This window comes from Hyla sarda, unplaced genomic scaffold (genome assembly GCF_029499605.1).
Source record: "Hyla sarda isolate aHylSar1 unplaced genomic scaffold, aHylSar1.hap1 scaffold_544, whole genome shotgun sequence".
In the NCBI taxonomy this organism is placed as follows: Eukaryota; Metazoa; Chordata; class Amphibia; order Anura; family Hylidae; genus Hyla; species Hyla sarda.
The window spans coordinates 1-138,400 of NW_026610555.1; the positions used below are offsets into that span (position 1 = coordinate 1).

General features: G+C 45.9%; 54 non-coding genes and 6 pseudogenes across 54 annotated transcripts; all 60 read left to right on the top strand.

Moving 5' to 3' along the window:
- The first annotated feature begins 650 nt into the window (after positions 1-650).
- LOC130339515 (U2 spliceosomal RNA) lies at positions 651-841 on the top strand. The gene has a single exon (XR_008879870.1). It is a non-coding gene; the product is annotated as a U2 spliceosomal RNA (small nuclear RNA).
- A 2,085-nt stretch (positions 842-2,926) lies between these two features.
- LOC130339527 (U2 spliceosomal RNA) lies at positions 2,927-3,117 on the top strand. The gene has a single exon (XR_008879881.1). It is a non-coding gene; the product is annotated as a U2 spliceosomal RNA (small nuclear RNA).
- A 2,094-nt stretch (positions 3,118-5,211) lies between these two features.
- Positions 5,212-5,402, top strand: LOC130339539 (U2 spliceosomal RNA). The gene has a single exon (XR_008879892.1). It is a non-coding gene; the product is annotated as a U2 spliceosomal RNA (small nuclear RNA).
- A 2,085-nt stretch (positions 5,403-7,487) lies between these two features.
- On the top strand, positions 7,488-7,678 carry LOC130339552 (U2 spliceosomal RNA). The gene has a single exon (XR_008879903.1). It is a non-coding gene; the product is annotated as a U2 spliceosomal RNA (small nuclear RNA).
- Positions 7,679-9,767: 2,089 nt separating this feature from the next.
- On the top strand, positions 9,768-9,958 carry LOC130339459 (U2 spliceosomal RNA). The gene has a single exon (XR_008879830.1). It is a non-coding gene; the product is annotated as a U2 spliceosomal RNA (small nuclear RNA).
- A 2,090-nt stretch (positions 9,959-12,048) lies between these two features.
- On the top strand, positions 12,049-12,239 carry LOC130339471 (U2 spliceosomal RNA). The gene has a single exon (XR_008879841.1). It is a non-coding gene; the product is annotated as a U2 spliceosomal RNA (small nuclear RNA).
- Positions 12,240-14,327: 2,088 nt separating this feature from the next.
- Positions 14,328-14,518, top strand: LOC130339483 (U2 spliceosomal RNA). Its single transcript, XR_008879852.1, has one exon. It is a non-coding gene; the product is annotated as a U2 spliceosomal RNA (small nuclear RNA).
- Positions 14,519-16,611: 2,093 nt separating this feature from the next.
- LOC130339495 (U2 spliceosomal RNA) lies at positions 16,612-16,802 on the top strand. The gene has a single exon (XR_008879860.1). It is a non-coding gene; the product is annotated as a U2 spliceosomal RNA (small nuclear RNA).
- Positions 16,803-18,895: 2,093 nt separating this feature from the next.
- Positions 18,896-19,086, top strand: LOC130339508 (U2 spliceosomal RNA). The gene has a single exon (XR_008879864.1). It is a non-coding gene; the product is annotated as a U2 spliceosomal RNA (small nuclear RNA).
- Positions 19,087-21,184: 2,098 nt separating this feature from the next.
- Positions 21,185-21,375, top strand: LOC130339510 (U2 spliceosomal RNA). Its single transcript, XR_008879865.1, has one exon. It is a non-coding gene; the product is annotated as a U2 spliceosomal RNA (small nuclear RNA).
- A 2,087-nt stretch (positions 21,376-23,462) lies between these two features.
- On the top strand, positions 23,463-23,653 carry LOC130339511 (U2 spliceosomal RNA). The gene has a single exon (XR_008879866.1). It is a non-coding gene; the product is annotated as a U2 spliceosomal RNA (small nuclear RNA).
- Positions 23,654-25,737: 2,084 nt separating this feature from the next.
- Positions 25,738-25,928, top strand: LOC130339512 (U2 spliceosomal RNA). Its single transcript, XR_008879867.1, has one exon. It is a non-coding gene; the product is annotated as a U2 spliceosomal RNA (small nuclear RNA).
- Positions 25,929-28,021: 2,093 nt separating this feature from the next.
- Positions 28,022-28,212, top strand: LOC130339513 (U2 spliceosomal RNA). Its single transcript, XR_008879868.1, has one exon. It is a non-coding gene; the product is annotated as a U2 spliceosomal RNA (small nuclear RNA).
- A 2,089-nt stretch (positions 28,213-30,301) lies between these two features.
- On the top strand, positions 30,302-30,492 carry LOC130339514 (U2 spliceosomal RNA). Its single transcript, XR_008879869.1, has one exon. It is a non-coding gene; the product is annotated as a U2 spliceosomal RNA (small nuclear RNA).
- A 2,080-nt stretch (positions 30,493-32,572) lies between these two features.
- On the top strand, positions 32,573-32,763 carry LOC130339516 (U2 spliceosomal RNA). The gene has a single exon (XR_008879871.1). It is a non-coding gene; the product is annotated as a U2 spliceosomal RNA (small nuclear RNA).
- Positions 32,764-34,845: 2,082 nt separating this feature from the next.
- LOC130339517 (U2 spliceosomal RNA) lies at positions 34,846-35,036 on the top strand. The gene has a single exon (XR_008879872.1). It is a non-coding gene; the product is annotated as a U2 spliceosomal RNA (small nuclear RNA).
- A 2,084-nt stretch (positions 35,037-37,120) lies between these two features.
- LOC130339519 (U2 spliceosomal RNA) lies at positions 37,121-37,311 on the top strand. Its single transcript, XR_008879873.1, has one exon. It is a non-coding gene; the product is annotated as a U2 spliceosomal RNA (small nuclear RNA).
- Positions 37,312-39,398: 2,087 nt separating this feature from the next.
- Positions 39,399-39,589, top strand: LOC130339520 (U2 spliceosomal RNA). Its single transcript, XR_008879874.1, has one exon. It is a non-coding gene; the product is annotated as a U2 spliceosomal RNA (small nuclear RNA).
- Positions 39,590-41,680: 2,091 nt separating this feature from the next.
- LOC130339521 (U2 spliceosomal RNA) lies at positions 41,681-41,871 on the top strand. The gene has a single exon (XR_008879875.1). It is a non-coding gene; the product is annotated as a U2 spliceosomal RNA (small nuclear RNA).
- A 2,094-nt stretch (positions 41,872-43,965) lies between these two features.
- Positions 43,966-44,156, top strand: LOC130339522 (U2 spliceosomal RNA). Its single transcript, XR_008879876.1, has one exon. It is a non-coding gene; the product is annotated as a U2 spliceosomal RNA (small nuclear RNA).
- A 2,100-nt stretch (positions 44,157-46,256) lies between these two features.
- LOC130339523 (U2 spliceosomal RNA) lies at positions 46,257-46,447 on the top strand. The gene has a single exon (XR_008879877.1). It is a non-coding gene; the product is annotated as a U2 spliceosomal RNA (small nuclear RNA).
- Positions 46,448-48,537: 2,090 nt separating this feature from the next.
- LOC130339524 (U2 spliceosomal RNA) lies at positions 48,538-48,728 on the top strand. Its single transcript, XR_008879878.1, has one exon. It is a non-coding gene; the product is annotated as a U2 spliceosomal RNA (small nuclear RNA).
- Positions 48,729-50,807: 2,079 nt separating this feature from the next.
- Positions 50,808-50,998, top strand: LOC130339525 (U2 spliceosomal RNA). The gene has a single exon (XR_008879879.1). It is a non-coding gene; the product is annotated as a U2 spliceosomal RNA (small nuclear RNA).
- Positions 50,999-53,085: 2,087 nt separating this feature from the next.
- On the top strand, positions 53,086-53,276 carry LOC130339526 (U2 spliceosomal RNA). Its single transcript, XR_008879880.1, has one exon. It is a non-coding gene; the product is annotated as a U2 spliceosomal RNA (small nuclear RNA).
- A 2,090-nt stretch (positions 53,277-55,366) lies between these two features.
- LOC130339528 (U2 spliceosomal RNA) lies at positions 55,367-55,557 on the top strand. Its single transcript, XR_008879882.1, has one exon. It is a non-coding gene; the product is annotated as a U2 spliceosomal RNA (small nuclear RNA).
- Positions 55,558-57,646: 2,089 nt separating this feature from the next.
- LOC130339530 (U2 spliceosomal RNA) lies at positions 57,647-57,837 on the top strand. Its single transcript, XR_008879883.1, has one exon. It is a non-coding gene; the product is annotated as a U2 spliceosomal RNA (small nuclear RNA).
- A 2,090-nt stretch (positions 57,838-59,927) lies between these two features.
- Positions 59,928-60,118, top strand: LOC130339484 (U2 spliceosomal RNA). Its single transcript, XR_008879853.1, has one exon. It is a non-coding gene; the product is annotated as a U2 spliceosomal RNA (small nuclear RNA).
- A 2,093-nt stretch (positions 60,119-62,211) lies between these two features.
- LOC130339500 (U2 spliceosomal RNA) lies at positions 62,212-62,364 on the top strand (annotated as a pseudogene).
- Positions 62,365-63,058: 694 nt separating this feature from the next.
- LOC130339498 (U2 spliceosomal RNA) lies at positions 63,059-63,250 on the top strand. Its single transcript, XR_008879862.1, has one exon. It is a non-coding gene; the product is annotated as a U2 spliceosomal RNA (small nuclear RNA).
- A 2,100-nt stretch (positions 63,251-65,350) lies between these two features.
- Positions 65,351-65,460, top strand: LOC130339501 (U2 spliceosomal RNA; annotated as a pseudogene).
- A 740-nt stretch (positions 65,461-66,200) lies between these two features.
- LOC130339499 (U2 spliceosomal RNA) lies at positions 66,201-66,396 on the top strand. Its single transcript, XR_008879863.1, has one exon. It is a non-coding gene; the product is annotated as a U2 spliceosomal RNA (small nuclear RNA).
- Positions 66,397-68,479: 2,083 nt separating this feature from the next.
- On the top strand, positions 68,480-68,670 carry LOC130339531 (U2 spliceosomal RNA). The gene has a single exon (XR_008879884.1). It is a non-coding gene; the product is annotated as a U2 spliceosomal RNA (small nuclear RNA).
- A 2,095-nt stretch (positions 68,671-70,765) lies between these two features.
- Positions 70,766-70,956, top strand: LOC130339532 (U2 spliceosomal RNA). Its single transcript, XR_008879885.1, has one exon. It is a non-coding gene; the product is annotated as a U2 spliceosomal RNA (small nuclear RNA).
- A 2,088-nt stretch (positions 70,957-73,044) lies between these two features.
- LOC130339533 (U2 spliceosomal RNA) lies at positions 73,045-73,235 on the top strand. The gene has a single exon (XR_008879886.1). It is a non-coding gene; the product is annotated as a U2 spliceosomal RNA (small nuclear RNA).
- Positions 73,236-75,325: 2,090 nt separating this feature from the next.
- LOC130339506 (U2 spliceosomal RNA) lies at positions 75,326-75,458 on the top strand (annotated as a pseudogene).
- A 5,026-nt stretch (positions 75,459-80,484) lies between these two features.
- On the top strand, positions 80,485-80,691 carry LOC130339493 (U2 spliceosomal RNA; annotated as a pseudogene).
- Positions 80,692-82,779: 2,088 nt separating this feature from the next.
- LOC130339534 (U2 spliceosomal RNA) lies at positions 82,780-82,970 on the top strand. The gene has a single exon (XR_008879887.1). It is a non-coding gene; the product is annotated as a U2 spliceosomal RNA (small nuclear RNA).
- Positions 82,971-85,061: 2,091 nt separating this feature from the next.
- On the top strand, positions 85,062-85,252 carry LOC130339535 (U2 spliceosomal RNA). The gene has a single exon (XR_008879888.1). It is a non-coding gene; the product is annotated as a U2 spliceosomal RNA (small nuclear RNA).
- Positions 85,253-87,343: 2,091 nt separating this feature from the next.
- Positions 87,344-87,534, top strand: LOC130339536 (U2 spliceosomal RNA). Its single transcript, XR_008879889.1, has one exon. It is a non-coding gene; the product is annotated as a U2 spliceosomal RNA (small nuclear RNA).
- Positions 87,535-89,625: 2,091 nt separating this feature from the next.
- Positions 89,626-89,816, top strand: LOC130339537 (U2 spliceosomal RNA). Its single transcript, XR_008879890.1, has one exon. It is a non-coding gene; the product is annotated as a U2 spliceosomal RNA (small nuclear RNA).
- Positions 89,817-91,908: 2,092 nt separating this feature from the next.
- LOC130339538 (U2 spliceosomal RNA) lies at positions 91,909-92,099 on the top strand. Its single transcript, XR_008879891.1, has one exon. It is a non-coding gene; the product is annotated as a U2 spliceosomal RNA (small nuclear RNA).
- A 2,090-nt stretch (positions 92,100-94,189) lies between these two features.
- LOC130339541 (U2 spliceosomal RNA) lies at positions 94,190-94,380 on the top strand. Its single transcript, XR_008879893.1, has one exon. It is a non-coding gene; the product is annotated as a U2 spliceosomal RNA (small nuclear RNA).
- A 2,097-nt stretch (positions 94,381-96,477) lies between these two features.
- LOC130339509 (U2 spliceosomal RNA) lies at positions 96,478-96,610 on the top strand (annotated as a pseudogene).
- A 5,026-nt stretch (positions 96,611-101,636) lies between these two features.
- Positions 101,637-101,840, top strand: LOC130339492 (U2 spliceosomal RNA; annotated as a pseudogene).
- Positions 101,841-103,920: 2,080 nt separating this feature from the next.
- LOC130339542 (U2 spliceosomal RNA) lies at positions 103,921-104,111 on the top strand. The gene has a single exon (XR_008879894.1). It is a non-coding gene; the product is annotated as a U2 spliceosomal RNA (small nuclear RNA).
- Positions 104,112-106,197: 2,086 nt separating this feature from the next.
- On the top strand, positions 106,198-106,388 carry LOC130339543 (U2 spliceosomal RNA). The gene has a single exon (XR_008879895.1). It is a non-coding gene; the product is annotated as a U2 spliceosomal RNA (small nuclear RNA).
- A 2,099-nt stretch (positions 106,389-108,487) lies between these two features.
- Positions 108,488-108,678, top strand: LOC130339544 (U2 spliceosomal RNA). The gene has a single exon (XR_008879896.1). It is a non-coding gene; the product is annotated as a U2 spliceosomal RNA (small nuclear RNA).
- Positions 108,679-110,768: 2,090 nt separating this feature from the next.
- LOC130339545 (U2 spliceosomal RNA) lies at positions 110,769-110,959 on the top strand. Its single transcript, XR_008879897.1, has one exon. It is a non-coding gene; the product is annotated as a U2 spliceosomal RNA (small nuclear RNA).
- Positions 110,960-113,052: 2,093 nt separating this feature from the next.
- On the top strand, positions 113,053-113,243 carry LOC130339546 (U2 spliceosomal RNA). The gene has a single exon (XR_008879898.1). It is a non-coding gene; the product is annotated as a U2 spliceosomal RNA (small nuclear RNA).
- A 2,088-nt stretch (positions 113,244-115,331) lies between these two features.
- Positions 115,332-115,522, top strand: LOC130339547 (U2 spliceosomal RNA). The gene has a single exon (XR_008879899.1). It is a non-coding gene; the product is annotated as a U2 spliceosomal RNA (small nuclear RNA).
- Positions 115,523-117,611: 2,089 nt separating this feature from the next.
- LOC130339548 (U2 spliceosomal RNA) lies at positions 117,612-117,802 on the top strand. Its single transcript, XR_008879900.1, has one exon. It is a non-coding gene; the product is annotated as a U2 spliceosomal RNA (small nuclear RNA).
- Positions 117,803-119,892: 2,090 nt separating this feature from the next.
- LOC130339549 (U2 spliceosomal RNA) lies at positions 119,893-120,083 on the top strand. Its single transcript, XR_008879901.1, has one exon. It is a non-coding gene; the product is annotated as a U2 spliceosomal RNA (small nuclear RNA).
- A 2,091-nt stretch (positions 120,084-122,174) lies between these two features.
- Positions 122,175-122,365, top strand: LOC130339550 (U2 spliceosomal RNA). The gene has a single exon (XR_008879902.1). It is a non-coding gene; the product is annotated as a U2 spliceosomal RNA (small nuclear RNA).
- A 2,091-nt stretch (positions 122,366-124,456) lies between these two features.
- Positions 124,457-124,647, top strand: LOC130339488 (U2 spliceosomal RNA). The gene has a single exon (XR_008879856.1). It is a non-coding gene; the product is annotated as a U2 spliceosomal RNA (small nuclear RNA).
- Positions 124,648-126,726: 2,079 nt separating this feature from the next.
- On the top strand, positions 126,727-126,918 carry LOC130339489 (U2 spliceosomal RNA). Its single transcript, XR_008879857.1, has one exon. It is a non-coding gene; the product is annotated as a U2 spliceosomal RNA (small nuclear RNA).
- Positions 126,919-129,008: 2,090 nt separating this feature from the next.
- LOC130339453 (U2 spliceosomal RNA) lies at positions 129,009-129,199 on the top strand. Its single transcript, XR_008879824.1, has one exon. It is a non-coding gene; the product is annotated as a U2 spliceosomal RNA (small nuclear RNA).
- A 2,091-nt stretch (positions 129,200-131,290) lies between these two features.
- On the top strand, positions 131,291-131,481 carry LOC130339553 (U2 spliceosomal RNA). Its single transcript, XR_008879904.1, has one exon. It is a non-coding gene; the product is annotated as a U2 spliceosomal RNA (small nuclear RNA).
- A 2,092-nt stretch (positions 131,482-133,573) lies between these two features.
- Positions 133,574-133,764, top strand: LOC130339554 (U2 spliceosomal RNA). The gene has a single exon (XR_008879905.1). It is a non-coding gene; the product is annotated as a U2 spliceosomal RNA (small nuclear RNA).
- Positions 133,765-135,857: 2,093 nt separating this feature from the next.
- Positions 135,858-136,048, top strand: LOC130339555 (U2 spliceosomal RNA). Its single transcript, XR_008879906.1, has one exon. It is a non-coding gene; the product is annotated as a U2 spliceosomal RNA (small nuclear RNA).
- Positions 136,049-138,137: 2,089 nt separating this feature from the next.
- Positions 138,138-138,328, top strand: LOC130339556 (U2 spliceosomal RNA). The gene has a single exon (XR_008879907.1). It is a non-coding gene; the product is annotated as a U2 spliceosomal RNA (small nuclear RNA).
- The last annotated feature ends 72 nt before the right edge of the window (positions 138,329-138,400 follow it).

Genomic DNA, 138,400 nt, shown 5'->3' on the forward strand with positions numbered 1-138,400 from the left:
CCATCTTGAACCCTCAGAACTACAGTGCTATGATGTCACTCACTTCCACAGGCCTTGCAGAGTGTAAACAACAACAACCCAGCTTTGTTGTGTATGTAACCAAAGGGATTTGTGATGTCACCTAGAACCTTCACAGCAGCGACAGCTTTATGAGGAGCATCAGCACTGCTCTGCCTGAGCAGAACCATCACCGCCATAGGTTGTCAAATAACCCGGATTTAACCCACACAGGTAAGTCCAATGGGGTGCAGGCATGTCCTCTATGCTTACAGCTTCCCGTGGGTGTTGGTTTGATACCGTTTGGGGACAGCCAAGGAGGCATCTGCAGGCAACAAAGGTAGGTGTGTGCTTGTGTGTGTGTTTCCTATGCAGATCCTAAGCCCAGTGTCACATGCAAGTAGGAGGAGTAAGAAGGGTTCCTGGCAAATCCGGGTTATGGATTGCATTTAAAAAGGCCCCGTGGGAGTGCAATGGGCCCCTGTCTTGCTGCTTAGCAATAATGGTATGGGTTTAGGTTCTGCTGTGTGTACTGGTGGTTGACTGCCCCCCAGCCCAGAGTGTGCATGGAAAATTGTCTGGCAGCCTCCCTGACAGCAAGCAGTGATAGTGCCCATGAAGGGGACCTTGTTGGGCCCGCCCCTTTCACGGTTATCGCTTCTCGGCCTTTTGGCTAAGATCAAGTGTAGTATCTGTTCTTATCAGTTTAATATCTGATACGTCCCCTATCTGGGGACCATATATTAAATGGATTTTTGAGAACGGGGGCCGATTTCGAAGCTTGCTTCCGTCGCCCTATGCATTGACCCGATATGGCAGTATCTTCGGGTACAGTGCACCACCCCCTTACAGGGTTAAAAAGAAAGATTCCTACTTTCATTGCTACCTGCTTGCTGGCTAGCCAGCTAGCCAGCCCTGTGGGCCTTGCTGCTGCTGCAGCCAATAAACAAAAGGTGGTGCTGCTGCTGCTTCTGCTTCTGCTTGTGTCTGGCCCCTGTTGGAGCGTCCAGGCACAGGACTTCTGCTGCTGCTGACTAAATGGCCTCCTTAATTGGATCATTTGAGTAGCCAGCACACCTGTGCAGGTAGGGCATGACATGATAGGCAGCTGCCTTGATAGCGGGTGGGTGCTGAATGTTCCTAATTGACAAAATAAGATTAATGCTTATGAAGAAATATAAAATCTCATCCCTTCCCCAATATCGCGCCACACCCCTACCCCTTAATTCCCTGGTTGAACGTGATGGACATATGTCTTTTTTCGACCGTACTAACTATGTAACTATGTAACATAACATGGGGGGGGGGGGGGTCTCCTGGCTGTTCACACAGGTGTGTCATTGCTGTACATTGACCATGCATTGCTTCTGTGGTATTGCAAAGGCAAAGACAAATGCTTCCAGCCATCCATTGCACTAATGGATTGGTCATCAGCTGGCTGTCTATGTCCCGCATCAATATAGACCAAAGTACAGAGGGTTAGGCTATGCTATTGTGCACCTACCTGATGCATCAGAAGGTGCGAGGCCCTTGCTAAATTCTGTGCACAGACTTTGAGATCTATGCTTTAGACTGTATCTAAACCTGCTCCAACATGGACTGACATTCTGGCCTACTTTCAGCCGATGCGACTTGTCTGTCGCTGAACAGTCGCTTTTTATGTATTCAGCACCTATGTATAATGTTGTAAAAATGCTCTAGAAGCTAAAGTCGCAGAAATGTCACACATATTTGGCCTGCAACTTTCTGTGCGACAAATTCAGACAGGAAAAATCAGTATAAATCCTTAGAAAATTATCCCCCAGTGTCTCCATCTGCTGGCGGTATTGAATAAGCATTGCTGCACTGATGGGGTATGCATTAGACGAAAAAAAAGAAGAAAAAGAAGAATAATACGCCCAGAAAAGAGGCGAAAAGGAGAAAAACGTAAAAAAACGTGAAAAAAAAGTAAGAGGAAGAGAAGGGAAAAAAAGGTGGAAATGGGTTTAAAAGTGATTTCGGCGGAGAATATATATATATATATATATATATATATATATATATATATATATATATATGCGCACACACACACATAGATATAAACGTATTCTCCGTTGAGATATTGCAGCCGCTGCTGTGTCCAGGCCCAGGAGCCTTAGCACTGTGCTGTGATGTCACTCAATACCACTGACATCACTAGGTGTAAACAACATCTCTCCTTTGCTGTGTATGTGACTATGGAGCTGTTTGGTGATGTCGTCTATTACGGCCTTCATAGAAGCAACAGGAGATTGTTGCATCCATCTTGAACCCTCAGAACTACAGTGCTATGATGTCACTCACTTCCACAGGCCTTGCAGAGTGTAAACAACAACAACCCAGCTTTGTTGTGTATGTAACCAAAGGGATTTGTGATGTCACCTAGAACCTTCACAGCAGCGACAGCTTTATGAGGAGCATCAGCACTGCTCTGCCTGAGCAGAACCATCACCGCCATAGGTTGTCAAATAACCCGGATTTAACCCACACAGGTAAGTCCAATGGGGTGCAGGCATGTCCTCTATGCTTACAGCTTCCCGTGGGTGTTGGTTTGATACCGTTTGGGGACAGCCAAGGAGGCATCTGCAGGCAACAAAGGTAGGTGTGTGCTTGTGTGTGTGTTTCCTATGCAGAGCCTAAGCCCAGTGTCACATGCAAGTAGGAGGAGTAAGAAGGGTTCCTGGCAAATCCGGGTTATGGATTGCATTTAAAAAGGCCCCGTGGGAGTGCAATGGGCCCCTGTCTTGCTGCTTAGCAATAATGGTATGGGTTTAGGTTCTGCTGTGTGTACTGGTGGTTGACTGCCCCCCAGCCCAGAGTGTGCATGGAAAATTGTCTGGCAGCCTCCCTGACAGCAAGCAGTGATAGTGCCCATGAAGGGGACCTTGTTGGGCCCGCCCCTTTCACGGTTATCGCTTCTCGGCCTTTTGGCTAAGATCAAGTGTAGTATCTGTTCTTATCAGTTTAATATCTGATACGTCCCCTATCTGGGGACCATATATTAAATGGATTTTTGAGAACGGGGGCCGATTTCGAAGCTTGCTTCCGTCGCCCTATGCATTGACCCGATATGGCAGTATCTTCGGGTACAGTGCACCACCCCCTTACAGGGTTAAAAAGAAAGATTCCTACTTTCATTGCTACCTGCTTGCTGGCTAGCCAGCTAGCCAGCCCTGTGGGCCTTGCTGCTGCTGCAGCCAATAAACAAAAGGTGGTGCTGCTGCTGCTTCTGCTGCTTCTGCTTCTGCTTGTGTCTGGCCCCTGTTGGAGCGTCCAGGCACAGGACTTCTGCTGCTGCTGACTAAATGGCCTCCTTAATTGGATCATTTGAGTAGCCAGCACACCTGTGCAGGTAGGGCATGACATGATAGGCAGCTGCCTTGATAGCGGGTGGGTGCTGAATGTTCCTAATTGACAAAATAAGATTAATGCTTATGAAGAAATATAAAATCTCATCCCTTCCCCAATATCGCGCCACACCCCTACCCCTTAATTCCCTGGTTGAACGTGATGGACATATGTCTTTTTTCGACCGTACTAACTATGTAACTATGTAACATAACATGGGGGGGGGGGGGGGTCTCCTGGCTGTTCACACAGGTGTGTCATTGCTGTACATTGACCATGCATTGCTTCTGTGGTATTGCAAAGGCAAAGACAAATGCTTCCAGCCATCCATTGCACTAATGGATTGGTCATCAGCTGGCTGTCTATGTCCCGCATCAATATAGACCAAAGTACAGAGGGTTAGGCTATGCTATTGTGCACCTACCTGATGCATCAGAAGGTGCGAGGCCCTTGCTAAATTCTGTGCACAGACTTTGAGATCTATGCTTTAGACTGTATCTAAACCTGCTCCAACATGGACTGACATTCTGGCCTACTTTCAGCCGATGCGACTTGTCTGTCGCTGAACAGTCGCTTTTTATGTATTCAGCACCTATGTATAATGTTGTAAAAATGCTCTAGAAGCTAAAGTCGCAGAAATGTCACACATATTTGGCCTGCAACTTTCTGTGCGACAAATTCAGACAGGAAAAATCAGTATAAATCCTTAGAAAATTATCCCCCAGTGTCTCCATCTGCTGGCGGTATTGAATAAGCATTGCTGCACTGATGGGGTATGCATTAGACGAAAAAAAAGAAGAAAAAGAAGAATAATACGCCCAGAAAAGAGGCGAAAAGGAGAAAAACGTAAAAAAACTTGAAAAAAAAGTAAGAGGAAGAGAAGGGAAAAAAAGGTGGAAATGGGTTTAAAAGTGATTTCGGCGGAGAAATATATATATATATATATATATATATATATATATATATATATATATATGCGCACACACACACATAGATATAAACGTATTCTCCGTTGAGATATTGCAGCCGCTGCTGTGTCCAGGCCCAGGAGCCTTAGCACTGTGCTGTGATGTCACTCAATACCACTGACATCACTAGGTGTAAACAACATCTCTCCTTTGCTGTGTATGTGACTATGGAGCTGTTTGGTGATGTCGTCTATTACGGCCTTCATAGAAGCAACAGGAGATTGTTGCATCCATCTTGAACCCTCAGAACTACAGTGCTATGATGTCACTCACTTCCACAGGCCTTGCAGAGTGTAAACAACAACAACCCAGCTTTGTTGTGTATGTAACCAAAGGGATTTGTGATGTCACCTAGAACCTTCACAGCAGCGACAGCTTTATGAGGAGCATCAGCACTGCTCTGCCTGAGCAGAACCATCACCGCCATAGGTTGTCAAATAACCCGGATTTAACCCACACAGGTAAGTCCAATGGGGTGCAGGCATGTCCTCTATGCTTACAGCTTCCCGTGGGTGTTGGTTTGATACCGTTTGGGGACAGCCAAGGAGGCATCTGCAGGCAACAAAGGTAGGTGTGTGCTTGTGTGTGTGTTTCCTATGCAGATCCTAAGCCCAGTGTCACATGCAAGTAGGAGGAGTAAGAAGGGTTCCTGGCAAATCCGGGTTATGGATTGCATTTAAAAAGGCCCCGTGGGAGTGCAATGGGCCCCTGTCTTGCTGCTTAGCAATAATGGTATGGGTTTAGGTTCTGCTGTGTGTACTGGTGGTTGACTGCCCCCCAGCCCAGAGTGTGCATGGAAAATTGTCTGGCAGCCTCCCTGACAGCAAGCAGTGATAGTGCCCATGAAGGGGACCTTGTTGGGCCCGCCCCTTTCACGGTTATCGCTTCTCGGCCTTTTGGCTAAGATCAAGTGTAGTATCTGTTCTTATCAGTTTAATATCTGATACGTCCCCTATCTGGGGACCATATATTAAATGGATTTTTGAGAACGGGGGCCGATTTCGAAGCTTGCTTCCGTCGCCCTATGCATTGACCCGATATGGCAGTATCTTCGGGTACAGTGCACCACCCCCTTACAGGGTTAAAAAGAAAGATTCCTACTTTCATTGCTACCTGCTTGCTGGCTAGCCAGCTAGCCAGCCCTGTGGGCCTTGCTGCTGCTGCAGCCAATAAACAAAAGGTGGTGCTGCTTCTGCTGCTTCTGCTTCTGCTTGTGTCTGGCCCCTGTTGGAGCGTCCAGGCACAGGACTTCTGCTGCTGCTGACTAAATGGCCTCCTTAATTGGATCATTTGAGTAGCCAGCACACCTGTGCAGGTAGGGCATGACATGATAGGCAGCTGCCTTGATAGCGGGTGGGTGCTGAATGTTCCTAATTGACAAAATAAGATTAATGCTTATGAAGAAATATAAAATCTCATCCCTTCCCCAATATCGCGCCACACCCCTACCCCTTAATTCCCTGGTTGAACGTGATGGACATATGTCTTTTTTCGACCGTACTAACTATGTAACTATGTAACATAACATGGGGGGGGGGGGGGTCTCCTGGCTGTTCACACAGGTGTGTCATTGCTGTACATTGACCATGCATTGCTTCTGTGGTATTGCAAAGGCAAAGACAAATGCTTCCAGCCATCCATTGCACTAATGGATTGGTCATCAGCTGGCTGTCTATGTCCCGCATCAATATAGACCAAAGTACAGAGGGTTAGGCTATGCTATTGTGCACCTACCTGATGCATCAGAAGGTGCGAGGCCCTTGCTAAATTCTGTGCACAGACTTTGAGATCTATGCTTTAGACTGTATCTAAACCTGCTCCAACATGGACTGACATTCTGGCCTACTTTCAGCCGATGCGACTTGTCTGTCGCTGAACAGTCGCTTTTTATGTATTCAGCACCTATGTATAATGTTGTAAAAATGCTCTAGAAGCTAAAGTCGCAGAAATGTCACACATATTTGGCCTGCAACTTTCTGTGCGACAAATTCAGACAGGAAAAATCAGTATAAATCCTTAGAAAATTATCCCCCAGTGTCTCCATCTGCTGGCGGTATTGAATAAGCATTGCTGCACTGATGGGGTATGCATTAGACGAAAAAAAAGAAGAAAAAGAAGAATAATACGCCCAGAAAAGAGGCGAAAAGGAGAAAAACGTAAAAAAACGTGAAAAAAAAGTAAGAGGAAGAGAAGGGAAAAAAAGGTGGAAATGGGTTTAAAAGTGATTTCGGCGGAGAAATATATATATATATATATATATATATATATATATATATATATATATGCGCACACACACACATAGATATAAACGTATTCTCCGTTGAGATATTGCAGCCGCTGCTGTGTCCAGGCCCAGGAGCCTTAGCACTGTGCTGTGATGTCACTCAATACCACTGACATCACTAGGTGTAAACAACATCTCTCCTTTGCTGTGTATGTGACTATGGAGCTGTTTGGTGATGTCGTCTATTACGGCCTTCATAGAAGCAACAGGAGATTGTTGCATCCATCTTGAACCCTCAGAACTACAGTGCTATGATGTCACTCACTTCCACAGGCCTTGCAGAGTGTAAACAACAACAACCCAGCTTTGTTGTGTATGTAACCAAAGGGATTTGTGATGTCACCTAGAACCTTCACAGCAGCGACAGCTTTATGAGGAGCATCAGCACTGCTCTGCCTGAGCAGAACCATCACCGCCATAGGTTGTCAAATAACCCGGATTTAACCCACACAGGTAAGTCCAATGGGGTGCAGGCATGTCCTCTATGCTTACAGCTTCCCGTGGGTGTTGGTTTGATACCGTTTGGGGACAGCCAAGGAGGCATCTGCAGGCAACAAAGGTAGGTGTGTGCTTGTGTGTGTGTTTCCTATGCAGATCCTAAGCCCAGTGTCACATGCAAGTAGGAGGAGTAAGAAGGGTTCCTGGCAAATCCGGGTTATGGATTGCATTTAAAAAGGCCCCGTGGGAGTGCAATGGGCCCCTGTCTTGCTGCTTAGCAATAATGGTATGGGTTTAGGTTCTGCTGTGTGTACTGGTGGTTGACTGCCCCCCAGCCCAGAGTGTGCATGGAAAATTGTCTGGCAGCCTCCCTGACAGCAAGCAGTGATAGTGCCCATGAAGGGGACCTTGTTGGGCCCGCCCCTTTCACGGTTATCGCTTCTCGGCCTTTTGGCTAAGATCAAGTGTAGTATCTGTTCTTATCAGTTTAATATCTGATACGTCCCCTATCTGGGGACCATATATTAAATGGATTTTTGAGAACGGGGGCCGATTTCGAAGCTTGCTTCCGTCGCCCTATGCATTGACCCGATATGGCAGTATCTTCGGGTACAGTGCACCACCCCCTTACAGGGTTAAAAAGAAAGATTCCTACTTTCATTGCTACCTGCTTGCTGGCTAGCCAGCTAGCCAGCCCTGTGGGCCTTGCTGCTGCTGCAGCCAATAAACAAAAGGTGGTGCTGCTGCTGCTTCTGCTGCTTCTGCTTCTGCTTGTGTCTGGCCCCTGTTGGAGCGTCCAGGCACAGGACTTCTGCTGCTGCTGACTAAATGGCCTCCTTAATTGGATCATTTGAGTAGCCAGCACACCTGTGCAGGTAGGGCATGACATGATAGGCAGCTGCCTTGATAGCGGGTGGGTGCTGAATGTTCCTAATTGACAAAATAAGATTAATGCTTATGAAGAAATATAAAATCTCATCCCTTCCCCAATATCGCGCCACACCCCTACCCCTTAATTCCCTGGTTGAACGTGATGGACATATGTCTTTTTTCGACCGTACTAACTATGTAACTATGTAACATAACATGGGGGGGGGGGGGTCTCCTGGCTGTTCACACAGGTGTGTCATTGCTGTACATTGACCATGCATTGCTTCTGTGGTATTGCAAAGGCAAAGACAAATGCTTCCAGCCATCCATTGCACTAATGGATTGGTCATCAGCTGGCTGTCTATGTCCCGCATCAATATAGACCAAAGTACAGAGGGTTAGGCTATGCTATTGTGCACCTACCTGATGCATCAGAAGGTGCGAGGCCCTTGCTAAATTCTGTGCACAGACTTTGAGATCTATGCTTTAGACTGTATCTAAACCTGCTCCAACATGGACTGACATTCTGGCCTACTTTCAGCCGATGCGACTTGTCTGTCGCTGAACAGTCGCTTTTTATGTATTCAGCACCTATGTATAATGTTGTAAAAATGCTCTAGAAGCTAAAGTCGCAGAAATGTCACACATATTTGGCCTGCAACTTTCTGTGCGACAAATTCAGACAGGAAAAATCAGTATAAATCCTTAGAAAATTATCCCCCAGTGTCTCCATCTGCTGGCGGTATTGAATAAGCATTGCTGCACTGATGGGGTATGCATTAGACGAAAAAAAAGAAGAAAAAGAAGAATAATACGCCCAGAAAAGAGGCGAAAAGGAGAAAAACGTAAAAAAACGTGAAAAAAAAGTAAGAGGAAGAGAAGGGAAAAAAAGGTGGAAATGGGTTTAAAAGTGATTTCGGCGGAGAAATATATATATATATATATATATATATATATATATAGTATATATATGCGCACACACACACATAGATATAAACGTATTCTCCGTTGAGATATTGCAGCCGCTGCTGTGTCCAGGCCCAGGAGCCTTAGCACTGTGCTGTGATGTCACTCAATACCACTGACATCACTAGGTGTAAACAACATCTCTCCTTTGCTGTGTATGTGACTATGGAGCTGTTTGGTGATGTCGTCTATTACGGCCTTCATAGAAGCAACAGGAGATTGTTGCATCCATCTTGAACCCTCAGAACTACAGTGCTATGATGTCACTCACTTCCACAGGCCTTGCAGAGTGTAAACAACAACAACCCAGCTTTGTTGTGTATGTAACCAAAGGGATTTGTGATGTCACCTAGAACCTTCACAGCAGCGACAGCTTTATGAGGAGCATCAGCACTGCTCTGCCTGAGCAGAACCATCACCGCCATAGGTTGTCAAATAACCCGGATTTAACCCACACAGGTAAGTCCAATGGGGTGCAGGCATGTCCTCTATGCTTACAGCTTCCCGTGGGTGTTGGTTTGATACCGTTTGGGGACAGCCAAGGAGGCATCTGCAGGCAACAAAGGTAGGTGTGTGCTTGTGTGTGTGTTTCCTATGCAGATCCTAAGCCCAGTGTCACATGCAAGTAGGAGGAGTAAGAAGGGTTCCTGGCAAATCCGGGTTATGGATTGCATTTAAAAAGGCCCCGTGGGAGTGCAATGGGCCCCTGTCTTGCTGCTTAGCAATAATGGTATGGGTTTAGGTTCTGCTGTGTGTACTGGTGGTTGACTGCCCCCCAGCCCAGAGTGTGCATGGAAAATTGTCTGGCAGCCTCCCTGACAGCAAGCAGTGATAGTGCCCATGAAGGGGACCTTGTTGGGCCCGCCCCTTTCACGGTTATCGCTTCTCGGCCTTTTGGCTAAGATCAAGTGTAGTATCTGTTCTTATCAGTTTAATATCTGATACGTCCCCTATCTGGGGACCATATATTAAATGGATTTTTGAGAACGGGGGCCGATTTCGAAGCTTGCTTCCGTCGCCCTATGCATTGACCCGATATGGCAGTATCTTCGGGTACAGTGCACCACCCCCTTACAGGGTTAAAAAGAAAGATTCCTACTTTCATTGCTACCTGCTTGCTGGCTAGCCAGCTAGCCAGCCCTGTGGGCCTTGCTGCTGCTGCAGCCAATAAACAAAAGGTGGTGCTGCTGCTGCTTCTGCTGCTTCTGCTTCTGCTTGTGTCTGGCCCCTGTTGGAGCGTCCAGGCACAGGACTTCTGCTGCTGCTGACTAAATGGCCTCCTTAATTGGATCATTTGAGTAGCCAGCACACCTGTGCAGGTAGGGCATGACATGATAGGCAGCTGCCTTGATAGCGGGTGGGTGCTGAATGTTCCTAATTGACAAAATAAGATTAATGCTTATGAAGAAATATAAAATCTCATCCCTTCCCCAATATCGCGCCACACCCCTACCCCTTAATTCCCTGGTTGAACGTGATGGACATATGTCTTTTTTCGACCGTACTAACTATGTAACTATGTAACATAACATGGGGGGGGGGGGGTCTCCTGGCTGTTCACACAGGTGTGTCATTGCTGTACATTGACCATGCATTGCTTCTGTGGTATTGCAAAGGCAAAGACAAATGCTTCCAGCCATCCATTGCACTAATGGATTGGTCATCAGCTGGCTGTCTATGTCCCGCATCAATATAGACCAAAGTACAGAGGGTTAGGCTATGCTATTGTGCACCTACCTGATGCATCAGAAGGTGCGAGGCCCTTGCTAAATTCTGTGCACAGACTTTGAGATCTATGCTTTAGACTGTATCTAAACCTGCTCCAACATGGACTGACATTCTGGCCTACTTTCAGCCGATGCGACTTGTCTGTCGCTGAACAGTCGCTTTTTATGTATTCAGCACCTATGTATAATGTTGTAAAAATGCTCTAGAAGCTAAAGTCGCAGAAATGTCACACATATTTGGCCTGCAACTTTCTGTGCGACAAATTCAGACAGGAAAAATCAGTATAAATCCTTAGAAAATTATCCCCCAGTGTCTCCATCTGCTGGCGGTATTGAATAAGCAATGCTGCACTGATGGGGTATGCATTAGACGAAAAAAAAGAAGAAAAAGAAGAATAATACGCCCAGAAAAGAGGCGAAAAGGAGAAAAACGTGAAAAAAAAGTAAGAGGAAGAGAAGGGAAAAAAAGGTGGAAATGGGTTTAAAAGTGATTTCGGCGGAGAAATATATATATATATATATATATATATATATATATATATATATATATATATATATATGCGCACACACACACATAGATATAAACGTATTCTCCGTTGAGATATTGCAGCCGCTGCTGTGTCCAGGCCCAGGAGCCTTAGCACTGTGCTGTGATGTCACTCAATACCACTGACATCACTAGGTGTAAACAACATCTCTCCTTTGCTGTGTATGTGACTATGGAGCTGTTTGGTGATGTCGTCTATTACGGCCTTCATAGAAGCAACAGGAGATTGTTGCATCCATCTTGAACCCTCAGAACTACAGTGCTATGATGTCACTCACTTCCACAGGCCTTGCAGAGTGTAAACAACAACAACCCAGCTTTGTTGTGTATGTAACCAAAGGGATTTGTGATGTCACCTAGAACCTTCACAGCAGCGACAGCTTTATGAGGAGCATCAGCACTGCTCTGCCTGAGCAGAACCATCACCGCCATAGGTTGTCAAATAACCCGGATTTAACCCACACAGGTAAGTCCAATGGGGTGCAGGCATGTCCTCTATGCTTACAGCTTCCCGTGGGTGTTGGTTTGATACCGTTTGGGGACAGCCAAGGAGGCATCTGCAGGCAACAAAGGTAGGTGTGTGCTTGTGTGTGTGTTTCCTATGCAGATCCTAAGCCCAGTGTCACATGCAAGTAGGAGGAGTAAGAAGGGTTCCTGGCAAATCCGGGTTATGGATTGCATTTAAAAAGGCCCCGTGGGAGTGCAATGGGCCCCTGTCTTGCTGCTTAGCAATAATGGTATGGGTTTAGGTTCTGCTGTGTGTACTGGTGGTTGACTGCCCCCCAGCCCAGAGTGTGCATGGAAAATTGTCTGGCAGCCTCCCTGACAGCAAGCAGTGATAGTGCCCATGAAGGGGACCTTGTTGGGCCCGCCCCTTTCACGGTTATCGCTTCTCGGCCTTTTGGCTAAGATCAAGTGTAGTATCTGTTCTTATCAGTTTAATATCTGATACGTCCCCTATCTGGGGACCATATATTAAATGGATTTTTGAGAACGGGGGCCGATTTCGAAGCTTGCTTCCGTCGCCCTATGCATTGACCCGATATGGCAGTATCTTCGGGTACAGTGCACCACCCCCTTACAGGGTTAAAAAGAAAGATTCCTACTTTCATTGCTACCTGCTTGCTGGCTAGCCAGCTAGCCAGCCCTGTGGGCCTTGCTGCTGCTGCAGCCAATAAACAAAAGGTGGTGCTGCTGCTGCTTCTGCTGCTTCTGCTTCTGCTGTGTCTGGCCCCTGTTGGAGCGTCCAGGCACAGGACTTCTGCTGCTGCTGACTAAATGGCCTCCTTAATTGGATCATTTGAGTAGCCAGCACACCTGTGCAGGTAGGGCATGACATGATAGGCAGCTGCCTTGATAGCGGGTGGGTGCTGAATGTTCCTAATTGACAAAATAAGATTAATGCTTATGAAGAAATATAAAATCTCATCCCTTCCCCAATATCGCGCCACACCCCTACCCCTTAATTCCCTGGTTGAACGTGATGGACATATGTCTTTTTTCGACCGTACTAACTATGTAACTATGTAACATAACATGGGGGGGGGGGGGGTCTCCTGGCTGTTCACACAGGTGTGTCATTGCTGTACATTGACCATGCATTGCTTCTGTGGTATTGCAAAGGCAAAGACAAATGCTTCCAGCCATCCATTGCACTAATGGATTGGTCATCAGCTGGCTGTCTATGTCCCGCATCAATATAGACCAAAGTACAGAGGGTTAGGCTATGCTATTGTGCACCTACCTGATGCATCAGAAGGTGCGAGGCCCTTGCTAAATTCTGTGCACAGACTTTGAGATCTATGCTTTAGACTGTATCTAAACCTGCTCCAACATGGACTGACATTCTGGCCTACTTTCAGCCGATGCGACTTGTCTGTCGCTGAACAGTCGCTTTTTATGTATTCAGCACCTATGTATAATGTTGTAAAAATGCTCTAGAAGCTAAAGTCGCAGAAATGTCACACATATTTGGCCTGCAACTTTCTGTGCGACAAATTCAGACAGGAAAAATCAGTATAAATCCTTAGAAAATTATCCCCCAGTGTCTCCATCTGCTGGCGGTATTGAATAAGCATTGCTGCACTGATGGGGTATGCATTAGACGAAAAAAAAGAAGAAAAAGAAGAATAATACGCCCAGAAAAGAGGCGAAAAGGAGAAAAACGTAAAAAAACGTGAAAAAAAAGTAAGAGGAAGAGAAGGGAAAAAAAGGTGGAAATGGGTTTAAAAGTGATTTCGGCGGAGAAATATATATATATATATATATATATATATATATATATATATATATGCGCACACACACACATAGATATAAACGTATTCTCCGTTGAGATATTGCAGCCGCTGCTGTGTCCAGGCCCAGGAGCCTTAGCACTGTGCTGTGATGTCACTCAATACCACTGACATCACTAGGTGTAAACAACATCTCTCCTTTGCTGTGTATGTGACTATGGAGCTGTTTGGTGATGTCGTCTATTACGGCCTTCATAGAAGCAACAGGAGATTGTTGCATCCATCTTGAACCCTCAGAACTACAGTGCTATGATGTCACTCACTTCCACAGGCCTTGCAGAGTGTAAACAACAACAACCCAGCTTTGTTGTGTATGTAACCAAAGGGATTTGTGATGTCACCTAGAACCTTCACAGCAGCGACAGCTTTATGAGGAGCATCAGCACTGCTCTGCCTGAGCAGAACCATCACCGCCATAGGTTGTCAAATAACCCGGATTTAACCCACACAGGTAAGTCCAATGGGGTGCAGGCATGTCCTCTATGCTTACAGCTTCCCGTGGGTGTTGGTTTGATACCGTTTGGGGACAGCCAAGGAGGCATCTGCAGGCAACAAAGGTAGGTGTGTGCTTGTGTGTGTGTTTCCTATGCAGATCCTAAGCCCAGTGTCACATGCAAGTAGGAGGAGTAAGAAGGGTTCCTGGCAAATCCGGGTTATGGATTGCATTTAAAAAGGCCCCGTGGGAGTGCAATGGGCCCCTGTCTTGCTGCTTAGCAATAATGGTATGGGTTTAGGTTCTGCTGTGTGTACTGGTGGTTGACTGCCCCCCAGCCCAGAGTGTGCATGGAAAATTGTCTGGCAGCCTCCCTGACAGCAAGCAGTGATAGTGCCCATGAAGGGGACCTTGTTGGGCCCGCCCCTTTCACGGTTATCGCTTCTCGGCCTTTTGGCTAAGATCAAGTGTAGTATCTGTTCTTATCAGTTTAATATCTGATACGTCCCCTATCTGGGGACCATATATTAAATGGATTTTTGAGAACGGGGGCCGATTTCGAAGCTTGCTTCCGTCGCCCTATGCATTGACCCGATATGGCAGTATCTTCGGGTACAGTGCACCACCCCCTTACAGGGTTAAAAAGAAAGATTCCTACTTTCATTGCTACCTGCTTGCTGGCTAGCCAGCTAGCCAGCCCTGTGGGCCTTGCTGCTGCTGCAGCCAATAAACAAAAGGTGGTGCTGCTGCTGCTTCTGCTGCTTCTGCTTCTGCTTGTGTCTGGCCCCTGTTGGAGCGTCCAGGCACAGGACTTCTGCTGCTGCTGACTAAATGGCCTCCTTAATTGGATCATTTGAGTAGCCAGCACACCTGTGCAGGTAGGGCATGACATGATAGGCAGCTGCCTTGATAGCGGGTGGGTGCTGAATGTTCCTAATTGACAAAATAAGATTAATGCTTATGAAGAAATATAAAATCTCATCCCTTCCCCAATATCGCGCCACACCCCTACCCCTTAATTCCCTGGTTGAACGTGATGGACATATGTCTTTTTTCGACCGTACTAACTATGTAACTATGTAACATAACATGGGGGGGGGGGGGGTCTCCTGGCTGTTCACACAGGTGTGTCATTGCTGTACATTGACCATGCATTGCTTCTGTGGTATTGCAAAGGCAAAGACAAATGCTTCCAGCCATCCATTGCACTAATGGATTGGTCATCAGCTGGCTGTCTATGTCCCGCATCAATATAGACCAAAGTACAGAGGGTTAGGCTATGCTATTGTGCACCTACCTGATGCATCAGAAGGTGCGAGGCCCTTGCTAAATTCTGTGCACAGACTTTGAGATCTATGCTTTAGACTGTATCTAAACCTGCTCCAACATGGACTGACATTCTGGCCTACTTTCAGCCGATGCGACTTGTCTGTCGCTGAACAGTCGCTTTTTATGTATTCAGCACCTATGTATAATGTTGTAAAAATGCTCTAGAAGCTAAAGTCGCAGAAATGTCACACATATTTGGCCTGCAACTTTCTGTGCGACAAATTCAGACAGGAAAAATCAGTATAAATCCTTAGAAAATTATCCCCCAGTGTCTCCATCTGCTGGCGGTATTGAATAAGCATTGCTGCACTGATGGGGTATGCATTAGACGAAAAAAAAGAAGAAAAAGAAGAATAATACGCCCAGAAAAGAGGCGAAAAGGAGAAAAACGTAAAAAAACGTGAAAAAAAAGTAAGAGGAAGAGAAGGGAAAAAAAGGTGGAAATGGGTTTAAAAGTGATTTCGGCGGAGAAATATATATATATATATATATATATATATATATATATATATATATATATGCGCACACACACACATAGATATAAACGTATTCTCCGTTGAGATATTGCAGCCGCTGCTGTGTCCAGGCCCAGGAGCCTTAGCACTGTGCTGTGATGTCACTCAATACCACTGACATCACTAGGTGTAAACAACATCTCTCCTTTGCTGTGTATGTGACTATGGAGCTGTTTGGTGATGTCGTCTATTACGGCCTTCATAGAAGCAACAGGAGATTGTTGCATCCATCTTGAACCCTCAGAACTACAGTGCTATGATGTCACTCACTTCCACAGGCCTTGCAGAGTGTAAACAACAACAACCCAGCTTTGTTGTGTATGTAACCAAAGGGATTTGTGATGTCACCTAGAACCTTCACAGCAGCGACAGCTTTATGAGGAGCATCAGCACTGCTCTGCCTGAGCAGAACCATCACCGCCATAGGTTGTCAAATAACCCGGATTTAACCCACACAGGTAAGTCCAATGGGGTGCAGGCATGTCCTCTATGCTTACAGCTTCCCGTGGGTGTTGGTTTGATACCGTTTGGGGACAGCCAAGGAGGCATCTGCAGGCAACAAAGGTAGGTGTGTGCTTGTGTGTGTGTTTCCTATGCAGATCCTAAGCCCAGTGTCACATGCAAGTAGGAGGAGTAAGAAGGGTTCCTGGCAAATCCGGGTTATGGATTGCATTTAAAAAGGCCCCGTGGGAGTGCAATGGGCCCCTGTCTTGCTGCTTAGCAATAATGGTATGGGTTTAGGTTCTGCTGTGTGTACTGGTGGTTGACTGCCCCCCAGCCCAGAGTGTGCATGGAAAATTGTCTGGCAGCCTCCCTGACAGCAAGCAGTGATAGTGCCCATGAAGGGGACCTTGTTGGGCCCGCCCCTTTCACGGTTATCGCTTCTCGGCCTTTTGGCTAAGATCAAGTGTAGTATCTGTTCTTATCAGTTTAATATCTGATACGTCCCCTATCTGGGGACCATATATTAAATGGATTTTTGAGAACGGGGGCCGATTTCGAAGCTTGCTTCCGTCGCCCTATGCATTGACCCGATATGGCAGTATCTTCGGGTACAGTGCACCACCCCCTTACAGGGTTAAAAAGAAAGATTCCTACTTTCATTGCTACCTGCTTGCTGGCTAGCCAGCTAGCCAGCCCTGTGGGCCTTGCTGCTGCTGCAGCCAATAAACAAAAGGTGGTGCTGCTGCTGCTTCTGCTGCTTCTGCTTCTGCTTGTGTCTGGCCCCTGTTGGAGCGTCCAGGCACAGGACTTCTGCTGCTGCTGACTAAATGGCCTCCTTAATTGGATCATTTGAGTAGCCAGCACACCTGTGCAGGTAGGGCATGACATGATAGGCAGCTGCCTTGATAGCGGGTGGGTGCTGAATGTTCCTAATTGACAAAATAAGATTAATGCTTATGAAGAAATATAAAATCTCATCCCTTCCCCAATATCGCGCCACACCCCTACCCCTTAATTCCCTGGTTGAACGTGATGGACATATGTCTTTTTTCGACCGTACTAACTATGTAACTATGTAACATAACATGGGGGGGGGGGGGGTCTCCTGGCTGTTCACACAGGTGTGTCATTGCTGTACATTGACCATGCATTGCTTCTGTGGTATTGCAAAGGCAAAGACAAATGCTTCCAGCCATCCATTGCACTAATGGATTGGTCATCAGCTGGCTGTCTATGTCCCGCATCAATATAGACCAAAGTACAGAGGGTTAGGCTATGCTATTGTGCACCTACCTGATGCATCAGAAGGTGCGAGGCCCTTGCTAAATTCTGTGCACAGACTTTGAGATCTATGCTTTAGACTGTATCTAAACCTGCTCCAACATGGACTGACATTCTGGCCTACTTTCAGCCGATGCGACTTGTCTGTCGCTGAACAGTCGCTTTTTATGTATTCAGCACCTATGTATAATGTTGTAAAAATGCTCTAGAAGCTAAAGTCGCAGAAATGTCACACATATTTGGCCTGCAACTTTCTGTGCGACAAATTCAGACAGGAAAAATCTGTATAAATCCTTAGAAAATTATCCCCCAGTGTCTCCATCTGCTGGCGGTATTGAATAAGCATTGCTGCACTGATGGGGTATGCATTAGACGAAAAAAAAGAAGAAAAAGAAGAATAATACGCCCAGAAAAGAGGCGAAAAGGAGAAAAACGTAAAAAAACGTGAAAAAAAAGTAAGAGGAAGAGAAGGGAAAAAAAGGTGGAAATGGGTTTAAAAGTGATTTCGGCGGAGAAATATATATATATATATATATATATATATATATATATATATATATATATGCGCACACACACACATAGATATAAACATATTCTCCGTTGAGATATTGCAGCCGCTGCTGTGTCCAGGCCCAGGAGCCTTAGCACTGTGCTGTGATGTCACTCAATACCACTGACATCACTAGGTGTAAACAACATCTCTCCTTTGCTGTGTATGTGACTATGGAGCTGTTTGGTGATGTCGTCTATTACGGCCTTCATAGAAGCAACAGGAGATTGTTGCATCCATCTTGAACCCTCAGAACTACAGTGCTATGATGTCACTCACTTCCACAGGCCTTGCAGAGTGTAAACAACAACAACCCAGCTTTGTTGTGTATGTAACCAAAGGGATTTGTGATGTCACCTAGAACCTTCACAGCAGCGACAGCTTTATGAGGAGCATCAGCACTGCTCTGCCTGAGCAGAACCATCACCGCCATAGGTTGTCAAATAACCCGGATTTAACCCACACAGGTAAGTCCAATGGGGTGCAGGCATGTCCTCTATGCTTACAGCTTCCCGTGGGTGTTGGTTTGATACCGTTTGGGGACAGCCAAGGAGGCATCTGCAGGCAACAAAGGTAGGTGTGTGCTTGTGTGTGTGTTTCCTATGCAGATCCTAAGCCCAGTGTCACATGCAAGTAGGAGGAGTAAGAAGGGTTCCTGGCAAATCCGGGTTATGGATTGCATTTAAAAAGGCCCCGTGGGAGTGCAATGGGCCCCTGTCTTGCTGCTTAGCAATAATGGTATGGGTTTAGGTTCTGCTGTGTGTACTGGTGGTTGACTGCCCCCCAGCCCAGAGTGTGCATGGAAAATTGTCTGGCAGCCTCCCTGACAGCAAGCAGTGATAGTGCCCATGAAGGGGACCTTGTTGGGCCCGCCCCTTTCACGGTTATCGCTTCTCGGCCTTTTGGCTAAGATCAAGTGTAGTATCTGTTCTTATCAGTTTAATATCTGATACGTCCCCTATCTGGGGACCATATATTAAATGGATTTTTGAGAACGGGGGCCGATTTCGAAGCTTGCTTCCGTCGCCCTATGCATTGACCCGATATGGCAGTATCTTCGGGTACAGTGCACCACCCCCTTACAGGGTTAAAAAGAAAGATTCCTACTTTCATTGCTACCTGCTTGCTGGCTAGCCAGCTAGCCAGCCCTGTGGGCCTTGCTGCTGCTGCAGCCAATAAACAAAAGGTGGTGCTGCTGCTGCTTCTGCTGCTTCTGCTTCTGCTTGTGTCTGGCCCCTGTTGGAGCGTCCAGGCACAGGACTTCTGCTGCTGCTGACTAAATGGCCTCCTTAATTGGATCATTTGAGTAGCCAGCACACCTGTGCAGGTAGGGCATGACATGATAGGCAGCTGCCTTGATAGCGGGTGGGTGCTGAATGTTCCTAATTGACAAAATAAGATTAATGCTTATGAAGAAATATAAAATCTCATCCCTTCCCCAATATCGCGCCACACCCCTACCCCTTAATTCCCTGGTTGAACGTGATGGACATATGTCTTTTTTCGACCGTACTAACTATGTAACTATGTAACATAACATGGGGGGGGGGGGGGGTCTCCTGGCTGTTCACACAGGTGTGTCATTGCTGTACATTGACCATGCATTGCTTCTGTGGTATTGCAAAGGCAAAGACAAATGCTTCCAGCCATCCATTGCACTAATGGATTGGTCATCAGCTGGCTGTCTATGTCCCGCATCAATATAGACCAAAGTACAGAGGGTTAGGCTATGCTATTGTGCACCTACCTGATGCATCAGAAGGTGCGAGGCCCTTGCTAAATTCTGTGCACAGACTTTGAGATCTATGCTTTAGACTGTATCTAAACCTGCTCCAACATGGACTGACATTCTGGCCTACTTTCAGCCGATGCGACTTGTCTGTCGCTGAACAGTCGCTTTTTATGTATTCAGCACCTATGTATAATGTTGTAAAAATGCTCTAGAAGCTAAAGTCGCAGAAATGTCACACATATTTGGCCTGCAACTTTCTGTGCGACAAATTCAGACAGGAAAAATCAGTATAAATCCTTAGAAAATTATCCCCCAGTGTCTCCATCTGCTGGCGGTATTGAATAAGCATTGCTGCACTGATGGGGTATGCATTAGACGAAAAAAAAGAAGAAAAAGAAGAATAATACGCCCAGAAAAGAGGCGAAAAGGAGAAAAACGTAAAAAAACGTGAAAAAAAAGTAAGAGGAAGAGAAGGGAAAAAAAGGTGGAAATGGGTTTAAAAGTGATTTCGGCGGAGATATATATATATATATATATATATATATATATATATATATATATATATATATATGCGCACACACACACATAGATATAAACGTATTCTCCGTTGAGATATTGCAGCCGCTGCTGTGTCCAGGCCCAGGAGCCTTAGCACTGTGCTGTGATGTCACTCAATACCACTGACATCACTAGGTGTAAACAACATCTCTCCTTTGCTGTGTATGTGACTATGGAGCTGTTTGGTGATGTCGTCTATTACGGCCTTCATAGAAGCAACAGGAGATTGTTGCATCCATCTTGAACCCTCAGAACTACAGTGCTATGATGTCACTCACTTCCACAGGCCTTGCAGAGTGTAAACAACAACAACCCAGCTTTGTTGTGTATGTAACCAAAGGGATTTGTGATGTCACCTAGAACCTTCACAGCAGCGACAGCTTTATGAGGAGCATCAGCACTGCTCTGCCTGAGCAGAACCATCACCGCCATAGGTTGTCAAATAACCCGGATTTAACCCACACAGGTAAGTCCAATGGGGTGCAGGCATGTCCTCTATGCTTACAGCTTCCCGTGGGTGTTGGTTTGATACCGTTTGGGGACAGCCAAGGAGGCATCTGCAGGCAACAAAGGTAGGTGTGTGCTTGTGTGTGTGTTTCCTATGCAGATCCTAAGCCCAGTGTCACATGCAAGTAGGAGGAGTAAGAAGGGTTCCTGGCAAATCCGGGTTATGGATTGCATTTAAAAAGGCCCCGTGGGAGTGCAATGGGCCCCTGTCTTGCTGCTTAGCAATAATGGTATGGGTTTAGGTTCTGCTGTGTGTACTGGTGGTTGACTGCCCCCCAGCCCAGAGTGTGCATGGAAAATTGTCTGGCAGCCTCCCTGACAGCAAGCAGTGATAGTGCCCATGAAGGGGACCTTGTTGGGCCCGCCCCTTTCACGGTTATCGCTTCTCGGCCTTTTGGCTAAGATCAAGTGTAGTATCTGTTCTTATCAGTTTAATATCTGATACGTCCCCTATCTGGGGACCATATATTAAATGGATTTTTGAGAACGGGGGCCGATTTCGAAGCTTGCTTCCGTCGCCCTATGCATTGACCCGATATGGCAGTATCTTCGGGTACAGTGCACCACCCCCTTACAGGGTTAAAAAGAAAGATTCCTACTTTCATTGCTACCTGCTTGCTGGCTAGCCAGCTAGCCAGCCCTGTGGGCCTTGCTGCTGCTGCAGCCAATAAACAAAAGGTGGTGCTGCTGCTGCTTCTGCTGCTTCTGCTTCTGCTTGTGTCTGGCCCCTGTTGGAGCGTCCAGGCACAGGACTTCTGCTGCTGCTGACTAAATGGCCTCCTTAATTGGATCATTTGAGTAGCCAGCACACCTGTGCAGGTAGGGCATGACATGATAGGCAGCTGCCTTGATAGCGGGTGGGTGCTGAATGTTCCTAATTGACAAAATAAGATTAATGCTTATGAAGAAATATAAAATCTCATCCCTTCCCCAATATCGCGCCACACCCCTACCCCTTAATTCCCTGGTTGAACGTGATGGACATATGTCTTTTTTCGACCGTACTAACTATGTAACTATGTAACATAACATGGGGGGGGGGGGGGTCTCCTGGCTGTTCACACAGGTGTGTCATTGCTGTACATTGACCATGCATTGCTTCTGTGGTATTGCAAAGGCAAAGACAAATGCTTCCAGCCATCCATTGCACTAATGGATTGGTCATCAGCTGGCTGTCTATGTCCCGCATCAATATAGACCAAAGTACAGAGGGTTAGGCTATGCTATTGTGCACCTACCTGATGCATCAGAAGGTGCGAGGCCCTTGCTAAATTCTGTGCACAGACTTTGAGATCTATGCTTTAGACTGTATCTAAACCTGCTCCAACATGGACTGACATTCTGGCCTTCAGCCGATGCGACTTGTCTGTCGCTGAACAGTCGCTTTTTATGTATTCAGCACCTATGTATAATGTTGTAAAAATGCTCTAGAAGCTAAAGTCGCAGAAATGTCACACATATTTGGCCTGCAACTTTCTGTGCGACAAATTCAGACAGGAAAAATCAGTATAAATCCTTAGAAAATTATCCCCCAGTGTCTCCATCTGCTGGCGGTATTGAATAAGCATTGCTGCACTGATGGGGTATGCATTAGACGAAAAAAAAGAAGAAAAAGAAGAATAATACGCCCAGAAAAGAGGCGAAAAGGAGAAAAACGTAAAAAAACGTGAAAAAAAAGTAAGAGGAAGAGAAGGGAAAAAAAGGTGGAAATGGGTTTAAAAGTGATTTCGGCGGAGAAATATATATATATATATATATATATATATATATATATATATATATATGCGCACACACACACATAGATATAAACGTATTCTCCGTTGAGATATTGCAGCCGCTGCTGTGTCCAGGCCCAGGAGCCTTAGCACTGTGCTGTGATGTCACTCAATACCACTGACATCACTAGGTGTAAACAACATCTCTCCTTTGCTGTGTATGTGACTATGGAGCTGTTTGGTGATGTCGTCTATTACGGCCTTCATAGAAGCAACAGGAGATTGTTGCATCCATCTTGAACCCTCAGAACTACAGTGCTATGATGTCACTCACTTCCACAGGCCTTGCAGAGTGTAAACAACAACAACCCAGCTTTGTTGTGTATGTAACCAAAGGGATTTGTGATGTCACCTAGAACCTTCACAGCAGCGACAGCTTTATGAGGAGCATCAGCACTGCTCTGCCTGAGCAGAACCATCACCGCCATAGGTTGTCAAATAACCCGGATTTAACCCACACAGGTAAGTCCAATGGGGTGCAGGCATGTCCTCTATGCTTACAGCTTCCCGTGGGTGTTGGTTTGATACCGTTTGGGGACAGCCAAGGAGGCATCTGCAGGCAACAAAGGTAGGTGTGTGCTTGTGTGTGTGTTTCCTATGCAGATCCTAAGCCCAGTGTCACATGCAAGTAGGAGGAGTAAGAAGGGTTCCTGGCAAATCCGGGTTATGGATTGCATTTAAAAAGGCCCCGTGGGAGTGCAATGGGCCCCTGTCTTGCTGCTTAGCAATAATGGTATGGGTTTAGGTTCTGCTGTGTGTACTGGTGGTTGACTGCCCCCCAGCCCAGAGTGTGCATGGAAAATTGTCTGGCAGCCTCCCTGACAGCAAGCAGTGATAGTGCCCATGAAGGGGACCTTGTTGGGCCCGCCCCTTTCACGGTTATCGCTTCTCGGCCTTTTGGCTAAGATCAAGTGTAGTATCTGTTCTTATCAGTTTAATATCTGATACGTCCCCTATCTGGGGACCATATATTAAATGGATTTTTGAGAACGGGGGCCGATTTCGAAGCTTGCTTCCGTCGCCCTATGCATTGACCCGATATGGCAGTATCTTCGGGTACAGTGCACCACCCCCTTACAGGGTTAAAAAGAAAGATTCCTACTTTCATTGCTACCTGCTTGCTGGCTAGCCAGCTAGCCAGCCCTGTGGGCCTTGCTGCTGCTGCAGCCAATAAACAAAAGGTGGTGCTGCTGCTGCTTCTGCTTCTGCTTGTGTCTGGCCCCTGTTGGAGCGTCCAGGCACAGGACTTCTGCTGCTGCTGACTAAATGGCCTCCTTAATTGGATCATTTGAGTAGCCAGCACACCTGTGCAGGTAGGGCATGACATGATAGGCAGCTGCCTTGATAGCGGGTGGGTGCTGAATGTTCCTAATTGACAAAATAAGATTAATGCTTATGAAGAAATATAAAATCTCATCCCTTCCCCAATATCGCGCCACACCCCTACCCCTTAATTCCCTGGTTGAACGTGATGGACATATGTCTTTTTTCGACCGTACTAACTATGTAACTATGTAACATAACATGGGGGGGGGGGGGGTCTCCTGGCTGTTCACACAGGTGTGTCATTGCTGTACATTGACCATGCATTGCTTCTGTGGTATTGCAAAGGCAAAGACAAATGCTTCCAGCCATCCATTGCACTAATGGATTGGTCATCAGCTGGCTGTCTATGTCCCGCATCAATATAGACCAAAGTACAGAGGGTTAGGCTATGCTATTGTGCACCTACCTGATGCATCAGAAGGTGCGAGGCCCTTGCTAAATTCTGTGCACAGACTTTGAGATCTATGCTTTAGACTGTATCTAAACCTGCTCCAACATGGACTGACATTCTGGCCTACTTTCAGCCGATGCGACTTGTCTGTCGCTGAACAGTCGCTTTTTATGTATTCAGCACCTATGTATAATGTTGTAAAAATGCTCTAGAAGCTAAAGTCGCAGAAATGTCACACATATTTGGCCTGCAACTTTCTGTGCGACAAATTCAGACAGGAAAAATCAGTATAAATCCTTAGAAAATTATCCCCCAGTGTCTCCATCTGCTGGCGGTATTGAATAAGCATTGCTGCACTGATGGGGTATGCATTAGACGAAAAAAAAGAAGAAAAAGAAGAATAATACGCCCAGAAAAGAGGCGAAAAGGAGAAAAACGTAAAAAAACGTGAAAAAAAAGTAAGAGGAAGAGAAGGGAAAAAAAGGTGGAAATGGGTTTAAAAGTGATTTCGGCGGAGATATATATATATATATATATATATATATATATATATATATATATATATATGCGCACACACACACATAGATATAAACGTATTCTCCGTTGAGATATTGCAGCCGCTGCTGTGTCCAGGCCCAGGAGCCTTAGCACTGTGCTGTGATGTCACTCAATACCACTGACATCACTAGGTGTAAACAACATCTCTCCTTTGCTGTGTATGTGACTATGGAGCTGTTTGGTGATGTCGTCTATTACGGCCTTCATAGAAGCAACAGGAGATTGTTGCATCCATCTTGAACCCTCAGAACTACAGTGCTATGATGTCACTCACTTCCACAGGCCTTGCAGAGTGTAAACAACAACAACCCAGCTTTGTTGTGTATGTAACCAAAGGGATTTGTGATGTCACCTAGAACCTTCACAGCAGCGACAGCTTTATGAGGAGCATCAGCACTGCTCTGCCTGAGCAGAACCATCACCGCCATAGGTTGTCAAATAACCCGGATTTAACCCACACAGGTAAGTCCAATGGGGTGCAGGCATGTCCTCTATGCTTACAGCTTCCCGTGGGTGTTGGTTTGATACCGTTTGGGGACAGCCAAGGAGGCATCTGCAGGCAACAAAGGTAGGTGTGTGCTTGTGTGTGTGTTTCCTATGCAGATCCTAAGCCCAGTGTCACATGCAAGTAGGAGGAGTAAGAAGGGTTCCTGGCAAATCCGGGTTATGGATTGCATTTAAAAAGGCCCCGTGGGAGTGCAATGGGCCCCTGTCTTGCTGCTTAGCAATAATGGTATGGGTTTAGGTTCTGCTGTGTGTACTGGTGGTTGACTGCCCCCCAGCCCAGAGTGTGCATGGAAAATTGTCTGGCAGCCTCCCTGACAGCAAGCAGTGATAGTGCCCATGAAGGGGACCTTGTTGGGCCCGCCCCTTTCACGGTTATCGCTTCTCGGCCTTTTGGCTAAGATCAAGTGTAGTATCTGTTCTTATCAGTTTAATATCTGATACGTCCCCTATCTGGGGACCATATATTAAATGGATTTTTGAGAACGGGGGCCGATTTCGAAGCTTGCTTCCGTCGCCCTATGCATTGACCCGATATGGCAGTATCTTCGGGTACAGTGCACCACCCCCTTACAGGGTTAAAAAGAAAGATTCCTACTTTCATTGCTACCTGCTTGCTGGCTAGCCAGCTAGCCAGCCCTGTGGGCCTTGCTGCTGCTGCAGCCAATAAACAAAAGGTGGTGCTGCTGCTGCTTCTGCTGCTTCTGCTTCTGCTTGTGTCTGGCCCCTGTTGGAGCGTCCAGGCACAGGACTTCTGCTGCTGCTGACTAAATGGCCTCCTTAATTGGATCATTTGAGTAGCCAGCACACCTGTGCAGGTAGGGCATGACATGATAGGCAGCTGCCTTGATAGCGGGTGGGTGCTGAATGTTCCTAATTGACAAAATAAGATTAATGCTTATGAAGAAATATAAAATCTCATCCCTTCCCCAATATCGCGCCACACCCCTACCCCTTAATTCCCTGGTTGAACGTGATGGACATATGTCTTTTTTCGACCGTACTAACTATGTAACTATGTAACATAACATGGGGGGGGGGGGGGTCTCCTGGCTGTTCACACAGGTGTGTCATTGCTGTACATTGACCATGCATTGCTTCTGTGGTATTGCAAAGGCAAAGACAAATGCTTCCAGCCATCCATTGCACTAATGGATTGGTCATCAGCTGGCTGTCTATGTCCCGCATCAATATAGACCAAAGTACAGAGGGTTAGGCTATGCTATTGTGCACCTACCTGATGCATCAGAAGGTGCGAGGCCCTTGCTAAATTCTGTGCACAGACTTTGAGATCTATGCTTTAGACTGTATCTAAACCTGCTCCAACATGGACTGACATTCTGGCCTACTTTCAGCCGATGCGACTTGTCTGTCGCTGAACAGTCGCTTTTTATGTATTCAGCACCTATGTATAATGTTGTAAAAATGCTCTAGAAGCTAAAGTCGCAGAAATGTCACACATATTTGGCCTGCAACTTTCTGTGCGACAAATTCAGACAGGAAAAATCAGTATAAATCCTTAGAAAATTATCCCCCAGTGTCTCCATCTGCTGGCGGTATTGAATAAGCATTGCTGCACTGATGGGGTATGCATTAGACGAAAAAAAAGAAGAAAAAGAAGAATAATACGCCCAGAAAAGAGGCGAAAAGGAGAAAAACGTAAAAAAACGTGAAAAAAAAGTAAGAGGAAGAGAAGGGAAAAAAAGGTGGAAATGGGTTTAAAAGTGATTTCGGCGGAGAAATATATATATATATATATATATATATATATATATATATATATATATATGCGCACACACACACATAGATATAAACGTATTCTCCGTTGAGATATTGCAGCCGCTGCTGTGTCCAGGCCCAGGAGCCTTAGCACTGTGCTGTGATGTCACTCAATACCACTGACATCACTAGGTGTAAACAACATCTCTCCTTTGCTGTGTATGTGACTATGGAGCTGTTTGGTGATGTCGTCTATTACGGCCTTCATAGAAGCAACAGGAGATTGTTGCATCCATCTTGAACCCTCAGAACTACAGTGCTATGATGTCACTCACTTCCACAGGCCTTGCAGAGTGTAAACAACAACAACCCAGCTTTGTTGTGTATGTAACCAAAGGGATTTGTGATGTCACCTAGAACCTTCACAGCAGCGACAGCTTTATGAGGAGCATCAGCACTGCTCTGCCTGAGCAGAACCATCACCGCCATAGGTTGTCAAATAACCCGGATTTAACCCACACAGGTAAGTCCAATGGGGTGCAGGCATGTCCTCTATGCTTACAGCTTCCCGTGGGTGTTGGTTTGATACCGTTTGGGGACAGCCAAGGAGGCATCTGCAGGCAACAAAGGTAGGTGTGTGCTTGTGTGTGTGTTTCCTATGCAGATCCTAAGCCCAGTGTCACATGCAAGTAGGAGGAGTAAGAAGGGTTCCTGGCAAATCCGGGTTATGGATTGCATTTAAAAAGGCCCCGTGGGAGTGCAATGGGCCCCTGTCTTGCTGCTTAGCAATAATGGTATGGGTTTAGGTTCTGCTGTGTGTACTGGTGGTTGACTGCCCCCCAGCCCAGAGTGTGCATGGAAAATTGTCTGGCAGCCTCCCTGACAGCAAGCAGTGATAGTGCCCATGAAGGGGACCTTGTTGGGCCCGCCCCTTTCACGGTTATCGCTTCTCGGCCTTTTGGCTAAGATCAAGTGTAGTATCTGTTCTTATCAGTTTAATATCTGATACGTCCCCTATCTGGGGACCATATATTAAATGGATTTTTGAGAACGGGGGCCGATTTCGAAGCTTGCTTCCGTCGCCCTATGCATTGACCCGATATGGCAGTATCTTCGGGTACAGTGCACCACCCCCTTACAGGGTTAAAAAGAAAGATTCCTACTTTCATTGCTACCTGCTTGCTGGCTAGCCAGCTAGCCAGCCCTGTGGGCCTTGCTGCTGCTGCAGCCAATAAACAAAAGGTGGTGCTGCTGCTGCTTCTGCTGCTTCTGCTTCTGCTTGTGTCTGGCCCCTGTTGGAGCGTCCAGGCACAGGACTTCTGCTGCTGCTGACTAAATGGCCTCCTTAATTGGATCATTTGAGTAGCCAGCACACCTGTGCAGGTAGGGCATGACATGATAGGCAGCTGCCTTGATAGCGGGTGGGTGCTGAATGTTCCTAATTGACAAAATAAGATTAATGCTTATGAAGAAATATAAAATCTCATCCCTTCCCCAATATCGCGCCACACCCCTACCCCTTAATTCCCTGGTTGAACGTGATGGACATATGTCTTTTTTCGACCGTACTAACTATGTAACTATGTAACATAACATGGGGGGGGGGGGGGTCTCCTGGCTGTTCACACAGGTGTGTCATTGCTGTACATTGACCATGCATTGCTTCTGTGGTATTGCAAAGGCAAAGACAAATGCTTCCAGCCATCCATTGCACTAATGGATTGGTCATCAGCTGGCTGTCTATGTCCCGCATCAATATAGACCAAAGTACAGAGGGTTAGGCTATGCTATTGTGCACCTACCTGATGCATCAGAAGGTGCGAGGCCCTTGCTAAATTCTGTGCACAGACTTTGAGATCTATGCTTTAGACTGTATCTAAACCTGCTCCAACATGGACTGACATTCTGGCCTACTTTCAGCCGATGCGACTTGTCTGTCGCTGAACAGTCGCTTTTTATGTATTCAGCACCTATGTATAATGTTGTAAAAATGCTCTAGAAGCTAAAGTCGCAGAAATGTCACACATATTTGGCCTGCAACTTTCTGTGCGACAAATTCAGACAGGAAAAATCAGTATAAATCCTTAGAAAATTATCCCCCAGTGTCTCCATCTGCTGGCGGTATTGAATAAGCATTGCTGCACTGATGGGGTATGCATTAGACGAAAAAAAAGAAGAAAAAGAAGAATAATACGCCCAGAAAAGAGGCGAAAAGGAGAAAAACGTAAAAAAACGTGAAAAAAAAGTAAGAGGAAGAGAAGGGAAAAAAAGGTGGAAATGGGTTTAAAAGTGATTTCGGCGGAGAATATATATATATATATATATATATATATATATATATATATATATATATGCGCACACACACACATAGATATAAACGTATTCTCCGTTGAGATATTGCAGCCGCTGCTGTGTCCAGGCCCAGGAGCCTTAGCACTGTGCTGTGATGTCACTCAATACCACTGACATCACTAGGTGTAAACAACATCTCTCCTTTGCTGTGTATGTGACTATGGAGCTGTTTGGTGATGTCGTCTATTACGGCCTTCATAGAAGCAACAGGAGATTGTTGCATCCATCTTGAACCCTCAGAACTACAGTGCTATGATGTCACTCACTTCCACAGGCCTTGCAGAGTGTAAACAACAACAAAGCTTTGTTGTGTATGTAACCAAAGGGATTTGTGATGTCACCTAGAACCTTCACAGCAGCGACAGCTTTATGAGGAGCATCAGCACTGCTCTGCCTGAGCAGAACCATCACCGCCATAGGTTGTCAAATAACCCGGATTTAACCCACACAGGTAAGTCCAATGGGGTGCAGGCATGTCCTCTATGCTTACAGCTTCCCGTGGGTGTTGGTTTGATACCGTTTGGGGACAGCCAAGGAGGCATCTGCAGGCAACAAAGGTAGGTGTGTGCTTGTGTGTGTGTTTCCTATGCAGATCCTAAGCCCAGTGTCACATGCAAGTAGGAGGAGTAAGAAGGGTTCCTGGCAAATCCGGGTTATGGATTGCATTTAAAAAGGCCCCGTGGGAGTGCAATGGGCCCCTGTCTTGCTGCTTAGCAATAATGGTATGGGTTTAGGTTCTGCTGTGTGTACTGGTGGTTGACTGCCCCCCAGCCCAGAGTGTGCATGGAAAATTGTCTGGCAGCCTCCCTGACAGCAAGCAGTGATAGTGCCCATGAAGGGGACCTTGTTGGGCCCGCCCCTTTCACGGTTATCGCTTCTCGGCCTTTTGGCTAAGATCAAGTGTAGTATCTGTTCTTATCAGTTTAATATCTGATACGTCCCCTATCTGGGGACCATATATTAAATGGATTTTTGAGAACGGGGGCCGATTTCGAAGCTTGCTTCCGTCGCCCTATGCATTGACCCGATATGGCAGTATCTTCGGGTACAGTGCACCACCCCCTTACAGGGTTAAAAAGAAAGATTCCTACTTTCATTGCTACCTGCTTGCTGGCTAGCCAGCTAGCCAGCCCTGTGGGCCTTGCTGCTGCTGCAGCCAATAAACAAAAGGTGGTGCTGCTGCTGCTTCTGCTGCTTCTGCTTCTGCTTGTGTCTGGCCCCTGTTGGAGCGTCCAGGCACAGGACTTCTGCTGCTGCTGACTAAATGGCCTCCTTAATTGGATCATTTGAGTAGCCAGCACACCTGTGCAGGTAGGGCATGACATGATAGGCAGCTGCCTTGATAGCGGGTGGGTGCTGAATGTTCCTAATTGACAAAATAAGATTAATGCTTATGAAGAAATATAAAATCTCATCCCTTCCCCAATATCGCGCCACACCCCTACCCCTTAATTCCCTGGTTGAACGTGATGGACATATGTCTTTTTTCGACCGTACTAACTATGTAACTATGTAACATAACATGGGGGGGGGGGGGTCTCCTGGCTGTTCACACAGGTGTGTCATTGCTGTACATTGACCATGCATTGCTTCTGTGGTATTGCAAAGGCAAAGACAAATGCTTCCAGCCATCCATTGCACTAATGGATTGGTCATCAGCTGGCTGTCTATGTCCCGCATCAATATAGACCAAAGTACAGAGGGTTAGGCTATGCTATTGTGCACCTACCTGATGCATCAGAAGGTGCGAGGCCCTTGCTAAATTCTGTGCACAGACTTTGAGATCTATGCTTTAGACTGTATCTAAACCTGCTCCAACATGGACTGACATTCTGGCCTACTTTCTGCCGATGCGACTTGTCTGTCGCTGAACAGTCGCTTTTTATGTATTCAGCACCTATGTATAATGTTGTAAAAATGCTCTAGAAGCTAAAGTCGCAGAAATGTCACACATATTTGGCCTGCAACTTTCTGTGCGACAAATTCAGACAGGAAAAATCAGTATAAATCCTTAGAAAATTATCCCCCAGTGTCTCCATCTGCTGGCGGTATTGAATAAGCATTGCTGCACTGATGGGGTATGCATTAGACGAAAAAAAAGAAGAAAAAGAAGAATAATACGCCCAGAAAAGAGGCGAAAAGGAGAAAAACGTAAAAAAACGTGAAAAAAAAGTAAGAGGAAGAGAAGGGAAAAAAAGGTGGAAATGGGTTTAAAAGTGATTTCGGCGGAGAAATATATATATATATATATATATATATATATATATATGCGCACACACACACATAGATATAAACGTATTCTCCGTTGAGATATTGCAGCCGCTGCTGTGTCCAGGCCCAGGAGCCTTAGCACTGTGCTGTGATGTCACTCAATACCACTGACATCACTAGGTGTAAACAACATCTCTCCTTTGCTGTGTATGTGACTATGGAGCTGTTTGGTGATGTCGTCTATTACGGCCTTCATAGAAGCAACAGGAGATTGTTGCATCCATCTTGAACCCTCAGAACTACAGTGCTATGATGTCACTCACTTCCACAGGCCTTGCAGAGTGTAAACAACAACAACCCAGCTTTGTTGTGTATGTAACCAAAGGGATTTGTGATGTCACCTAGAACCTTCACAGCAGCGACAGCTTTATGAGGAGCATCAGCACTGCTCTGCCTGAGCAGAACCATCACCGCCATAGGTTGTCAAATAACCCGGATTTAACCCACACAGGTAAGTCCAATGGGGTGCAGGCATGTCCTCTATGCTTACAGCTTCCCGTGGGTGTTGGTTTGATACCGTTTGGGGACAGCCAAGGAGGCATCTGCAGGCAACAAAGGTAGGTGTGTGCTTGTGTGTGTGTTTCCTATGCAGATCCTAAGCCCAGTGTCACATGCAAGTAGGAGGAGTAAGAAGGGTTCCTGGCAAATCCGGGTTATGGATTGCATTTAAAAAGGCCCCGTGGGAGTGCAATGGGCCCCTGTCTTGCTGCTTAGCAATAATGGTATGGGTTTAGGTTCTGCTGTGTGTACTGGTGGTTGACTGCCCCCCAGCCCAGAGTGTGCATGGAAAATTGTCTGGCAGCCTCCCTGACAGCAAGCAGTGATAGTGCCCATGAAGGGGACCTTGTTGGGCCCGCCCCTTTCACGGTTATCGCTTCTCGGCCTTTTGGCTAAGATCAAGTGTAGTATCTGTTCTTATCAGTTTAATATCTGATACGTCCCCTATCTGGGGACCATATATTAAATGGATTTTTGAGAACGGGGGCCGATTTCGAAGCTTGCTTCCGTCGCCCTATGCATTGACCCGATATGGCAGTATCTTCGGGTACAGTGCACCACCCCCTTACAGGGTTAAAAAGAAAGATTCCTACTTTCATTGCTACCTGCTTGCTGGCTAGCCAGCTAGCCAGCCCTGTGGGCCTTGCTGCTGCTGCAGCCAATAAACAAAAGGTGGTGCTGCTGCTGCTTCTGCTTCTGCTTGTGTCTGGCCCCTGTTGGAGCGTCCAGGCACAGGACTTCTGCTGCTGCTGACTAAATGGCCTCCTTAATTGGATCATTTGAGTAGCCAGCACACCTGTGCAGGTAGGGCATGACATGATAGGCAGCTGCCTTGATAGCGGGTGGGTGCTGAATGTTCCTAATTGACAAAATAAGATTAATGCTTATGAAGAAATATAAAATCTCATCCCTTCCCCAATATCGCGCCACACCCCTACCCCTTAATTCCCTGGTTGAACGTGATGGACATATGTCTTTTTTCGACCGTACTAACTATGTAACTATGTAACATAACATGGGGGGGGGGGGGTCTCCTGGCTGTTCACACAGGTGTGTCATTGCTGTACATTGACCATGCATTGCTTCTGTGGTATTGCAAAGGCAAAGACAAATGCTTCCAGCCATCCATTGCACTAATGGATTGGTCATCAGCTGGCTGTCTATGTCCCGCATCAATATAGACCAAAGTACAGAGGGTTAGGCTATGCTATTGTGCACCTACCTGATGCATCAGAAGGTGCGAGGCCCTTGCTAAATTCTGTGCACAGACTTTGAGATCTATGCTTTAGACTGTATCTAAACCTGCTCCAACATGGACTGACATTCTGGCCTACTTTCAGCCGATGCGACTTGTCTGTCGCTGAACAGTCGCTTTTTATGTATTCAGCACCTATGTATAATGTTGTAAAAATGCTCTAGAAGCTAAAGTCGCAGAAATGTCACACATATTTGGCCTGCAACTTTCTGTGCGACAAATTCAGACAGGAAAAATCAGTATAAATCCTTAGAAAATTATCCCCCAGTGTCTCCATCTGCTGGCGGTATTGAATAAGCATTGCTGCACTGATGGGGTATGCATTAGACGAAAAAAAAGAAGAAAAAGAAGAATAATACGCCCAGAAAAGAGGCGAAAAGGAGAAAAACGTAAAAAAACTTGAAAAAAAAGTAAGAGGAAGAGAAGGGAAAAAAAGGTGGAAATGGGTTTAAAAGTGATTTCGGCGGAGAATATATATATATATATATATATATATATATATATATATATATATATATGCGCACACACACACATAGATATAAACGTATTCTCCGTTGAGATATTGCAGCCGCTGCTGTGTCCAGGCCCAGGAGCCTTAGCACTGTGCTGTGATGTCACTCAATACCACTGACATCACTAGGTGTAAACAACATCTCTCCTTTGCTGTGTATGTGACTATGGAGCTGTTTGGTGATGTCGTCTATTACGGCCTTCATAGAAGCAACAGGAGATTGTTGCATCCATCTTGAACCCTCAGAACTACAGTGCTATGATGTCACTCACTTCCACAGGCCTTGCAGAGTGTAAACAACAACAACCCAGCTTTGTTGTGTATGTAACCAAAGGGATTTGTGATGTCACCTAGAACCTTCACAGCAGCGACAGCTTTATGAGGAGCATCAGCACTGCTCTGCCTGAGCAGAACCATCACCGCCATAGGTTGTCAAATAACCCGGATTTAACCCACACAGGTAAGTCCAATGGGGTGCAGGCATGTCCTCTATGCTTACAGCTTCCCGTGGGTGTTGGTTTGATACCGTTTGGGGACAGCCAAGGAGGCATCTGCAGGCAACAAAGGTAGGTGTGTGCTTGTGTGTGTGTTTCCTATGCAGATCCTAAGCCCAGTGTCACATGCAAGTAGGAGGAGTAAGAAGGGTTCCTGGCAAATCCGGGTTATGGATTGCATTTAAAAAGGCCCCGTGGGAGTGCAATGGGCCCCTGTCTTGCTGCTTAGCAATAATGGTATGGGTTTAGGTTCTGCTGTGTGTACTGGTGGTTGACTGCCCCCCAGCCCAGAGTGTGCATGGAAAATTGTCTGGCAGCCTCCCTGACAGCAAGCAGTGATAGTGCCCATGAAGGGGACCTTGTTGGGCCCGCCCCTTTCACGGTTATCGCTTCTCGGCCTTTTGGCTAAGATCAAGTGTAGTATCTGTTCTTATCAGTTTAATATCTGATACGTCCCCTATCTGGGGACCATATATTAAATGGATTTTTGAGAACGGGGGCCGATTTCGAAGCTTGCTTCCGTCGCCCTATGCATTGACCCGATATGGCAGTATCTTCGGGTACAGTGCACCACCCCCTTACAGGGTTAAAAAGAAAGATTCCTACTTTCATTGCTACCTGCTTGCTGGCTAGCCAGCTAGCCAGCCCTGTGGGCCTTGCTGCTGCTGCAGCCAATAAACAAAAGGTGGTGCTGCTGCTGCTTCTGCTTCTGCTTGTGTCTGGCCCCTGTTGGAGCGTTCCAGGCACAGGACTTCTGCTGCTGCTGACTAAATGGCCTCCTTAATTGGATCATTTGAGTAGCCAGCACACCTGTGCAGGTAGGGCATGACATGATAGGCAGCTGCCTTGATAGCGGGTGGGTGCTGAATGTTCCTAATTGACAAAATAAGATTAATGCTTATGAAGAAATATAAAATCTCATCCCTTCCCCAATATCGCGCCACACCCCTACCCCTTAATTCCCTGGTTGAACGTGATGGACATATGTCTTTTTTCGACCGTACTAACTATGTAACTATGTAACATAACATGGGGGGGGGGGTCTCCTGGCTGTTCACACAGGTGTGTCATTGCTGTACATTGACCATGCATTGCTTCTGTGGTATTGCAAAGGCAAAGACAAATGCTTCCAGCCATCCATTGCACTAATGGATTGGTCATCAGCTGGCTGTCTATGTCCCGCATCAATATAGACCAAAGTACAGAGGGTTAGGCTATGCTATTGTGCACCTACCTGATGCATCAGAAGGTGCGAGGCCCTTGCTAAATTCTGTGCACAGACTTTGAGATCTATGCTTTAGACTGTATCTAAACCTGCTCCAACATGGACTGACATTCTGGCCTACTTTCAGCCGATGCGACTTGTCTGTCGCTGAACAGTCGCTTTTTATGTATTCAGCACCTATGTATAATGTTGTAAAAATGCTCTAGAAGCTAAAGTCGCAGAAATGTCACACATATTTGGCCTGCAACTTTCTGTGCGACAAATTCAGACAGGAAAAATCAGTATAAATCCTTAGAAAATTATCCCCCAGTGTCTCCATCTGCTGGCGGTATTGAATAAGCATTGCTGCACTGATGGGGTATGCATTAGACGAAAAAAAAGAAGAAAAAGAAGAATAATACGCCCAGAAAAGAGGCGAAAAGGAGAAAAACGTAAAAAAACGTGAAAAAAAAGTAAGAGGAAGAGAAGGGAAAAAAAGGTGGAAATGGGTTTAAAAGTGATTTCGGCGGAGAAATATATATATATATATATATATATATATATATATATATATATATATATATGCGCACACACACACATAGATATAAACGTATTCTCCGTTGAGATATTGCAGCCGCTGCTGTGTCCAGGCCCAGGAGCCTTAGCACTGTGCTGTGATGTCACTCAATACCACTGACATCACTAGGTGTAAACAACATCTCTCCTTTGCTGTGTATGTGACTATGGAGCTGTTTGGTGATGTCGTCTATTACGGCCTTCATAGAAGCAACAGGAGATTGTTGCATCCATCTTGAACCCTCAGAACTACAGTGCTATGATGTCACTCACTTCCACAGGCCTTGCAGAGTGTAAACAACAACAACCCAGCTTTGTTGTGTATGTAACCAAAGGGATTTGTGATGTCACCTAGAACCTTCACAGCAGCGACAGCTTTATGAGGAGCATCAGCACTGCTCTGCCTGAGCAGAACCATCACCGCCATAGGTTGTCAAATAACCCGGATTTAACCCACACAGGTAAGTCCAATGGGGTGCAGGCATGTCCTCTATGCTTACAGCTTCCCGTGGGTGTTGGTTTGATACCGTTTGGGGACAGCCAAGGAGGCATCTGCAGGCAACAAAGGTAGGTGTGTGCTTGTGTGTGTGTTTCCTATGCAGATCCTAAGCCCAGTGTCACATGCAAGTAGGAGGAGTAAGAAGGGTTCCTGGCAAATCCGGGTTATGGATTGCATTTAAAAAGGCCCCGTGGGAGTGCAATGGGCCCCTGTCTTGCTGCTTAGCAATAATGGTATGGGTTTAGGTTCTGCTGTGTGTACTGGTGGTTGACTGCCCCCCAGCCCAGAGTGTGCATGGAAAATTGTCTGGCAGCCTCCCTGACAGCAAGCAGTGATAGTGCCCATGAAGGGGACCTTGTTGGGCCCGCCCCTTTCACGGTTATCGCTTCTCGGCCTTTTGGCTAAGATCAAGTGTAGTATCTGTTCTTATCAGTTTAATATCTGATACGTCCCCTATCTGGGGACCATATATTAAATGGATTTTTGAGAACGGGGGCCGATTTCGAAGCTTGCTTCCGTCGCCCTATGCATTGACCCGATATGGCAGTATCTTCGGGTACAGTGCACCACCCCCTTACAGGGTTAAAAAGAAAGATTCCTACTTTCATTGCTACCTGCTTGCTGGCTAGCCAGCTAGCCAGCCCTGTGGGCCTTGCTGCTGCTGCAGCCAATAAACAAAAGGTGGTGCTGCTGCTGCTTCTGCTGCTTCTGCTTCTGCTTGTGTCTGGCCCCTGTTGGAGCGTCCAGGCACAGGACTTCTGCTGCTGCTGACTAAATGGCCTCCTTAATTGGATCATTTGAGTAGCCAGCACACCTGTGCAGGTAGGGCATGACATGATAGGCAGCTGCCTTGATAGCGGGTGGGTGCTGAATGTTCCTAATTGACAAAATAAGATTAATGCTTATGAAGAAATATAAAATCTCATCCCTTCCCCAATATCGCGCCACACCCCTACCCCTTAATTCCCTGGTTGAACGTGATGGACATATGTCTTTTTTCGACCGTACTAACTATGTAACTATGTAACATAACATGGGGGGGGGGGGGGTCTCCTGGCTGTTCACACAGGTGTGTCATTGCTGTACATTGACCATGCATTGCTTCTGTGGTATTGCAAAGGCAAAGACAAATGCTTCCAGCCATCCATTGCACTAATGGATTGGTCATCAGCTGGCTGTCTATGTCCCGCATCAATATAGACCAAAGTACAGAGGGTTAGGCTATGCTATTGTGCACCTACCTGATGCATCAGAAGGTGCGAGGCCCTTGCTAAATTCTGTGCACAGACTTTGAGATCTATGCTTTAGACTGTATCTAAACCTGCTCCAACATGGACTGACATTCTGGCCTACTTTCAGCCGATGCGACTTGTCTGTCGCTGAACAGTCGCTTTTTATGTATTCAGCACCTATGTATAATGTTGTAAAAATGCTCTAGAAGCTAAAGTCGCAGAAATGTCACACATATTTGGCCTGCAACTTTCTGTGCGACAAATTCAGACAGGAAAAATCAGTATAAATCCTTAGAAAATTATCCCCCAGTGTCTCCATCTGCTGGCGGTATTGAATAAGCATTGCTGCACTGATGGGGTATGCATTAGACGAAAAAAAAGAAGAAAAAGAAGAATAATACGCCCAGAAAAGAGGCGAAAAGGAGAAAAACGTAAAAAAACGTGAAAAAAAAGTAAGAGGAAGAGAAGGGAAAAAAAGGTGGAAATGGGTTTAAAAGTGATTTCGGCGGAGAAATATATATATATATATATATATATATATATATATATATATATGCGCACACACACACATAGATATAAACGTATTCTCCGTTGAGATATTGCAGCCGCTGCTGTGTCCAGGCCCAGGAGCCTTAGCACTGTGCTGTGATGTCACTCAATACCACTGACATCACTAGGTGTAAACAACATCTCTCCTTTGCTGTGTATGTGACTATGGAGCTGTTTGGTGATGTCGTCTATTACGGCCTTCATAGAAGCAACAGGAGATTGTTGCATCCATCTTGAACCCTCAGAACTACAGTGCTATGATGTCACTCACTTCCACAGGCCTTGCAGAGTGTAAACAACAACAACCCAGCTTTGTTGTGTATGTAACCAAAGGGATTTGTGATGTCACCTAGAACCTTCACAGCAGCGACAGCTTTATGAGGAGCATCAGCACTGCTCTGCCTGAGCAGAACCATCACCGCCATAGGTTGTCAAATAACCCGGATTTAACCCACACAGGTAAGTCCAATGGGGTGCAGGCATGTCCTCTATGCTTACAGCTTCCCGTGGGTGTTGGTTTGATACCGTTTGGGGACAGCCAAGGAGGCATCTGCAGGCAACAAAGGTAGGTGTGTGCTTGTGTGTGTGTTTCCTATGCAGATCCTAAGCCCAGTGTCACATGCAAGTAGGAGGAGTAAGAAGGGTTCCTGGCAAATCCGGGTTATGGATTGCATTTAAAAAGGCCCCGTGGGAGTGCAATGGGCCCCTGTCTTGCTGCTTAGCAATAATGGTATGGGTTTAGGTTCTGCTGTGTGTACTGGTGGTTGACTGCCCCCCAGCCCAGAGTGTGCATGGAAAATTGTCTGGCAGCCTCCCTGACAGCAAGCAGTGATAGTGCCCATGAAGGGGACCTTGTTGGGCCCGCCCCTTTCACGGTTATCGCTTCTCGGCCTTTTGGCTAAGATCAAGTGTAGTATCTGTTCTTATCAGTTTAATATCTGATACGTCCCCTATCTGGGGACCATATATTAAATGGATTTTTGAGAACGGGGGCCGATTTCGAAGCTTGCTTCCGTCGCCCTATGCATTGACCCGATATGGCAGTATCTTCGGGTACAGTGCACCACCCCCTTACAGGGTTAAAAAGAAAGATTCCTACTTTCATTGCTACCTGCTTGCTGGCTAGCCAGCTAGCCAGCCCTGTGGGCCTTGCTGCTGCTGCAGCCAATAAACAAAAGGTGGTGCTGCTGCTGCTTCTGCTGCTTCTGCTTCTGCTTGTGTCTGGCCCCTGTTGGAGCGTCCAGGCACAGGACTTCTGCTGCTGCTGACTAAATGGCCTCCTTAATTGGATCATTTGAGTAGCCAGCACACCTGTGCAGGTAGGGCATGACATGATAGGCAGCTGCCTTGATAGCGGGTGGGTGCTGAATGTTCCTAATTGACAAAATAAGATTAATGCTTATGAAGAAATATAAAATCTCATCCCTTCCCCAATATCGCGCCACACCCCTACCCCTTAATTCCCTGGTTGAACGTGATGGACATATGTCTTTTTTCGACCGTACTAACTATGTAACTATGTAACATAACATGGGGGGGGGGGGGGTCTCCTGGCTGTTCACACAGGTGTGTCATTGCTGTACATTGACCATGCATTGCTTCTGTGGTATTGCAAAGGCAAAGACAAATGCTTCCAGCCATCCATTGCACTAATGGATTGGTCATCAGCTGGCTGTCTATGTCCCGCATCAATATAGACCAAAGTACAGAGGGTTAGGCTATGCTATTGTGCACCTACCTGATGCATCAGAAGGTGCGAGGCCCTTGCTAAATTCTGTGCACAGACTTTGAGATCTATGCTTTAGACTGTATCTAAACCTGCTCCAACATGGACTGACATTCTGGCCTACTTTCTGCCGATGCGACTTGTCTGTCGCTGAACAGTCGCTTTTTATGTATTCAGCACCTATGTATAATGTTGTAAAAATGCTCTAGAAGCTAAAGTCGCAGAAATGTCACACATATTTGGCCTGCAACTTTCTGTGCGACAAATTCAGACAGGAAAAATCAGTATAAATCCTTAGAAAATTATCCCCCAGTGTCTCCATCTGCTGGCGGTATTGAATAAGCATTGCTGCACTGATGGGGTATGCATTAGACGAAAAAAAAGAAGAAAAAGAAGAATAATACGCCCAGAAAAGAGGCGAAAAGGAGAAAAACGTAAAAAAACGTGAAAAAAAAGTAAGAGGAAGAGAAGGGAAAAAAAGGTGGAAATGGGTTTAAAAGTGATTTCGGCGGAGAAATATATATATATATATATATATATATATATATATATATATATATATGCGCACACACACACATAGATATAAACGTATTCTCCGTTGAGATATTGCAGCCGCTGCTGTGTCCAGGCCCAGGAGCCTTAGCACTGTGCTGTGATGTCACTCAATACCACTGACATCACTAGGTGTAAACAACATCTCTCCTTTGCTGTGTATGTGACTATGGAGCTGTTTGGTGATGTCGTCTATTACGGCCTTCATAGAAGCAACAGGAGATTGTTGCATCCATCTTGAACCCTCAGAACTACAGTGCTATGATGTCACTCACTTCCACAGGCCTTGCAGAGTGTAAACAACAACAACCCAGCTTTGTTGTGTATGTAACCAAAGGGATTTGTGATGTCACCTAGAACCTTCACAGCAGCGACAGCTTTATGAGGAGCATCAGCACTGCTCTGCCTGAGCAGAACCATCACCGCCATAGGTTGTCAAATAACCCGGATTTAACCCACACAGGTAAGTCCAATGGGGTGCAGGCATGTCCTCTATGCTTACAGCTTCCCGTGGGTGTTGGTTTGATACCGTTTGGGGACAGCCAAGGAGGCATCTGCAGGCAACAAAGGTAGGTGTGTGCTTGTGTGTGTGTTTCCTATGCAGATCCTAAGCCCAGTGTCACATGCAAGTAGGAGGAGTAAGAAGGGTTCCTGGCAAATCCGGGTTATGGATTGCATTTAAAAAGGCCCCGTGGGAGTGCAATGGGCCCCTGTCTTGCTGCTTAGCAATAATGGTATGGGTTTAGGTTCTGCTGTGTGTACTGGTGGTTGACTGCCCCCCAGCCCAGAGTGTGCATGGAAAATTGTCTGGCAGCCTCCCTGACAGCAAGCAGTGATAGTGCCCATGAAGGGGACCTTGTTGGGCCCGCCCCTTTCACGGTTATCGCTTCTCGGCCTTTTGGCTAAGATCAAGTGTAGTATCTGTTCTTATCAGTTTAATATCTGATACGTCCCCTATCTGGGGACCATATATTAAATGGATTTTTGAGAACGGGGGCCGATTTCGAAGCTTGCTTCCGTCGCCCTATGCATTGACCCGATATGGCAGTATCTTCGGGTACAGTGCACCACCCCCTTACAGGGTTAAAAAGAAAGATTCCTACTTTCATTGCTACCTGCTTGCTGGCTAGCCAGCTAGCCAGCCCTGTGGGCCTTGCTGCTGCTGCAGCCAATAAACAAAAGGTGGTGCTGCTGCTGCTTCTGCTGCTTCTGCTTCTGCTTGTGTCTGGCCCCTGTTGGAGCGTCCAGGCACAGGACTTCTGCTGCTGCTGACTAAATGGCCTCCTTAATTGGATCATTTGAGTAGCCAGCACACCTGTGCAGGTAGGGCATGACATGATAGGCAGCTGCCTTGATAGCGGGTGGGTGCTGAATGTTCCTAATTGACAAAATAAGATTAATGCTTATGAAGAAATATAAAATCTCATCCCTTCCCCAATATCGCGCCACACCCCTACCCCTTAATTCCCTGGTTGAACGTGATGGACATATGTCTTTTTTCGACCGTACTAACTATGTAACTATGTAACATAACATGGGGGGGGGGGGGTCTCCTGGCTGTTCACACAGGTGTGTCATTGCTGTACATTGACCATGCATTGCTTCTGTGGTATTGCAAAGGCAAAGACAAATGCTTCCAGCCATCCATTGCACTAATGGATTGGTCATCAGCTGGCTGTCTATGTCCCGCATCAATATAGACCAAAGTACAGAGGGTTAGGCTATGCTATTGTGCACCTACCTGATGCATCAGAAGGTGCGAGGCCCTTGCTAAATTCTGTGCACAGACTTTGAGATCTATGCTTTAGACTGTATCTAAACCTGCTCCAACATGGACTGACATTCTGGCCTACTTTCAGCCGATGCGACTTGTCTGTCGCTGAACAGTCGCTTTTTATGTATTCAGCACCTATGTATAATGTTGTAAAAATGCTCTAGAAGCTAAAGTCGCAGAAATGTCACACATATTTGGCCTGCAACTTTCTGTGCGACAAATTCAGACAGGAAAAATCAGTATAAATCCTTAGAAAATTATCCCCCAGTGTCTCCATCTGCTGGCGGTATTGAATAAGCATTGCTGCACTGATGGGGTATGCATTAGACGAAAAAAAAGAAGAAGAAGAAGAATAATACGCCCAGAAAAGAGGCGAAAAGGAGAAAAACGTAAAAAAACGTGAAAAAAAAGTAAGAGGAAGAGAAGGGAAAAAAAGGTGGAAATGGGTTTAAAAGTGATTTTGGCGGAGAAATATATATATATATATATATATATATATATATATATATATATATATATATGCGCACACACACACATAGATATAAACGTATTCTCCGTTGAGATATTGCAGCCGCTGCTGTGTCCAGGCCCAGGAGCCTTAGCACTGTGCTGTGATGTCACTCAATACCACTGACATCACTAGGTGTAAACAACATCTCTCCTTTGCTGTGTATGTGACTATGGAGCTGTTTGGTGATGTCGTCTATTACGGCCTTCATAGAAGCAACAGGAGATTGTTGCATCCATCTTGAACCCTCAGAACTACAGTGCTATGATGTCACTCACTTCCACAGGCCTTGCAGAGTGTAAACAACAACAACCCAGCTTTGTTGTGTATGTAACCAAAGGGATTTGTGATGTCACCTAGAACCTTCACAGCAGCGACAGCTTTATGAGGAGCATCAGCACTGCTCTGCCTGAGCAGAACCATCACCGCCATAGGTTGTCAAATAACCCGGATTTAACCCACACAGGTAAGTCCAATGGGGTGCAGGCATGTCCTCTATGCTTACAGCTTCCCGTGGGTGTTGGTTTGATACCGTTTGGGGACAGCCAAGGAGGCATCTGCAGGCAACAAAGGTAGGTGTGTGCTTGTGTGTGTGTTTCCTATGCAGATCCTAAGCCCAGTGTCACATGCAAGTAGGAGGAGTAAGAAGGGTTCCTGGCAAATCCGGGTTATGGATTGCATTTAAAAAGGCCCCGTGGGAGTGCAATGGGCCCCTGTCTTGCTGCTTAGCAATAATGGTATGGGTTTAGGTTCTGCTGTGTGTACTGGTGGTTGACTGCCCCCCAGCCCAGAGTGTGCATGGAAAATTGTCTGGCAGCCTCCCTGACAGCAAGCAGTGATAGTGCCCATGAAGGGGACCTTGTTGGGCCCGCCCCTTTCACGGTTATCGCTTCTCGGCCTTTTGGCTAAGATCAAGTGTAGTATCTGTTCTTATCAGTTTAATATCTGATACGTCCCCTATCTGGGGACCATATATTAAATGGATTTTTGAGAACGGGGGCCGATTTCGAAGCTTGCTTCCGTCGCCCTATGCATTGACCCGATATGGCAGTATCTTCGGGTACAGTGCACCACCCCCTTACAGGGTTAAAAAGAAAGATTCCTACTTTCATTGCTACCTGCTTGCTGGCTAGCCAGCTAGCCAGCCCTGTGGGCCTTGCTGCTGCTGCAGCCAATAAACAAAAGGTGGTGCTTCTGCTGCTTCTGCTGCTTCTGCTTCTGCTTGTGTCTGGCCCCTGTTGGAGCGTCCAGGCACAGGACTTCTGCTGCTGCTGACTAAATGGCCTCCTTAATTGGATCATTTGAGTAGCCAGCACACCTGTGCAGGTAGGGCATGACATGATAGGCAGCTGCCTTGATAGCGGGTGGGTGCTGAATGTTCCTAATTGACAAAATAAGATTAATGCTTATGAAGAAATATAAAATCTCATCCCTTCCCCAATATCGCGCCACACCCCTACCCCTTAATTCCCTGGTTGAACGTGATGGACATATGTCTTTTTTCGACCGTACTAACTATGTAACTATGTAACATAACATGGGGGGGGGGGGGTCTCCTGGCTGTTCACACAGGTGTGTCATTGCTGTACATTGACCATGCATTGCTTCTGTGGTATTGCAAAGGCAAAGACAAATGCTTCCAGCCATCCATTGCACTAATGGATTGGTCATCAGCTGGCTGTCTATGTCCCGCATCAATATAGACCAAAGTACAGAGGGTTAGGCTATGCTATTGTGCACCTACCTGATGCATCAGAAGGTGCGAGGCCCTTGCTAAATTCTGTGCACAGACTTTGAGATCTATGCTTTAGACTGTATCTAAACCTGCTCCAACATGGACTGACATTCTGGCCTACTTTCAGCCGATGCGACTTGTCTGTCGCTGAACAGTCGCTTTTTATGTATTCAGCACCTATGTATAATGTTGTAAAAATGCTCTAGAAGCTAAAGTCGCAGAAATGTCACACATATTTGGCCTGCAACTTTCTGTGCGACAAATTCAGACAGGAAAAATCAGTATAAATCCTTAGAAAATTATCCCCCAGTGTCTCCATCTGCTGGCGGTATTGAATAAGCATTGCTGCACTGATGGGGTATGCATTAGACGAAAAAAAAGAAGAAAAAGAAGAATAATACGCCCAGAAAAGAGGCGAAAAGGAGAAAAACGTAAAAAAACGTGAAAAAAAAGTAAGAGGAAGAGAAGGGAAAAAAAGGTGGAAATGGGTTTAAAAGTGATTTCGGCGGAGAAATATATCTATATATATATATATATATATATATATATATATATATATATATATATATGCGCACACACACACATAGATATAAACGTATTCTCCGTTGAGATATTGCAGCCGCTGCTGTGTCCAGGCCCAGGAGCCTTAGCACTGTGCTGTGATGTCACTCAATACCACTGACATCACTAGGTGTAAACAACATCTCTCCTTTGCTGTGTATGTGACTATGGAGCTGTTTGGTGATGTCGTCTATTACGGCCTTCATAGAAGCAACAGGAGATTGTTGCATCCATCTTGAACCCTCAGAACTACAGTGCTATGATGTCACTCACTTCCACAGGCCTTGCAGAGTGTAAACAACAACAACCCAGCTTTGTTGTGTATGTAACCAAAGGGATTTGTGATGTCACCTAGAACCTTCACAGCAGCGACAGCTTTATGAGGAGCATCAGCACTGCTCTGCCTGAGCAGAACCATCACCGCCATAGGTTGTCAAATAACCCGGATTTAACCCACACAGGTAAGTCCAATGGGGTGCAGGCATGTCCTCTATGCTTACAGCTTCCCGTGGGTGTTGGTTTGATACCGTTTGGGGACAGCCAAGGAGGCATCTGCAGGCAACAAAGGTAGGTGTGTGCTTGTGTGTGTGTTTCCTATGCAGATCCTAAGCCCAGTGTCACATGCAAGTAGGAGGAGTAAGAAGGGTTCCTGGCAAATCCGGGTTATGGATTGCATTTAAAAAGGCCCCGTGGGAGTGCAATGGGCCCCTGTCTTGCTGCTTAGCAATAATGGTATGGGTTTAGGTTCTGCTGTGTGTACTGGTGGTTGACTGCCCCCCAGCCCAGAGTGTGCATGGAAAATTGTCTGGCAGCCTCCCTGACAGCAAGCAGTGATAGTGCCCATGAAGGGGACCTTGTTGGGCCCGCCCCTTTCACGGTTATCGCTTCTCGGCCTTTTGGCTAAGATCAAGTGTAGTATCTGTTCTTATCAGTTTAATATCTGATACGTCCCCTATCTGGGGACCATATATTAAATGGATTTTTGAGAACGGGGGCCGATTTCGAAGCTTGCTTCCGTCGCCCTATGCATTGACCCGATATGGCAGTATCTTCGGGTACAGTGCACCACCCCCTTACAGGGTTAAAAAGAAAGATTCCTACTTTCATTGCTACCTGCTTGCTGGCTAGCCAGCTAGCCAGCCCTGTGGGCCTTGCTGCTGCTGCAGCCAATAAACAAAAGGTGGTGCTGCTGCTGCTTCTGCTGCTTCTGCTTCTGCTTGTGTCTGGCCCCTGTTGGAGCGTCCAGGCACAGGACTTCTGCTGCTGCTGACTAAATGGCCTCCTTAATTGGATCATTTGAGTAGCCAGCACACCTGTGCAGGTAGGGCATGACATGATAGGCAGCTGCCTTGATAGCGGGTGGGTGCTGAATGTTCCTAATTGACAAAATAAGATTAATGCTTATGAAGAAATATAAAATCTCATCCCTTCCCCAATATCGCGCCACACCCCTACCCCTTAATTCCCTGGTTGAACGTGATGGACATATGTCTTTTTTCGACCGTACTAACTATGTAACTATGTAACATAACATGGGGGGGGGGGGGTCTCCTGGCTGTTCACACAGGTGTGTCATTGCTGTACATTGACCATGCATTGCTTCTGTGGTATTGCAAAGGCAAAGACAAATGCTTCCAGCCATCCATTGCACTAATGGATTGGTCATCAGCTGGCTGTCTATGTCCCGCATCAATATAGACCAAAGTACAGAGGGTTAGGCTATGCTATTGTGCACCTACCTGATGCATCAGAAGGTGCGAGGCCCTTGCTAAATTCTGTGCACAGACTTTGAGATCTATGCTTTAGACTGTATCTAAACCTGCTCCAACATGGACTGACATTCTGGCCTACTTTCAGCCGATGCGACTTGTCTGTCGCTGAACAGTCGCTTTTTATGTATTCAGCACCTATGTATAATGTTGTAAAAATGCTCTAGAAGCTAAAGTCGCAGAAATGTCACACATATTTGGCCTGCAACTTTCTGTGCGACAAATTCAGACAGGAAAAATCAGTATAAATCCTTAGAAAATTATCCCCCAGTGTCTCCATCTGCTGGCGGTATTGAATAAGCATTGCTGCACTGATGGGGTATGCATTAGACGAAAAAAAAGAAGAAAAAGAAGAATAATACGCCCAGAAAAGAGGCGAAAAGGAGAAAAACGTAAAAAAACGTGAAAAAAAAGTAAGAGGAAGAGAAGGGAAAAAAAGGTGGAAATGGGTTTAAAAGTGATTTCGGCGGAGAAATATATATATATATATATATATATATATATATATATATATATATATGCGCACACACACACATAGATATAAACGTATTCTCCGTTGAGATATTGCAGCCGCTGCTGTGTCCAGGCCCAGGAGCCTTAGCACTGTGCTGTGATGTCACTCAATACCACTGACATCACTAGGTGTAAACAACATCTCTCCTTTGCTGTGTATGTGACTATGGAGCTGTTTGGTGATGTCGTCTATTACGGCCTTCATAGAAGCAACAGGAGATTGTTGCATCCATCTTGAACCCTCAGAACTACAGTGCTATGATGTCACTCACTTCCACAGGCCTTGCAGAGTGTAAACAACAACAACCCAGCTTTGTTGTGTATGTAACCAAAGGGATTTGTGATGTCACCTAGAACCTTCACAGCAGCGACAGCTTTATGAGGAGCATCAGCACTGCTCTGCCTGAGCAGAACCATCACCGCCATAGGTTGTCAAATAACCCGGATTTAACCAACACAGGTAAGTCCAATGGGGTGCAGGCATGTCCTCTATGCTTACAGCTTCCCGTGGGTGTTGGTTTGATACCGTTTGGGGACAGCCAAGGAGGCATCTGCAGGCAACAAAGGTAGGTGTGTGCTTGTGTGTGTGTTTCCTATGCAGATCCTAAGCCCAGTGTCACATGCAAGTAGGAGGAGTAAGAAGGGTTCCTGGCAAATCCGGGTTATGGATTGCATTTAAAAAGGCCCCGTGGGAGTGCAATGGGCCCCTGTCTTGCTGCTTAGCAATAATGGTATGGGTTTAGGTTCTGCTGTGTGTACTGGTGGTTGACTGCCCCCCAGCCCAGAGTGTGCATGGAAAATTGTCTGGCAGCCTCCCTGACAGCAAGCAGTGATAGTGCCCATGAAGGGGACCTTGTTGGGCCCGCCCCTTTCACGGTTATCGCTTCTCGGCCTTTTGGCTAAGATCAAGTGTAGTATCTGTTCTTATCAGTTTAATATCTGATACGTCCCCTATCTGGGGACCATATATTAAATGGATTTTTGAGAACGGGGGCCGATTTCGAAGCTTGCTTCCGTCGCCCTATGCATTGACCCGATATGGCAGTATCTTCGGGTACAGTGCACCACCCCCTTACAGGGTTAAAAAGAAAGATTCCTACTTTCATTGCTACCTGCTTGCTGGCTAGCCAGCTAGCCAGCCCTGTGGGCCTTGCTGCTGCTGCAGCCAATAAACAAAAGGTGGTGCTGCTGCTGCTTCTGCTTCTGCTTGTGTCTGGCCCCTGTTGGAGCGTCCAGGCACAGGACTTCTGCTGCTGCTGACTAAATGGCCTCCTTAATTGGATCATTTGAGTAGCCAGCACACCTGTGCAGGTAGGGCATGACATGATAGGCAGCTGCCTTGATAGCGGGTGGGTGCTGAATGTTCCTAATTGACAAAATAAGATTAATGCTTATGAAGAAATATAAAATCTCATCCCTTCCCCAATATCGCGCCACACCCCTACCCCTTAATTCCCTGGTTGAACGTGATGGACATATGTCTTTTTTCGACCGTACTAACTATGTAACTATGTAACATAACATGGGGGGGGGGGGGTCTCCTGGCTGTTCACACAGGTGTGTCATTGCTGTACATTGACCATGCATTGCTTCTGTGGTATTGCAAAGGCAAAGACAAATGCTTCCAGCCATCCATTGCACTAATGGATTGGTCATCAGCTGGCTGTCTATGTCCCGCATCAATATAGACCAAAGTACAGAGGGTTAGGCTATGCTATTGTGCACCTACCTGATGCATCAGAAGGTGCGAGGCCCTTGCTAAATTCTGTGCACAGACTTTGAGATCTATGCTTTAGACTGTATCTAAACCTGCTCCAACATGGACTGACATTCTGGCCTACTTTCAGCCGATGCGACTTGTCTGTCGCTGAACAGTCGCTTTTTATGTATTCAGCACCTATGTATAATGTTGTAAAAATGCTCTAGAAGCTAAAGTCGCAGAAATGTCACACATATTTGGCCTGCAACTTTCTGTGCGACAAATTCAGACAGGAAAAATCAGTATAAATCCTTAGAAAATTATCCCCCAGTGTCTCCATCTGCTGGCGGTATTGAATAAGCATTGCTGCACTGATGGGGTATGCATTAGACGAAAAAAAAGAAGAAAAAGAAGAATAATACGCCCAGAAAAGAGGCGAAAAGGAGAAAAACGTAAAAAAACGTGAAAAAAAAGTAAGAGGAAGAGAAGGGAAAAAAAGGTGGAAATGGGTTTAAAAGTGATTTCGGCGGAGAAATATATATATATATATATATATATATATATATATATATATATATGCGCACACACACACATAGATATAAACGTATTCTCCGTTGAGATATTGCAGCCGCTGCTGTGTCCAGGCCCAGGAGCCTTAGCACTGTGCTGTGATGTCACTCAATACCACTGACATCACTAGGTGTAAACAACATCTCTCCTTTGCTGTGTATGTGACTATGGAGCTGTTTGGTGATGTCGTCTATTACGGCCTTCATAGAAGCAACAGGAGATTGTTGCATCCATCTTGAACCCTCAGAACTACAGTGCTATGATGTCACTCACTTCCACAGGCCTTGCAGAGTGTAAACAACAACAACCCAGCTTTGTTGTGTATGTAACCAAAGGGATTTGTGATGTCACCTAGAACCTTCACAGCAGCGACAGCTTTATGAGGAGCATCAGCACTGCTCTGCCTGAGCAGAACCATCACCGCCATAGGTTGTCAAATAACCCGGATTTAACCCACACAGGTAAGTCCAATGGGGTGCAGGCATGTCCTCTATGCTTACAGCTTCCCGTGGGTGTTGGTTTGATACCGTTTGGGGACAGCCAAGGAGGCATCTGCAGGCAACAAAGGTAGGTGTGTGCTTGTGTGTGTGTTTCCTATGCAGATCCTAAGCCCAGTGTCACATGCAAGTAGGAGGAGTAAGAAGGGTTCCTGGCAAATCCGGGTTATGGATTGCATTTAAAAAGGCCCCGTGGGAGTGCAATGGGCCCCTGTCTTGCTGCTTAGCAATAATGGTATGGGTTTAGGTTCTGCTGTGTGTACTGGTGGTTGACTGCCCCCCAGCCCAGAGTGTGCATGGAAAATTGTCTGGCAGCCTCCCTGACAGCAAGCAGTGATAGTGCCCATGAAGGGGACCTTGTTGGGCCCGCCCCTTTCACGGTTATCGCTTCTCGGCCTTTTGGCTAAGATCAAGTGTAGTATCTGTTCTTATCAGTTTAATATCTGATACGTCCCCTATCTGGGGACCATATATTAAATGGATTTTTGAGAACGGGGGCCGATTTCGAAGCTTGCTTCCGTCGCCCTATGCATTGACCCGATATGGCAGTATCTTCGGGTACAGTGCACCACCCCCTTACAGGGTTAAAAAGAAAGATTCCTACTTTCATTGCTACCTGCTTGCTGGCTAGCCAGCTAGCCAGCCCTGTGGGCCTTGCTGCTGCTGCAGCCAATAAACAAAAGGTGGTGCTGCTGCTGCTTCTTCTGCTTCTGCTTGTGTCTGGCCCCTGTTGGAGCGTCCAGGCACAGGACTTCTGCTGCTGCTGACTAAATGGCCTCCTTAATTGGATCATTTGAGTAGCCAGCACACCTGTGCAGGTAGGGCATGACATGATAGGCAGCTGCCTTGATAGCGGGTGGGTGCTGAATGTTCCTAATTGACAAAATAAGATTAATGCTTATGAAGAAATATAAAATCTCATCCCTTCCCCAATATCGCGCCACACCCCTACCCCTTAATTCCCTGGTTGAACGTGATGGACATATGTCTTTTTTCGACCGTACTAACTATGTAACTATGTAACATAACATGGGGGGGGGGGGGTCTCCTGGCTGTTCACACAGGTGTGTCATTGCTGTACATTGACCATGCATTGCTTCTGTGGTATTGCAAAGGCAAAGACAAATGCTTCCAGCCATCCATTGCACTAATGGATTGGTCATCAGCTGGCTGTCTATGTCCCGCATCAATATAGACCAAAGTACAGAGGGTTAGGCTATGCTATTGTGCACCTACCTGATGCATCAGAAGGTGCGAGGCCCTTGCTAAATTCTGTGCACAGACTTTGAGATCTATGCTTTAGACTGTATCTAAACCTGCTCCAACATGGACTGACATTCTGGCCTACTTTCAGCCGATGCGACTTGTCTGTCGCTGAACAGTCGCTTTTTATGTATTCAGCACCTATGTATAATGTTGTAAAAATGCTCTAGAAGCTAAAGTCGCAGAAATGTCACACATATTTGGCCTGCAACTTTCTGTGCGACAAATTCAGACAGGAAAAATCAGTATAAATCCTTAGAAAATTATCCCCCAGTGTCTCCATCTGCTGGCGGTATTGAATAAGCATTGCTGCACTGATGGGGTATGCATTAGACGAAAAAAAAGAAGAAAAAGAAGAATAATACGCCCAGAAAAGAGGCGAAAAGGAGAAAAACGTAAAAAAACGTGAAAAAAAAGTAAGAGGAAGAGAAGGGAAAAAAAGGTGGAAATGGGTTTAAAAGTGATTTCGGCGGAGAATATATATATATATATATATATATATATATATATATATATATATATATATGCGCACACACACACATAGATATAAACGTATTCTCCGTTGAGATATTGCAGCCGCTGCTGTGTCCAGGCCCAGGAGCCTTAGCACTGTGCTGTGATGTCACTCAATACCACTGACATCACTAGGTGTAAACAACATCTCTCCTTTGCTGTGTATGTGACTATGGAGCTGTTTGGTGATGTCGTCTATTACGGCCTTCATAGAAGCAACAGGAGATTGTTGCATCCATCTTGAACCCTCAGAACTACAGTGCTATGATGTCACTCACTTCCACAGGCCTTGCAGAGTGTAAACAACAACAACCCAGCTTTGTTGTGTATGTAACCAAAGGGATTTGTGATGTCACCTAGAACCTTCACAGCAGCGACAGCTTTATGAGGAGCATCAGCACTGCTCTGCCTGAGCAGAACCATCACCGCCATAGGTTGTCAAATAACCCGGATTTAACCCACACAGGTAAGTCCAATGGGGTGCAGGCATGTCCTCTATGCTTACAGCTTCCCGTGGGTGTTGGTTTGATACCGTTTGGGGACAGCCAAGGAGGCATCTGCAGGCAACAAAGGTAGGTGTGTGCTTGTGTGTGTGTTTCCTATGCAGATCCTAAGCCCAGTGTCACATGCAAGTAGGAGGAGTAAGAAGGGTTCCTGGCAAATCCGGGTTATGGATTGCATTTAAAAAGGCCCCGTGGGAGTGCAATGGGCCCCTGTCTTGCTGCTTAGCAATAATGGTATGGGTTTAGGTTCTGCTGTGTGTACTGGTGGTTGACTGCCCCCCAGCCCAGAGTGTGCATGGAAAATTGTCTGGCAGCCTCCCTGACAGCAAGCAGTGATAGTGCCCATGAAGGGGACCTTGTTGGGCCCGCCCCTTTCACGGTTATCGCTTCTCGGCCTTTTGGCTAAGATCAAGTGTAGTATCTGTTCTTATCAGTTTAATATCTGATACGTCCCCTATCTGGGGACCATATATTAAATGGATTTTTGAGAACGGGGGCCGATTTCGAAGCTTGCTTCCGTCGCCCTATGCATTGACCCGATATGGCAGTATCTTCGGGTACAGTGCACCACCCCCTTACAGGGTTAAAAAGAAAGATTCCTACTTTCATTGCTACCTGCTTGCTGGCTAGCCAGCTAGCCAGCCCTGTGGGCCTTGCTGCTGCTGCAGCCAATAAACAAAAGGTGGTGCTGCTGCTGCTTCTGCTGCTTCTGCTTCTGCTTGTGTCTGGCCCCTGTTGGAGCGTCCAGGCACAGGACTTCTGCTGCTGCTGACTAAATGGCCTCCTTAATTGGATCATTTGAGTAGCCAGCACACCTGTGCAGGTAGGGCATGACATGATAGGCAGCTGCCTTGATAGCGGGTGGGTGCTGAATGTTCCTAATTGACAAAATAAGATTAATGCTTATGAAGAAATATAAAATCTCATCCCTTCCCCAATATCGCGCCACACCCCTACCCCTTAATTCCCTGGTTGAACGTGATGGACATATGTCTTTTTTCGACCGTACTAACTATGTAACTATGTAACATAACATGGGGGGGGGGGGGTCTCCTGGCTGTTCACACAGGTGTGTCATTGCTGTACATTGACCATGCATTGCTTCTGTGGTATTGCAAAGGCAAAGACAAATGCTTCCAGCCATCCATTGCACTAATGGATTGGTCATCAGCTGGCTGTCTATGTCCCGCATCAATATAGACCAAAGTACAGAGGGTTAGGCTATGCTATTGTGCACCTACCTGATGCATCAGAAGGTGCGAGGCCCTTGCTAAATTCTGTGCACAGACTTTGAGATCTATGCTTTAGACTGTATCTAAACCTGCTCCAACATGGACTGACATTCTGGCCTACTTTCAGCCGATGCGACTTGTCTGTCGCTGAACAGTCGCTTTTTATGTATTCAGCACCTATGTATAATGTTGTAAAAATGCTCTAGAAGCTAAAGTCGCAGAAATGTCACACATATTTGGCCTGCAACTTTCTGTGCGACAAATTCAGACAGGAAAAATCAGTATAAATCCTTAGAAAATTATCCCCCAGTGTCTCCATCTGCTGGCGGTATTGAATAAGCATTGCTGCACTGATGGGGTATGCATTAGACGAAAAAAAAGAAGAAAAAGAAGAATAATACGCCCAGAAAAGAGGCGAAAAGGAGAAAAACGTAAAAAAACGTGAAAAAAAAGTAAGAGGAAGAGAAGGGAAAAAAAGGTGGAAATGGGTTTAAAAGTGATTTCGGCGGAGAAATATATATATATATATATATATATATATATATATATATATATATATGCGCACACACACACATAGATATAAACGTATTCTCCGTTGAGATATTGCAGCCGCTGCTGTGTCCAGGCCCAGGAGCCTTAGCACTGTGCTGTGATGTCACTCAATACCACTGACATCACTAGGTGTAAACAACATCTCTCCTTTGCTGTGTATGTGACTATGGAGCTGTTTGGTGATGTCGTCTATTACGGCCTTCATAGAAGCAACAGGAGATTGTTGCATCCATCTTGAACCCTCAGAACTACAGTGCTATGATGTCACTCACTTCCACAGGCCTTGCAGAGTGTAAACAACAACAACCCAGCTTTGTTGTGTATGTAACCAAAGGGATTTGTGATGTCACCTAGAACCTTCACAGCAGCGACAGCTTTATGAGGAGCATCAGCACTGCTCTGCCTGAGCAGAACCATCACCGCCATAGGTTGTCAAATAACCCGGATTTAACCCACACAGGTAAGTCCAATGGGGTGCAGGCATGTCCTCTATGCTTACAGCTTCCCGTGGGTGTTGGTTTGATACCGTTTGGGGACAGCCAAGGAGGCATCTGCAGGCAACAAAGGTAGGTGTGTGCTTGTGTGTGTGTTTCCTATGCAGATCCTAAGCCCAGTGTCACATGCAAGTAGGAGGAGTAAGAAGGGTTCCTGGGAAATCCGGGTTATGGATTGCATTTAAAAAGGCCCCGTGGGAGTGCAATGGGCCCCTGTCTTGCTGCTTAGCAATAATGGTATGGGTTTAGGTTCTGCTGTGTGTACTGGTGGTTGACTGCCCCCCAGCCCAGAGTGTGCATGGAAAATTGTCTGGCAGCCTCCCTGACAGCAAGCAGTGATAGTGCCCATGAAGGGGACCTTGTTGGGCCCGCCCCTTTCACGGTTATCGCTTCTCGGCCTTTTGGCTAAGATCAAGTGTAGTATCTGTTCTTATCAGTTTAATATCTGATACGTCCCCTATCTGGGGACCATATATTAAATGGATTTTTGAGAACGGGGGCCGATTTCGAAGCTTGCTTCCGTCGCCCTATGCATTGACCCGATATGGCAGTATCTTCGGGTACAGTGCACCACCCCCTTACAGGGTTAAAAAGAAAGATTCCTACTTTCATTGCTACCTGCTTGCTGGCTAGCCAGCTAGCCAGCCCTGTGGGCCTTGCTGCTGCTGCAGCCAATAAACAAAAGGTGGTGCTGCTGCTGCTGCTTCTGCTTCTGCTTGTGTCTGGCCCCTGTTGGAGCGTCCAGGCACAGGACTTCTGCTGCTGCTGACTAAATGGCCTCCTTAATTGGATCATTTGAGTAGCCAGCACACCTGTGCAGGTAGGGCATGACATGATAGGCAGCTGCCTTGATAGCGGGTGGGTGCTGAATGTTCCTAATTGACAAAATAAGATTAATGCTTATGAAGAAATATAAAATCTCATCCCTTCCCCAATATCGCGCCACACCCCTACCCCTTAATTCCCTGGTTGAACGTGATGGACATATGTCTTTTTTCGACCGTACTAACTATGTAACTATGTAACATAACATGGGGGGGGGGGGGGTCTCCTGGCTGTTCACACAGGTGTGTCATTGCTGTACATTGACCATGCATTGCTTCTGTGGTATTGCAAAGGCAAAGACAAATGCTTCCAGCCATCCATTGCACTAATGGATTGGTCATCAGCTGGCTGTCTATGTCCCGCATCAATATAGACCAAAGTACAGAGGGTTAGGCTATGCTATTGTGCACCTACCTGATGCATCAGAAGGTGCGAGGCCCTTGCTAAATTCTGTGCACAGACTTTGAGATCTATGCTTTAGACTGTATCTAAACCTGCTCCAACATGGACTGACATTCTGGCCTACTTTCAGCCGATGCGACTTGTCTGTCGCTGAACAGTCGCTTTTTATGTATTCAGCACCTATGTATAATGTTGTAAAAATGCTCTAGAAGCTAAAGTCGCAGAAATGTCACACATATTTGGCCTGCAACTTTCTGTGCGACAAATTCAGACAGGAAAAATCAGTATAAATCCTTAGAAAATTATCCCCCAGTGTCTCCATCTGCTGGCGGTATTGAATAAGCATTGCTGCACTGATGGGGTATGCATTAGACGAAAAAAAAGAAGAAAAAGAAGAATAATACGCCCAGAAAAGAGGCGAAAAGGAGAAAAACGTAAAAAAACGTGAAAAAAAAGTAAGAGGAAGAGAAGGGAAAAAAAAGGTGGAAATGGGTTTAAAAGTGATTTCGGCGGAGAATATATATATATATATATATATATATATATATATATATATATATATATATGCGCACACACACACATAGATATAAACGTATTCTCCGTTGAGATATTGCAGCCGCTGCTGTGTCCAGGCCCAGGAGCCTTAGCACTGTGCTGTGATGTCACTCAATACCACTGACATCACTAGGTGTAAACAACATCTCTCCTTTGCTGTGTATGTGACTATGGAGCTGTTTGGTGATGTCGTCTATTACGGCCTTCATAGAAGCAACAGGAGATTGTTGCATCCATCTTGAACCCTCAGAACTACAGTGCTATGATGTCACTCACTTCCACAGGCCTTGCAGAGTGTAAACAACAACAACCCAGCTTTGTTGTGTATGTAACCAAAGGGATTTGTGATGTCACCTAGAACCTTCACAGCAGCGACAGCTTTATGAGGAGCATCAGCACTGCTCTGCCTGAGCAGAACCATCACCGCCATAGGTTGTCAAATAACCCGGATTTAACCCACACAGGTAAGTCCAATGGGGTGCAGGCATGTCCTCTATGCTTACAGCTTCCCGTGGGTGTTGGTTTGATACCGTTTGGGGACAGCCAAGGAGGCATCTGCAGGCAACAAAGGTAGGTGTGTGCTTGTGTGTGTGTTTCCTATGCAGATCCTAAGCCCAGTGTCACATGCAAGTAGGAGGAGTAAGAAGGGTTCCTGGCAAATCCGGGTTATGGATTGCATTTAAAAAGGCCCCGTGGGAGTGCAATGGGCCCCTGTCTTGCTGCTTAGCAATAATGGTATGGGTTTAGGTTCTGCTGTGTGTACTGGTGGTTGACTGCCCCCCAGCCCAGAGTGTGCATGGAAAATTGTCTGGCAGCCTCCCTGACAGCAAGCAGTGATAGTGCCCATGAAGGGGACCTTGTTGGGCCCGCCCCTTTCACGGTTATCGCTTCTCGGCCTTTTGGCTAAGATCAAGTGTAGTATCTGTTCTTATCAGTTTAATATCTGATACGTCCCCTATCTGGGGACCATATATTAAATGGATTTTTGAGAACGGGGGCCGATTTCGAAGCTTGCTTCCGTCGCCCTATGCATTGACCCGATATGGCAGTATCTTCGGGTACAGTGCACCACCCCCTTACAGGGTTAAAAAGAAAGATTCCTACTTTCATTGCTACCTGCTTGCTGGCTAGCCAGCTAGCCAGCCCTGTGGGCCTTGCTGCTGCTGCAGCCAATAAACAAAAGGTGGTGCTGCTGCTGCTTCTGCTGCTTCTGCTTCTGCTTGTGTCTGGCCCCTGTTGGAGCGTCCAGGCACAGGACTTCTGCTGCTGCTGACTAAATGGCCTCCTTAATTGGATCATTTGAGTAGCCAGCACACCTGTGCAGGTAGGGCATGACATGATAGGCAGCTGCCTTGATAGCGGGTGGGTGCTGAATGTTCCTAATTGACAAAATAAGATTAATGCTTATGAAGAAATATAAAATCTCATCCCTTCCCCAATATCGCGCCACACCCCTACCCCTTAATTCCCTGGTTGAACGTGATGGACATATGTCTTTTTTCGACCGTACTAACTATGTAACTATGTAACATAACATGGGGGGGGGGGGGTCTCCTGGCTGTTCACACAGGTGTGTCATTGCTGTACATTGACCATGCATTGCTTCTGTGGTATTGCAAAGGCAAAGACAAATGCTTCCAGCCATCCATTGCACTAATGGATTGGTCATCAGCTGGCTGTCTATGTCCCGCATCAATATAGACCAAAGTACAGAGGGTTAGGCTATGCTATTGTGCACCTACCTGATGCATCAGAAGGTGCGAGGCCCTTGCTAAATTCTGTGCACAGACTTTGAGATCTATGCTTTAGACTGTATCTAAACCTGCTCCAACATGGACTGACATTCTGGCCTACTTTCAGCCGATGCGACTTGTCTGTCGCTGAACAGTCGCTTTTTATGTATTCAGCACCTATGTATAATGTTGTAAAAATGCTCTAGAAGCTAAAGTCGCAGAAATGTCACACATATTTGGCCTGCAACTTTCTGTGCGACAAATTCAGACAGGAAAAATCAGTATAAATCCTTAGAAAATTATCCCCCAGTGTCTCCATCTGCTGGCGGTATTGAATAAGCATTGCTGCACTGATGGGGTATGCATTAGACGAAAAAAAAGAAGAAAAAGAAGAATAATACGCCCAGAAAAGAGGCGAAAAGGAGAAAAACGTAAAAAAACGTGAAAAAAAAGTAAGAGGAAGAGAAGGGAAAAAAAGGTGGAAATGGGTTTAAAAGTGATTTCGGCGGAGAAATATATATATATATATATATATATATATATATATATATATATATATGCGCACACACACACATAGATATAAACGTATTCTCCGTTGAGATATTGCAGCCGCTGCTGTGTCCAGGCCCAGGAGCCTTAGCACTGTGCTGTGATGTCACTCAATACCACTGACATCACTAGGTGTAAACAACATCTCTCCTTTGCTGTGTATGTGACTATGGAGCTGTTTGGTGATGTCGTCTATTACGGCCTTCATAGAAGCAACAGGAGATTGTTGCATCCATCTTGAACCCTCAGAACTACAGTGCTATGATGTCACTCACTTCCACAGGCCTTGCAGAGTGTAAACAACAACAACCCAGCTTTGTTGTGTATGTAACCAAAGGGATTTGTGATGTCACCTAGAACCTTCACAGCAGCGACAGCTTTATGAGGAGCATCAGCACTGCTCTGCCTGAGCAGAACCATCACCGCCATAGGTTGTCAAATAACCCGGATTTAACCCACACAGGTAAGTCCAATGGGGTGCAGGCATGTCCTCTATGCTTACAGCTTCCCGTGGGTGTTGGTTTGATACCGTTTGGGGACAGCCAAGGAGGCATCTGCAGGCAACAAAGGTAGGTGTGTGCTTGTGTGTGTGTTTCCTATGCAGATCCTAAGCCCAGTGTCACATGCAAGTAGGAGGAGTAAGAAGGGTTCCTGGCAAATCCGGGTTATGGATTGCATTTAAAAAGGCCCCGTGGGAGTGCAATGGGCCCCTGTCTTGCTGCTTAGCAATAATGGTATGGGTTTAGGTTCTGCTGTGTGTACTGGTGGTTGACTGCCCCCCAGCCCAGAGTGTGCATGGAAAATTGTCTGGCAGCCTCCCTGACAGCAAGCAGTGATAGTGCCCATGAAGGGGACCTTGTTGGGCCCGCCCCTTTCACGGTTATCGCTTCTCAGCCTTTTGGCTAAGATCAAGTGTAGTATCTGTTCTTATCAGTTTAATATCTGATACGTCCCCTATCTGGGGACCATATATTAAATGGATTTTTGAGAACGGGGGCCGATTTCGAAGCTTGCTTCCGTCGCCCTATGCATTGACCCGATATGGCAGTATCTTCGGGTACAGTGCACCACCCCCTTACAGGGTTAAAAAGAAAGATTCCTACTTTCATTGCTACCTGCTTGCTGGCTAGCCAGCTAGCCAGCCCTGTGGGCCTTGCTGCTGCTGCAGCCAATAAACAAAAGGTGGTGCTGCTGCTGCTTCTGCTGCTTCTGCTTCTGCTTGTGTCTGGCCCCTGTTGGAGCGTCCAGGCACAGGACTTCTGCTGCTGCTGACTAAATGGCCTCCTTAATTGGATCATTTGAGTAGCCAGCACACCTGTGCAGGTAGGGCATGACATGATAGGCAGCTGCCTTGATAGCGGGTGGGTGCTGAATGTTCCTAATTGACAAAATAAGATTAATGCTTATGAAGAAATATAAAATCTCATCCCTTCCCCAATATCGCGCCACACCCCTACCCCTTAATTCCCTGGTTGAACGTGATGGACATATGTCTTTTTTCGACCGTACTAACTATGTAACTATGTAACATAACATGGGGGGGGGGGGGGTTTCCTGGCTGTTCACACAGGTGTGTCATTGCTGTACATTGACCATGCATTGCTTCTGTGGTATTGCAAAGGCAAAGACAAATGCTTCCAGCCATCCATTGCACTAATGGATTGGTCATCAGCTGGCTGTCTATGTCCCGCATCAATATAGACCAAAGTACAGAGGGTTAGGCTATGCTATTGTGCACCTACCTGATGCATCAGAAGGTGCGAGGCCCTTGCTAAATTCTGTGCACAGACTTTGAGATCTATGCTTTAGACTGTATCTAAACCTGCTCCAACATGGACTGACATTCTGGCCTACTTTCAGCCGATGCGACTTGTCTGTCGCTGAACAGTCGCTTTTTATGTATTCAGCACCTATGTATAATGTTGTAAAAATGCTCTAGAAGCTAAAGTCGCAGAAATGTCACACATATTTGGCCTGCAACTTTCTGTGCGACAAATTCAGACAGGAAAAATCAGTATAAATCCTTAGAAAATTATCCCCCAGTGTCTCCATCTGCTGGCGGTATTGAATAAGCATTGCTGCACTGATGGGGTATGCATTAGACGAAAAAAAAGAAGAAAAAGAAGAATAATACGCCCAGAAAAGAGGCGAAAAGGAGAAAAACGTAAAAAAACGTGAAAAAAAAGTAAGAGGAAGAGAAGGGAAAAAAAGGTGGAAATGGGTTTAAAAGTGATTTTGGCGGAGAAATATATATATATATATATATATATATATATATATATATATATATATATGCGCACACACACACATAGATATAAACGTATTCTCCGTTGAGATATTGCAGCCGCTGCTGTGTCCAGGCCCAGGAGCCTTAGCACTGTGCTGTGATGTCACTCAATACCACTGACATCACTAGGTGTAAACAACATCTCTCCTTTGCTGTGTATGTGACTATGGAGCTGTTTGGTGATGTCGTCTATTACGGCCTTCATAGAAGCAACAGGAGATTGTTGCATCCATCTTGAACCCTCAGAACTACAGTGCTATGATGTCACTCACTTCCACAGGCCTTGCAGAGTGTAAACAACAACAACCCAGCTTTGTTGTGTATGTAACCAAAGGGATTTGTGATGTCACCTAGAACCTTCACAGCAGCGACAGCTTTATGAGGAGCATCAGCACTGCTCTGCCTGAGCAGAACCATCACCGCCATAGGTTGTCAAATAACCCGGATTTAACCCACACAGGTAAGTCCAATGGGGTGCAGGCATGTCCTCTATGCTTACAGCTTCCCGTGGGTGTTGGTTTGATACCGTTTGGGGACAGCCAAGGAGGCATCTGCAGGCAACAAAGGTAGGTGTGTGCTTGTGTGTGTGTTTCCTATGCAGATCCTAAGCCCAGTGTCACATGCAAGTAGGAGGAGTAAGAAGGGTTCCTGGCAAATCCGGGTTATGGATTGCATTTAAAAAGGCCCCGTGGGAGTGCAATGGGCCCCTGTCTTGCTGCTTAGCAATAATGGTATGGGTTTAGGTTCTGCTGTGTGTACTGGTGGTTGACTGCCCCCCAGCCCAGAGTGTGCATGGAAAATTGTCTGGCAGCCTCCCTGACAGCAAGCAGTGATAGTGCCCATGAAGGGGACCTTGTTGGGCCCGCCCCTTTCACGGTTATCGCTTCTCGGCCTTTTGGCTAAGATCAAGTGTAGTATCTGTTCTTATCAGTTTTCATGCTGGTGGGGATGGGTGCTGGATGCAGGTGTACCAGGGCTTTCCGGGGCTGGTTCTGAGGAATCAGCTCGACGGCTGCCCCGATGTGACCTGTTCCCTTCGGGTCTCGCCATGAGGCTGAGAGGGTCTAGAGCCGAGGTACTTTTGTGCCTCGGGGAGTGGTGACCCCGAGGTGCCGAAACTCACTGGGAGAATAGACTCACTGAGTTGAAGCACGGGCACCATAATCTCTTCACCTTGTGGCACTCACCTCTTGATTCCCGGCCTTCTGGCTAGGATCAGAGAAATTTTTATAGATCCGGCCGGATGTCCGGGCAGTATATCTGCACACATTCACTTATTTATTTATTTTTTGTCTCACTGTGTCACTTTTTGCGTGTTGTGTGTTCACAGGATTTGTCAGGATGCGGTAGCCCTTCTGGGTGTCCCTCCTGGCGGTCTAGGGGAGGTGTGTGTGGCCATTAGGTTCCGCACCTCCCTGCAAACACCCCGGGTACTCCTGCTTTGGCAGGGTACCTACCGTAATCGGCTCTGCGGGCAGATACCTTGGCTAACGCCAAGGGGGATGCCGGGAGCATTTGTGGTCCCCTAGTAGCTTCGGCGAAAAGGGACATCGAACCTGGAACCTCGCAGGTACCTTTTGGTCCGGAGGCGAAGGGTAAGGTTTGTTGGGGGGCCTCTCTCCTATCGGAGAAGGGCTTGCGATAGACCGCATCCTTTGTGCACGTTTTTTTTAGTGTAACACGTTTGCACTTTTTCTTGCACTTTGGGTGAATCGAAAGCACGTTCCTCGGCTTTAAAAAAAAAAAAAAAAAAAAAAAAAAAAAATCTGTTCTTATCAGTTTAATATCTGATACGTCCCCTATCTGGGGACCATATATTAAATGGATTTTTGAGAACGGGGGCCGATTTCGAAGCTTGCTTCCGTCGCCCTATGCATTGACCCGATATGGCAGTATCTTCGGGTACAGTGCACCACCCCCTTACAGGGTTAAAAAGAAAGATTCCTACTTTCATTGCTACCTGCTTGCTGGCTAGCCAGCTAGCCAGCCCTGTGGGCCTTGCTGCTGCTGCAGCCAATAAACAAAAGGTGGTGCTGCTGCTGCTTCTGCTGCTTCTGCTTCTGCTTGTGTCTGGCCCCTGTTGGAGCGTCCAGGCACAGGACTTCTGCTGCTGCTGACTAAATGGCCTCCTTAATTGGATCATTTGAGTAGCCAGCACACCTGTGCAGGTAGGGCATGACATGATAGGCAGCTGCCTTGATAGCGGGTGGGTGCTGAATGTTCCTAATTGACAAAATAAGATTAATGCTTATGAAGAAATATAAAATCTCATCCCTTCCCCAATATCGCGCCACACCCCTACCCCTTAATTCCCTGGTTGAACGTGATGGACATATGTCTTTTTTCGACCGTACTAACTATGTAACTATGTAACATAACATGGGGGGGGGGGGGTCTCCTGGCTGTTCACACAGGTGTGTCATTGCTGTACATTGACCATGCATTGCTTCTGTGGTATTGCAAAGGCAAAGACAAATGCTTCCAGCCATCCATTGCACTAATGGATTGGTCATCAGCTGGCTGTCTATGTCCCGCATCAATATAGACCAAAGTACAGAGGGTTAGGCTATGCTATTGTGCACCTACCTGATGCATCAGAAGGTGCGAGGCCCTTGCTAAATTCTGTGCACAGACTTTGAGATCTATGCTTTAGACTGTATCTAAACCTGCTCCAACATGGACTGACATTCTGGCCTACTTTCAGCCGATGCGACTTGTCTGTCGCTGAACAGTCGCTTTTTATGTATTCAGCACCTATGTATAATGTTGTAAAAATGCTCTAGAAGCTAAAGTCGCAGAAATGTCACACATATTTGGCCTGCAACTTTCTGTGCGACAAATTCAGACAGGAAAAATCAGTATAAATCCTTAGAAAATTATCCCCCAGTGTCTCCATCTGCTGGCGGTATTGAATAAGCATTGCTGCACTGATGGGGTATGCATTAGACGAAAAAAAAGAAGAAAAAGAAGAATAATACGCCCAGAAAAGAGGCGAAAAGGAGAAAAACGTAAAAAAACGTGAAAAAAAAGTAAGAGGAAGAGAAGGGAAAAAAAGGTGGAAATGGGTTTAAAAGTGATTTCGGCGGAGAAATATATATATATATATATATATATATATATATATATATATATATATATATATATATGCGCACACACACACATAGATATAAACGTATTCTCCGTTGAGATATTGCAGCCGCTGCTGTGTCCAGGCCCAGGAGCCTTAGCACTGTGCTGTGATGTCACTCAATACCACTGACATCACTAGGTGTAAACAACATCTCTCCTTTGCTGTGTATGTGACTATGGAGCTGTTTGGTGATGTCGTCTATTACGGCCTTCATAGAAGCAACAGGAGATTGTTGCATCCATCTTGAACCCTCAGAACTACAGTGCTATGATGTCACTCACTTCCACAGGCCTTGCAGAGTGTAAACAACAACAACCCAGCTTTGTTGTGTATGTAACCAAAGGGATTTGTGATGTCACCTAGAACCTTCACAGCAGCGACAGCTTTATGAGGAGCATCAGCACTGCTCTGCCTGAGCAGAACCATCACCGCCATAGGTTGTCAAATAACCCGGATTTAACCCACACAGGTAAGTCCAATGGGGTGCAGGCATGTCCTCTATGCTTACAGCTTCCCGTGGGTGTTGGTTTGATACCGTTTGGGGACAGCCAAGGAGGCATCTGCAGGCAACAAAGGTAGGTGTGTGCTTGTGTGTGTGTTTCCTATGCAGATCCTAAGCCCAGTGTCACATGCAAGTAGGAGGAGTAAGAAGGGTTCCTGGCAAATCCGGGTTATGGATTGCATTTAAAAAGGCCCCGTGGGAGTGCAATGGGCCCCTGTCTTGCTGCTTAGCAATAATGGTATGGGTTTAGGTTCTGCTGTGTGTACTGGTGGTTGACTGCCCCCCAGCCCAGAGTGTGCATGGAAAATTGTCTGGCAGCCTCCCTGACAGCAAGCAGTGATAGTGCCCATGAAGGGGACCTTGTTGGGCCCGCCCCTTTCACGGTTATCGCTTCTCGGCCTTTTGGCTAAGATCAAGTGTAGTATCTGTTCTTATCAGTTTTCATGCTGGTGGGGATGGGTGCTACATGGAGGATGCAGGTGTACCAGGGCTTTCCGGGGCTGGTTCTGAGGAATCAGCTCGACGGCTGCCCCGATGTGACCTGTTCCCTCCGGGTCTCGCCATGAGGCTGAGAGGGTCTAGAGCCGAGGTACTTTTGTGCCTCGGGGAGTGGTGACCCCGAGGTGCCGAAACTCACTGGGAGGATAGACTCACTGAGTTGAAGCACGGGCACCATAATCTCTTCACCTTGTGGCACTCACCTCTTGATTCCCGGCCTTCTGGCTAGGATCAGAGAAATTTTTATAGATCCGGCCGGATGTCCGGGCAGTATATCTGCACACATTCACTTATTTATTTATTTTTCGTCACTGTGTCACTTTTTGCGTGTTGTGTGTTCACAGGATTTGTCAGGATGCGGTAGCCCTTCTGGGTGTCCCTCCTGGCGGTCTAGGGGAGGTGTGTGTGGCCATTAGGTTCCGCACCTCCCTGCAAACACCCCGGGTACTCCTGCTTGGCAGGGTACCTACCGTAATCGGCTCTGCGGGCAGATACCTTGGCTAACGCCAAGGGGGATGCCGGGAGCATTTGTGGTCCCCTAGTAGCTTCGGCGAAAAGGGACATCGAACCTGGAACCTCGCAGGTACCTTTTGGTCCGGAGGCGAAGGGTAAGGTTTGTTGGGGGGCCTCTCTCCTATCGGAGAAGGGCTTGCGATAGACCGCATCCTTTGTGCACGTTTTTTTAGTGTAACACGTTTGCACTTTTTCTTGCACTTTGGGTGAATCGAAAGCACGTTCCTCGGCTTTAGATAAAAAAAAAAAAAAAAAAAAAAAAAAAAAATCTGTTCTTATCAGTTTAATATCTGATACGTCCCCTATCTGGGGACCATATATTAAATGGATTTTTGAGAACGGGGGCCGATTTCGAAGCTTGCTTCCGTCGCCCTATGCATTGACCCGATATGGCAGTATCTTCGGGTACAGTGCACCACCCCCTTACAGGGTTAAAAAGAAAGATTCCTACTTTCATTGCTACCTGCTTGCTGGCTAGCCAGCTAGCCAGCCCTGTGGGCCTTGCTGCTGCTGCAGCCAATAAACAAAAGGTGGTGCTGCTGCTGCTTCTGCTGCTTCTGCTTCTGCTTGTGTCTGGCCCCTGTTGGAGCGTCCAGGCACAGGACTTCTGCTGCTGCTGACTAAATGGCCTCCTTAATTGGATCATTTGAGTAGCCAGCACACCTGTGCAGGTAGGGCATGACATGATAGGCAGCTGCCTTGATAGCGGGTGGGTGCTGAATGTTCCTAATTGACAAAATAAGATTAATGCTTATGAAGAAATATAAAATCTCATCCCTTCCCCAATATCGCGCCACACCCCTACCCCTTAATTCCCTGGTTGAACGTGATGGACATATGTCTTTTTTCGACCGTACTAACTATGTAACTATGTAACATAACATGGGGGGGGGGGGGGTCTCCTGGCTGTTCACACAGGTGTGTCATTGCTGTACATTGACCATGCATTGCTTCTGTGGTATTGCAAAGGCAAAGACAAATGCTTCCAGCCATCCATTGCACTAATGGATTGGTCATCAGCTGGCTGTCTATGTCCCGCATCAATATAGACCAAAGTACAGAGGGTTAGGCTATGCTATTGTGCACCTACCTGATGCATCAGAAGGTGCGAGGCCCTTGCTAAATTCTGTGCACAGACTTTGAGATCTATGCTTTAGACTGTATCTAAACCTGCTCCAACATGGACTGACATTCTGGCCTACTTTCAGCCGATGCGACTTGTCTGTCGCTGAACAGTCGCTTTTTATGTATTCAGCACCTATGTATAATGTTGTAAAAATGCTCTAGAAGCTAAAGTCGCAGAAATGTCACACATATTTGGCCTGCAACTTTCTGTGCGACAAATTCAGACAGGAAAAATCAGTATAAATCCTTAGAAAATTATCCCCCAGTGTCTCCATCTGCTGGCGGTATTGAATAAGCATTGCTGCACTGATGGGGTATGCATTAGACGAAAAAAAAGAAGAAAAAGAAGAATAATACGCCCAGAAAAGAGGCGAAAAGGAGAAAAACGTAAAAAAACGTGAAAAAAAAGTAAGAGGAAGAGAAGGGAAAAAAAGGTGGAAATGGGTTTAAAAGTGATTTCGGCGGAGAAATATATATATATATATATATATATATATATATATATATGCGCACACACACACATAGATATAAACGTATTCTCCGTTGAGATATTGCAGCCGCTGCTGTGTCCAGGCCCAGGAGCCTTAGCACTGTGCTGTGATGTCACTCAATACCACTGACATCACTAGGTGTAAACAACATCTCTCCTTTGCTGTGTATGTGACTATGGAGCTGTTTGGTGATGTCGTCTATTACGGCCTTCATAGAAGCAACAGGAGATTGTTGCATCCATCTTGAACCCTCAGAACTACAGTGCTATGATGTCACTCACTTCCACAGGCCTTGCAGAGTGTAAACAACAACAACCCAGCTTTGTTGTGTATGTAACCAAAGGGATTTGTGATGTCACCTAGAACCTTCACAGCAGCGACAGCTTTATGAGGAGCATCAGCACTGCTCTGCCTGAGCAGAACCATCACCGCCATAGGTTGTCAAATAACCCGGATTTAACCCACACAGGTAAGTCCAATGGGGTGCAGGCATGTCCTCTATGCTTACAGCTTCCCGTGGGTGTTGGTTTGATACCGTTTGGGGACAGCCAAGGAGGCATCTGCAGGCAACAAAGGTAGGTGTGTGCTTGTGTGTGTGTTTCCTATGCAGATCCTAAGCCCAGTGTCACATGCAAGTAGGAGGAGTAAGAAGGGTTCCTGGCAAATCCGGGTTATGGATTGCATTTAAAAAGGCCCCGTGGGAGTGCAATGGGCCCCTGTCTTGCTGCTTAGCAATAATGGTATGGGTTTAGGTTCTGCTGTGTGTACTGGTGGTTGACTGCCCCCCAGCCCAGAGTGTGCATGGAAAATTGTCTGGCAGCCTCCCTGACAGCAAGCAGTGATAGTGCCCATGAAGGGGACCTTGTTGGGCCCGCCCCTTTCACGGTTATCGCTTCTCGGCCTTTTGGCTAAGATCAAGTGTAGTATCTGTTCTTATCAGTTTAATATCTGATACGTCCCCTATCTGGGGACCATATATTAAATGGATTTTTGAGAACGGGGGCCGATTTCGAAGCTTGCTTCCGTCGCCCTATGCATTGACCCGATATGGCAGTATCTTCGGGTACAGTGCACCACCCCCTTACAGGGTTAAAAAGAAAGATTCCTACTTTCATTGCTACCTGCTTGCTGGCTAGCCAGCTAGCCAGCCCTGTGGGCCTTGCTGCTGCTGCAGCCAATAAACAAAAGGTGGTGCTGCTGCTGCTTCTGCTGCTTCTGCTTCTGCTTGTGTCTGGCCCCTGTTGGAGCGTCCAGGCACAGGACTTCTGCTGCTGCTGACTAAATGGCCTCCTTAATTGGATCATTTGAGTAGCCAGCACACCTGTGCAGGTAGGGCATGACATGATAGGCAGCTGCCTTGATAGCGGGTGGGTGCTGAATGTTCCTAATTGACAAAATAAGATTAATGCTTATGAAGAAATATAAAATCTCATCCCTTCCCCAATATCGCGCCACACCCCTACCCCTTAATTCCCTGGTTGAACGTGATGGACATATGTCTTTTTTCGACCGTACTAACTATGTAACTATGTAACATAACATGGGGGGGGGGGGGGTCTCCTGGCTGTTCACACAGGTGTGTCATTGCTGTACATTGACCATGCATTGCTTCTGTGGTATTGCAAAGGCAAAGACAAATGCTTCCAGCCATCCATTGCACTAATGGATTGGTCATCAGCTGGCTGTCTATGTCCCGCATCAATATAGACCAAAGTACAGAGGGTTAGGCTATGCTATTGTGCACCTACCTGATGCATCAGAAGGTGCGAGGCCCTTGCTAAATTCTGTGCACAGACTTTGAGATCTATGCTTTAGACTGTATCTAAACCTGCTCCAACATGGACTGACATTCTGGCCTACTTTCAGCCGATGCGACTTGTCTGTCGCTGAACAGTCGCTTTTTATGTATTCAGCACCTATGTATAATGTTGTAAAAATGCTCTAGAAGCTAAAGTCGCAGAAATGTCACACATATTTGGCCTGCAACTTTCTGTGCGACAAATTCAGACAGGAAAAATCAGTATAAATCCTTAGAAAATTATCCCCCAGTGTCTCCATCTGCTGGCGGTATTGAATAAGCATTGCTGCACTGATGGGGTATGCATTAGACGAAAAAAAAGAAGAAAAAGAAGAATAATACGCCCAGAAAAGAGGCGAAAAGGAGAAAAACGTAAAAAAACGTGAAAAAAAAGTAAGAGGAAGAGAAGGGAAAAAAAGGTGGAAATGGGTTTAAAAGTGATTTCGGCGGAGAAATATATATATATATATATATATATATATATATATATATATATATATATATGCGCACACACACACATAGATATAAACGTATTCTCCGTTGAGATATTGCAGCCGCTGCTGTGTCCAGGCCCAGGAGCCTTAGCACTGTGCTGTGATGTCACTCAATACCACTGACATCACTAGGTGTAAACAACATCTCTCCTTTGCTGTGTATGTGACTATGGAGCTGTTTGGTGATGTCGTCTATTACGGCCTTCATAGAAGCAACAGGAGATTGTTGCATCCATCTTGAACCCTCAGAACTACAGTGCTATGATGTCACTCACTTCCACAGGCCTTGCAGAGTGTAAACAACAACAACCCAGCTTTGTTGTGTATGTAACCAAAGGGATTTGTGATGTCACCTAGAACCTTCACAGCAGCGACAGCTTTATGAGGAGCATCAGCACTGCTCTGCCTGAGCAGAACCATCACCGCCATAGGTTGTCAAATAACCCGGATTTAACCCACACAGGTAAGTCCAATGGGGTGCAGGCATGTCCTCTATGCTTACAGCTTCCCGTGGGTGTTGGTTTGATACCGTTTGGGGACAGCCAAGGAGGCATCTGCAGGCAACAAAGGTAGGTGTGTGCTTGTGTGTGTGTTTCCTATGCAGATCCTAAGCCCAGTGTCACATGCAAGTAGGAGGAGTAAGAAGGGTTCCTGGCAAATCCGGGTTATGGATTGCATTTAAAAAGGCCCCGTGGGAGTGCAATGGGCCCCTGTCTTGCTGCTTAGCAATAATGGTATGGGTTTAGGTTCTGCTGTGTGTACTGGTGGTTGACTGCCCCCCAGCCCAGAGTGTGCATGGAAAATTGTCTGGCAGCCTCCCTGACAGCAAGCAGTGATAGTGCCCATGAAGGGGACCTTGTTGGGCCCGCCCCTTTCACGGTTATCGCTTCTCGGCCTTTTGGCTAAGATCAAGTGTAGTATCTGTTCTTATCAGTTTAATATCTGATACGTCCCCTATCTGGGGACCATATATTAAATGGATTTTTGAGAACGGGGGCCGATTTCGAAGCTTGCTTCCGTCGCCCTATGCATTGACCCGATATGGCAGTATCTTCGGGTACAGTGCACCACCCCCTTACAGGGTTAAAAAGAAAGATTCCTACTTTCATTGCTACCTGCTTGCTGGCTAGCCAGCTAGCCAGCCCTGTGGGCCTTGCTGCTGCTGCAGCCAATAAACAAAAGGTGGTGCTGCTGCTGCTTCTGCTGCTTCTGCTTCTGCTTGTGTCTGGCCCCTGTTGGAGCGTCCAGGCACAGGACTTCTGCTGCTGCTGACTAAATGGCCTCCTTAATTGGATCATTTGAGTAGCCAGCACACCTGTGCAGGTAGGGCATGACATGATAGGCAGCTGCCTTGATAGCGGGTGGGTGCTGAATGTTCCTAATTGACAAAATAAGATTAATGCTTATGAAGAAATATAAAATCTCATCCCTTCCCCAATATCGCGCCACACCCCTACCCCTTAATTCCCTGGTTGAACGTGATGGACATATGTCTTTTTTCGACCGTACTAACTATGTAACTATGTAACATAACATGGGGGGGGGGGGGGGTCTCCTGGCTGTTCACACAGGTGTGTCATTGCTGTACATTGACCATGCATTGCTTCTGTGGTATTGCAAAGGCAAAGACAAATGCTTCCAGCCATCCATTGCACTAATGGATTGGTCATCAGCTGGCTGTCTATGTCCCGCATCAATATAGACCAAAGTACAGAGGGTTAGGCTATGCTATTGTGCACCTACCTGATGCATCAGAAGGTGCGAGGCCCTTGCTAAATTCTGTGCACAGACTTTGAGATCTATGCTTTAGACTGTATCTAAACCTGCTCCAACATGGACTGACATTCTGGCCTACTTTCAGCCGATGCGACTTGTCTGTCGCTGAACAGTCGCTTTTTATGTATTCAGCACCTATGTATAATGTTGTAAAAATGCTCTAGAAGCTAAAGTCGCAGAAATGTCACACATATTTGGCCTGCAACTTTCTGTGCGACAAATTCAGACAGGAAAAATCAGTATAAATCCTTAGAAAATTATCCCCCAGTGTCTCCATCTGCTGGCGGTATTGAATAAGCATTGCTGCACTGATGGGGTATGCATTAGACGAAAAAAAAGAAGAAAAAGAAGAATAATACGCCCAGAAAAGAGGCGAAAAGGAGAAAAACGTAAAAAAACGTGAAAAAAAAGTAAGAGGAAGAGAAGGGAAAAAAAGGTGGAAATGGGTTTAAAAGTGATTTCGGCGGAGAAATATATATATATATATATATATATATATATATATATATATATGCGCACACACACACATAGATATAAACGTATTCTCCGTTGAGATATTGCAGCCGCTGCTGTGTCCAGGCCCAGGAGCCTTAGCACTGTGCTGTGATGTCACTCAATACCACTGACATCACTAGGTGTAAACAACATCTCTCCTTTGCTGTGTATGTGACTATGGAGCTGTTTGGTGATGTCGTCTATTACGGCCTTCATAGAAGCAACAGGAGATTGTTGCATCCATCTTGAACCCTCAGAACTACAGTGCTATGATGTCACTCACTTCCACAGGCCTTGCAGAGTGTAAACAACAACAACCCAGCTTTGTTGTGTATGTAACCAAAGGGATTTGTGATGTCACCTAGAACCTTCACAGCAGCGACAGCTTTATGAGGAGCATCAGCACTGCTCTGCCTGAGCAGAACCATCACCGCCATAGGTTGTCAAATAACCCGGATTTAACCCACACAGGTAAGTCCAATGGGGTGCAGGCATGTCCTCTATGCTTACAGCTTCCCGTGGGTGTTGGTTTGATACCGTTTGGGGACAGCCAAGGAGGCATCTGCAGGCAACAAAGGTAGGTGTGTGCTTGTGTGTGTGTTTCCTATGCAGATCCTAAGCCCAGTGTCACATGCAAGTAGGAGGAGTAAGAAGGGTTCCTGGCAAATCCGGGTTATGGATTGCATTTAAAAAGGCCCCGTGGGAGTGCAATGGGCCCCTGTCTTGCTGCTTAGCAATAATGGTATGGGTTTAGGTTCTGCTGTGTGTACTGGTGGTTGACTGCCCCCCAGCCCAGAGTGTGCATGGAAAATTGTCTGGCAGCCTCCCTGACAGCAAGCAGTGATAGTGCCCATGAAGGGGACCTTGTTGGGCCCGCCCCTTTCACGGTTATCGCTTCTCGGCCTTTTGGCTAAGATCAAGTGTAGTATCTGTTCTTATCAGTTTAATATCTGATACGTCCCCTATCTGGGGACCATATATTAAATGGATTTTTGAGAACGGGGGCCGATTTCGAAGCTTGCTTCCGTCGCCCTATGCATTGACCCGATATGGCAGTATCTTCGGGTACAGTGCACCACCCCCTTACAGGGTTAAAAAGAAAGATTCCTACTTTCATTGCTACCTGCTTGCTGGCTAGCCAGCTAGCCAGCCCTGTGGGCCTTGCTGCTGCTGCAGCCAATAAACAAAAGGTGGTGCTGCTGCTGCTTCTGCTGCTTCTGCTTCTGCTTGTGTCTGGCCCCTGTTGGAGCGTCCAGGCACAGGACTTCTGCTGCTGCTGACTAAATGGCCTCCTTAATTGGATCATTTGAGTAGCCAGCACACCTGTGCAGGTAGGGCATGACATGATAGGCAGCTGCCTTGATAGCGGGTGGGTGCTGAATGTTCCTAATTGACAAAATAAGATTAATGCTTATGAAGAAATATAAAATCTCATCCCTTCCCCAATATCGCGCCACACCCCTACCCCTTAATTCCCTGGTTGAACGTGATGGACATATGTCTTTTTTCGACCGTACTAACTATGTAACTATGTAACATAACATGGGGGGGGGGGGGGGGTCTCCTGGCTGTTCACACAGGTGTGTCATTGCTGTACATTGACCATGCATTGCTTCTGTGGTATTGCAAAGGCAAAGACAAATGCTTCCAGCCATCCATTGCACTAATGGATTGGTCATCAGCTGGCTGTCTATGTCCCGCATCAATATAGACCAAAGTACAGAGGGTTAGGCTATGCTATTGTGCACCTACCTGATGCATCAGAAGGTGCGAGGCCCTTGCTAAATTCTGTGCACAGACTTTGAGATCTATGCTTTAGACTGTATCTAAACCTGCTCCAACATGGACTGACATTCTGGCCTACTTTCAGCCGATGCGACTTGTCTGTCGCTGAACAGTCGCTTTTTATGTATTCAGCACCTATGTATAATGTTGTAAAAATGCTCTAGAAGCTAAAGTCGCAGAAATGTCACACATATTTGGCCTGCAACTTTCTGTGCGACAAATTCAGACAGGAAAAATCAGTATAAATCCTTAGAAAATTATCCCCCAGTGTCTCCATCTGCTGGCGGTATTGAATAAGCATTGCTGCACTGATGGGGTATGCATTAGACGAAAAAAAAGAAGAAAAAGAAGAATAATACGCCCAGAAAAGAGGCGAAAAGGAGAAAAACGTAAAAAAACGTGAAAAAAAAGTAGGAGGAAGAGAAGGGAAAAAAAGGTGGAAATGGGTTTAAAAGTGATTTCGGCGGAGAATATATATATATATATATATATATATATATATATATATATATATGCGCACACACACACATAGATATAAACGTATTCTCCGTTGAGATATTGCAGCCGCTGCTGTGTCCAGGCCCAGGAGCCTTAGCACTGTGCTGTGATGTCACTCAATACCACTGACATCACTAGGTGTAAACAACATCTCTCCTTTGCTGTGTATGTGACTATGGAGCTGTTTGGTGATGTCGTCTATTACGGCCTTCATAGAAGCAACAGGAGATTGTTGCATCCATCTTGAACCCTCAGAACTACAGTGCTATGATGTCACTCACTTCCACAGGCCTTGCAGAGTGTAAACAACAACAACCCAGCTTTGTTGTGTATGTAACCAAAGGGATTTGTGATGTCACCTAGAACCTTCACAGCAGCGACAGCTTTATGAGGAGCATCAGCACTGCTCTGCCTGAGCAGAACCATCACCGCCATAGGTTGTCAAATAACCCGGATTTAACCCACACAGGTAAGTCCAATGGGGTGCAGGCATGTCCTCTATGCTTACAGCTTCCCGTGGGTGTTGGTTTGATACCGTTTGGGGACAGCCAAGGAGGCATCTGCAGGCAACAAAGGTAGGTGTGTGCTTGTGTGTGTGTTTCCTATGCAGATCCTAAGCCCAGTGTCACATGCAAGTAGGAGGAGTAAGAAGGGTTCCTGGCAAATCCGGGTTATGGATTGCATTTAAAAAGGCCCCGTGGGAGTGCAATGGGCCCCTGTCTTGCTGCTTAGCAATAATGGTATGGGTTTAGGTTCTGCTGTGTGTACTGGTGGTTGACTGCCCCCCAGCCCAGAGTGTGCATGGAAAATTGTCTGGCAGCCTCCCTGACAGCAAGCAGTGATAGTGCCCATGAAGGGGACCTTGTTGGGCCCGCCCCTTTCACGGTTATCGCTTCTCGGCCTTTTGGCTAAGATCAAGTGTAGTAATACAGGAGATCTGGTCAGAAGGTACTCGGGTACCCCTCTCCTCGGCCTTGTGGGATCGCCCAGCTTTATTGCCTGGGCTTCACCCACTTGTTGCTATTGGGGAGAGGGCCTAGTCCCAGGGTAACGAGTAGCGATCGCCTCTCAAGACCTTCGGGTGGAGAGAGGTTAGAACCATGGATGATGATCCGGATCCAGGTTCTGTGCCGGCATACGCAAGGATCAAAAACACCGTGAGAGTCATTCTCACGGATGATACCAAAAGGGCAGACGATTTGAAATTCGTAGTAGAGGACGTGCTCGGAGGAGTTTTCGGAATACAGAAGGGCGAGATATTGGCAATCCAGGACTACCCGAAGCGTAAAATTTTTGATGTGACGTTCACACAAAATGGCATCCACAGAGATTTTGTTACCAGAGCTGCTGCGAGTAAAGACAAAAAGCTTCAGGGTGTCCGGATTATTGAGCACGTTCTAGACGATATTAAGCTGGTGGTAGTAAAGATGTATTCCCCTTTTGCCAACCTACACGATGTTGAGTTGTTTTTACAAGTCTATTTTAGTAAGGTTGAGTGCAGAGGAAAAATCATGAACAGCTGTGGCATCTGGACATCTAAGTGGAGATTTCAGGTTACATGCAAAAAAGATGACAGATTGCCAGGGGGAATACAACTACCACCAGCTCGTTTTAAAATAAATAATATGTGTGGCGACCTCTTTTATGCGGGGATGCCAAGCTACTGCAGGAAGTGTCACAGATATGGACACACAAAAGAAAACTGTGAAAGTACATGCAAAAAATGTGGTAGCACACAGCACGAGACAGAAAAATGCACAAGAGGAGGGAGGTGCAATTTCTGTCAACAATTCGGTCACCTTTTCTCCTCTTGTCCCCACAGACATAGGACGGAGCAGCAGTGGCAACCCTGGAGGCAGCAAGGACAGCAACCGGGACACCAGCCGAGGCAAGCAGAGCCAGTGATTACCCCCCCACAAGAGGTAAGCAGTGAGATGGAGAAGGAGAAAGACCCCCCTCAGGCAAAAGGAGGGGACCCTAAAGAGCAGAGGATGGCCAAAAAACGTGCAAGTGGTGGAAAAACTGGCCCCCAGGAGCATGCTGGGTTAAGAGAGGAGCGTACGGCGGCCGAATCCGCTCCTCAGCAACCTCTGGCTCAGGGTCCCCCTGAGAGCGATGATCCGGGTGGAGAGGTGAAGGTTAAAAGGCGGAGGGGCTCCAGAAGACTCTATTCGGAGGCGGTCCAGGGGGAGCCGATGGAAGTACCTGCGGATGCAGGGAACCCAAGTGACGTTCCTCCACAGGTCCCCATAGGGGATACCCCCCCTCCTCCCTGCCAGGAGGAGGTTTCAGGGGTGACCGTCTCTGAGGTACCAGAGACGGAACTAAGTGAACACCCGACCCCTATGGAGGGGCAAGAGGTGGAAGAACCCAATGAGTCTGGAGCCCTGATTGCCAGGATGCCCGAGAACAACTATGCCTCAATCATGATGGAGGAGGGGGGTCGGCTGAGTGATGGTGCCTCCTCTCCTGCTTCCTCTATGCGTACAGTTGAGTCAGATTTTGGGGGGTATGAGGCTTCGGAGGGGGAATCAGAGGTGTAAGACGTTTTCTTGTACATTCCCATGGCTGAGTTGTCCGGTCTGTCCTTGAACGTGAGAAGTGTGAGCGCCAGAGTAAGAAGGGTTGCCCTATTTAATTACTTGTCGGTTTTTGCTGCTTCCGTCCTTTTCCTGCAGGAATGTGGCATCCCGCACAGATTAAATTATAAAGAATATGAAGATGATTGGGTGCACGGTCCATCAGTCTGGTCTGGATCAAATGAGTCCAGATCAGCAGGGGTCGCCATACTTTTTAAAGGGAACGTTTTAATTGAGAGTTTTAACGAAATTTTACCAGGCAGAATTTTATTGGTCAACGCTTTTATTAATGGTATTAAATGGCAGTTTTTAAATTTTTATGGTTCTCCTGATAAGAATGAAAGAATAAAAATGTTGGAGATTTTACCCCTTTTTATTAACAATTCTAGTCCTCTTGTTTTATCAGGTGATTTTAATTGTATTTTAAGGGGAGAACGCCGTTTTTCGAACGCAGTGAGTAGGAACTATGATAAGACGTCTTTTATGTTAAAAAACTTGATTTTAGATTTTAATCTCACTGATGTTTTTAAAAAATGTAATTTTAACGTACCAGAGGAAGACGGTGTTACCTGGAGCAATGCAAGCTGTAGCTCCAGGATAGATTTTATTTTTTGTTCTTATCAAGTACTGCCTTTTAACTGTGATCTTTTTACCAATGTTTTTTCTGACCATAAATTATTGTATTTTAAAGTTAAAAGTGATTTTAAAAAGAGAACCGGTAGGAATGCCTGGAAGTTAAACGTGTCCCTTTTAGAAGATCCGCAGGTTTTATCAGATTTTATCACCTTTTACAAGGAATGCAGACGAGTAAAAGACCCCAACACTCCCACCAGTATCTGGTGGGAAAAAATGAAACTAAAAATAAAAGAATTTTTTATCCGTGTTGGGGTTAGGAAAGCTAAAGAAAAACGTGAATTTTATAATATCCTAAATACTCGTCTGCAAACCCTGTACAAATTCAGAGCACATGGGATGGAGGTGGAGAAGGAGGTACATGATCTTAAAAAAGAAATAACTAAGTGCCTGGAGCAGAAAGGAAAAGAAATTATCTTTAGGTCTCGAATACAGCATCTTGAGGAAAACGAGACCTGCTCCAGGTATTTTTTTAAGAAAATACATGAAAATAGAAGGTTAATAGAAAACATTGAAGGAGTGAATGATGTACAGGGTATTTTAAAAAAGGTGCAAGAGTTTTATGCGGATCTTTTTAATGTAAAACACATTGATGAATGTTTTATGAATGACTCGTTAAAGGAGATCACCAATTTTTTAGATCCTGTCTCACAGTCTTTTTTATTGCAGAATATTTCAGAGCAGGAGATTTTAGAGACCGTCAAGAGTTTTAAAACAGGTAAAGTGCCTGGGCCGGATGGTATACCCATTGAATTTTATGTTACTTTTTATGGTATTTTAAAAGAAGATTTGTTCTCCCTTTTTACGGAAGTCTTTAAGTCTAAAATCCTCCCAGGCTCATGGAAGAAGGGTGATGTCTCCCTGCTATTCAAAAAGGGAGACCGGTCGGAACTCAAAAACTGGAGACCAATCACCCTTCTGAACTGCGACTATAAAATAATGGCGAAACTGTGTGCTAACCGCTTAAAGAACGTAATCCATAAAATAATTCATACAAACCAAGTCTGTGGGGTGCCTGGGAGGAGTTTATGGGAGAACCTAAACCTTTTAAAGGATGTAATTAGCGACACCAAATTAAGAAAAGGAAAGCTGGCGGTTTTATCCATAGATTTTGAAAAAGCTTTCGACAGGGTGTCACATTTTTATCTTTTTAAGGTTTTAGAGAAAATGGGTATACCTGATGGCTTTTTATTGTCTCTTAGAGCTTTTTATGATAACTGTACTAGTAAAATTTTAGTAAATGGTTTTAAGACACAGGGCGTGATTTTAAATTCCGGAGTGAAGCAGGGGTGTCCCTTGTCCCCACTACTCTTCATTTGCGCAATAGAGCCTCTTTTATGTACAATACGAAAGGATAAGCAGATCCATGGAGTCCCCCTGCCAGGAGGAGGGGGACTAGAGGCGAAGGTAGTGGGGTACATGGACGATGTTGCGGTGTTTTGCAGGGACACCCCATCGCTTCAGAAGACGCTAAAACAGATTCAATATTTTAATTGTGCCTCCGGTTTTAAAGTCAATTTTAACAAAAGTAACATTTTAAACATAGGCGGAATGCCTTTGTATGATGTGCCCGTCCCTGTGTCTGAGTCGGTGCAGATTTTAGGTGTCTCCTTTGACGAGTCTAATAATGGTTTTAATAGCTGGGACTTGGTGGCTCAAAAAATAAATAAGAAAATATGTATGTGGAACATGCGAGAACTTACAATGGAAGGGAAGGTTTTAATTACAAAAATGGTGCTTTTACCTATTTTATTGTATTTAAGTCTGGTTTTCCCACCCCCCGAAATGGTTCTAAAGAAAATAACAAAAGCTTGTTTTACTTTCTTTTGGAGTTCTAAGAGCGAAAAATTAAAGAGACAAATTGTGATAAAACCGAACTCCAGGGGCGGTAAGGATTTTCCAGATTTTAAAGCTTTCCTTTTAATAAAGTTTTTTAGCATGTGTTTTACTACTGTTTTTAAAGATAGCTACTGGTCTTATTTTGTTCGTTTTAATACTGGTTATTTTATGCGGAGGAACGGCTGGTTTTCTACAGTTTTAAGTTGCCCTTATTCTTTGAATTTACCCCCTCAATACATGATTTTAGGAAAAATTTTAAACTTATATAATTTTAAAGGTAAAAGTGTTCAGGATCTGTGCAATAGCAAAAAACTACTAAAGGAAATAAAAGAAACCAGTACCGTGACTCCCATCAAAAATTTTAACGAACAGAAGTGTATACAGATTTGGAAGATGTTGAGTATTAATTATCTTTTTAATTCACAGAAGGACCTGGCCTGGAGCTGCGCACACGAGTGTCTTCCATGCCGGGCATTCCAGCACCGAAGAGGATTATCCAACTCTGCAACCTGCCCGAGGGAGGGATGCCGACAAGAGGAGACCGTGCACCATCTAATATGGACTTGTTTTTACTCGCAGAAAATATGGACAAAGATACTCCCTCTGGTAAAAAGGATAACTGGACTAAAAGACTTAAATATTGCAGTGGTTTTTTATGGTTGCCTGGAATGCCCAACACGGACTCAAGAGACTATTGCATGGAAGATCATAAACTGTGTGAAGGCAGCTCTGTGGAAGGCCAGGAATATTTTATTGTTCAAGCATGAGGTTTTATCTGTGAAGGACATTTTATCTATCTGTTTTTATGAAATGTACCAGTACTATCTTTTAGACAAGAAGAGATTTCCGCTTTTATCTAGAAAATGGTTTTTAAAAGAATGGAATTCTATCTTGTAAAGCCACCAAGTGCCCATTTTATGTTTTAATATGTTGTAAATATGTTATTTATATGTAACTGTATTTATTGACATATTTGCACAACTTTGTTAACATTATTTAATTTTTAATAAAGTTGCCCCCGTAAGGGTAGTCAAGTTAAAAAAAAAAAAATCTGTTCTTATCAGTTTAATATCTGATACGTCCCCTATCTGGGGACCATATATTAAATGGATTTTTGAGAACGGGGGCCGATTTCGAAGCTTGCTTCCGTCGCCCTATGCATTGACCCGATATGGCAGTATCTTCGGGTACAGTGCACCACCCCCTTACAGGGTTAAAAAGAAAGATTCCTACTTTCATTGCTACCTGCTTGCTGGCTAGCCAGCTAGCCAGCCCTGTGGGCCTTGCTGCTGCTGCAGCCAATAAACAAAAGGTGGTGCTGCTGCTGCTTCTGCTGCTTCTGCTTCTGCTTGTGTCTGGCCCCTGTTGGAGCGTCCAGGCACAGGACTTCTGCTGCTGCTGACTAAATGGCCTCCTTAATTGGATCATTTGAGTAGCCAGCACACCTGTGCAGGTAGGGCATGACATGATAGGCAGCTGCCTTGATAGCGGGTGGGTGCTGAATGTTCCTAATTGACAAAATAAGATTAATGCTTATGAAGAAATATAAAATCTCATCCCTTCCCCAATATCGCGCCACACCCCTACCCCTTAATTCCCTGGTTGAACGTGATGGACATATGTCTTTTTTCGACCGTACTAACTATGTAACTATGTAACATAACATGGGGGGGGGGGGGTCTCCTGGCTGTTCACACAGGTGTGTCATTGCTGTACATTGACCATGCATTGCTTCTGTGGTATTGCAAAGGCAAAGACAAATGCTTCCAGCCATCCATTGCACTAATGGATTGGTCATCAGCTGGCTGTCTATGTCCCGCATCAATATAGACCAAAGTACAGAGGGTTAGGCTATGCTATTGTGCACCTACCTGATGCATCAGAAGGTGCGAGGCCCTTGCTAAATTCTGTGCACAGACTTTGAGATCTATGCTTTAGACTGTATCTAAACCTGCTCCAACATGGACTGACATTCTGGCCTACTTTCAGCCGATGCGACTTGTCTGTCGCTGAACAGTCGCTTTTTATGTATTCAGCACCTATGTATAATGTTGTAAAAATGCTCTAGAAGCTAAAGTCGCAGAAATGTCACACATATTTGGCCTGCAACTTTCTGTGCGACAAATTCAGACAGGAAAAATCAGTATAAATCCTTAGAAAATTATCCCCCAGTGTCTCCATCTGCTGGCGGTATTGAATAAGCATTGCTGCACTGATGGGGTATGCATTAGACGAAAAAAAAGAAGAAAAAGAAGAATAATACGCCCAGAAAAGAGGCGAAAAGGAGAAAAACGTAAAAAAACGTGAAAAAAAAGTAAGAGGAAGAGAAGGGAAAAAAAGGTGGAAATGGGTTTAAAAGTGATTTCGGCGGAGAAATATATATATATATATATATATATATATATATATATATATATATGCGCACACACACACATAGATATAAACGTATTCTCCGTTGAGATATTGCAGCCGCTGCTGTGTCCAGGCCCAGGAGCCTTAGCACTGTGCTGTGATGTCACTCAATACCACTGACATCACTAGGTGTAAACAACATCTCTCCTTTGCTGTGTATGTGACTATGGAGCTGTTTGGTGATGTCGTCTATTACGGCCTTCATAGAAGCAACAGGAGATTGTTGCATCCATCTTGAACCCTCAGAACTACAGTGCTATGATGTCACTCACTTCCACAGGCCTTGCAGAGTGTAAACAACAACAACCCAGCTTTGTTGTGTATGTAACCAAAGGGATTTGTGATGTCACCTAGAACCTTCACAGCAGCGACAGCTTTATGAGGAGCATCAGCACTGCTCTGCCTGAGCAGAACCATCACCGCCATAGGTTGTCAAATAACCCGGATTTAACCCACACAGGTAAGTCCAATGGGGTGCAGGCATGTCCTCTATGCTTACAGCTTCCCGTGGGTGTTGGTTTGATACCGTTTGGGGACAGCCAAGGAGGCATCTGCAGGCAACAAAGGTAGGTGTGTGCTTGTGTGTGTGTTTCCTATGCAGATCCTAAGCCCAGTGTCACATGCAAGTAGGAGGAGTAAGAAGGGTTCCTGGCAAATCCGGGTTATGGATTACATTTAAAAAGGCCCCGTGGGAGTGCAATGGGCCCCTGTCTTGCTGCTTAGCAATAATGGTATGGGTTTAGGTTCTGCTGTGTGTACTGGTGGTTGACTGCCCCCCAGCCCAGAGTGTGCATGGAAAATTGTCTGGCAGCCTCCCTGACAGCAAGCAGTGATAGTGCCCATGAAGGGGACCTTGTTGGGCCCGCCCCTTTCACGGTTATCGCTTCTCGGCCTTTTGGCTAAGATCAAGTGTAGTATCTGTTCTTATCAGTTTAATATCTGATACGTCCCCTATCTGGGGACCATATATTAAATGGATTTTTGAGAACGGGGGCCGATTTCGAAGCTTGCTTCCGTCGCCCTATGCATTGACCCGATATGGCAGTATCTTCGGGTACAGTGCACCACCCCCTTACAGGGTTAAAAAGAAAGATTCCTACTTTCATTGCTACCTGCTTGCTGGCTAGCCAGCTAGCCAGCCCTGTGGGCCTTGCTGCTGCTGCAGCCAATAAACAAAAGGTGGTGCTGCTGCTGCTTCTGCTGCTTCTGCTTCTGCTTGTGTCTGGCCCCTGTTGGAGCGTCCAGGCACAGGACTTCTGCTGCTGCTGACTAAATGGCCTCCTTAATTGGATCATTTGAGTAGCCAGCACACCTGTGCAGGTAGGGCATGACATGATAGGCAGCTGCCTTGATAGCGGGTGGGTGCTGAATGTTCCTAATTGACAAAATAAGATTAATGCTTATGAAGAAATATAAAATCTCATCCCTTCCCCAATATCGCGCCACACCCCTACCCCTTAATTCCCTGGTTGAACGTGATGGACATATGTCTTTTTTCGACCGTACTAACTATGTAACTATGTAACATAACATGGGGGGGGGGGGGGTCTCCTGGCTGTTCACACAGGTGTGTCATTGCTGTACATTGACCATGCATTGCTTCTGTGGTATTGCAAAGGCAAAGACAAATGCTTCCAGCCATCCATTGCACTAATGGATTGGTCATCAGCTGGCTGTCTATGTCCCGCATCAATATAGACCAAAGTACAGAGGGTTAGGCTATGCTATTGTGCACCTACCTGATGCATCAGAAGGTGCGAGGCCCTTGCTAAATTCTGTGCACAGACTTTGAGATCTATGCTTTAGACTGTATCTAAACCTGCTCCAACATGGACTGACATTCTGGCCTACTTTCAGCCGATGCGACTTGTCTGTCGCTGAACAGTCGCTTTTTATGTATTCAGCACCTATGTATAATGTTGTAAAAATGCTCTAGAAGCTAAAGTCGCAGAAATGTCACACATATTTGGCCTGCAACTTTCTGTGCGACAAATTCAGACAGGAAAAATCAGTATAAATCCTTAGAAAATTATCCCCCAGTGTCTCCATCTGCTGGCGGTATTGAATAAGCATTGCTGCACTGATGGGGTATGCATTAGACGAAAAAAAAGAAGAAAAAGAAGAATAATACGCCCAGAAAAGAGGCGAAAAGGAGAAAAACGTAAAAAAACGTGAAAAAAAAGTAAGAGGAAGAGAAGGGAAAAAAAGGTGGAAATGGGTTTAAAAGTGATTTCGGCGGAGAAATATATATATATATATATATATATATATATATATATATATATATATGCGCACACACACACATAGATATAAACGTATTCTCCGTTGAGATATTGCAGCCGCTGCTGTGTCCAGGCCCAGGAGCCTTAGCACTGTGCTGTGATGTCACTCAATACCACTGACATCACTAGGTGTAAACAACATCTCTCCTTTGCTGTGTATGTGACTATGGAGCTGTTTGGTGATGTCGTCTATTACGGCCTTCATAGAAGCAACAGGAGATTGTTGCATCCATCTTGAACCCTCAGAACTACAGTGCTATGATGTCACTCACTTCCACAGGCCTTGCAGAGTGTAAACAACAACAACCCAGCTTTGTTGTGTATGTAACCAAAGGGATTTGTGATGTCACCTAGAACCTTCACAGCAGCGACAGCTTTATGAGGAGCATCAGCACTGCTCTGCCTGAGCAGAACCATCACCGCCATAGGTTGTCAAATAACCCGGATTTAACCCACACAGGTAAGTCCAATGGGGTGCAGGCATGTCCTCTATGCTTACAGCTTCCCGTGGGTGTTGGTTTGATACCGTTTGGGGACAGCCAAGGAGGCATCTGCAGGCAACAAAGGTAGGTGTGTGCTTGTGTGTGTGTTTCCTATGCAGATCCTAAGCCCAGTGTCACATGCAAGTAGGAGGAGTAAGAAGGGTTCCTGGCAAATCCGGGTTATGGATTGCATTTAAAAAGGCCCCGTGGGAGTGCAATGGGCCCCTGTCTTGCTGCTTAGCAATAATGGTATGGGTTTAGGTTCTGCTGTGTGTACTGGTGGTTGACTGCCCCCCAGCCCAGAGTGTGCATGGAAAATTGTCTGGCAGCCTCCCTGACAGCAAGCAGTGATAGTGCCCATGAAGGGGACCTTGTTGGGCCCGCCCCTTTCACGGTTATCGCTTCTCGGCCTTTTGGCTAAGATCAAGTGTAGTATCTGTTCTTATCAGTTTAATATCTGATACGTCCCCTATCTGGGGACCATATATTAAATGGATTTTTGAGAACGGGGGCCGATTTCGAAGCTTGCTTCCGTCGCCCTATGCATTGACCCGATATGGCAGTATCTTCGGGTACAGTGCACCACCCCCTTACAGGGTTAAAAAGAAAGATTCCTACTTTCATTGCTACCTGCTTGCTGGCTAGCCAGCTAGCCAGCCCTGTGGGCCTTGCTGCTGCTGCAGCCAATAAACAAAAGGTGGTGCTGCTGCTGCTTCTGCTGCTTCTGCTTCTGCTTGTGTCTGGCCCCTGTTGGAGCGTCCAGGCACAGGACTTCTGCTGCTGCTGACTAAATGGCCTCCTTAATTGGATCATTTGAGTAGCCAGCACACCTGTGCAGGTAGGGCATGACATGATAGGCAGCTGCCTTGATAGCGGGTGGGTGCTGAATGTTCCTAATTGACAAAATAAGATTAATGCTTATGAAGAAATATAAAATCTCATCCCTTCCCCAATATCGCGCCACACCCCTACCCCTTAATTCCCTGGTTGAACGTGATGGACATATGTCTTTTTTCGACCGTACTAACTATGTAACTATGTAACATAACATGGGGGGGGGGGGGGTCTCCTGGCTGTTCACACAGGTGTGTCATTGCTGTACATTGACCATGCATTGCTTCTGTGGTATTGCAAAGGCAAAGACAAATGCTTCCAGCCATCCATTGCACTAATGGATTGGTCATCAGCTGGCTGTCTATGTCCCGCATCAATATAGACCAAAGTACAGAGGGTTAGGCTATGCTATTGTGCACCTACCTGATGCATCAGAAGGTGCGAGGCCCTTGCTAAATTCTGTGCACAGACTTTGAGATCTATGCTTTAGACTGTATCTAAACCTGCTCCAACATGGACTGACATTCTGGCCTACTTTCAGCCGATGCGACTTGTCTGTCGCTGAACAGTCGCTTTTTATGTATTCAGCACCTATGTATAATGTTGTAAAAATGCTCTAGAAGCTAAAGTCGCAGAAATGTCACACATATTTGGCCTGCAACTTTCTGTGCGACAAATTCAGACAGGAAAAATCAGTATAAATCCTTAGAAAATTATCCCCCAGTGTCTCCATCTGCTGGCGGTATTGAATAAGCATTGCTGCACTGATGGGGTATGCATTAGACGAAAAAAAAGAAGAAAAAGAAGAATAATACGCCCAGAAAAGAGGCGAAAAGGAGAAAAACGTAAAAAAACGTGAAAAAAAAGTAAGAGGAAGAGAAGGGAAAAAAAGGTGGAAATGGGTTTAAAAGTGATTTCGGCGGAGAAATATATATATATATATATATATATATATATATATATATATATATATGCGCACACACACACATAGATATAAACGTATTCTCCGTTGAGATATTGCAGCCGCTGCTGTGTCCAGGCCCAGGAGCCTTAGCACTGTGCTGTGATGTCACTCAATACCACTGACATCACTAGGTGTAAACAACATCTCTCCTTTGCTGTGTATGTGACTATGGAGCTGTTTGGTGATGTCGTCTATTACGGCCTTCATAGAAGCAACAGGAGATTGTTGCATCCATCTTGAACCCTCAGAACTACAGTGCTATGATGTCACTCACTTCCACAGGCCTTGCAGAGTGTAAACAACAACAACCCAGCTTTGTTGTGTATGTAACCAAAGGGATTTGTGATGTCACCTAGAACCTTCACAGCAGCGACAGCTTTATGAGGAGCATCAGCACTGCTCTGCCTGAGCAGAACCATCACCGCCATAGGTTGTCAAATAACCCGGATTTAACCCACACAGGTAAGTCCAATGGGGTGCAGGCATGTCCTCTATGCTTACAGCTTCCCGTGGGTGTTGGTTTGATACCGTTTGGGGACAGCCAAGGAGGCATCTGCAGGCAACAAAGGTAGGTGTGTGCTTGTGTGTGTGTTTCCTATGCAGATCCTAAGCCCAGTGTCACATGCAAGTAGGAGGAGTAAGAAGGGTTCCTGGCAAATCCGGGTTATGGATTGCATTTAAAAAGGCCCCGTGGGAGTGCAATGGGCCCCTGTCTTGCTGCTTAGCAATAATGGTATGGGTTTAGGTTCTGCTGTGTGTACTGGTGGTTGACTGCCCCCCAGCCCAGAGTGTGCATGGAAAATTGTCTGGCAGCCTCCCTGACAGCAAGCAGTGATAGTGCCCATGAAGGGGACCTTGTTGGGCCCGCCCCTTTCACGGTTATCGCTTCTCGGCCTTTTGGCTAAGATCAAGTGTAGTATCTGTTCTTATCAGTTTAATATCTGATACGTCCCCTATCTGGGGACCATATATTAAATGGATTTTTGAGAACGGGGGCCGATTTCGAAGCTTGCTTCCGTCGCCCTATGCATTGACCCGATATGGCAGTATCTTCGGGTACAGTGCACCACCCCCTTACAGGGTTAAAAAGAAAGATTCCTACTTTCATTGCTACCTGCTTGCTGGCTAGCCAGCTAGCCAGCCCTGTGGGCCTTGCTGCTGCTGCAGCCAATAAACAAAAGGTGGTGCTGCTGCTGCTTCTGCTGCTTCTGCTTCTGCTTGTGTCTGGCCCCTGTTGGAGCGTCCAGGCACAGGACTTCTGCTGCTGCTGACTAAATGGCCTCCTTAATTGGATCATTTGAGTAGCCAGCACACCTGTGCAGGTAGGGCATGACATGATAGGCAGCTGCCTTGATAGCGGGTGGGTGCTGAATGTTCCTAATTGACAAAATAAGATTAATGCTTATGAAGAAATATAAAATCTCATCCCTTCCCCAATATCGCGCCACACCCCTACCCCTTAATTCCCTGGTTGAACGTGATGGACATATGTCTTTTTTCGACCGTACTAACTATGTAACTATGTAACATAACATGGGGGGGGGGGGGGTCTCCTGGCTGTTCACACAGGTGTGTCATTGCTGTACATTGACCATGCATTGCTTCTGTGGTATTGCAAAGGCAAAGACAAATGCTTCCAGCCATCCATTGCACTAATGGATTGGTCATCAGCTGGCTGTCTATGTCCCGCATCAATATAGACCAAAGTACAGAGGGTTAGGCTATGCTATTGTGCACCTACCTGATGCATCAGAAGGTGCGAGGCCCTTGCTAAATTCTGTGCACAGACTTTGAGATCTATGCTTTAGACTGTATCTAAACCTGCTCCAACATGGACTGACATTCTGGCCTACTTTCAGCCGATGCGACTTGTCTGTCGCTGAACAGTCGCTTTTTATGTATTCAGCACCTATGTATAATGTTGTAAAAATGCTCTAGAAGCTAAAGTCGCAGAAATGTCACACATATTTGGCCTGCAACTTTCTGTGCGACAAATTCAGACAGGAAAAATCAGTATAAATCCTTAGAAAATTATCCCCCAGTGTCTCCATCTGCTGGCGGTATTGAATAAGCATTGCTGCACTGATGGGGTATGCATTAGACGAAAAAAAAGAAGAAAAAGAAGAATAATACGCCCAGAAAAGAGGCGAAAAGGAGAAAAACGTAAAAAAACGTGAAAAAAAAGTAAGAGGAAGAGAAGGGAAAAAAAGGTGGAAATGGGTTTAAAAGTGATTTCGGCGGAGAAATATATATATATATATATATATATATATATATATATATATATATATGCGCACACACACACATAGATATAAACGTATTCTCCGTTGAGATATTGCAGCCGCTGCTGTGTCCAGGCCCAGGAGCCTTAGCACTGTGCTGTGATGTCACTCAATACCACTGACATCACTAGGTGTAAACAACATCTCTCCTTTGCTGTGTATGTGACTATGGAGCTGTTTGGTGATGTCGTCTATTACGGCCTTCATAGAAGCAACAGGAGATTGTTGCATCCATCTTGAACCCTCAGAACTACAGTGCTATGATGTCACTCACTTCCACAGGCCTTGCAGAGTGTAAACAACAACAACCCAGCTTTGTTGTGTATGTAACCAAAGGGATTTGTGATGTCACCTAGAACCTTCACAGCAGCGACAGCTTTATGAGGAGCATCAGCACTGCTCTGCCTGAGCAGAACCATCACCGCCATAGGTTGTCAAATAACCCGGATTTAACCCACACAGGTAAGTCCAATGGGGTGCAGGCATGTCCTCTATGCTTACAGCTTCCCGTGGGTGTTGGTTTGATACCGTTTGGGGACAGCCAAGGAGGCATCTGCAGGCAACAAAGGTAGGTGTGTGCTTGTGTGTGTGTTTCCTATGCAGATCCTAAGCCCAGTGTCACATGCAAGTAGGAGGAGTAAGAAGGGTTCCTGGCAAATCCGGGTTATGGATTGCATTTAAAAAGGCCCCGTGGGAGTGCAATGGGCCCCTGTCTTGCTGCTTAGCAATAATGGTATGGGTTTAGGTTCTGCTGTGTGTACTGGTGGTTGACTGCCCCCCAGCCCAGAGTGTGCATGGAAAATTGTCTGGCAGCCTCCCTGACAGCAAGCAGTGATAGTGCCCATGAAGGGGACCTTGTTGGGCCCGCCCCTTTCACGGTTATCGCTTCTCGGCCTTTTGGCTAAGATCAAGTGTAGTATCTGTTCTTATCAGTTTAATATCTGATACGTCCCCTATCTGGGGACCATATATTAAATGGATTTTTGAGAACGGGGGCCGATTTCGAAGCTTGCTTCCGTCGCCCTATGCATTGACCCGATATGGCAGTATCTTCGGGTACAGTGCACCACCCCCTTACAGGGTTAAAAAGAAAGATTCCTACTTTCATTGCTACCTGCTTGCTGGCTAGCCAGCTAGCCAGCCCTGTGGGCCTTGCTGCTGCTGCAGCCAATAAACAAAAGGTGGTGCTGCTGCTGCTGCTTCTGCTGCTTCTGCTTCTGCTTGTGTCTGGCCCCTGTTGGAGCGTCCAGGCACAGGACTTCTGCTGCTGCTGACTAAATGGCCTCCTTAATTGGATCATTTGAGTAGCCAGCACACCTGTGCAGGTAGGGCATGACATGATAGGCAGCTGCCTTGATAGCGGGTGGGTGCTGAATGTTCCTAATTGACAAAATAAGATTAATGCTTATGAAGAAATATAAAATCTCATCCCTTCCCCAATATCGCGCCACACCCCTACCCCTTAATTCCCTGGTTGAACGTGATGGACATATGTCTTTTTTCGACCGTACTAACTATGTAACTATGTAACATAACATGGGGGGGGGGGGGTCTCCTGGCTGTTCACACAGGTGTGTCATTGCTGTACATTGACCATGCATTGCTTCTGTGGTATTGCAAAGGCAAAGACAAATGCTTCCAGCCATCCATTGCACTAATGGATTGGTCATCAGCTGGCTGTCTATGTCCCGCATCAATATAGACCAAAGTACAGAGGGTTAGGCTATGCTATTGTGCACCTACCTGATGCATCAGAAGGTGCGAGGCCCTTGCTAAATTCTGTGCACAGACTTTGAGATCTATGCTTTAGACTGTATCTAAACCTGCTCCAACATGGACTGACATTCTGGCCTACTTTCAGCCGATGCGACTTGTCTGTCGCTGAACAGTCGCTTTTTATGTATTCAGCACCTATGTATAATGTTGTAAAAATGCTCTAGAAGCTAAAGTCGCAGAAATGTCACACATATTTGGCCTGCAACTTTCTGTGCGACAAATTCAGACAGGAAAAATCAGTATAAATCCTTAGAAAATTATCCCCCAGTGTCTCCATCTGCTGGCGGTATTGAATAAGCATTGCTGCACTGATGGGGTATGCATTAGACGAAAAAAAAGAAGAAAAAGAAGAATAATACGCCCAGAAAAGAGGCGAAAAGGAGAAAAACGTAAAAAAACGTGAAAAAAAAGTAAGAGGAAGAGAAGGGAAAAAAAGGTGGAAATGGGTTTAGTGATTTCGGCGGAGAAATATATATATATATATATATATATATATATATATATATATATATATATGCGCACACACACACATAGATATAAACGTATTCTCCGTTGAGATATTGCAGCCGCTGCTGTGTCCAGGCCCAGGAGCCTTAGCACTGTGCTGTGATGTCACTCAATACCACTGACATCACTAGGTGTAAACAACATCTCTCCTTTGCTGTGTATGTGACTATGGAGCTGTTTGGTGATGTCGTCTATTACGGCCTTCATAGAAGCAACAGGAGATTGTTGCATCCATCTTGAACCCTCAGAACTACAGTGCTATGATGTCACTCACTTCCACAGGCCTTGCAGAGTGTAAACAACAACAACCCAGCTTTGTTGTGTATGTAACCAAAGGGATTTGTGATGTCACCTAGAACCTTCACAGCAGCGACAGCTTTATGAGGAGCATCAGCACTGCTCTGCCTGAGCAGAACCATCACCGCCATAGGTTGTCAAATAACCCGGATTTAACCCACACAGGTAAGTCCAATGGGGTGCAGGCATGTCCTCTATGCTTACAGCTTCCCGTGGGTGTTGGTTTGATACCGTTTGGGGACAGCCAAGGAGGCATCTGCAGGCAACAAAGGTAGGTGTGTGCTTGTGTGTGTGTTTCCTATGCAGATCCTAAGCCCAGTGTCACATGCAAGTAGGAGGAGTAAGAAGGGTTCCTGGCAAATCCGGGTTATGGATTACATTTAAAAAGGCCCCGTGGGAGTGCAATGGGCCCCTGTCTTGCTGCTTAGCAATAATGGTATGGGTTTAGGTTCTGCTGTGTGTACTGGTGGTTGACTGCCCCCCAGCCCAGAGTGTGCATGGAAAATTGTCTGGCAGCCTCCCTGACAGCAAGCAGTGATAGTGCCCATGAAGGGGACCTTGTTGGGCCCGCCCCTTTCACGGTTATCGCTTCTCGGCCTTTTGGCTAAGATCAAGTGTAGTATCTGTTCTTATCAGTTTAATATCTGATACGTCCCCTATCTGGGGACCATATATTAAATGGATTTTTGAGAACGGGGGCCGATTTCGAAGCTTGCTTCCGTCGCCCTATGCATTGACCCGATATGGCAGTATCTTCGGGTACAGTGCACCACCCCCTTACAGGGTTAAAAAGAAAGATTCCTACTTTCATTGCTACCTGCTTGCTGGCTAGCCAGCTAGCCAGCCCTGTGGGCCTTGCTGCTGCTGCAGCCAATAAACAAAAGGTGGTGCTGCTGCTGCTTCTGCTGCTTCTGCTTCTGCTTGTGTCTGGCCCCTGTTGGAGCGTCCAGGCACAGGACTTCTGCTGCTGCTGACTAAATGGCCTCCTTAATTGGATCATTTGAGTAGCCAGCACACCTGTGCAGGTAGGGCATGACATGATAGGCAGCTGCCTTGATAGCGGGTGGGTGCTGAATGTTCCTAATTGACAAAATAAGATTAATGCTTATGAAGAAATATAAAATCTCATCCCTTCCCCAATATCGCGCCACACCCCTACCCCTTAATTCCCTGGTTGAACGTGATGGACATATGTCTTTTTTCGACCGTACTAACTATGTAACTATGTAACATAACATGGGGGGGGGGGGGTCTCCTGGCTGTTCACACAGGTGTGTCATTGCTGTACATTGACCATGCATTGCTTCTGTGGTATTGCAAAGGCAAAGACAAATGCTTCCAGCCATCCATTGCACTAATGGATTGGTCATCAGCTGGCTGTCTATGTCCCGCATCAATATAGACCAAAGTACAGAGGGTTAGGCTATGCTATTGTGCACCTACCTGATGCATCAGAAGGTGCGAGGCCCTTGCTAAATTCTGTGCACAGACTTTGAGATCTATGCTTTAGACTGTATCTAAACCTGCTCCAACATGGACTGACATTCTGGCCTACTTTCAGCCGATGCGACTTGTCTGTCGCTGAACAGTCGCTTTTTATGTATTCAGCACCTATGTATAATGTTGTAAAAATGCTCTAGAAGCTAAAGTCGCAGAAATGTCACACATATTTGGCCTGCAACTTTCTGTGCGACAAATTCAGACAGGAAAAATCAGTATAAATCCTTAGAAAATTATCCCCCAGTGTCTCCATCTGCTGGCGGTATTGAATAAGCATTGCTGCACTGATGGGGTATGCATTAGACGAAAAAAAAGAAGAAAAAGAAGAATAATACGCCCAGAAAAGAGGCGAAAAGGAGAAAAACGTAAAAAAACGTGAAAAAAAAGTAAGAGGAAGAGAAGGGAAAAAAAGGTGGAAATGGGTTTAAAAGTGATTTCGGCGGAGAAATATATATATATATATATATATATATATATATATATATATATATATGCGCACACACACACATAGATATAAACGTATTCTCCGTTGAGATATTGCAGCCGCTGCTGTGTCCAGGCCCAGGAGCCTTAGCACTGTGCTGTGATGTCACTCAATACCACTGACATCACTAGGTGTAAACAACATCTCTCCTTTGCTGTGTATGTGACTATGGAGCTGTTTGGTGATGTCGTCTATTACGGCCTTCATAGAAGCAACAGGAGATTGTTGCATCCATCTTGAACCCTCAGAACTACAGTGCTATGATGTCACTCACTTCCACAGGCCTTGCAGAGTGTAAACAACAACAACCCAGCTTTGTTGTGTATGTAACCAAAGGGATTTGTGATGTCACCTAGAACCTTCACAGCAGCGACAGCTTTATGAGGAGCATCAGCACTGCTCTGCCTGAGCAGAACCATCACCGCCATAGGTTGTCAAATAACCCGGATTTAACCCACACAGGTAAGTCCAATGGGGTGCAGGCATGTCCTCTATGCTTACAGCTTCCCGTGGGTGTTGGTTTGATACCGTTTGGGGACAGCCAAGGAGGCATCTGCAGGCAACAAAGGTAGGTGTGTGCTTGTGTGTGTGTTTCCTATGCAGATCCTAAGCCCAGTGTCACATGCAAGTAGGAGGAGTAAGAAGGGTTCCTGGCAAATCCGGGTTATGGATTGCATTTAAAAAGGCCCCGTGGGAGTGCAATGGGCCCCTGTCTTGCTGCTTAGCAATAATGGTATGGGTTTAGGTTCTGCTGTGTGTACTGGTGGTTGACTGCCCCCCAGCCCAGAGTGTGCATGGAAAATTGTCTGGCAGCCTCCCTGACAGCAAGCAGTGATAGTGCCCATGAAGGGGACCTTGTTGGGCCCGCCCCTTTCACGGTTATCGCTTCTCGGCCTTTTGGCTAAGATCAAGTGTAGTATCTGTTCTTATCAGTTTAATATCTGATACGTCCCCTATCTGGGGACCATATATTAAATGGATTTTTGAGAACGGGGGCCGATTTCGAAGCTTGCTTCCGTCGCCCTATGCATTGACCCGATATGGCAGTATCTTCGGGTACAGTGCACCACCCCCTTACAGGGTTAAAAAGAAAGATTCCTACTTTCATTGCTACCTGCTTGCTGGCTAGCCAGCTAGCCAGCCCTGTGGGCCTTGCTGCTGCTGCAGCCAATAAACAAAAGGTGGTGCTGCTGCTGCTTCTGCTGCTTCTGCTTCTGCTTGTGTCTGGCCCCTGTTGGAGCGTCCAGGCACAGGACTTCTGCTGCTGCTGACTAAATGGCCTCCTTAATTGGATCATTTGAGTAGCCAGCACACCTGTGCAGGTAGGGCATGACATGATAGGCAGCTGCCTTGATAGCGGGTGGGTGCTGAATGTTCCTAATTGACAAAATAAGATTAATGCTTATGAAGAAATATAAAATCTCATCCCTTCCCCAATATCGCGCCACACCCCTACCCCTTAATTCCCTGGTTGAACGTGATGGACATATGTCTTTTTTCGACCGTACTAACTATGTAACTATGTAACATAACATGGGGGGGGGGGGGGTCTCCTGGCTGTTCACACAGGTGTGTCATTGCTGTACATTGACCATGCATTGCTTCTGTGGTATTGCAAAGGCAAAGACAAATGCTTCCAGCCATCCATTGCACTAATGGATTGGTCATCAGCTGGCTGTCTATGTCCCGCATCAATATAGACCAAAGTACAGAGGGTTAGGCTATGCTATTGTGCACCTACCTGATGCATCAGAAGGTGCGAGGCCCTTGCTAAATTCTGTGCACAGACTTTGAGATCTATGCTTTAGACTGTATCTAAACCTGCTCCAACATGGACTGACATTCTGGCCTACTTTCAGCCGATGCGACTTGTCTGTCGCTGAACAGTCGCTTTTTATGTATTCAGCACCTATGTATAATGTTGTAAAAATGCTCTAGAAGCTAAAGTCGCAGAAATGTCACACATATTTGGCCTGCAACTTTCTGTGCGACAAATTCAGACAGGAAAAATCAGTATAAATCCTTAGAAAATTATCCCCCAGTGTCTCCATCTGCTGGCGGTATTGAATAAGCATTGCTGCACTGATGGGGTATGCATTAGACGAAAAAAAAGAAGAAAAAGAAGAATAATACGCCCAGAAAAGAGGCGAAAAGGAGAAAAACGTAAAAAAACGTGAAAAAAAAGTAAGAGGAAGAGAAGGGAAAAAAAGGTGGAAATGGGTTTAAAAGTGATTTCGGCGGAGAAATATATATATATATATATATATATATATATATATATATATATATATATATATGCGCACACACACACATAGATATAAACGTATTCTCCGTTGAGATATTGCAGCCGCTGCTGTGTCCAGGCCCAGGAGCCTTAGCACTGTGCTGTGATGTCACTCAATACCACTGACATCACTAGGTGTAAACAACATCTCTCCTTTGCTGTGTATGTGACTATGGAGCTGTTTGGTGATGTCGTCTATTACGGCCTTCATAGAAGCAACAGGAGATTGTTGCATCCATCTTGAACCCTCAGAACTACAGTGCTATGATGTCACTCACTTCCACAGGCCTTGCAGAGTGTAAACAACAACAACCCAGCTTTGTTGTGTATGTAACCAAAGGGATTTGTGATGTCACCTAGAACCTTCACAGCAGCGACAGCTTTATGAGGAGCATCAGCACTGCTCTGCCTGAGCAGAACCATCACCGCCATAGGTTGTCAAATAACCCGGATTTAACCCACACAGGTAAGTCCAATGGGGTGCAGGCATGTCCTCTATGCTTACAGCTTCCCGTGGGTGTTGGTTTGATACCGTTTGGGGACAGCCAAGGAGGCATCTGCAGGCAACAAAGGTAGGTGTGTGCTTGTGTGTGTGTTTCCTATGCAGATCCTAAGCCCAGTGTCACATGCAAGTAGGAGGAGTAAGAAGGGTTCCTGGCAAATCCGGGTTATGGATTGCATTTAAAAAGGCCCCGTGGGAGTGCAATGGGCCCCTGTCTTGCTGCTTAGCAATAATGGTATGGGTTTAGGTTCTGCTGTGTGTACTGGTGGTTGACTGCCCCCCAGCCCAGAGTGTGCATGGAAAATTGTCTGGCAGCCTCCCTGACAGCAAGCAGTGATAGTGCCCATGAAGGGGACCTTGTTGGGCCCGCCCCTTTCACGGTTATCGCTTCTCGGCCTTTTGGCTAAGATCAAGTGTAGTAATACAGGAGATCTGGTCAGAAGGTACTCGGGTACCCCTCTCCTCGGCCTTGTGGGATCGCCCAGGTTTATTGCCTGGGCTTCACCCACTTGTTGCTATAGGGGAGAGGGCCTAGTCCCAGGGTAACGAGTAGCGATCGCCTCTCAAGACCTTCGGGTGGAGAGAGGTTAGAACCATGGATGATGATCCGGATCCAGGTTCTGTGCCGGCATACGCAAGGATCAAAAACACCGTGAGAGTCATTCTCACGGATGATACCAAAAGGGCGGACGATTTGAAATTCGTAGTAGAGGACGTGCTCGGAGGAGTTTTCGGAATACAGAAGGGCGAGATATTGGCAATCCAGGACTACCCGAAGCGTAAAATTTTTGATGTGACGTTCACACAAAATGGCATCCACAGAGATTTTGTTACCAGAGCTGCTGCGAGTAAAGACAAAAAGCTTCAGGGTGTCCGGATTATTGAGCACGTTCTAGACGATATTAAGCTGGTGGTAGTAAAGATGTATTCCCCTTTCGCCAACCTACACGATGTTGAGTTGTTTTTACAAGTCTATTTTAGTAAGGTTGAGTGCAGAGGAAAAATCATGAACAGCTGTGGCATCTGGACATCTAAGTGGAGATTTCAGGTTACATGCAAAAAAGATGACAGATTGCCAGGGGGAATACAACTACCACCAGCTCGTTTTAAAATAAATAATATGTGTGGCGACCTCTTTTATGCGGGGATGCCAAGCTACTGCAGGAAGTGTCACAGATATGGACACACAAAAGAAAACTGTGAAAGTACATGCAAAAAATGTGGTAGCACACAGCACGAGACAGAGAAATGCACAAGAGGAGGGAGGTGCAATTTCTGTAAACAATTCGGTCACCTTTTCTCCTCTTGTCCCCACAGACATAGGACGGAGCAGCAGTGGCAACCCTGGAGGCAGCAAGGACAGCAACCGGGACACCAGCCGAGGCAAGCAGAGCCAGTGATTACCCCCCCACAAGAGGTAAGCGGTGAGATGGAGAAGGAGAAAGACCCCCCTCAGGCAAAAGGAGGGGACCCTAAAGAGCAGAGGATGGCCAAAAAACGTGCAAGTGGTGAAAAAACTGGCCCCCAGGAGCATGCTGGGTTAAGAGAGGAGCGGACGGCGGCCGAATCCGCTCCTCAGCAACCTCTGGCTCAGGGTCCCCCTGAGAGCGATGATCCGGGTGGAGAGGTGAAGGTTAAAAGGCGGAGGGGCTCCAGAAGACTCTATTCGGAGGCGGTCCAGGGGGAGCCGATGGAAGTACCTGCGGATGCAGGGAACCCAAGTGACGTTCCTCCACAGGTCCCCATAGGGGATACCCCCCCTCCTCCCTGCCAGGAGGAGGTTTCAGGGGTGACCGTCTCTGAGGTACCAGAGACGGAACTAAGTGAACACCCGACCCCTATGGAGGGGCAAGAGGTGGAAGAACCCAATGAGTCTGGAGCCCTGATTGCCAGGATGCCCGAGAACAACTATGCCTCAATCATGATGGAGGAGGGGGGTCGGCTGAGTGATGGTGCCTCCTCTCCTGCTTCCTCTATGCGTACAGTTGAGTCAGATTTTGGGGGGTATGAGGCTTCGGAGGGGGAATCAGAGGTGTAAGACGTTTTCTTGTACATTCCCATGGCTGAGTTGTCCGGTCTGTCCTTAAACGTGAGAAGTGTGAGCGCCAGAGTAAGAAGGGTTGCCCTATTTAATTACTTGTCGGTTTTTGCTGCTTCCGTCCTTTTCCTGCAGGAATGTGGCATCCCGCACAGATTAAATTATAAAGAATATGAAGATGATTGGGTGCACGGTCCATCAGTCTGGTCTGGATCAAATGAGTCCAGATCAGCAGGGGTCGCCATACTTTTTAAAGGGAACGTTTTAATTGAGAGTTTTAACGAAATTTTACCAGGCAGAATTTTATTGGTCAGCGCTTTTATTAATGGTATTAAATGGCAGTTTTTAAATTTTTATGGTTCTCCTGATAAGAATGAAAGAATAAAAATGTTGGAGATTTTACCCCTTTTTATTAACAATTCTAGTCCTCTTGTTTTATCAGGTGATTTTAATTGTATTTTAAGGGGAGAACGCCGTTTTTCGAACGCAGTGAGTAGGAACTACGATAAGACGTCTTTTATGTTAAAAAACTTGATTTTAGATTTTAATCTCACTGATGTTTTTAAAAAATGTAATTTTAACGTACCAGAGGAAGACGGTGTTACCTGGAGCAATGCAAGCTGTAGCTCCAGGATAGATTTTATTTTTTGTTCTTATCAAGTACTGCCTTTTAACTGTGATCTTTTTACCAATGTTTTTTCTGACCATAAATTATTGTATTTTAAAGTTAAAAGTGATTTTAAAAGGAGAACTGGTAGGAATGCCTGGAAGTTAAACGTGTCCCTTTTAGAAGATCCGCAGGTTTTATCAGATTTTATTACCTTTTACAAGGAATGCAGACGAGTAAAAGACCCCAACACTCCCACCAGTATCTGGTGGGAAAAAATGAAACTAAAAATAAAAGAATTTTTTATCCGTGTTGGGGTTAGGAAAGCTAAAGAAAAACGTGAATTTTATAATATCCTAAATACTCGTCTGCAAACCCTGTACAAATTCAGAGCACATGGGATGGAGGTGGAGAAGGAGGTACATGATCTTAAAAAAGAAATAACTAAGTGCCTGGAGCAGAAAGGAAAAGAAATTATCTTTAGGTCTCGAATACAGCATCTTGAGGAAAACGAGACCTGCTCCAGGTATTTTTTTAAGAAAATACATGAAAATAGAAGGTTAATAGAAAACATTGAAGGAGTGAATGATGTACAGGGTATTTTAAAAAAGGTGCAAGAGTTTTATGCGGATCTTTTTAATGTAAAACACATTGATGAATGTTTTATGAATGACTCGTTAAAGGAGATCACCAATTTTTTAGATCCTGTCTCACAGTCTTTTTTATTGCAGAATATTTCAGAGCAGGAGATTTTAGAGACCGTCAAGAGTTTTAAAACAGGTAAAGTGCCTGGGCCGGATGGTATACCCATTGAATTTTATGTTACTTTTTATGGTATTTTAAAAGAAGATTTGTTCTCCCTTTTTACGGAAGTCTTTAAGTCTAAAATCCTCCCAGGCTCATGGAAGAAGGGTGATGTCTCCCTGCTATTCAAAAAGGGAGACCGGTCGGAACTCAAAAACTGGAGACCAATCACCCTTCTGAACTGCGACTATAAAATAATGGCGAAACTGTGTGCTAACCGCTTAAAGAACGTAATCCATAAAATAATTCATACAAACCAAGTCTGTGGGGTGCCTGGGAGGAGTTTATGGGAGAACCTAAACCTTTTAAAGGATGTAATTAGCGACACCAAATTAAGAAAAGGAAAGCTGGCGGTTTTATCCATAGATTTTGAAAAAGCTTTCGACAGGGTGTCACATTTTTATCTTTTTAAGGTTTTAGAGAAAATGGGTATACCTGATGGCTTTTTATTGTCTCTTAGAGCTTTTTATGATAACTGTACTAGTAAAATTTTAGTAAATGGTTTTAAGACACAGGGCGTGATTTTAAATTCCGGAGTGAAGCAGGGGTGTCCCTTGTCCCCACTACTCTTCATTTGCGCAATAGAGCCTCTTTTATGTACAATACGAAAGGATAAGCAGATCCATGGAGTCCCCCTGCCAGGAGGAGGGGGACTAGAGGCGAAGGTAGTGGGGTACATGGACGATGTTGCGGTGTTTTGCAGGGACACCCCATCGCTTCAGAAGACGCTAAAACAGATTCAATATTTTAATTGTGCCTCCGGTTTTAAAGTCAATTTTAACAAAAGTAACATTTTAAACATAGGCGGAATGCCTTTGTATGATGTGCCCGTCCCTGTGTCTGAGTCGGTGCAGATTTTAGGTGTCTCCTTTGACGAGTCTAATAATGGTTTTAATAGCTGGGACTTGGTGGCTCAAAAAATAAATAAGAAAATATGTATGTGGAACATGCGAGAACTTACAATGGAAGGGAAGGTTTTAATTACAAAAATGGTGCTTTTACCTATTTTATTGTATTTAAGTCTGGTTTTCCCACCCCCCGAAATGGTTCTAAAGAAAATAACAAAAGCTTGTTTTACTTTCTTTTGGAGTTCTAAGAGCGAAAAATTAAAGAGACAAATTGTGATAAAACCGAACTCCAGGGGCGGTAAGGATTTTCCAGATTTTAAAGCTTTCCTTTTAATAAAGTTTTTTAGCATGTGTTTTACTACTGTTTTTAAAGATAGCTACTGGTCTTATTTTGTTCGTTTTAATACTGGTTATTTTATGCGGAGGAACGGCTGGTTTTCTACAGTTTTAAGTTGCCCTTATTCTTTGAATTTACCCCCTCAATACATGATTTTAGGAAAAATTTTAAACTTATATAATTTTAAAGGTAAAAGTGTTCAGGATCTGTGCAATAGCAAAAAACTACTAAAGGAAATAAAAGAAACCAGTACCGTGACTCCCATCAAAAATTTTAACGAACAGAAGTGTATACAGATTTGGAAGATGTTGAGTATTAATTATCTTTTTAATTCACAGAAGGACCTGGCCTGGAGCTGCGCACATGAGTGTCTTCCATGCCGGGCATTCCAGCACCGAAGAGGATTATCCAACTCTGCAACCTGCCCGAGGGAGGGATGCCGACAAGTGGAGACCGTGCACCATCTAATATGGACTTGTTTTTACTCGCAGAAAATATGGACAAAGATACTCCCTCTGGTAAAAAGGATAACTGGACTAAAAGACTTAAATATTGCAGTGGTTTTTTATGGTTGCCTGGAATGCCCAACACGGACTCAAGAGACTATTGCATGGAAGATCATAAACTGTGTGAAGGCAGCTCTGTGGAAGGCCAGGAATATTTTATTGTTCAAGCATGAGGTTTTATCTGTGAAGGACATTTTATCTATCTGTTTTTATGAAATGTACCAGTACTATCTTTTAGACAAGAAGAGATTTCCGCTTTTATCTAGAAAATGGTTTTTAAAAGAATGGAATTCTATCTTGTAAAGCCACCAAGTGCCCATTTTATGTTTTAATATGTTGTAAATATGTTATTTATATGTAACTGTATTTATTGACATATTTGCACAACTTTGTTAACATTATTTAATTTTTAATAAAGTTGCCCCCGTAAGGGTAGTCAAGTTAAAAAAAAAATCTGTTCTTATCAGTTTAATATCTGATACGTCCCCTATCTGGGGACCATATATTAAATGGATTTTTGAGAACGGGGGCCGATTTCGAAGCTTGCTTCCGTCGCCCTATGCATTGACCCGATATGGCAGTATCTTCGGGTACAGTGCACCACCCCCTTACAGGGTTAAAAAGAAAGATTCCTACTTTCATTGCTACCTGCTTGCTGGCTAGCCAGCTAGCCAGCCCTGTGGGCCTTGCTGCTGCTGCAGCCAATAAACAAAAGGTGGTGCTGCTGCTGCTTCTGCTGCTTCTGCTTCTGCTTGTGTCTGGCCCCTGTTGGAGCGTCCAGGCACAGGACTTCTGCTGCTGCTGACTAAATGGCCTCCTTAATTGGATCATTTGAGTAGCCAGCACACCTGTGCAGGTAGGGCATGACATGATAGGCAGCTGCCTTGATAGCGGGTGGGTGCTGAATGTTCCTAATTGACAAAATAAGATTAATGCTTATGAAGAAATATAAAATCTCATCCCTTCCCCAATATCGCGCCACACCCCTACCCCTTAATTCCCTGGTTGAACGTGATGGACATATGTCTTTTTTCGACCGTACTAACTATGTAACTATGTAACATAACATGGGGGGGGGGGGGTCTCCTGGCTGTTCACACAGGTGTGTCATTGCTGTACATTGACCATGCATTGCTTCTGTGGTATTGCAAAGGCAAAGACAAATGCTTCCAGCCATCCATTGCACTAATGGATTGGTCATCAGCTGGCTGTCTATGTCCCGCATCAATATAGACCAAAGTACAGAGGGTTAGGCTATGCTATTGTGCACCTACCTGATGCATCAGAAGGTGCGAGGCCCTTGCTAAATTCTGTGCACAGACTTTGAGATCTATGCTTTAGACTGTATCTAAACCTGCTCCAACATGGACTGACATTCTGGCCTACTTTCAGCCGATGCGACTTGTCTGTCGCTGAACAGTCGCTTTTTATGTATTCAGCACCTATGTATAATGTTGTAAAAATGCTCTAGAAGCTAAAGTCGCAGAAATGTCACACATATTTGGCCTGCAACTTTCTGTGCGACAAATTCAGACAGGAAAAATCAGTATAAATCCTTAGAAAATTATCCCCCAGTGTCTCCATCTGCTGGCGGTATTGAATAAGCATTGCTGCACTGATGGGGTATGCATTAGACGAAAAAAAAGAAGAAAAAGAAGAATAATACGCCCAGAAAAGAGGCGAAAAGGAGAAAAACGTAAAAAAACGTGAAAAAAAAGTAAGAGGAAGAGAAGGGAAAAAAAGGTGGAAATGGGTTTAAAAGTGATTTCGGCGGAGAAATATATATATATATATATATATATATATATATATATGCGCACACACACACATAGATATAAACGTATTCTCCGTTGAGATATTGCAGCCGCTGCTGTGTCCAGGCCCAGGAGCCTTAGCACTGTGCTGTGATGTCACTCAATACCACTGACATCACTAGGTGTAAACAACATCTCTCCTTTGCTGTGTATGTGACTATGGAGCTGTTTGGTGATGTCGTCTATTACGGCCTTCATAGAAGCAACAGGAGATTGTTGCATCCATCTTGAACCCTCAGAACTACAGTGCTATGATGTCACTCACTTCCACAGGCCTTGCAGAGTGTAAACAACAACAACCCAGCTTTGTTGTGTATGTAACCAAAGGGATTTGTGATGTCACCTAGAACCTTCACAGCAGCGACAGCTTTATGAGGAGCATCAGCACTGCTCTGCCTGAGCAGAACCATCACCGCCATAGGTTGTCAAATAACCCGGATTTAACCCACACAGGTAAGTCCAATGGGGTGCAGGCATGTCCTCTATGCTTACAGCTTCCCGTGGGTGTTGGTTTGATACCGTTTGGGGACAGCCAAGGAGGCATCTGCAGGCAACAAAGGTAGGTGTGTGCTTGTGTGTGTGTTTCCTATGCAGATCCTAAGCCCAGTGTCACATGCAAGTAGGAGGAGTAAGAAGGGTTCCTGGCAAATCCGGGTTATGGATTGCATTTAAAAAGGCCCCGTGGGAGTGCAATGGGCCCCTGTCTTGCTGCTTAGCAATAATGGTATGGGTTTAGGTTCTGCTGTGTGTACTGGTGGTTGACTGCCCCCCAGCCCAGAGTGTGCATGGAAAATTGTCTGGCAGCCTCCCTGACAGCAAGCAGTGATAGTGCCCATGAAGGGGACCTTGTTGGGCCCGCCCCTTTCACGGTTATCGCTTCTCGGCCTTTTGGCTAAGATCAAGTGTAGTATCTGTTCTTATCAGTTTAATATCTGATACGTCCCCTATCTGGGGACCATATATTAAATGGATTTTTGAGAACGGGGGCCGATTTCGAAGCTTGCTTCCGTCGCCCTATGCATTGACCCGATATGGCAGTATCTTCGGGTACAGTGCACCACCCCCTTACAGGGTTAAAAAGAAAGATTCCTACTTTCATTGCTACCTGCTTGCTGGCTAGCCAGCTAGCCAGCCCTGTGGGCCTTGCTGCTGCTGCAGCCAATAAACAAAAGGTGGTGCTGCTGCTGCTTCTGCTGCTTCTGCTTCTGCTTGTGTCTGGCCCCTGTTGGAGCGTCCAGGCACAGGACTTCTGCTGCTGCTGACTAAATGGCCTCCTTAATTGGATCATTTGAGTAGCCAGCACACCTGTGCAGGTAGGGCATGACATGATAGGCAGCTGCCTTGATAGCGGGTGGGTGCTGAATGTTCCTAATTGACAAAATAAGATTAATGCTTATGAAGAAATATAAAATCTCATCCCTTCCCCAATATCGCGCCACACCCCTACCCCTTAATTCCCTGGTTGAACGTGATGGACATATGTCTTTTTTCGACCGTACTAACTATGTAACTATGTAACATAACATGGGGGGGGGGGGGTCTCCTGGCTGTTCACACAGGTGTGTCATTGCTGTACATTGACCATGCATTGCTTCTGTGGTATTGCAAAGGCAAAGACACATGCTTCCAGCCATCCATTGCACTAATGGATTGGTCATCAGCTGGCTGTCTATGTCCCGCATCAATATAGACCAAAGTACAGAGGGTTAGGCTATGCTATTGTGCACCTACCTGATGCATCAGAAGGTGCGAGGCCCTTGCTAAATTCTGTGCACAGACTTTGAGATCTATGCTTTAGACTGTATCTAAACCTGCTCCAACATGGACTGACATTCTGGCCTACTTTCAGCCGATGCGACTTGTCTGTCGCTGAACAGTCGCTTTTTATGTATTCAGCACCTATGTATAATGTTGTAAAAATGCTCTAGAAGCTAAAGTCGCAGAAATGTCACACATATTTGGCCTGCAACTTTCTGTGCGACAAATTCAGACAGGAAAAATCAGTATAAATCCTTAGAAAATTATCCCCCAGTGTCTCCATCTGCTGGCGGTATTGAATAAGCATTGCTGCACTGATGGGGTATGCATTAGACGAAAAAAAAGAAGAAAAAGAAGAATAATACGCCCAGAAAAGAGGCGAAAAGGAGAAAAACGTAAAAAAACGTGAAAAAAAAGTAAGAGGAAGAGAAGGGAAAAAAAGGTGGAAATGGGTTTAAAAGTGATTTCGGCGGAGAAATATATATATATATATATATATATATATATATATATATATATGCGCACACACACACATAGATATAAACGTATTCTCCGTTGAGATATTGCAGCCGCTGCTGTGTCCAGGCCCAGGAGCCTTAGCACTGTGCTGTGATGTCACTCAATACCACTGACATCACTAGGTGTAAACAACATCTCTCCTTTGCTGTGTATGTGACTATGGAGCTGTTTGGTGATGTCGTCTATTACGGCCTTCATAGAAGCAACAGGAGATTGTTGCATCCATCTTGAACCCTCAGAACTACAGTGCTATGATGTCACTCACTTCCACAGGCCTTGCAGAGTGTAAACAACAACAACCCAGCTTTGTTGTGTATGTAACCAAAGGGATTTGTGATGTCACCTAGAACCTTCACAGCAGCGACAGCTTTATGAGGAGCATCAGCACTGCTCTGCCTGAGCAGAACCATCACCGCCATAGGTTGTCAAATAACCCGGATTTAACCCACACAGGTAAGTCCAATGGGGTGCAGGCATGTCCTCTATGCTTACAGCTTCCCGTGGGTGTTGGTTTGATACCGTTTGGGGACAGCCAAGGAGGCATCTGCAGGCAACAAAGGTAGGTGTGTGCTTGTGTGTGTGTTTCCTATGCAGATCCTAAGCCCAGTGTCACATGCAAGTAGGAGGAGTAAGAAGGGTTCCTGGCAAATCCGGGTTATGGATTGCATTTAAAAAGGCCCCGTGGGAGTGCAATGGGCCCCTGTCTTGCTGCTTAGCAATAATGGTATGGGTTTAGGTTCTGCTGTGTGTACTGGTGGTTGACTGCCCCCCAGCCCAGAGTGTGCATGGAAAATTGTCTGGCAGCCTCCCTGACAGCAAGCAGTGATAGTGCCCATGAAGGGGACCTTGTTGGGCCCGCCCCTTTCACGGTTATCGCTTCTCGGCCTTTTGGCTAAGATCAAGTGTAGTATCTGTTCTTATCAGTTTAATATCTGATACGTCCCCTATCTGGGGACCATATATTAAATGGATTTTTGAGAACGGGGGCCGATTTCGAAGCTTGCTTCCGTCGCCCTATGCATTGACCCGATATGGCAGTATCTTCGGGTACAGTGCACCACCCCCTTACAGGGTTAAAAAGAAAGATTCCTACTTTCATTGCTACCTGCTTGCTGGCTAGCCAGCTAGCCAGCCCTGTGGGCCTTGCTGCTGCTGCAGCCAATAAACAAAAGGTGGTGCTGCTGCTGCTTCTGCTGCTTCTGCTTCTGCTTGTGTCTGGCCCCTGTTGGAGCGTCCAGGCACAGGACTTCTGCTGCTGCTGACTAAATGGCCTCCTTAATTGGATCATTTGAGTAGCCAGCACACCTGTGCAGGTAGGGCATGACATGATAGGCAGCTGCCTTGATAGCGGGTGGGTGCTGAATGTTCCTAATTGACAAAATAAGATTAATGCTTATGAAGAAATATAAAATCTCATCCCTTCCCCAATATCGCGCCACACCCCTACCCCTTAATTCCCTGGTTGAACGTGATGGACATATGTCTTTTTTCGACCGTACTAACTATGTAACTATGTAACATAACATGGGGGGGGGGGGGGTCTCCTGGCTGTTCACACAGGTGTGTCATTGCTGTACATTGACCATGCATTGCTTCTGTGGTATTGCAAAGGCAAAGACAAATGCTTCCAGCCATCCATTGCACTAATGGATTGGTCATCAGCTGGCTGTCTATGTCCCGCATCAATATAGACCAAAGTACAGAGGGTTAGGCTATGCTATTGTGCACCTACCTGATGCATCAGAAGGTGCGAGGCCCTTGCTAAATTCTGTGCACAGACTTTGAGATCTATGCTTTAGACTGTATCTAAACCTGCTCCAACATGGACTGACATTCTGGCCTACTTTCAGCCGATGCGACTTGTCTGTCGCTGAACAGTCGCTTTTTATGTATTCAGCACCTATGTATAATGTTGTAAAAATGCTCTAGAAGCTAAAGTCGCAGAAATGTCACACATATTTGGCCTGCAACTTTCTGTGCGACAAATTCAGACAGGAAAAATCAGTATAAATCCTTAGAAAATTATCCCCCAGTGTCTCCATCTGCTGGCGGTATTGAATAAGCATTGCTGCACTGATGGGGTATGCATTAGACGAAAAAAAAGAAGAAAAAGAAGAATAATACGCCCAGAAAAGAGGCGAAAAGGAGAAAAACGTAAAAAAACGTGAAAAAAAAGTAAGAGGAAGAGAAGGGAAAAAAAGGTGGAAATGGGTTTAAAAGTGATTTCGGCGGAGAAATATATATATATATATATATATATATATATATATATATATATATATATATATATGCGCACACACACACATAGATATAAACGTATTCTCCGTTGAGATATTGCAGCCGCTGCTGTGTCCAGGCCCAGGAGCCTTAGCACTGTGCTGTGATGTCACTCAATACCACTGACATCACTAGGTGTAAACAACATCTCTCCTTTGCTGTGTATGTGACTATGGAGCTGTTTGGTGATGTCGTCTATTACGGCCTTCATAGAAGCAACAGGAGATTGTTGCATCCATCTTGAACCCTCAGAACTACAGTGCTATGATGTCACTCACTTCCACAGGCCTTGCAGAGTGTAAACAACAACAACCCAGCTTTGTTGTGTATGTAACCAAAGGGATTTGTGATGTCACCTAGAACCTTCACAGCAGCGACAGCTTTATGAGGAGCATCAGCACTGCTCTGCCTGAGCAGAACCATCACCGCCATAGGTTGTCAAATAACCCGGATTTAACCCACACAGGTAAGTCCAATGGGGTGCAGGCATGTCCTCTATGCTTACAGCTTCCCGTGGGTGTTGGTTTGATACCGTTTGGGGACAGCCAAGGAGGCATCTGCAGGCAACAAAGGTAGGTGTGTGCTTGTGTGTGTGTTTCCTATGCAGATCCTAAGCCCAGTGTCACATGCAAGTAGGAGGAGTAAGAAGGGTTCCTGGCAAATCCGGGTTATGGATTGCATTTAAAAAGGCCCCGTGGGAGTGCAATGGGCCCCTGTCTTGCTGCTTAGCAATAATGGTATGGGTTTAGGTTCTGCTGTGTGTACTGGTGGTTGACTGCCCCCCAGCCCAGAGTGTGCATGGAAAATTGTCTGGCAGCCTCCCTGACAGCAAGCAGTGATAGTGCCCATGAAGGGGACCTTGTTGGGCCCGCCCCTTTCACGGTTATCGCTTCTCGGCCTTTTGGCTAAGATCAAGTGTAGTATCTGTTCTTATCAGTTTAATATCTGATACGTCCCCTATCTGGGGACCATATATTAAATGGATTTTTGAGAACGGGGGCCGATTTCGAAGCTTGCTTCCGTCGCCCTATGCATTGACCCGATATGGCAGTATCTTCGGGTACAGTGCACCACCCCCTTACAGGGTTAAAAAGAAAGATTCCTACTTTCATTGCTACCTGCTTGCTGGCTAGCCAGCTAGCCAGCCCTGTGGGCCTTGCTGCTGCTGCAGCCAATAAACAAAAGGTGGTGCTGCTGCTGCTTCTGCTGCTTCTGCTTCTGCTTGTGTCTGGCCCCTGTTGGAGCGTCCAGGCACAGGACTTCTGCTGCTGCTGACTAAATGGCCTCCTTAATTGGATCATTTGAGTAGCCAGCACACCTGTGCAGGTAGGGCATGACATGATAGGCAGCTGCCTTGATAGCGGGTGGGTGCTGAATGTTCCTAATTGACAAAATAAGATTAATGCTTATGAAGAAATATAAAATCTCATCCCTTCCCCAATATCGCGCCACACCCCTACCCCTTAATTCCCTGGTTGAACGTGATGGACATATGTCTTTTTTCGACCGTACTAACTATGTAACTATGTAACATAACATGGGGGGGGGGGGGTCTCCTGGCTGTTCACACAGGTGTGTCATTGCTGTACATTGACCATGCATTGCTTCTGTGGTATTGCAAAGGCAAAGACAAATGCTTCCAGCCATCCATTGCACTAATGGATTGGTCATCAGCTGGCTGTCTATGTCCCGCATCAATATAGACCAAAGTACAGAGGGTTAGGCTATGCTATTGTGCACCTACCTGATGCATCAGAAGGTGCGAGGCCCTTGCTAAATTCTGTGCACAGACTTTGAGATCTATGCTTTAGACTGTATCTAAACCTGCTCCAACATGGACTGACATTCTGGCCTACTTTCAGCCGATGCGACTTGTCTGTCGCTGAACAGTCGCTTTTTATGTATTCAGCACCTATGTATAATGTTGTAAAAATGCTCTAGAAGCTAAAGTCGCAGAAATGTCACACATATTTGGCCTGCAACTTTCTGTGCGACAAATTCAGACAGGAAAAATCAGTATAAATCCTTAGAAAATTATCCCCCAGTGTCTCCATCTGCTGGCGGTATTGAATAAGCATTGCTGCACTGATGGGGTATGCATTAGACGAAAAAAAAGAAGAAAAAGAAGAATAATACGCCCAGAAAAGAGGCGAAAAGGAGAAAAACGTAAAAAAACGTGAAAAAAAAGTAAGAGGAAGAGAAGGGAAAAAAAGGTGGAAATGGGTTTAAAAGTGATTTCGGCGGAGAAATATATATATATATATATATATATATATATATATATATATATATATGCGCACACACACACATAGATATAAACGTATTCTCCGTTGAGATATTGCAGCCGCTGCTGTGTCCAGGCCCAGGAGCCTTAGCACTGTGCTGTGATGTCACTCAATACCACTGACATCACTAGGTGTAAACAACATCTCTCCTTTGCTGTGTATGTGACTATGGAGCTGTTTGGTGATGTCGTCTATTACGGCCTTCATAGAAGCAACAGGAGATTGTTGCATCCATCTTGAACCCTCAGAACTACAGTGCTATGATGTCACTCACTTCCACAGGCCTTGCAGAGTGTAAACAACAACAACCCAGCTTTGTTGTGTATGTAACCAAAGGGATTTGTGATGTCACCTAGAACCTTCACAGCAGCGACAGCTTTATGAGGAGCATCAGCACTGCTCTGCCTGAGCAGAACCATCACCGCCATAGGTTGTCAAATAACCCGGATTTAACCCACACAGGTAAGTCCAATGGGGTGCAGGCATGTCCTCTATGCTTACAGCTTCCCGTGGGTGTTGGTTTGATACCGTTTGGGGACAGCCAAGGAGGCATCTGCAGGCAACAAAGGTAGGTGTGTGCTTGTGTGTGTGTTTCCTATGCAGATCCTAAGCCCAGTGTCACATGCAAGTAGGAGGAGTAAGAAGGGTTCCTGGCAAATCCGGGTTATGGATTGCATTTAAAAAGGCCCCGTGGGAGTGCAATGGGCCCCTGTCTTGCTGCTTAGCAATAATGGTATGGGTTTAGGTTCTGCTGTGTGTACTGGTGGTTGACTGCCCCCCAGCCCAGAGTGTGCATGGAAAATTGTCTGGCAGCCTCCCTGACAGCAAGCAGTGATAGTGCCCATGAAGGGGACCTTGTTGGGCCCGCCCCTTTCACGGTTATCGCTTCTCGGCCTTTTGGCTAAGATCAAGTGTAGTATCTGTTCTTATCAGTTTAATATCTGATACGTCCCCTATCTGGGGACCATATATTAAATGGATTTTTGAGAACGGGGGCCGATTTCGAAGCTTGCTTCCGTCGCCCTATGCATTGACCCGATATGGCAGTATCTTCGGGTACAGTGCACCACCCCCTTACAGGGTTAAAAAGAAAGATTCCTACTTTCATTGCTACCTGCTTGCTGGCTAGCCAGCTAGCCAGCCCTGTGGGCCTTGCTGCTGCTGCAGCCAATAAACAAAAGGTGGTGCTGCTGCTGCTTCTGCTGCTTCTGCTTCTGCTTGTGTCTGGCCCCTGTTGGAGCATCCAGGCACAGGACTTCTGCTGCTGCTGACTAAATGGCCTCCTTAATTGGATCATTTGAGTAGCCAGCACACCTGTGCAGGTAGGGCATGACATGATAGGCAGCTGCCTTGATAGCGGGTGGGTGCTGAATGTTCCTAATTGACAAAATAAGATTAATGCTTATGAAGAAATATAAAATCTCATCCCTTCCCCAATATCGCGCCACACCCCTACCCCTTAATTCCCTGGTTGAACGTGATGGACATATGTCTTTTTTCGACCGTACTAACTATGTAACTATGTAACATAACATGGGGGGGGGGGGGGTCTCCTGGCTGTTCACACAGGTGTGTCATTGCTGTACATTGACCATGCATTGCTTCTGTGGTATTGCAAAGGCAAAGACAAATGCTTCCAGCCATCCATTGCACTAATGGATTGGTCATCAGCTGGCTGTCTATGTCCCGCATCAATATAGACCAAAGTACAGAGGGTTAGGCTATGCTATTGTGCACCTACCTGATGCATCAGAAGGTGCGAGGCCCTTGCTAAATTCTGTGCACAGACTTTGAGATCTATGCTTTAGACTGTATCTAAACCTGCTCCAACATGGACTGACATTCTGGCCTACTTTCAGCCGATGCGACTTGTCTGTCGCTGAACAGTCGCTTTTTATGTATTCAGCACCTATGTATAATGTTGTAAAAATGCTCTAGAAGCTAAAGTCGCAGAAATGTCACACATATTTGGCCTGCAACTTTCTGTGCGACAAATTCAGACAGGAAAAATCAGTATAAATCCTTAGAAAATTATCCCCCAGTGTCTCCATCTGCTGGCGGTATTGAATAAGCATTGCTGCACTGATGGGGTATGCATTAGACGAAAAAAAAGAAGAAAAAGAAGAATAATACGCCCAGAAAAGAGGCGAAAAGGAGAAAAACGTAAAAAAACGTGAAAAAAAAGTAAGAGGAAGAGAAGGGAAAAAAAGGTGGAAATGGGTTTAAAAGTGATTTCGGCGGAGAAATATATATATATATATATATATATATATATATATATATATATATATATGCGCACACACACACATAGATATAAACGTATTCTCCGTTGAGATATTGCAGCCGCTGCTGTGTCCAGGCCCAGGAGCCTTAGCACTGTGCTGTGATGTCACTCAATACCACTGACATCACTAGGTGTAAACAACATCTCTCCTTTGCTGTGTATGTGACTATGGAGCTGTTTGGTGATGTCGTCTATTACGGCCTTCATAGAAGCAACAGGAGATTGTTGCATCCATCTTGAACCCTCAGAACTACAGTGCTATGATGTCACTCACTTCCACAGGCCTTGCAGAGTGTAAACAACAACAACCCAGCTTTGTTGTGTATGTAACCAAAGGGATTTGTGATGTCACCTAGAACCTTCACAGCAGCGACAGCTTTATGAGGAGCATCAGCACTGCTCTGCCTGAGCAGAACCATCACCGCCATAGGTTGTCAAATAACCCGGATTTAACCCACACAGGTAAGTCCAATGGGGTGCAGGCATGTCCTCTATGCTTACAGCTTCCCGTGGGTGTTGGTTTGATACCGTTTGGGGACAGCCAAGGAGGCATCTGCAGGCAACAAAGGTAGGTGTGTGCTTGTGTGTGTGTTTCCTATGCAGATCCTAAGCCCAGTGTCACATGCAAGTAGGAGGAGTAAGAAGGGTTCCTGGCAAATCCGGGTTATGGATTGCATTTAAAAAGGCCCCGTGGGAGTGCAATGGGCCCCTGTCTTGCTGCTTAGCAATAATGGTATGGGTTTAGGTTCTGCTGTGTGTACTGGTGGTTGACTGCCCCCCAGCCCAGAGTGTGCATGGAAAATTGTCTGGCAGCCTCCCTGACAGCAAGCAGTGATAGTGCCCATGAAGGGGACCTTGTTGGGCCCGCCCCTTTCACGGTTATCGCTTCTCGGCCTTTTGGCTAAGATCAAGTGTAGTATCTGTTCTTATCAGTTTAATATCTGATACGTCCCCTATCTGGGGACCATATATTAAATGGATTTTTGAGAACGGGGGCCGATTTCGAAGCTTGCTTCCGTCGCCCTATGCATTGACCCGATATGGCAGTATCTTCGGGTACAGTGCACCACCCCCTTACAGGGTTAAAAAGAAAGATTCCTACTTTCATTGCTACCTGCTTGCTGGCTAGCCAGCTAGCCAGCCCTGTGGGCCTTGCTGCTGCTGCAGCCAATAAACAAAAGGTGGTGCTGCTGCTGCTTCTGCTGCTTCTGCTTCTGCTTGTGTCTGGCCCCTGTTGGAGCGTCCAGGCACAGGACTTCTGCTGCTGCTGACTAAATGGCCTCCTTAATTGGATCATTTGAGTAGCCAGCACACCTGTGCAGGTAGGGCATGACATGATAGGCAGCTGCCTTGATAGCGGGTGGGTGCTGAATGTTCCTAATTGACAAAATAAGATTAATGCTTATGAAGAAATATAAAATCTCATCCCTTCCCCAATATCGCGCCACACCCCTACCCCTTAATTCCCTGGTTGAACGTGATGGACATATGTCTTTTTTCGACCGTACTAACTATGTAACTATGTAACATAACATGGGGGGGGGGGGGTCTCCTGGCTGTTCACACAGGTGTGTCATTGCTGTACATTGACCATGCATTGCTTCTGTGGTATTGCAAAGGCAAAGACAAATGCTTCCAGCCATCCATTGCACTAATGGATTGGTCATCAGCTGGCTGTCTATGTCCCGCATCAATATAGACCAAAGTACAGAGGGTTAGGCTATGCTATTGTGCACCTACCTGATGCATCAGAAGGTGCGAGGCCCTTGCTAAATTCTGTGCACAGACTTTGAGATCTATGCTTTAGACTGTATCTAAACCTGCTCCAACATGGACTGACATTCTGGCCTACTTTCAGCCGATGCGACTTGTCTGTCGCTGAACAGTCGCTTTTTATGTATTCAGCACCTATGTATAATGTTGTAAAAATGCTCTAGAAGCTAAAGTCGCAGAAATGTCACACATATTTGGCCTGCAACTTTCTGTGCGACAAATTCAGACAGGAAAAATCAGTATAAATCCTTAGAAAATTATCCCCCAGTGTCTCCATCTGCTGGCGGTATTGAATAAGCATTGCTGCACTGATGGGGTATGCATTAGACGAAAAAAAAGAAGAAAAAGAAGAATAATACGCCCAGAAAAGAGGCGAAAAGGAGAAAAACGTAAAAAAACGTGAAAAAAAAGTAAGAGGAAGAGAAGGGAAAAAAAGGTGGAAATGGGTTTAAAAGTGATTTCGGCGGAGATATATATATATATATATATATATATATATATATATATATATATATGCGCACACACACACATAGATATAAACGTATTCTCCGTTGAGATATTGCAGCCGCTGCTGTGTCCAGGCCCAGGAGCCTTAGCACTGTGCTGTGATGTCACTCAATACCACTGACATCACTAGGTGTAAACAACATCTCTCCTTTGCTGTGTATGTGACTATGGAGCTGTTTGGTGATGTCGTCTATTACGGCCTTCATAGAAGCAACAGGAGATTGTTGCATCCATCTTGAACCCTCAGAACTACAGTGCTATGATGTCACTCACTTCCACAGGCCTTGCAGAGTGTAAACAACAACAACCCAGCTTTGTTGTGTATGTAACCAAAGGGATTTGTGATGTCACCTAGAACCTTCACAGCAGCGACAGCTTTATGAGGAGCATCAGCACTGCTCTGCCTGAGCAGAACCATCACCGCCATAGGTTGTCAAATAACCCGGATTTAACCCACACAGGTAAGTCCAATGGGGTGCAGGCATGTCCTCTATGCTTACAGCTTCCCGTGGGTGTTGGTTTGATACCGTTTGGGGACAGCCAAGGAGGCATCTGCAGGCAACAAAGGTAGGTGTGTGCTTGTGTGTGTGTTTCCTATGCAGATCCTAAGCCCAGTGTCACATGCAAGTAGGAGGAGTAAGAAGGGTTCCTGGCAAATCCGGGTTATGGATTGCATTTAAAAAGGCCCCGTGGGAGTGCAATGGGCCCCTGTCTTGCTGCTTAGCAATAATGGTATGGGTTTAGGTTCTGCTGTGTGTACTGGTGGTTGACTGCCCCCCAGCCCAGAGTGTGCATGGAAAATTGTCTGGCAGCCTCCCTGACAGCAAGCAGTGATAGTGCCCATGAAGGGGACCTTGTTGGGCCCGCCCCTTTCACGGTTATCGCTTCTCGGCCTTTTGGCTAAGATCAAGTGTAGTATCTGTTCTTATCAGTTTAATATCTGATACGTCCCCTATCTGGGGACCATATATTAAATGGATTTTTGAGAACGGGGGCCGATTTCGAAGCTTGCTTCCGTCGCCCTATGCATTGACCCGATATGGCAGTATCTTCGGGTACAGTGCACCACCCCCTTACAGGGTTAAAAAGAAAGATTCCTACTTTCATTGCTACCTGCTTGCTGGCTAGCCAGCTAGCCAGCCCTGTGGGCCTTGCTGCTGCTGCAGCCAATAAACAAAAGGTGGTGCTGCTGCTGCTTCTGCTGCTTCTGCTTCTGCTTGTGTCTGGCCCCTGTTGGAGCGTCCAGGCACAGGACTTCTGCTGCTGCTGACTAAATGGCCTCCTTAATTGGATCATTTGAGTAGCCAGCACACCTGTGCAGGTAGGGCATGACATGATAGGCAGCTGCCTTGATAGCGGGTGGGTGCTGAATGTTCCTAATTGACAAAATAAGATTAATGCTTATGAAGAAATATAAAATCTCATCCCTTCCCCAATATCGCGCCACACCCCTACCCCTTAATTCCCTGGTTGAACGTGATGGACATATGTCTTTTTTCGACCGTACTAACTATGTAACTATGTAACATAACATGGGGGGGGGGGGGGTCTCCTGGCTGTTCACACAGGTGTGTCATTGCTGTACATTGACCATGCATTGCTTCTGTGGTATTGCAAAGGCAAAGACAAATGCTTCCAGCCATCCATTGCACTAATGGATTGGTCATCAGCTGGCTGTCTATGTCCCGCATCAATATAGACCAAAGTACAGAGGGTTAGGCTATGCTATTGTGCACCTACCTGATGCATCAGAAGGTGCGAGGCCCTTGCTAAATTCTGTGCACAGACTTTGAGATCTATGCTTTAGACTGTATCTAAACCTGCTCCAACATGGACTGACATTCTGGCCTACTTTCAGCCGATGCGACTTGTCTGTCGCTGAACAGTCGCTTTTTATGTATTCAGCACCTATGTATAATGTTGTAAAAATGCTCTAGAAGCTAAAGTCGCAGAAATGTCACACATATTTGGCCTGCAACTTTCTGTGCGACAAATTCAGACAGGAAAAATCAGTATAAATCCTTAGAAAATTATCCCCCAGTGTCTCCATCTGCTGGCGGTATTGAATAAGCATTGCTGCACTGATGGGGTATGCATTAGACGAAAAAAAAGAAGAAAAAGAAGAATAATACGCCCAGAAAAGAGGCGAAAAGGAGAAAAACGTAAAAAAACGTGAAAAAAAAGTAAGAGGAAGAGAAGGGAAAAAAAGGTGGAAATGGGTTTAAAAGTGATTTCGGCGGAGAAATATATATATATATATATATATATATATATATATATATATATATGCGCACACACACACATAGATATAAACGTATTCTCCGTTGAGATATTGCAGCCGCTGCTGTGTCCAGGCCCAGGAGCCTTAGCACTGTGCTGTGATGTCACTCAATACCACTGACATCACTAGGTGTAAACAACATCTCTCCTTTGCTGTGTATGTGACTATGGAGCTGTTTGGTGATGTCGTCTATTACGGCCTTCATAGAAGCAACAGGAGATTGTTGCATCCATCTTGAACCCTCAGAACTACAGTGCTATGATGTCACTCACTTCCACAGGCCTTGCAGAGTGTAAACAACAACAACCCAGCTTTGTTGTGTATGTAACCAAAGGGATTTGTGATGTCACCTAGAACCTTCACAGCAGCGACAGCTTTATGAGGAGCATCAGCACTGCTCTGCCTGAGCAGAACCATCACCGCCATAGGTTGTCAAATAACCCGGATTTAACCCACACAGGTAAGTCCAATGGGGTGCAGGCATGTCCTCTATGCTTACAGCTTCCCGTGGGTGTTGGTTTGATACCGTTTGGGGACAGCCAAGGAGGCATCTGCAGGCAACAAAGGTAGGTGTGTGCTTGTGTGTGTGTTTCCTATGCAGATCCTAAGCCCAGTGTCACATGCAAGTAGGAGGAGTAAGAAGGGTTCCTGGCAAATCCGGGTTATGGATTGCATTTAAAAAGGCCCCGTGGGAGTGCAATGGGCCCCTGTCTTGCTGCTTAGCAATAATGGTATGGGTTTAGGTTCTGCTGTGTGTACTGGTGGTTGACTGCCCCCCAGCCCAGAGTGTGCATGGAAAATTGTCTGGCAGCCTCCCTGACAGCAAGCAGTGATAGTGCCCATGAAGGGGACCTTGTTGGGCCCGCCCCTTTCACGGTTATCGCTTCTCGGCCTTTTGGCTAAGATCAAGTGTAGTATCTGTTCTTATCAGTTTAATATCTGATACGTCCCCTATCTGGGGACCATATATTAAATGGATTTTTGAGAACGGGGGCCGATTTCGAAGCTTGCTTCCGTCGCCCTATGCATTGACCCGATATGGCAGTATCTTCGGGTACAGTGCACCACCCTCTTACAGGGTTAAAAAGAAAGATTCCTACTTTCATTGCTACCTGCTTGCTGGCTAGCCAGCTAGCCAGCCCTGTGGGCCTTGCTGCTGCTGCAGCCAATAAACAAAAGGTGGTGCTGCTGCTGCTTCTGCTGCTTCTGCTTCTGCTTGTGTCTGGCCCCTGTTGGAGCGTCCAGGCACAGGACTTCTGCTGCTGCTGACTAAATGGCCTCCTTAATTGGATCATTTGAGTAGCCAGCACACCTGTGCAGGTAGGGCATGACATGATAGGCAGCTGCCTTGATAGCGGGTGGGTGCTGAATGTTCCTAATTGACAAAATAAGATTAATGCTTATGAAGAAATATAAAATCTCATCCCTTCCCCAATATCGCGCCACACCCCTACCCCTTAATTCCCTGGTTGAACGTGATGGACATATGTCTTTTTTCGACCGTACTAACTATGTAACTATGTAACATAACATGGGGGGGGGGGGGGGTCTCCTGGCTGTTCACACAGGTGTGTCATTGCTGTACATTGACCATGCATTGCTTCTGTGGTATTGCAAAGGCAAAGACAAATGCTTCCAGCCATCCATTGCACTAATGGATTGGTCATCAGCTGGCTGTCTATGTCCCGCATCAATATAGACCAAAGTACAGAGGGTTAGGCTATGCTATTGTGCACCTACCTGATGCATCAGAAGGTGCGAGGCCCTTGCTAAATTCTGTGCACAGACTTTGAGATCTATGCTTTAGACTGTATCTAAACCTGCTCCAACATGGACTGACATTCTGGCCTACTTTCAGCCGATGCGACTTGTCTGTCGCTGAACAGTCGCTTTTTATGTATTCAGCACCTATGTATAATGTTGTAAAAATGCTCTAGAAGCTAAAGTCGCAGAAATGTCACACATATTTGGCCTGCAACTTTCTGTGCGACAAATTCAGACAGGAAAAATCAGTATAAATCCTTAGAAAATTATCCCCCAGTGTCTCCATCTGCTGGCGGTATTGAATAAGCATTGCTGCACTGATGGGGTATGCATTAGACGAAAAAAAAGAAGAAAAAGAAGAATAATACGCCCAGAAAAGAGGCGAAAAGGAGAAAAACGTAAAAAAACGTGAAAAAAAAGTAAGAGGAAGAGAAGGGAAAAAAAGGTGGAAATGGGTTTAAAAGTGATTTCGGCGGAGATATATATATATATATATATATATATATATATATATATATATATATGCGCACACACACACATAGATATAAACGTATTCTCCGTTGAGATATTGCAGCCGCTGCTGTGTCCAGGCCCAGGAGCCTTAGCACTGTGCTGTGATGTCACTCAATACCACTGACATCACTAGGTGTAAACAACATCTCTCCTTTGCTGTGTATGTGACTATGGAGCTGTTTGGTGATGTCGTCTATTACGGCCTTCATAGAAGCAACAGGAGATTGTTGCATCCATCTTGAACCCTCAGAACTACAGTGCTATGATGTCACTCACTTCCACAGGCCTTGCAGAGTGTAAACAACAACAACCCAGCTTTGTTGTGTATGTAACCAAAGGGATTTGTGATGTCACCTAGAACCTTCACAGCAGCGACAGCTTTATGAGGAGCATCAGCACTGCTCTGCCTGAGCAGAACCATCACCGCCATAGGTTGTCAAATAACCCGGATTTAACCCACACAGGTAAGTCCAATGGGGTGCAGGCATGTCCTCTATGCTTACAGCTTCCCGTGGGTGTTGGTTTGATACCGTTTGGGGACAGCCAAGGAGGCATCTGCAGGCAACAAAGGTAGGTGTGTGCTTGTGTGTGTGTTTCCTATGCAGATCCTAAGCCCAGTGTCACATGCAAGTAGGAGGAGTAAGAAGGGTTCCTGGCAAATCCGGGTTATGGATTGCATTTAAAAAGGCCCCGTGGGAGTGCAATGGGCCCCTGTCTTGCTGCTTAGCAATAATGGTATGGGTTTAGGTTCTGCTGTGTGTACTGGTGGTTGACTGCCCCCCAGCCCAGAGTGTGCATGGAAAATTGTCTGGCAGCCTCCCTGACAGCAAGCAGTGATAGTGCCCATGAAGGGGACCTTGTTGGGCCCGCCCCTTTCACGGTTATCGCTTCTCGGCCTTTTGGCTAAGATCAAGTGTAGTATCTGTTCTTATCAGTTTAATATCTGATACGTCCCCTATCTGGGGACCATATATTAAATGGATTTTTGAGAACGGGGGCCGATTTCGAAGCTTGCTTCCGTCGCCCTATGCATTGACCCGATATGGCAGTATCTTCGGGTACAGTGCACCACCCCCTTACAGGGTTAAAAAGAAAGATTCCTACTTTCATTGCTACCTGCTTGCTGGCTAGCCAGCTAGCCAGCCCTGTGGGCCTTGCTGCTGCTGCAGCCAATAAACAAAAGGTGGTGCTGCTGCTGCTTCTGCTGCTTCTGCTTCTGCTTGTGTCTGGCCCCTGTTGGAGCGTCCAGGCACAGGACTTCTGCTGCTGCTGACTAAATGGCCTCCTTAATTGGATCATTTGAGTAGCCAGCACACCTGTGCAGGTAGGGCATGACATGATAGGCAGCTGCCTTGATAGCGGGTGGGTGCTGAATGTTCCTAATTGACAAAATAAGATTAATGCTTATGAAGAAATATAAAATCTCATCCCTTCCCCAATATCGCGCCACACCCCTACCCCTTAATTCCCTGGTTGAACGTGATGGACATATGTCTTTTTTCGACCGTACTAACTATGTAACTATGTAACATAACATGGGGGGGGGGGGGGTCTCCTGGCTGTTCACACAGGTGTGTCATTGCTGTACATTGACCATGCATTGCTTCTGTGGTATTGCAAAGGCAAAGACAAATGCTTCCAGCCATCCATTGCACTAATGGATTGGTCATCAGCTGGCTGTCTATGTCCCGCATCAATATAGACCAAAGTACAGAGGGTTAGGCTATGCTATTGTGCACCTACCTGATGCATCAGAAGGTGCGAGGCCCTTGCTAAATTCTGTGCACAGACTTTGAGATCTATGCTTTAGACTGTATCTAAACCTGCTCCAACATGGACTGACATTCTGGCCTACTTTCAGCCGATGCGACTTGTCTGTCGCTGAACAGTCGCTTTTTATGTATTCAGCACCTATGTATAATGTTGTAAAAATGCTCTAGAAGCTAAAGTCGCAGAAATGTCACACATATTTGGCCTGCAACTTTCTGTGCGACAAATTCAGACAGGAAAAATCAGTATAAATCCTTAGAAAATTATCCCCCAGTGTCTCCATCTGCTGGCGGTATTGAATAAGCATTGCTGCACTGATGGGGTATGCATTAGACGAAAAAAAAGAAGAAAAAGAAGAATAATACGCCCAGAAAAGAGGCGAAAAGGAGAAAAACGTAAAAAAACGTGAAAAAAAAGTAAGAGGAAGAGAAGGGAAAAAAAGGTGGAAATGGGTTTAAAAGTGATTTCGGCGGAGAATATATATATATATATATATATATATATATATATATATATATATATGCGCACACACACACATAGATATAAACGTATTCTCCGTTGGAGATATTGCAGCCGCTGCTGTGTCCAGGCCCAGGAGCCTTAGCACTGTGCTGTGATGTCACTCAATACCACTGACATCACTAGGTGTAAACAACATCTCTCCTTTGCTGTGTATGTGACTATGGAGCTGTTTGGTGATGTCGTCTATTACGGCCTTCATAGAAGCAACAGGAGATTGTTGCATCCATCTTGAACCCTCAGAACTACAGTGCTATGATGTCACTCACTTCCACAGGCCTTGCAGAGTGTAAACAACAACAACCCAGCTTTGTTGTGTATGTAACCAAAGGGATTTGTGATGTCACCTAGAACCTTCACAGCAGCGACAGCTTTATGAGGAGCATCAGCACTGCTCTGCCTGAGCAGAACCATCACCGCCATAGGTTGTCAAATAACCCGGATTTAACCCACACAGGTAAGTCCAATGGGGTGCAGGCATGTCCTCTATGCTTACAGCTTCCCGTGGGTGTTGGTTTGATACCGTTTGGGGACAGCCAAGGAGGCATCTGCAGGCAACAAAGGTAGGTGTGTGCTTGTGTGTGTGTTTCCTATGCAGATCCTAAGCCCAGTGTCACATGCAAGTAGGAGGAGTAAGAAGGGTTCCTGGCAAATCCGGGTTATGGATTGCATTTAAAAAGGCCCCGTGGGAGTGCAATGGGCCCCTGTCTTGCTGCTTAGCAATAATGGTATGGGTTTAGGTTCTGCTGTGTGTACTGGTGGTTGACTGCCCCCCAGCCCAGAGTGTGCATGGAAAATTGTCTGGCAGCCTCCCTGACAGCAAGCAGTGATAGTGCCCATGAAGGGGACCTTGTTGGGCCCGCCCCTTTCACGGTTATCGCTTCTCGGCCTTTTGGCTAAGATCAAGTGTAGTATCTGTTCTTATCAGTTTAATATCTGATACGTCCCCTATCTGGGGACCATATATTAAATGGATTTTTGAGAACGGGGGCCGATTTCGAAGCTTGCTTCCGTCGCCCTATGCATTGACCCGATATGGCAGTATCTTCGGGTACAGTGCACCACCCCCTTACAGGGTTAAAAAGAAAGATTCCTACTTTCATTGCTACCTGCTTGCTGGCTAGCCAGCTAGCCAGCCCTGTGGGCCTTGCTGCTGCTGCAGCCAATAAACAAAAGGTGGTGCTGCTGCTGCTTCTGCTGCTTCTGCTTCTGCTTGTGTCTGGCCCCTGTTGGAGCGTCCAGGCACAGGACTTCTGCTGCTGCTGACTAAATGGCCTCCTTAATTGGATCATTTGAGTAGCCAGCACACCTGTGCAGGTAGGGCATGACATGATAGGCAGCTGCCTTGATAGCGGGTGGGTGCTGAATGTTCCTAATTGACAAAATAAGATTAATGCTTATGAAGAAATATAAAATCTCATCCCTTCCCCAATATCGCGCCACACCCCTACCCCTTAATTCCCTGGTTGAACGTGATGGACATATGTCTTTTTTCGACCGTACTAACTATGTAACTATGTAACATAACATGGGGGGGGGGGGGGTCTCCTGGCTGTTCACACAGGTGTGTCATTGCTGTACATTGACCATGCATTGCTTCTGTGGTATTGCAAAGGCAAAGACAAATGCTTCCAGCCATCCATTGCACTAATGGATTGGTCATCAGCTGGCTGTCTATGTCCCGCATCAATATAGACCAAAGTACAGAGGGTTAGGCTATGCTATTGTGCACCTACCTGATGCATCAGAAGGTGCGAGGCCCTTGCTAAATTCTGTGCACAGACTTTGAGATCTATGCTTTAGACTGTATCTAAACCTGCTCCAACATGGACTGACATTCTGGCCTACTTTCAGCCGATGCGACTTGTCTGTCGCTGAACAGTCGCTTTTTATGTATTCAGCACCTATGTATAATGTTGTAAAAATGCTCTAGAAGCTAAAGTCGCAGAAATGTCACACATATTTGGCCTGCAACTTTCTGTGCGACAAATTCAGACAGGAAAAATCAGTATAAATCCTTAGAAAATTATCCCCCAGTGTCTCCATCTGCTGGCGGTATTGAATAAGCATTGCTGCACTGATGGGGTATGCATTAGACGAAAAAAAAGAAGAAAAAGAAGAATAATACGCCCAGAAAAGAGGCGAAAAGGAGAAAAACGTAAAAAAACGTGAAAAAAAAGTAAGAGGAAGAGAAGGGAAAAAAAGGTGGAAATGGGTTTAAAAGTGATTTCGGCGGAGAAATATATATATATATATATATATATATATATATATATATATATATATGCGCACACACACACATAGATATAAACGTATTCTCCGTTGAGATATTGCAGCCGCTGCTGTGTCCAGGCCCAGGAGCCTTAGCACTGTGCTGTGATGTCACTCAATACCACTGACATCACTAGGTGTAAACAACATCTCTCCTTTGCTGTGTATGTGACTATGGAGCTGTTTGGTGATGTCGTCTATTACGGCCTTCATAGAAGCAACAGGAGATTGTTGCATCCATCTTGAACCCTCAGAACTACAGTGCTATGATGTCACTCACTTCCACAGGCCTTGCAGAGTGTAAACAACAACAACCCAGCTTTGTTGTGTATGTAACCAAAGGGATTTGTGATGTCACCTAGAACCTTCACAGCAGCGACAGCTTTATGAGGAGCATCAGCACTGCTCTGCCTGAGCAGAACCATCACCGCCATAGGTTGTCAAATAACCCGGATTTAACCCACACAGGTAAGTCCAATGGGGTGCAGGCATGTCCTCTATGCTTACAGCTTCCCGTGGGTGTTGGTTTGATACCGTTTGGGGACAGCCAAGGAGGCATCTGCAGGCAACAAAGGTAGGTGTGTGCTTGTGTGTGTGTTTCCTATGCAGATCCTAAGCCCAGTGTCACATGCAAGTAGGAGGAGTAAGAAGGGTTCCTGGCAAATCCGGGTTATGGATTGCATTTAAAAAGGCCCCGTGGGAGTGCAATGGGCCCCTGTCTTGCTGCTTAGCAATAATGGTATGGGTTTAGGTTCTGCTGTGTGTACTGGTGGTTGACTGCCCCCCAGCCCAGAGTGTGCATGGAAAATTGTCTGGCAGCCTCCCTGACAGCAAGCAGTGATAGTGCCCATGAAGGGGACCTTGTTGGGCCCGCCCCTTTCACGGTTATCGCTTCTCGGCCTTTTGGCTAAGATCAAGTGTAGTATCTGTTCTTATCAGTTTAATATCTGATACGTCCCCTATCTGGGGACCATATATTAAATGGATTTTTGAGAACGGGGGCCGATTTCGAAGCTTGCTTCCGTCGCCCTATCCATTGACCCGATATGGCAGTATCTTCGGGTACAGTGCACCACCCCCTTACAGGGTTAAAAAGAAAGATTCCTACTTTCATTGCTACCTGCTTGCTGGCTAGCCAGCTAGCCAGCCCTGTGGGCCTTGCTGCTGCTGCAGCCAATAAACAAAAGGTGGTGCTTCTGCTGCTTCTGCTTCTGCTTGTGTCTGGCCCCTGTTGGAGCGTCCAGGCACAGGACTTCTGCTGCTGCTGACTAAATGGCCTCCTTAATTGGATCATTTGAGTAGCCAGCACACCTGTGCAGGTAGGGCATGACATGATAGGCAGCTGCCTTGATAGCGGGTGGGTGCTGAATGTTCCTAATTGACAAAATAAGATTAATGCTTATGAAGAAATATAAAATCTCATCCCTTCCCCAATATCGCGCCACACCCCTACCCCTTAATTCCCTGGTTGAACGTGATGGACATATGTCTTTTTTCGACCGTACTAACTATGTAACTATGTAACATAACATGGGGGGGGGGGGGGTCTCCTGGCTGTTCACACAGGTGTGTCATTGCTGTACATTGACCATGCATTGCTTCTGTGGTATTGCAAAGGCAAAGACAAATGCTTCCAGCCATCCATTGCACTAATGGATTGGTCATCAGCTGGCTGTCTATGTCCCGCATCAATATAGACCAAAGTACAGAGGGTTAGGCTATGCTATTGTGCACCTACCTGATGCATCAGAAGGTGCGAGGCCCTTGCTAAATTCTGTGCACAGACTTTGAGATCTATGCTTTAGACTGTATCTAAACCTGCTCCAACATGGACTGACATTCTGGCCTACTTTCAGCCGATGCGACTTGTCTGTCGCTGAACAGTCGCTTTTTATGTATTCAGCACCTATGTATAATGTTGTAAAAATGCTCTAGAAGCTAAAGTCGCAGAAATGTCACACATATTTGGCCTGCAACTTTCTGTGCGACAAATTCAGACAGGAAAAATCAGTATAAATCCTTAGAAAATTATCCCCCAGTGTCTCCATCTGCTGGCGGTATTGAATAAGCATTGCTGCACTGATGGGGTATGCATTAGACGAAAAAAAAGAAGAAAAAGAAGAATAATACGCCCAGAAAAGAGGCGAAAAGGAGAAAAACGTAAAAAAACGTGAAAAAAAAGTAAGAGGAAGAGAAGGGAAAAAAAGGTGGAAATGGGTTTAAAAGTGATTTCGGCGGAGAATATATATATATATATATATATATATATATATATATATATATATGCGCACACACACACATAGATATAAACGTATTCTCCGTTGAGATATTGCAGCCGCTGCTGTGTCCAGGCCCAGGAGCCTTAGCACTGTGCTGTGATGTCACTCAATACCACTGACATCACTAGGTGTAAACAACATCTCTCCTTTGCTGTGTATGTGACTATGGAGCTGTTTGGTGATGTCGTCTATTACGGCCTTCATAGAAGCAACAGGAGATTGTTGCATCCATCTTGAACCCTCAGAACTACAGTGCTATGATGTCACTCACTTCCACAGGCCTTGCAGAGTGTAAACAACAACAACCCAGCTTTGTTGTGTATGTAACCAAAGGGATTTGTGATGTCACCTAGAACCTTCACAGCAGCGACAGCTTTATGAGGAGCATCAGCACTGCTCTGCCTGAGCAGAACCATCACCGCCATAGGTTGTCAAATAACCCGGATTTAACCCACACAGGTAAGTCCAATGGGGTGCAGGCATGTCCTCTATGCTTACAGCTTCCCGTGGGTGTTGGTTTGATACCGTTTGGGGACAGCCAAGGAGGCATCTGCAGGCAACAAAGGTAGGTGTGTGCTTGTGTGTGTGTTTCCTATGCAGATCCTAAGCCCAGTGTCACATGCAAGTAGGAGGAGTAAGAAGGGTTCCTGGCAAATCCGGGTTATGGATTGCATTTAAAAAGGCCCCGTGGGAGTGCAATGGGCCCCTGTCTTGCTGCTTAGCAATAATGGTATGGGTTTAGGTTCTGCTGTGTGTACTGGTGGTTGACTGCCCCCCAGCCCAGAGTGTGCATGGAAAATTGTCTGGCAGCCTCCCTGACAGCAAGCAGTGATAGTGCCCATGAAGGGGACCTTGTTGGGCCCGCCCCTTTCACGGTTATCGCTTCTCGGCCTTTTGGCTAAGATCAAGTGTAGTATCTGTTCTTATCAGTTTAATATCTGATTACGTCCCCTATCTGGGGACCATATATTAAATGGATTTTTGAGAACGGGGGCCGATTTCGAAGCTTGCTTCCGTCGCCCTATGCATTGACCCGATATGGCAGTATCTTCGGGTACAGTGCACCACCCCCTTACAGGGTTAAAAAGAAAGATTCCTACTTTCATTGCTACCTGCTTGCTGGCTAGCCAGCTAGCCAGCCCTGTGGGCCTTGCTGCTGCTGCAGCCAATAAACAAAAGGTGGTGCTGCTGCTGCTTCTGCTGCTTCTGCTTCTGCTTGTGTCTGGCCCCTGTTGGAGCGTCCAGGCACAGGACTTCTGCTGCTGCTGACTAAATGGCCTCCTTAATTGGATCATTTGAGTAGCCAGCACACCTGTGCAGGTAGGGCATGACATGATAGGCAGCTGCCTTGATAGCGGGTGGGTGCTGAATGTTCCTAATTGACAAAATAAGATTAATGCTTATGAAGAAATATAAAATCTCATCCCTTCCCCAATATCGCGCCACACCCCTACCCCTTAATTCCCTGGTTGAACGTGATGGACATATGTCTTTTTTCGACCGTACTAACTATGTAACTATGTAACATAACATGGGGGGGGGGGGGTCTCCTGGCTGTTCACACAGGTGTGTCATTGCTGTACATTGACCATGCATTGCTTCTGTGGTATTGCAAAGGCAAAGACAAATGCTTCCAGCCATCCATTGCACTAATGGATTGGTCATCAGCTGGCTGTCTATGTCCCGCATCAATATAGACCAAAGTACAGAGGGTTAGGCTATGCTATTGTGCACCTACCTGATGCATCAGAAGGTGCGAGGCCCTTGCTAAATTCTGTGCACAGACTTTGAGATCTATGCTTTAGACTGTATCTAAACCTGCTCCAACATGGACTGACATTCTGGCCTACTTTCAGCCGATGCGACTTGTCTGTCGCTGAACAGTCGCTTTTTATGTATTCAGCACCTATGTATAATGTTGTAAAAATGCTCTAGAAGCTAAAGTCGCAGAAATGTCACACATATTTGGCCTGCAACTTTCTGTGCGACAAATTCAGACAGGAAAAATCAGTATAAATCCTTAGAAAATTATCCCCCAGTGTCTCCATCTGCTGGCGGTATTGAATAAGCATTGCTGCACTGATGGGGTATGCATTAGACGAAAAAAAAGAAGAAAAAGAAGAATAATACGCCCAGAAAAGAGGCGAAAAGGAGAAAAACGTAAAAAAACGTGAAAAAAAAGTAAGAGGAAGAGAAGGGAAAAAAAGGTGGAAATGGGTTTAAAAGTGATTTCGGCGGAGAAATATATATATATATATATATATATATATATATATATATATATATATGCGCACACACACACATAGATATAAACGTATTCTCCGTTGAGATATTGCAGCCGCTGCTGTGTCCAGGCCCAGGAGCCTTAGCACTGTGCTGTGATGTCACTCAATACCACTGACATCACTAGGTGTAAACAACATCTCTCCTTTGCTGTGTATGTGACTATGGAGCTGTTTGGTGATGTCGTCTATTACGGCCTTCATAGAAGCAACAGGAGATTGTTGCATCCATCTTGAACCCTCAGAACTACAGTGCTATGATGTCACTCACTTCCACAGGCCTTGCAGAGTGTAAACAACAACAACCCAGCTTTGTTGTGTATGTAACCAAAGGGATTTGTGATGTCACCTAGAACCTTCACAGCAGCGACAGCTTTATGAGGAGCATCAGCACTGCTCTGCCTGAGCAGAACCATCACCGCCATAGGTTGTCAAATAACCCGGATTTAACCCACACAGGTAAGTCCAATGGGGTGCAGGCATGTCCTCTATGCTTACAGCTTCCCGTGGGTGTTGGTTTGATACCGTTTGGGGACAGCCAAGGAGGCATCTGCAGGCAACAAAGGTAGGTGTGTGCTTGTGTGTGTGTTTCCTATGCAGATCCTAAGCCCAGTGTCACATGCAAGTAGGAGGAGTAAGAAGGGTTCCTGGCAAATCCGGGTTATGGATTGCATTTAAAAAGGCCCCGTGGGAGTGCAATGGGCCCCTGTCTTGCTGCTTAGCAATAATGGTATGGGTTTAGGTTCTGCTGTGTGTACTGGTGGTTGACTGCCCCCCAGCCCAGAGTGTGCATGGAAAATTGTCTGGCAGCCTCCCTGACAGCAAGCAGTGATAGTGCCCATGAAGGGGACCTTGTTGGGCCCGCCCCTTTCACGGTTATCGCTTCTCGGCCTTTTGGCTAAGATCAAGTGTAGTATCTGTTCTTATCAGTTTAATATCTGATATGTCCCCTATCTGGGGACCATATATTAAATGGATTTTTGAGAACGGGGGCCGATTTCGAAGCTTGCTTCCGTCGCCCTATGCATTGACCCGATATGGCAGTATCTTCGGGTACAGTGCACCACCCCCTTACAGGGTTAAAAAGAAAGATTCCTACTTTCATTGCTACCTGCTTGCTGGCTAGCCAGCTAGCCAGCCCTGTGGGCCTTGCTGCTGCTGCAGCCAATAAACAAAAGGTGGTGCTGCTGCTGCTTCTGCTGCTTCTGCTTCTGCTTGTGTCTGGCCCCTGTTGGAGCGTCCAGGCACAGGACTTCTGCTGCTGCTGACTAAATGGCCTCCTTAATTGGATCATTTGAGTAGCCAGCACACCTGTGCAGGTAGGGCATGACATGATAGGCAGCTGCCTTGATAGCGGGTGGGTGCTGAATGTTCCTAATTGACAAAATAAGATTAATGCTTATGAAGAAATATAAAATCTCATCCCTTCCCCAATATCGCGCCACACCCCTACCCCTTAATTCCCTGGTTGAACGTGATGGACATATGTCTTTTTTCGACCGTACTAACTATGTAACTATGTAACATAACATGGGGGGGGGGGGGGGTCTCCTGGCTGTTCACACAGGTGTGTCATTGCTGTACATTGACCATGCATTGCTTCTGTGGTATTGCAAAGGCAAAGACAAATGCTTCCAGCCATCCATTGCACTAATGGATTGGTCATCAGCTGGCTGTCTATGTCCCGCATCAATATAGACCAAAGTACAGAGGGTTAGGCTATGCTATTGTGCACCTACCTGATGCATCAGAAGGTGCGAGGCCCTTGCTAAATTCTGTGCACAGACTTTGAGATCTATGCTTTAGACTGTATCTAAACCTGCTCCAACATGGACTGACATTCTGGCCTACTTTCAGCCGATGCGACTTGTCTGTCGCTGAACAGTCGCTTTTTATGTATTCAGCACCTATGTATAATGTTGTAAAAATGCTCTAGAAGCTAAAGTCGCAGAAATGTCACACATATTTGGCCTGCAACTTTCTGTGCGACAAATTCAGACAGGAAAAATCAGTATAAATCCTTAGAAAATTATCCCCCAGTGTCTCCATCTGCTGGCGGTATTGAATAAGCATTGCTGCACTGATGGGGTATGCATTAGACGAAAAAAAAGAAGAAAAAGAAGAATAATACGCCCAGAAAAGAGGCGAAAAGGAGAAAAACGTAAAAAAACGTGAAAAAAAAGTAAGAGGAAGAGAAGGGAAAAAAAGGTGGAAATGGGTTTAAAAGTGATTTCGGCGGAGAATATATATATATATATATATATATATATATATATATATATATATATGCGCACACACACACATAGATATAAACGTATTCTCCGTTGAGATATTGCAGCCGCTGCTGTGTCCAGGCCCAGGAGCCTTAGCACTGTGCTGTGATGTCACTCAATACCACTGACATCACTAGGTGTAAACAACATCTCTCCTTTGCTGTGTATGTGACTATGGAGCTGTTTGGTGATGTCGTCTATTACGGCCTTCATAGAAGCAACAGGAGATTGTTGCATCCATCTTGAACCCTCAGAACTACAGTGCTATGATGTCACTCACTTCCACAGGCCTTGCAGAGTGTAAACAACAACAACCCAGCTTTGTTGTGTATGTAACCAAAGGGATTTGTGATGTCACCTAGAACCTTCACAGCAGCGACAGCTTTATGAGGAGCATCAGCACTGCTCTGCCTGAGCAGAACCATCACCGCCATAGGTTGTCAAATAACCCGGATTTAACCCACACAGGTAAGTCCAATGGGGTGCAGGCATGTCCTCTATGCTTACAGCTTCCCGTGGGTGTTGGTTTGATACCGTTTGGGGACAGCCAAGGAGGCATCTGCAGGCAACAAAGGTAGGTGTGTGCTTGTGTGTGTGTTTCCTATGCAGATCCTAAGCCCAGTGTCACATGCAAGTAGGAGGAGTAAGAAGGGTTCCTGGCAAATCCGGGTTATGGATTGCATTTAAAAAGGCCCCGTGGGAGTGCAATGGGCCCCTGTCTTGCTGCTTAGCAATAATGGTATGGGTTTAGGTTCTGCTGTGTGTACTGGTGGTTGACTGCCCCCCAGCCCAGAGTGTGCATGGAAAATTGTCTGGCAGCCTCCCTGACAGCAAGCAGTGATAGTGCCCATGAAGGGGACCTTGTTGGGCCCGCCCCTTTCACGGTTATCGCTTCTCGGCCTTTTGGCTAAGATCAAGTGTAGTATCTGTTCTTATCAGTTTAATATCTGATACGTCCCCTATCTGGGGACCATATATTAAATGGATTTTTGAGAACGGGGGCCGATTTCGAAGCTTGCTTCCGTCGCCCTATGCATTGACCCGATATGGCAGTATCTTCGGGTACAGTGCACCACCCCCTTACAGGGTTAAAAAGAAAGATTCCTACTTTCATTGCTACCTGCTTGCTGGCTAGCCAGCTAGCCAGCCCTGTGGGCCTTGCTGCTGCTGCAGCCAATAAACAAAAGGTGGTGCTGCTGCTGCTTCTGCTGCTTCTGCTTCTGCTTGTGTCTGGCCCCTGTTGGAGCGTCCAGGCACAGGACTTCTGCTGCTGCTGACTAAATGGCCTCCTTAATTGGATCATTTGAGTAGCCAGCACACCTGTGCAGGTAGGGCATGACATGATAGGCAGCTGCCTTGATAGCGGGTGGGTGCTGAATGTTCCTAATTGACAAAATAAGATTAATGCTTATGAAGAAATATAAAATCTCATCCCTTCCCCAATATCGCGCCACACCCCTACCCCTTAATTCCCTGGTTGAACGTGATGGACATATGTCTTTTTTCGACCGTACTAACTATGTAACTATGTAACATAACATGGGGGGGGGGGGGGGTCTCCTGGCTGTTCACACAGGTGTGTCATTGCTGTACATTGACCATGCATTGCTTCTGTGGTATTGCAAAGGCAAAGACAAATGCTTCCAGCCATCCATTGCACTAATGGATTGGTCATCAGCTGGCTGTCTATGTCCCGCATCAATATAGACCAAAGTACAGAGGGTTAGGCTATGCTATTGTGCACCTACCTGATGCATCAGAAGGTGCGAGGCCCTTGCTAAATTCTGTGCACAGACTTTGAGATCTATGCTTTAGACTGTATCTAAACCTGCTCCAACATGGACTGACATTCTGGCCTACTTTCAGCCGATGCGACTTGTCTGTCGCTGAACAGTCGCTTTTTATGTATTCAGCACCTATGTATAATGTTGTAAAAATGCTCTAGAAGCTAAAGTCGCAGAAATGTCACACATATTTGGCCTGCAACTTTCTGTGCGACAAATTCAGACAGGAAAAATCAGTATAAATCCTTAGAAAATTATCCCCCAGTGTCTCCATCTGCTGGCGGTATTGAATAAGCATTGCTGCACTGATGGGGTATGCATTAGACGAAAAAAAAGAAGAAAAAGAAGAATAATACGCCCAGAAAAGAGGCGAAAAGGAGAAAAACGTAAAAAAACGTGAAAAAAAAGTAAGAGGAAGAGAAGGGAAAAAAAGGTGGAAATGGGTTTAAAAGTGATTTCGGCGGAGAAATATATATATATATATATATATATATATATATATATATATATATATGCGCACACACACACATAGATATAAACGTATTCTCCGTTGAGATATTGCAGCCGCTGCTGTGTCCAGGCCCAGGAGCCTTAGCACTGTGCTGTGATGTCACTCAATACCACTGACATCACTAGGTGTAAACAACATCTCTCCTTTGCTGTGTATGTGACTATGGAGCTGTTTGGTGATGTCGTCTATTACGGCCTTCATAGAAGCAACAGGAGATTGTTGCATCCATCTTGAACCCTCAGAACTACAGTGCTATGATGTCACTCACTTCCACAGGCCTTGCAGAGTGTAAACAACAACAACCCAGCTTTGTTGTGTATGTAACCAAAGGGATTTGTGATGTCACCTAGAACCTTCACAGCAGCGACAGCTTTATGAGGAGCATCAGCACTGCTCTGCCTGAGCAGAACCATCACCGCCATAGGTTGTCAAATAACCCGGATTTAACCCACACAGGTAAGTCCAATGGGGTGCAGGCATGTCCTCTATGCTTACAGCTTCCCGTGGGTGTTGGTTTGATACCGTTTGGGGACAGCCAAGGAGGCATCTGCAGGCAACAAAGGTAGGTGTGTGCTTGTGTGTGTGTTTCCTATGCAGATCCTAAGCCCAGTGTCACATGCAAGTAGGAGGAGTAAGAAGGGTTCCTGGCAAATCCGGGTTATGGATTGCATTTAAAAAGGCCCCGTGGGAGTGCAATGGGCCCCTGTCTTGCTGCTTAGCAATAATGGTATGGGTTTAGGTTCTGCTGTGTGTACTGGTGGTTGACTGCCCCCCAGCCCAGAGTGTGCATGGAAAATTGTCTGGCAGCCTCCCTGACAGCAAGCAGTGATAGTGCCCATGAAGGGGACCTTGTTGGGCCCGCCCCTTTCACGGTTATCGCTTCTCGGCCTTTTGGCTAAGATCAAGTGTAGTATCTGTTCTTATCAGTTTAATATCTGATACGTCCCCTATCTGGGGACCATATATTAAATGGATTTTTGAGAACGGGGGCCGATTTCGAAGCTTGCTTCCGTCGCCCTATGCATTGACCCGATATGGCAGTATCTTCGGGTACAGTGCACCACCCCCTTACAGGGTTAAAAAGAAAGATTCCTACTTTCATTGCTACCTGCTTGCTGGCTAGCCAGCTAGCCAGCCCTGTGGGCCTTGCTGCTGCTGCAGCCAATAAACAAAAGGTGGTGCTGCTGCTGCTTCTGCTGCTTCTGCTTCTGCTTGTGTCTGGCCCCTGTTGGAGCGTCCAGGCACAGGACTTCTGCTGCTGCTGACTAAATGGCCTCCTTAATTGGATCATTTGAGTAGCCAGCACACCTGTGCAGGTAGGGCATGACATGATAGGCAGCTGCCTTGATAGCGGGTGGGTGCTGAATGTTCCTAATTGACAAAATAAGATTAATGCTTATGAAGAAATATAAAATCTCATCCCTTCCCCAATATCGCGCCACACCCCTACCCCTTAATTCCCTGGTTGAACGTGATGGACATATGTCTTTTTTCGACCGTACTAACTATGTAACTATGTAACATAACATGGGGGGGGGGGGGGTCTCCTGGCTGTTCACACAGGTGTGTCATTGCTGTACATTGACCATGCATTGCTTCTGTGGTATTGCAAAGGCAAAGACAAATGCTTCCAGCCATCCATTGCACTAATGGATTGGTCATCAGCTGGCTGTCTATGTCCCGCATCAATATAGACCAAAGTACAGAGGGTTAGGCTATGCTATTTTGCACCTACCTGATGCATCAGAAGGTGCGAGGCCCTTGCTAAATTCTGTGCACAGACTTTGAGATCTATGCTTTAGACTGTATCTAAACCTGCTCCAACATGGACTGACATTCTGGCCTACTTTCAGCCGATGCGACTTGTCTGTCGCTGAACAGTCGCTTTTTATGTATTCAGCACCTATGTATAATGTTGTAAAAATGCTCTAGAAGCTAAAGTCGCAGAAATGTCACACATATTTGGCCTGCAACTTTCTGTGCGACAAATTCAGACAGGAAAAATCAGTATAAATCCTTAGAAAATTATCCCCCAGTGTCTCCATCTGCTGGCGGTATTGAATAAGCATTGCTGCACTGATGGGGTATGCATTAGACGAAAAAAAAGAAGAAAAAGAAGAATAATACGCCCAGAAAAGAGGCGAAAAGGAGAAAAACGTAAAAAAACGTGAAAAAAAAGTAAGAGGAAGAGAAGGGAAAAAAAGGTGGAAATGGGTTTAAAAGTGATTTCGGCGGAGAAATATATATATATATATATATATATATATATATATATATATATATATATGCGCACACACACACATAGATATAAACGTATTCTCCGTTGAGATATTGCAGCCGCTGCTGTGTCCAGGCCCAGGAGCCTTAGCACTGTGCTGTGATGTCACTCAATACCACTGACATCACTAGGTGTAAACAACATCTCTCCTTTGCTGTGTATGTGACTATGGAGCTGTTTGGTGATGTCGTCTATTACGGCCTTCATAGAAGCAACAGGAGATTGTTGCATCCATCTTGAACCCTCAGAACTACAGTGCTATGATGTCACTCACTTCCACAGGCCTTGCAGAGTGTAAACAACAACAACCCAGCTTTGTTGTGTATGTAACCAAAGGGATTTGTGATGTCACCTAGAACCTTCACAGCAGCGACAGCTTTATGAGGAGCATCAGCACTGCTCTGCCTGAGCAGAACCATCACCGCCATAGGTTGTCAAATAACCCGGATTTAACCCACACAGGTAAGTCCAATGGGGTGCAGGCATGTCCTCTATGCTTACAGCTTCCCGTGGGTGTTGGTTTGATACCGTTTGGGGACAGCCAAGGAGGCATCTGCAGGCAACAAAGGTAGGTGTGTGCTTGTGTGTGTGTTTCCTATGCAGATCCTAAGCCCAGTGTCACATGCAAGTAGGAGGAGTAAGAAGGGTTCCTGGCAAATCCGGGTTATGGATTGCATTTAAAAAGGCCCCGTGGGAGTGCAATGGGCCCCTGTCTTGCTGCTTAGCAATAATGGTATGGGTTTAGGTTCTGCTGTGTGTACTGGTGGTTGACTGCCCCCCAGCCCAGAGTGTGCATGGAAAATTGTCTGGCAGCCTCCCTGACAGCAAGCAGTGATAGTGCCCATGAAGGGGACCTTGTTGGGCCCGCCCCTTTCACGGTTATCGCTTCTCGGCCTTTTGGCTAAGATCAAGTGTAGTATCTGTTCTTATCAGTTTAATATCTGATACGTCCCCTATCTGGGGACCATATATTAAATGGATTTTTGAGAACGGGGGCCGATTTCGAAGCTTGCTTCCGTCGCCCTATGCATTGACCCGATATGGCAGTATCTTCGGGTACAGTGCACCACCCCCTTACAGGGTTAAAAAGAAAGATTCCTACTTTCATTGCTACCTGCTTGCTGGCTAGCCAGCTAGCCAGCCCTGTGGGCCTTGCTGCTGCTGCAGCCAATAAACAAAAGGTGGTGCTGCTGCTGCTTCTGCTGCTTCTGCTTCTGCTTGTGTCTGGCCCCTGTTGGAGCGTCCAGGCACAGGACTTCTGCTGCTGCTGACTAAATGGCCTCCTTAATTGGATCATTTGAGTAGCCAGCACACCTGTGCAGGTAGGGCATGACATGATAGGCAGCTGCCTTGATAGCGGGTGGGTGCTGAATGTTCCTAATTGACAAAATAAGATTAATGCTTATGAAGAAATATAAAATCTCATCCCTTCCCCAATATCGCGCCACACCCCTACCCCTTAATTCCCTGGTTGAACGTGATGGACATATGTCTTTTTTCGACCGTACTAACTATGTAACTATGTAACATAACATGGGGGGGGGGGGGGTCTCCTGGCTGTTCACACAGGTGTGTCATTGCTGTACATTGACCATGCATTGCTTCTGTGGTATTGCAAAGGCAAAGACAAATGCTTCCAGCCATCCATTGCACTAATGGATTGGTCATCAGCTGGCTGTCTATGTCCCGCATCAATATAGACCAAAGTACAGAGGGTTAGGCTATGCTATTGTGCACCTACCTGATGCATCAGAAGGTGCGAGGCCCTTGCTAAATTCTGTGCACAGACTTTGAGATCTATGCTTTAGACTGTATCTAAACCTGCTCCAACATGGACTGACATTCTGGCCTACTTTCAGCCGATGCGACTTGTCTGTCGCTGAACAGTCGCTTTTTATGTATTCAGCACCTATGTATAATGTTGTAAAAATGCTCTAGAAGCTAAAGTCGCAGAAATGTCACACATATTTGGCCTGCAACTTTCTGTGCGACAAATTCAGACAGGAAAAATCAGTATAAATCCTTAGAAAATTATCCCCCAGTGTCTCCATCTGCTGGCGGTATTGAATAAGCATTGCTGCACTGATGGGGTATGCATTAGACGAAAAAAAAGAAGAAAAAGAAGAATAATACGCCCAGAAAAGAGGCGAAAAGGAGAAAAACGTAAAAAAACGTGAAAAAAAAGTAAGAGGAAGAGAAGGGAAAAAAAGGTGGAAATGGGTTTAAAAGTGATTTCGGCGGAGAAATATATATATATATATATATATATATATATATATATATATATATGCGCACACACACACATAGATATAAACGTATTCTCCGTTGAGATATTGCAGCCGCTGCTGTGTCCAGGCCCAGGAGCCTTAGCACTGTGCTGTGATGTCACTCAATACCACTGACATCACTAGGTGTAAACAACATCTCTCCTTTGCTGTGTATGTGACTATGGAGCTGTTTGGTGATGTCGTCTATTACGGCCTTCATAGAAGCAACAGGAGATTGTTGCATCCATCTTGAACCCTCAGAACTACAGTGCTATGATGTCACTCACTTCCACAGGCCTTGCAGAGTGTAAACAACAACAACCCAGCTTTGTTGTGTATGTAACCAAAGGGATTTGTGATGTCACCTAGAACCTTCACAGCAGCGACAGCTTTATGAGGAGCATCAGCACTGCTCTGCCTGAGCAGAACCATCACCGCCATAGGTTGTCAAATAACCCGGATTTAACCCACACAGGTAAGTCCAATGGGGTGCAGGCATGTCCTCTATGCTTACAGCTTCCCGTGGGTGTTGGTTTGATACCGTTTGGGGACAGCCAAGGAGGCATCTGCAGGCAACAAAGGTAGGTGTGTGCTTGTGTGTGTGTTTCCTATGCAGATCCTAAGCCCAGTGTCACATGCAAGTAGGAGGAGTAAGAAGGGTTCCTGGCAAATCCGGGTTATGGATTGCATTTAAAAAGGCCCCGTGGGAGTGCAATGGGCCCCTGTCTTGCTGCTTAGCAATAATGGTATGGGTTTAGGTTCTGCTGTGTGTACTGGTGGTTGACTGCCCCCCAGCCCAGAGTGTGCATGGAAAATTGTCTGGCAGCCTCCCTGACAGCAAGCAGTGATAGTGCCCATGAAGGGGACCTTGTTGGGCCCGCCCCTTTCACGGTTATCGCTTCTCGGCCTTTTGGCTAAGATCAAGTGTAGTATCTGTTCTTATCAGTTTAATATCTGATACGTCCCCTATCTGGGGACCATATATTAAATGGATTTTTGAGAACGGGGGCCGATTTCGAAGCTTGCTTCCGTCGCCCTATGCATTGACCCGATATGGCAGTATCTTCGGGTACAGTGCACCACCCCCTTACAGGGTTAAAAAGAAAGATTCCTACTTTCATTGCTACCTGCTTGCTGGCTAGCCAGCTAGCCAGCCC